The sequence below is a fragment of the Cibotium barometz genome, chromosome 53 (assembly GCF_041138505.1).
Source record: "Cibotium barometz isolate CiBa-2024 chromosome 53, ASM4113850v1, whole genome shotgun sequence".
NCBI lineage: Eukaryota > Viridiplantae > Streptophyta > Polypodiopsida > Cyatheales > Cibotiaceae > Cibotium > Cibotium barometz.
The window spans coordinates 4,329,308-4,444,116 of NC_141098.1; the positions used below are offsets into that span (position 1 = coordinate 4,329,308).

Below are 114,809 nucleotides of genomic sequence, written 5' to 3' on the forward strand. Positions count from 1 at the left end.
AAAAGATAAGAGTACATACATAAAGGGAAAGTACTCTCATATAACATACAAAGTGGTTGGTCTATAGTGTGAACCTGACTATATGAGCTAGCGCTATAACTATGCCATAACTCTAGTACTCCAAAGTGCCTATCACACAGCCTGTTATCCAATGGTGGCATATCGACCATAATCTCACCAACCATGCCAGTGGCATAAGTGCAGAAGCTCACCCAGGCGGGTCATCAATGTCCGCCCATGGCACTAGAGTTGAGCTCGATATCTCAACACATGTTTCCCTAACACACCAAAGCATTTCATTAATTTTGCATTTATGCCCGACTGTCGAAGACGTTGGTTCTCCTTGACAGTGGAAAATAAAAGAATCATTGTACTTTCACCCCTCTTGTCTCTACAAAAAGTGTGATGTAATCAGCCTCCGAGGCCATATGATGCACTCAAGCTAAAATTCATGGCCAAAGTAGCCTAGGACAAAGGGAGAGAGAGGAAAATTGAAAGCCTAAAAATTGTACCCAATCTAGTATCAAGGGGTAGACCTCACTCTTAGAGATGACCTTTAGGCCTCGAAGGTAGGTCAAGTCATCATTAAACGGGGGGTGTTGAAATTTGAGGTGACATGTAAGCTAGAGAGAAAAGTTGAGAATTATCCCACATTGATGTACAAGCCCCAATCGTACTCTCCTTATATAAAAGGGGGACATTTCAAGCAATGAAATATAAGCACAACTCAAGTTTCTCTACTATGAGTGCAAGTTAATCTATCTTGCACTTTGTTTAAGATACTCTCATCATGAACTTGCTTAGGCATCACCCACCTTAGGATTAAGTTAATCATGTATTATTAGTGTGTGCTTAATGTATCATTAGTCTAATTAGCTTCTTGTAGGAGGTATCATGAATTTCTAACTTATTTATGATAATGAAAATAAGGATGCTACTAATACACCATTAACTAAGAGATACTTCCCCGTTGCTTCCCCTGATTTTTCCATTAACACTCTTGACCCCAAGGAACCACTAGATGGCCAGCCAGAGGCAGAGGCCCTCACTATGCTCCATGGAAAAGATGCAGCGAGTTCTACCTTTGACCCCATACTTGATCTCTTGGATCCAGGATACGAGCAAATCATCATGAGCAAAAATCCACTATTAAAGCCTTATCTAATGCTACAAGCTCTATTACAGATCACTCCATTCGACCCTACCACTCCAATCCAAGCAAAAGCCTATGCTATTATAGGCTCTAGCTAGCTACTACTGTACCATACCCTTTAGTTGGGTGAAAGGTTAGATGCAATAGAGATGGGGTGAATGGAGCACCAAGAGTCACTGTGGTCCAATGTGGCCAAAAGAATTAACAATAGAAAACTCTAGGAGGCCTATTATGGTCGTCAATCAATGTCGTTGAGTTTTGAAAAGCTTTTTAGAGAGAGAAGATAGGGATTATATTTGATTTCTAAAGTGAGAGTATAGTTAATTGCCTAGTTTGCTTAGAGTCTCGAATAAATACTTACTAAGTATAATTATCAAGGTCATAAACTTGTTTGGATTAAAGGTCATAAACCTGTTTGGATTAAAGGGTAGTGACTATGTATAATTCTAGAGAGAGAATATTAGATTATAGAGAGATAATACTATATTCTAGAGAGAGAAAGCTCATATTTGTTGAAATTTAAGTTGTATTTATGTTTACAGAAACAAGGAAGGAAATATGAGTTAAGGCCTAGTGTTGTGAGGTATAGACTGGAAGGAAATATGAGTTAAGGCCTAGTGTTGTGAGGTATAGACTGGAAGGAAAGAATCATAGCCAAGCCTCCCTGTTGGGGAACGCGCCTTCCTGTTGGGGAATGAGCCTTGCCAATTCAACCAATTTAAAACCCTAAGATCATTAAAATAAGAGTGACACCTTACCCAATAAGATTGGAAAAGTCGATGGACCCTATTCCAGAATATGATCTTATCAGGGATTTAAACACTTTTTAACCAAACATCACTTTCAAAGAGTTGTTGGTCTTATCTCCTCCCTACATAAAAAGAAGTTCAAAGCACTCCTCTCAAAGAGAAGGGGCTTGAAATTGCCAGGTGCACCAAGATAGGAGAACCCTCCATTTGATCAAGAAGTACATAAAGTGGATGCTTTTATGGACCCTCGGAGCCATGAAGTAGGAGTGTGGTTTAAAGGATAATATTTGTCAGATGTGTTAGTAGTTGGTGGGTCTACAATGCATATCATGACAAATGAAACAATGAAGGACCTTGGGCTAACCAACCAACTAATTGGATGATTAAGATGGTTGGTCAAAGCAGATTGAAACCTATGGTTATCCTCCCTAATGTGAAAATAAGAATTGATTCAATCCTCCATAGACAATACGCAATCTTAAAGTTCCATCCTTCTTTCTTTGGGAAAGAAGTGGCGCACCCATGGGAGCTGTGCCAAGTCCTTACAAGCCTTTGTTGTAGTCTAATATGGTCCCAGTTGGATGACATGGTCAATTGGTCATTTTGGACCAAGTCGTGGGTTCGTTAACATGGCCAACCTACGTCCTGTATATAGACTACTTTGGCATCCTTAATTTATCATCGAGTTCATTGTGTTCAAGCACTCTTGTAAGTAAGACATGGGTATATACAGTACCCATGTCGACCATGGGTACTGTATATAGACTACTTTGGCATCCTTAATTTATCATCGAGTTCATTGTGTTCAAGCACTCTTGTAAGTAAGACATCCTCTACCTAGAGTCTATTTAGATCACCATCAAAGCTCCTTACCTTCATTGTGTTCAAGCACTCTTGTAAGTAAGACATCCTCCATCCAGAGTCTATCTAGCTCACCATCAAAGCTCCTTACCCGAAGTACTCAACAGGTGGGCAACATGCGCCATCAGTTTTTCAATCAAGTTTTGCAAGCAATAATATTGTTTACTCTCGACTTCTTTCTGTAATTCAGTGATTTGTATTGTGTTGATCCAACAGTCACTGTTGTGTATTCTTACATGATATCACAGCATAAGCTCTAGGCAAAGCTTGTTTTGGCAGTTTGCTATTTGAAGGTTGATTTGGGGAGATGACCCAACTTGCAAATAATGTAGTCGTTCATGCCTTCCCTTCACCTTTTGGTGATGTAATGTTTAATGAGACAAATTACACTCTTTGAAAGTTCAAGGTCGGGAAACCACAATAGGGGTTGATGCAAAATCGAGTCCTACTCTTGATTTAATAGATCCACTACATATTATGCCATTAAATCTTGCTCTCGTACTTTGGTGTGGAGGCAAAGGAATGTAGATACGTAATGTGCCATTGTCGCCAGCATCATTGATTTGGTGATGAGCCTGATTCAACGTACTAGCAAAGCTTTTGAAGCATGGCAAGTTCTAAAGAACCATTATCAATGAGGAATCATGCATGGATTCAAAATCTTGAGAATAAACTTGGAGCAGAAAGGCATGCTAATAGAGAAGTAGTAGAGCAATTCATATCACAAATAAAGAATCTACAAGGTCAGATGGCAACAGTGGGGATTGCTAAGACCAATGAAGCGATGAATGAGAGTTTTATTCTAGAAGTATGGTAGTTTGGTGACCTCACTAAACACGCAGGTGTGCAACCCACCTTTGAAGTTTTGAGGAGTCTAGCGTAATGCTAGAGGAGGAGGTGATGTGTTTCAAAGTCAAAGATGGTAGTGGAGATATATGTATATATCTTTACACAAGGTGATAGCGGATAAACTATACTAGTGTATGGCTACATGTGTATCTCACTATGCTTAGTCAAGCATCGTAATACATCTTGCTACCCCTAATAATTTTGTTACAAGGTGATAATGAGTAAAGTATATTGATGCATGGCTACTAATGTATCTCACTACCCCTTATCTAGTATTATATGTACTGCTTTGAGATTTTAATACAAAAAAGTGAAAAAATTTAAACAAAGTTCTCCACTTTGGTACCTTAAGTTTGAAACTTTGAAAGGATTGATGTCCAACAAGGCTATCAAATTTTTTTTAAAGTAGTAAAAAAAAGAACTATGGTAAATTGAAGGCTAGTCTCTACGAAGGAGATGCTCATACTTCTACAAATGAATAGTTGGAGGATTTTGCTAGATGGGTTTTATTTGTGTTCTCCGATAAGTGTGAAAGATGTATTTGGGTTTGTTTGTGAAATGAGTAGCTTATTTGATGGAAAGGCAAGTCTGAGGATGATGAGTCATGGAAGTGTAGAGAAGCCTTGAGGAGGCATTTCCCAAGTTGTTTATTTTGAGCCTTTCACTGGACATGTGGTGAGGAAACTTAGAACTTGAGGTTGGTTCTTTGTAACAAATGTAAAAATCTAATGGGTATACTTGCACATTATGTGTAGTAAACAAACAAATGCTTCTAAGGTGATATTTGAAGATAAACATTTTACCACACAAACAAATGCTTCTGAGGTGATATTTGAAGATAATGACAAGTGTTGCTATGCAATAGTAGAAGTTGAATGCAATAGATTATAGGGTACAACAACTAGTTATTGGACACTCACGAGTGGCTGAACATTGCTCCCTTTGATTTAAGCTCTCGAATGGTTTAATGATTCACTTATTATGCGCTAATCGTACGAGCAAGTTCACATTGCTCACAATTACCCCTCTTTTAGTATCCCTAATTTGCTCCATTTGGTATTTTTTTTTTTCGAGGAGACGCACTTGGTCTCATGCCTTGAGGTGTAGTCATGATCATCAGGAACATGTTATTGGAACTCATAGGCAATAAGTTATTTTTTCATTATTCAAAAAATAAAAGAATTCTGTTGTATCTTACCTTGGTACGTACTCATCGAATCCGATTAAGGATTAATATATCAATGGTTAAGATTCCTAATTGAAACTAAGAGCAGACATCAATTGAATTGATGTGGTTTAAGTATTACTAAAACTTACACAGCAGCCTATTCTTCTTCTTGAGCTTCACGAACGAGTGGGAGGAGCCGTGGATCGTACAAAGCAAGCTACTTTGTGTTGTTTTTAGGGTTTCGGCTATGGCGGGCATGCCCCCGCCTGCAGACTCTGGTGCAGGCCGCGGTCGCGGAATGACTCTTCCGTCCTGGATGACAGGTGACGCGTTTTCGATCACTGTGTGCGCGCGCACGCGTGCTTGTGTTCTGTATTTTGTTTTTTAAAATAGATTTCTAAGTTTTTTCTTTCCTTCTGTATATGTATGTGTGTGCGCGTGTGCATCCATGGCCTTGCGATTAAGTTGTTATCGGAAAATTTTAGAAAACCCTAGCTGCGTTGAATGCCTCAAATCTGACCTGCGATTTTTTTGGCCTCAAGTTGAAGAGTATCAAAAAGCAAAGATTTTGCAAACATTGGTCCTGTCTGCATGTGAAATAATGTGGGAACAGCGCCTCATGCCCATTGTCAGTAGTCTCGTTTGGTTTTCCATCACAACATAATAGCTTTCTGCATGTCAAGTGTGATTAATTTGTATACAGCAACCAGCAACTTGCCTTGTGCTCCTAATCAGGAGTTGGTACTTTGTTTGTTTCCTAATCATGAGTGTATTCTGTGATGGTCAGGACCAAACACGCATGGCTCTCCCTCAGTGTCTGGCCCTGCGCCCACTAACAGTGCTCCATCCACTGGATCAGTGGTACATACACTCTCACACAATGTTTTGCAAGCTCTTTTTTTTTTTTGGTTGGGGGGGGGTGTTATGGGTGCTCCTTAAGGAATGGTTTGCCAAGTCATCTTCAAGTATGAGTCTGTCTGGCTACACTGACGCTTCATGTGGTTGTTAGCCTCCACGCTTATCTGGTGTGGGTGCCTAAATGCAAGTACCTGGTTTGGTTTGTGACATTCAGCATGGCTAATCACTCATTTCCGTTTTGTTTTTGTGGTAACTTTTAGTCAATGCAGTTCAGACCATCCCTAACTGGACAGCCGGGACAGCAGTATCTTCATCCGGGTACTCAACAGTTTCGGTCAGGAGTAGGACCGCCTCCAAGCATGGGACCTACTATGGGCACACAATATTCACAATTGCCACAGCGGCCAAATCAACCTTTACAATCGGCTGCAACATCAAATTATAATCAGCAGCAGAGAGCTGTTGCAGGTGGACCATTGCCACCCTCTCAACCCTCACAATCCATGGGAATGCTGCCTCCAAGTGGGGTTGGAGTCACACCTCCAGCTGTGATGGGAGTCACGCCTGCTTTTCAGGTAAGGGTTTTTATTGCATGACATTTTTGCAGTGTAGCTCAATTCTACAGTGGAGGCAGCTCGTTGATGTCTTTAACTGGTCTCATGTAGTTTGCTTCATCTGCACCCTATTCCCAACCAAATTTTGGGGTTGCTTCTGCACCGTTTCAAGCATCAGCACCAACCCAACAGGTCCAAGTCTTGCAGTCCAATGCACAGCCATGGCCTGGAATGTCTAGCCAGACAAATGCGCCAGGCCCTCCTCCAATGTCTCAAACGGGTCAGCAAAACCATCTCACATTGAACTCGGCATCGGTAAGAAATGCTTTAGTGGGGATCTGCACGTGACATGTGTACCTTGCTATGCAGTTTGCTTAGATTTTTAAACCTGTGACTGTACCTGACCAGACTTCTATTATGATGGTTTATCAGGGTTCTGTAACCACTGTGGCTCGTTCACCCCCTCCAAGTTCTTCAGATTGGCAGGAACATTCGGCCCCTGATGGGAGGAGGTATGCTTGATGCATGTAAAATCTACACATATTGGGTGTGCTTATGACTTTAAATGACACCTGCTCCACTTTATCATGTGTGGTTAGATGGAAGTGATTGTTCATAGGCTGTACTTATTTGGTCTCAATGCAGGTATTACTACAACAAAAAATCAAAAGTTTCGAGTTGGGAAAAACCTCTGGAGTTAATGACACCGGTTGAGGTGAGATGTTAGATGTCCTAGTGTTCTCTTTGGAAGATATCATTTGTTTCTACGTTGTTTGCAAAGGCGATGTTTGTGGAATGCATGCTGTTGTTATGTATGACACAAGCATCGTTAGCTTGTGGAATGCACTGTCAGCCACAAGGAAGATTCTCAAGCTCTTACACCTCTGACTTGTGTTCAATCTTTACACAGAGGAGAGGAGAGGTTTATAGTCTTCTCAAGGAGAGTAAGTGTATTAATTGTTTGTCTTAAACTTCCATCTTTCATGAGAGGAGTAGGAGTAGGAGTTTCAAGTTGATTGTTGAAACTACCATCCTACATGTGGTATGGAGGAGACGTTCCTGTAGCCCTGCTGACTAGGTGACGGAGGAGGTTGCGAGGAGCTAGCTAAGCCGGTTGTTGAAAGGGCCGGAAGCTTCTTGTGTAGGGGCTCCAGTCTCTCTCTCTCTCTCTCTCTCTCTCTCTCTCTCTCTCTTCCCCCATGGAGTGCGCTTAATTTTCCTGCCATGGACTGAGCGCTGGTTCTTCCCACAATCATGAGAGAAAAGTTACGTATGACAAATTATGCTCTCGGACGCCATGGCAGACTCTCATCACAGAGGCATGACATTCTTTCAGCCATCAGGTTTGTACCGACCGAGGAGGGTATCATCGTTGTTGCGAGCCTCGCTCTTATACAGTGCCATGCGCTTATACTAGAGGCATTGGCAGCAATTGTTTTTCTTTCTTTCTTTTCTTTCCATTGCTTGGTATTTCCATGGCAGTATTATATCACCTTTTGGTCTTATAGATCCTTTGGGTCTTTCACAGACGTTAGTATTACTTTCTTTCTTTCTAACACTTTGTGGACTACTTGAGGGGGTCTCCTGTTCTTATGCCACATCCAGCAGTCAGTTCACCAGCTCGCCACCTCCTATGGGAGCTGATCACACCTTCCTCACTTTCACCATTTTCTTGAACATCCTTTCCATCCATCCGGTCTCCACTTTCATCCCCTTTCATGGCATGGCGTGTGGGCAGATCATGGCATGAGCAATGCAGAGAGCCTTCCAGTCGGGAAAAGCATGCGTTCTTAGCCAAACACGAAGAAGAGTTCTACCGACTCTTTTGAGTTGAGAACAACCCAGAGGCATGGCGCATTCTTGATGAAAAGAAACCACCCACTCTCATCACGGACCCACTTGTATGGGAGAATTATGTGCGACATCTTTATGATGCGTCAAACCAGCCCACACCGCAACCACACATGCTGCGACCCATCTCTCCTGAAGTATTGCCACGTGGCAAAGAGGTAGCCATGAGCAACAAGCGCACATGTCAGTCGGCCATTAGAAAAGGTACTTTTGGATGGAAGCTGTGATGTGTGCAGCCTATGTTCTTAACAACTGTCTGACAAAGGCTTTGCATTACATTACTCCTTACGAAGCTTGGCATGATAGGTAGCGATTAGTGGCTCATGCGTGTATTTGGATGCTTGGCTTATGCTCTTGTGCTTGAGCAGCATCGCATAAAGCTTGATGATAAGGTAGTGAAATGCATTTTTGTGGGATACCGTCTCTACCATCCCGCCTCATAGCGGACTATGTGCATGGTACATATTTACTTGGTGTTGGGCATTTGGACACTCAGCCTATGGCTGGAAATCGGCCCATAACAGCCGAAAATCAGTAGTCAGAGTCCAAACATGCCTGACGTTGAGCCCATTATGATGAGACTTTTGCACCCACGTCTCGTATGACCACCATTCGGTCGATCATCGCATTGGCAGCATATCATGGATGACATGTACATAAGTTGGACATCAAAACTGCTTTCTTGAATGGTAACTCGCACGAGGAGGTATTATGTATCTCAGCCTCGTGGTTTTGTTTAAAAGGGATAGGAAGCAAAGTATGCAGGATGAAGAAAGCCTTATATGGCCTTTGTTGATAGGTAGTAGTGTGTGAACACCGTAGGATAGCTGAGGCACTTTTTAGTTTCCTTAGGAGGGGTTTTTTCCCGTGCACAGGAACACACCCTAAGCCGTTAGTGTGTTATACCTTATCATGCCATTGTACTTTCATTTTTGGTACAACCAATATTATTGTGTTACGTGCTTTCTCTCTCACAAGTTGACACGAATGTGTACTTGCTTGTGTGTGTGTGTGTGTGTGTGTGTGTGTGTGTGAGCCCTCTCTACCCAACATTTGGTATTAGAGCTGAGGCTGTCGAAGAACTCATTTTGTTCAAGATCTTCCTTCTCTTTGGGAAGCCCCACTAAAAGGGATCTACAAAGCTTTGCTAGGCCCCCGCTAAGGGAGCCTAAGCTCCATGTAGGAGCTTGCCCTAGTTAGGGCAGCTGTCGCCCAACAACAACTGCCGCCTCTGCCCGTAGCTCCCACTTTTCGCCTACAGGAGAAGACTCGCCTTGCTCTCAATTAGAGAAGCCCCAAATCAATTTTTTGATTTGGGCAACTCCGCCTCCGCTGCCCCCTCCACCCTAGCAGCCCCCATCAGTCGACTCGGCTACCAATTCTACCTGTCAGTGCCACCGTTGCAGAGCCCATTTTCAAAAGTAAAATTTTTGATTGTTTTTGCATGGGTGTATTCCTTGTTGTTTCCCAAGTCTACCAAGCCAAAGAAATCCATAATTGGAGCCCAAAAACCTTTCTACAAATTTTCAGCTTTTCTGAAAACAAAGCTGAATCGAGTCTTGGGTTGAATCCGGCATTCCTTGTGCTCTCTTTTCGTGCAGTCGGCATCGACATACGACATTCCGACACCCATCATTGGGGTCCTTTTTGGTTATCAAGCCTCTATTTTGATAACTTTTCTATCCCTACACTTTGTCATTTCAATACACTTGTAGGTACTTGTCACATCAATGGGTCATTCGGCATCTTAGAATGCTGCCTTTTAGTGGACATTGAGTGTCTACAGTGCATTGTGCAGTGACATTTGCTTGGGGAAAATTGTTAGCTTGTTTTGAGTCATGGCTAATAATGATGTATTCGGGATGCTCTCTGTCGAGGACAAGCTTGATAGGACTACCTACCTGTTGTGGGCCTATATAATGAGGCATCTATTGGTAGCCAAAGGGCTTTGGGGTATTGTCATAGGCGATGATTCTCATTGAACGACTGCCACACAGTAGCTTGCTCTTGGAGCATCTACTGGAGAGGCTGCAGTCGCTTCATTGATATAGGCACATGCACTTCCTACTACAGATCAGAGACAATGGGACTGTAAAGATGCAAAAGTGCATGCCCTCATTGCTCTTTCCGTGAAGAGGAGTATCATATTGCACATTTGTTCATTAGTGCTAAGTTAGTGTGGATTGCAACACTATATTAGGTGCGCAATGAGGCTCGTGTAGCCTACCTGAAAAAGCAGCTACCCTGCATCTCACGAAGGTTAAAGACCTTCAAGAAGAGCTTGCAAACATTGATGAGCTTATTCTTGACAGTTCTCTTGTCAATACCATCCTCAATGCATTGCGTGACACCTAGCAGGGATTTGCTAGTACACTTTGGTTTCTCATGAAAGGCAATGCAAATGCCTTTTCTTTTGATGAGCACTAAGTGTCTTTGCTTCTGCAAGAGGAGAAATCCCGAACGAACAGATCGGAAATGAGGGCTGGTGATGAGGCTTTCGACGCTTTAGTCAAAGGTAAAGGCAAGGCATTCAGTGCCAGTGGCTACAAAGCTAAAGGTGGAACAGCTGACTCTTTCGGCAAGGATGTAGACAAGGGTGACAGTGAGAAGCCCAAGAAGAATAGTAAATGTAATTATTGTCAGAAGCCAGGGCAAGGATGTAGACAAGGATGACAGTGAGAAGCCCAAGAAGAAGGGTAGAAGGAGAAGAAAGACTGGCATGTATGTGGCCGATGCATTGGCATTCCAAGTACAATGCAGCTATAATCCCTCTTTATATGATGTATGCATGGCAACTATAGATGCTGATGTATGGTGCTTTGATAGTGGTGCTAGCAAGCACATCACATCACGTCACCTCCTCTCCTCCTTGGAGGATGCGCCAAAGGAGGGCACAGTTACACGTGCAAACAACTCCAGTTATGTTGTCAAAGGAGTTGTGCTCATTGCTTCAACTGGTGGGACAATAACTCTCGTGTATTGTATGTACCAGGTATCAAGATGAACCTCCTGTCTGTTTCGGCCATTGTTGGGCCCGGCCTAGTGGTCTGTTTTATGGATGATAGATGCACTGTACATGGCATGATATGGTCTTTGCGTTGGTGACACTAGATGCACCTGTCAAACATGTTTGTGAGGGTTGCATTTTAAGCAAAATGCATCTGGCACCATTTCCGAAGGTTGGTTTAGTGAGGGCCGCTTAAAAATTGCAGCTCATACATAGTGATGTATGTGGTCTGATGAGGACACTATCCATTGGAGGTCATCTCTACTTCGTTACGTTCATTGATGACATTCAGGTGGGTCTATGCGAGTTGGAGTAGATGGACTCTATTTCTTTTGAGGGTATTATCTTCTTGGAGCTACAGGCTTCTAGGGATTCCTGTGACACTGTGGTTATATTTGGGTTTGGCACCGATATTTGGAGCAGCACGATGCAACCTTCATGGTTGATTTCTTCTAGAAGAACAGTGTACCTGGAAGGTTGTTCTGTTACTTTTGTAGCCGAGTTGCTGTGGAGAATGCTTGTGGAGCTTTCTCGGTACCTATTGTTGCTACTTTCTTTTGTCTTTGACAAAGGACGACTTCTTTGGCTTCTCGGAGTTATGTTTAGCATTTGGTGCTGAGAGGGGGTGTTAGCACATTCATCCCTAGTTTTTGCCCATTTTTGGTGTCCTTTTGGTCCCATTTGTATGGCCCTTGATTGTGGGCTAGCCACCCCTTTTTTCCATATTTTTCTGGGATTTTTCCCAGTCCTTTTGGTATTTTACTAGTCGGCCAGCTCCTCTGCTTCAGTCGGCCAGCTTATTGAGCTCCAGTCGGCCAGCCCTCCTCACCTATAAATAGGTGGGGCTGGCCTCTTATCATTCATTCAGTCTTGTACATATTTTGCTCCCTCACTTATGAGACTTGTAGTGTCTCTTGCTTGGGACTGTTTTGCTTTAGTATATTCAGCATAGTTTTCTCCATCTCTCTCTCTCTCTCTCTCTCTCTTGCACTCTCTGTTCAGCACATTCTAGTGCCACTCTGCTTCCGCTCTGTGCACTCTTTCACTTACCAGATGTCATACCAAGGCTTTGCAGAACATCATTCCTTATGAAGCTTGGCATGGTAGGAAGCCATTCGTGGCTCACATGCGTGTATTTGGATGCTTGGCTTATGCTCGTGCGCGAGCAGTGACGCACGAAGCTTCATGATAAGGTAGTGAAATGCATTTTTGTTACCTATAGTTCAGAGAGCAAAGGGTACTGTCTCTACCATCGTGCCTCACAACGGAGTATGGTTAGCAGAGATGTGGTTTTTGTGGAGAAATCTTTTCAGCCCTTGCTTGAGAGCAAAAAACAGCCACATGTAGGCTCACATGATCGCTTTGATACTCTTCTTCCTTTGTATGGTACATCCTTGCGTGCTATTGGGCATTTGGACACTCATTCTATGACTGGAAATCAGTCCATACTTGCTGAAATTCAGGCAAGGGAGTCTGAACATGGCTGTTCCATAAGGTTTGCAACAGCCAACGAGCTGTCCTTTCTTCTGTCACTGCATAATCAACATCTGCCGACCAATGGACTCAACATCAGGCATGTCTGACTGCAGGGAAAATGCGTGCTAGTTCTCACCATGCATCTGGGCACTTTGTTGATCGTGCTGTCATGAGCACGTTGTGCAATGACGAGGAGCGTGTTTCTTTTGAAGAATCGTAGGAAGGTGATCATTGGATGCATGCTATGCAAATTGAGTATGACACAATACTCAAGAAGGACACATGGTATGTGGCAGATTTGTCTCATGGCAAAAAAGCCATTGGTACGAAGTGGGTTTACAAGTTGAGGAGAAAAGCAGATGGTAGCATAGACCACTACAAGACAAGGCTTGCTGCCAAAGGTTATCCTCAGCAAAAGGGCATCGATTATGATGAGACTTTTGTACCCACGTCTTGTATGACCACCATTCAGTCCATCATTGCATTGGCAGCACAGCATGGATGGCATGTGCATCAGTTGGACATGCTTGAATTATTTATGCAACACAAGGCCAAACTTTCAGTTTGTGGTCTCTCGGCTGAGGAGGTTTATGCATAGCCCAGGCTCCAAGCAGTGGTGGCAGGCTGTCAAGCGGGTAATCCGCTACCTACAGAGTACTCAGCACCTCGGATTGTTCATTCACAGCTGCATGCTTTTACAGATTTGGAGTGGGCTGGATGTTACAACATGCGAGTGTCCACTGGTGTCTTTTGCTTTCGTCTTGGTGATTCATGTATATTATGGCTCAGTAAGAAGTAGCCTACAGTGGTCACTTCCAGCTGTGAAGCTGATACAGGGTAGCTTTTATAGCTACAATTGAGTGTGTCTTGCTTAGAGGCCTTCTTATGGTTGATTTGGGTATTGGATAGTCGTCCTCCACTACCATTTTCACTAACAGTTATTCATGCTCGCACTAAGCACGTTGAGGTGCATTATCATTATGTTGGGGAGAGACTCTCTGTAAGGGAGATCAACTTGGTTTATGTGCCTACACATGACAACATGGCAGATTTATTCACAAAGGCTCTTCCTCCTAAAAAGTTCGAAGGTTTCCGAAAAGCCTTGGACTTGTTGCCTTTCGGGGATCAATCAAATATCCTTATACATGTTCACATCATCACTCCAGGGGGGTTTGTTGACATCTATGTCATATGGGGACATGTCGAGGTACTTTTTACTCTCTTGAGGTGTTCGGTGAGGTAAAGGAGTAGCTAATTTGTTATCCTGCAATGTTTGCACTAGCCATTTTGGGCTGATTTGCAACACCTTTTTGAGCATTCATTTGCTTCACATATGGCTGCTCTGCATTGTACAAAGGTAGGAGCGTATTGAAGATGTCTTGTGAGCATACATTTTGCTATTTTTTATATAAAAGCATGGGCTGAACGGAGTTCACAACAAAGACAACATCTCTACTCACCTAAATCCTCTTTGTGGTGTATCGCACAAAAATACATTTTACTGTCTTATCATCCAGCTTGCTTACGCACAAGAGCGTAAGCAAGACAACCAAAAACATGCAAATGAGCCATAGAGAGCTTTCTGCCATTTCAACCTTCATAAGGGATAATTGTTTGCAAGGCCTTGGTGGGGCATCTGTTTAGCACATAAGTGGCACACATAATTGCCTCCAACCAAAAAACATGAGACAAATCCTGGCCTTTAACCATGCAATGTGCCATTCCCATGAGAGATTTGTTCTTCCTTTCAGCCACATCATTTTGCTGAGGTTATAAGGTACTGTGCATTGATGTTTTATGCCTCTTTCAGTCATACATACATGAAACTCCTTTGATATATTCTTCCCCTCTCGATCTTTACAAAGCGTGTCAACTTTACATTCAGACACATTTTCAGCCATAGAAACAAAGCATCTAAAGCATGTAAAAACCTCTGACTTTGCCTTCAACTGATATATCCGTGTGCTTGGAGGGGCAGTCATCAATAAAAGTCACAAAGTAGAGATATCCCCTGATTGATGGTGTTCTCATGGGACCACATACATCACTATGTATAAGCTGTAATTTTTGGACAGCCTTAACTGATCCATCTATCGGGAATGATGCCCGTTGCATCTTGTCCAAAATGCACCCCACATACATGTTTGACGAGGGTCTCAAGCTTTGGCAACTCTGACACATCATCTCTTGCCGTTTAAGGCTCAACAAACTACCAAAATTCAAGTGATCAAATCAGGCATGCCATAGCTCTGCGTAACTCATAGCACGTGTGGTAGTAATGGAACAAGCATTATGTGCCAATCTCTCATACCTGTGCAACTTGTAAAGCCCATGGCTTAGAGTACTAGATACCACAGTGATGTCTCCATCACTCTGGTCATGAACTCTATACCTGTCTCGTGGGCACTAGGGCAGGAGGAGTCGGCTTATTCTAAGCTGGCCGACTGGATAGTTCTGGTCGTGGATTGCTGTCGGCTGTCTCCGAGCTGGCCGACCATCTGCCAGGGGCCATATAAAATGGCCCCTTGCACACACACTCCACCATTGTATATTTTCGAGATTTATTGGTGTATATAGCAGAGTTACACTAGCTTCTCTCTCTCTTTCATCTGTGTATTGCTCTCTACAGCAGTTGTCTTCATTTTCGTTGTGCATTCTGACAGTCCCACCATTTGCAGGAGTGAGAACAACCTTACCAACTCCTTTGACTGGATACGAGAAGTTGTTTGCACATGTGATTGTTCTTCCTTGAGGACTAGACTCACGTGAGGAAAATAAATCACGTTGAGAAGTAATGTGCTTGCTAGCACCACTATCAAAGTACTAGACATGCTGATTTGTCACTGACATGTATATGCCATGGACAGAAGGATCATAACTGCAGTGTACAATGAATGCCCAATCATCTTATGCATAGTTCATTGACTCCTCCTTTTTAGCACTTGGTGCTGATGCACCACAGCCATGTCTGACTCTTTCTTCTTCTCCTTCTCTAGCCTTTTCTTGCATTCATTGATATAATGGCCTGGCTTCTGAGAGTAGCTACATTTGTCTTTCTTCTTAGGCTTTATCACTTCTCTTCTCGGCATTGGTGCTTGTAAAATTGTATAAAATACATGAATAAATCAGCGAGAGAAGTTATATGGTCTGTGGCATCCTCTAGGATCCTTTGTAGGTCACCTAGCGCTTCACTCATAGGCCACTTCCTTGGTCCCTTATCCATCGTATCGGAAGCTCACCATTTAAATCGAACCGAGGCTGGTAAAGACCTCGGTCGACCTTGCTACGTGAGACGTTCTCCATTGACTCTCCGACAGTTGTTGCAACTTTATTACTTAGGTTTCCATGACCTCATTCACAAGACGCGGTCAAAATGCTTCCCCAGTATTCTTGACATAAAACAGTCATTTAAAAACAGGTCATAAATACAGTTTCTAAAACGAACTCTCGTCTTTCCACATTGTTTCACATCAATCTACATTTCTTAATCCATGTCCAATCATATGTATTCCCATTGTCCTTCATCCATTCTCATCCAATCACATCATATTCCATCTCATCACATCCACATTTATCCTTATCACATCTCATCCATTCGCATCTACCCATGTCCACATCTCAAAAGACTGGGCTGATTCTGCCTTTGGCTTATAGTTTCATGAGAAAAGGCTTTGCCTTTACCTTTTTGACTAGCAACAAATGACTGATCTCCCACACACATACTAGTTTGGTTTTGTCGAGATTGCTTTTCTTGCAAGAGAACTCCAATCAACTTATCAATAGTAAGGACATTGGGGTTACCCTTCATCATGAGCTGAAGTGTAGATGCAAAACCGTGGTAAGAATCCAATAGTTCTGTGAGAGAACAATAGATACGAAAGAATTGTTCGGATACGCCTCATTAATACATATGCCAATTTCTCCTTGAGATCTTTAATCCTTGTGAGGAACTCATCCATTAAATCTCTCTCAGCTTGCTGCACGTGTGTAGAGCGGCACACCTCCTTATAGTTTGTATTTGCAGACCTTGCGATGCACTAATGAACTTATTTGATGATAGCTTAATTGTAGATCAATCTTGGTGGAATACTTAGCACCTTGAAGATGATCTACCAAGGCATCCATCCTCATCAAAGGATACCTGTTCTTGACAGTGAGTTTATTCATGCCTTTGTAATCCACACAAAAGTGCATGCTACCATCTTTCTTTTTGTGACAGAAGAACAAGAGCGTCCCATGGAGACTTACTAGACTAAACAAAACCTTTATTGAGATAATATTGCAGTTGCCAAGCAATCTCGTCTTCCTCCTCTTGTATAAACCGATAAAGTTTTTGGGGGCTGGGATTACTACTAGGCAATAGCTCAATTGCATGATCAACGCCTCTCTCAGGTGTTCCTTGTATTTCATGATGAGATTTTCATGGACATTTTTGTATCACTCTAGCGAGATAATTTTGATTTGTTCTATGTATTTTCTATTCCATGATGAGATATGCCATGGCCCATGGACACTATTGTATCTCTTTGGTCTCATAGGCCCATTGGGTATTTAGTAGACGCTTAATCTCCCCCCTTCTTTCACACCCCTCCTACCCCGGCATGCATGCTACATTTTAAATGTATATAGCTTTCTCATTTTTGCTTTTATTAATCTCTCTCCCCACCCATACTTGCGCTCTGTAGCGAGAGAGCTCAATCCTTTCTACAAGCCGGACGCCCCGGACCTAGAGCATCAGGAACTTCCACCCTGGGAGGTTCTCCGTCGACATGACATGCTCCCTCTCTCTCTTGCAAAGGTTTGAGCAGATCACAAAGAAGGCAAGTGGGCAGTCTCCATTGTGAGGGTAGAGCCCTCATCGAGGATTTCGGCAAAACCAAACCAAAACCCAAAATAGATCGAGGCTTTTAAGGTGTATGTACTTCATGCTTGGCAGCATAGCTCTCTTAGCTGAGTAGTAGGTTTTTCTTTTTTGAAAATGTTCTCTCTTGCTGGATGAGAAATTTTGGCTTAAGACCTCCATGATGGTCTTCACGTTATTTATTTATCTCATAGGCCATCTTGGCCTTTCGTAGACGTTAATATTTTCTTTCTTAACACACACACACACACACACCCACCCCCCAAAAAAAAAAGAAAAAGAAGAAGAAAAAAAAGCCCACACCCTTGCTCTTGAAATCCTGTCTTTTTGCTTTTACTTCTTGCTTTTTGATTGTACTTCTTAGCAAGCATTGGGTTCACCCAAGAGTTCGGACTCTTCTTAAACCCAGTGAGCAACTTATGCTTGGATGCTGATAAGAACATGAGTATTGCTTGGCTCACTATGGAGAACCCTTTTTTCTGAGGGTGCTTTTTTTTCCCTTTCCATGTTAGCCTATTCATAGCATACTTGTACCACTGCATGGTCTGATCAGACTTTGGGCCTTAAATAAAGTATATTTCAATGTGTTGGTTGCTGTAGACATGCAGGCTGGCAGGCGAGTGAAGACAGTGTTGTTGGATGTCAACACAAAATCTCTTTGCTTTTTGGAATCTTCTGAAGGATTGCCAACATTTCTGGTTTATCCATATCCATATTCGTTTTAGTTGGATGGGTGCCAGCTGACTACTTTCTAAGTATTGGAGCCTCTGTAAGAACGATTTCTAGTCACATTAAGATGAATATTTTTCAAGTGAACAAGGACATTATATTAGGAGCTGATTGGTCCTGTTCTTAAGTGCTAGTTCGTGATAGCCCTTCTTCCTTGGTAAAGATAGAAGCCACTCTGGCTCATGTATGTGGATATGAATACTAAAGTGCATTCTACATTTGGGCACTGACAAGGAACGCAGGGGTGTCATATGATGCAGTTTACGTATTGATAATGGTCTGGGAATTTTCATCTTTGGGTTTAAATGTATGCTTATTTGATTGGAACTTACATAGTTTGAATTAAAATTATAGTGGAGTTTATGTTGCCATATCTGTTACTCTGCTTATGCTCTTATATATCGGACTTGATGTCTGTCTTGCAGCGTGCTGATGCTTCGACAGTTTGGAAAGAGTTTACAACTGCAGATGGAAGAAAGTATGGATACAGCATAGAAGGCTTTGTCATTTAGGGAATCCTTGATTCCATGTCAAACTTAATCATTCAACTTGAGATTTAAAACTTACGTAGGAATTTGGTTTATCCCTAGGTATTATTACAACAAATTGAACAAACAGTCCAAATGGACAATGCCGGAGGAGATGAAGGTTTGTTTTAGTGTAATCAGTAGTTTACCTTGGTTGCAAGTTGTTTTTTGTTTGTTGGGCCAGTAACTCTCTGCTTGTACTTTCAGTTAGCCCGAGAGAAAGCGGAAAATGCAGCCAGTCCTCCATCAACACAAGCCACAGAAGCTGTGCATGCAGTTGGGATGTCATCTGCTGCATCTCCTTCACCGTCGTTGATGGCAGCTTCAAGCCCTGCTTCAGTTAGTACTGCTACAACATCACTTGTATTGCCCCCTGCAGTCTCTAAGCCAAATGCTGAGACCAGCATCGTAGTGGAGATTGCTTCACCAGCTGTAACAACTACTCCAACTGCTGTATCAACTGATGCTACTACCACCATGTATGAACATAAGCTGTTTCTTATTGAAAAGTTTGTTTTCGTTATTTTAAGGTGGCAACCGGTTCTTGGCTATTAAGGTCTCTTATGTGACTCACCGAGAGGTCTTACTGAGGTTACAGACAGAGCATCATGATCAGCAGGATACCACCCAGTCATTCATCATTGACTTCTTTGGATCCCACCTGGTTGTTGTGATAGATTCTCAGCACAGCTGACATATGAGGGGATTGAGAGACCACGGATGGGACACCTGGGCCCTGCCAGGAGAGTGTCCCCCTGGCTCAAGACCCACTACCGCCTGGCACATGTGGAGTTATCTGGGATCGCGCAAACCCTAATTCAGTTGAAACCCTAATCTACCAAAACCTTTATTTTTGTCGGGAGTGCTATGAAGTTTTTTTTGATCATTACTTTGACCTAAAGCTGGAAGGTGATTGTAAATGACAACCGATTCTTGGCTAAGAGTTTCTTGTGTTCGCTAAGTCTACTCTACATCCATGTTCTTGTCTATTAAGGTCTATTATGTGACTCACTGAGAGGTCTTACTGAGGTTACAGGCAGAGCATCATGATCAGCAGGATACCACCCAGTCATTCATCATTGACTTCTTTGGATCCCACCTGGTTGTTGTGATAGATTCTCAGCACAGCTGACATATGAGGGGATTGAGAGACCACGGATGGGACACTTGGGCCAGTCGAGTTGCATGATTGCTCCCTAAAGTTGGTCGACTTCCTCTACTACTTCTTTTGGCCGGCTGTACTGAAATACAGCAAATCGCAGCCATACTTCATGGGTTTCCTTGAGATGGAACAGATATAGGTTGTGCCAAACTTCAACACAGCTTCATGGGATGCAAAACGATTGGCCTAAGTGCTGTTTTGGGCCTGTTTGGAGCTGCTGAATTGCACAATCGTGTGAACAGCCGTGAAACTAAGGAAGAGTTGGTGATTGCTAAGCCCAGGTTGGTGACCGAGGGCTTGGTTTCATTTGATAGCAATTGGTGATTGCTTTGGCCGTGGTTGGTGACCAAGGGTTTGGTTTCATGGGACAGCAGTTGGTGACTGCTTTGGCCTTGGTTGGTGACCGAGGATTTGTTTTCTCTATTGGGCAGTTGGTGATTGCCTTGCTCTGGTTGGTGACCGAGATGTAGGAAGGCTCTTTACTAGAAATCACCCGGAGATTACTATGCACATACACTAAGTCCTCAGCCTTCTTCGGCCCTAGCCGGTTGCGGTTGATAGAGTGAATGAATCCATACGTAGACCATACCTTGGAAACATTCCCTCACATTTCCAAGGTGGGAAACGTGCACACCAACCAAGAGACGGGGTCCCCGCCTCCAACTCACATTTCTTGCAACCAAGGAACATGGTTCCTAAAAGCTGGAACATGAAAAAGCGGTCAAAAAGCAAGAAAAAGCAAAAAGTCAAACTATGCTGACCGAGAGCTGAGGGCACCATTGGAAAGAGGACATCGAATTAGATCAAAAAGCTGAAAGCCGTTTTTCCAAAAAGCAGCTCCAAGGCCAAAAAGCAAGGCCTTGAAGCTACAAAAGCACAAATCAAGAACTTTGGCTATTTTTTTGACTATTATTAAAATATTTAAAAGAGAGAAGCAAAAAGCAAAAGCAGAAAGACAAAGCAAAAGCAAGGCATGGCAAAAACTAGGGACCCCTTCAAGTATATGAGAAGCTTGTATCCTCTTGAAGACATAGAGGAAGAACTCGTGGAGAACCACCTTGGGGAGAGCAAGAACATCATCATCATCACCTTTGTCATCTTCCTCTCCGTCCATCTCCATCATCTCCACTGAGCGCTACCCCTACAGCCGTGCGCCCCCGCCTTTGGGAAGTTACCACCCCTGCTGCACCACCACGAGCCGCCACCTTGTGCTGCCTAGTCCCGTCGGTTGCGCCTCTCTGTATTCACTGCCAGCGCTGCCTGTATTCGTTGCTAGCGCTGCTTGAAGTGGTCGCCGGTCTCTAGCACCTAGATCAGCTGCAGCTCTGCCGGGCGTTGCCAGCTGCCTCCTGTGCAGCACTTGCTGCGCCGCCTTGAGCCGCTTGCTCCGCCGGCCGCCCTGCAGCGCTTGTTTCGCCGCCGCCTTGCAGCGCCTGCACCGCTAGCTCCTCTAAGTGCCGCCCTGAGTAATAGCTGTCCAGTAGCTGCCGCGGCCACTGGTACTATGATCGCCGCTGCCTGAGACAAAGTCGCTGCCATTTGGGCCACATTCAACACCATGTTGTTTGCTTTTTTGAGATTCTTGTCCGGATTGGGTGTAGAGACTCTTATGGGTATTTGAGAGCATCCGATTTGATTCAGACATTGGATATTGGTACTAGCCCAGTGTAAGACTCTCATGGGTCTTCCTAGTGGTGAGCTCAGGCATCAAAGATCTTGTGCCTCGAGGTCGACTCCAACACCGGCCTCGTCATCGACATATTTGTGTGAAATTGTATTCATTTGTCGTAGTGATCCTGGCTTGGAAAAGCCCGTGGATCGCTCCTGAAATAAATTCTTGAAAAGGGGGCAGGGCTTGTTCCCTGCTCAGTGTCGTGTACCCTTTTTAACCCCTCTACCTTTCTCTCTCTCTCTCTCTCTCTCTCTGCTTTCTCTCTCTATCTATACCTCTTGGACACATGGTTGAATTTGTCACCGCACGCTCGGTTGGGCTTACTGAGTCACTCCGCTAGGGTTGCATCTACGAGCTTATATAGGTTCTCTTTTGTTTTGGGGGGGGGGGGTGGAGAATCTTTTGGATCAGGAGCATGGAGGGCCACCTAGATCTGATGGGCCTTGTACGTTTGGTGCGCTGTAGCTGGAGTGCTCCATCCTTTTTGACTCCTAGGAGTCGTGGTGGCTCTGGTATCTCTTGTATGAGCTGCATGTCTCATTGGGTGAGGTCCTTGGAATCTTTGGTGCCGTGTGGTTGGCGCCTGCTGCCTCTCTCTTGTAACACGTGAGAGAACCTGGTGATGGGTGGCTGTGAAGAATCTAGCACCTGAACCCTGGACTCTCTGACAAGTAGGCCTCTTTGTCTGCGTAGTTCCATCTGGTAGAGACCTAGGCAGTGCTGGTCGGAAGAGAGAATCGCCTGCTATACTGAATCCATTCTACGTAAGAACATAGTGAGATGAAATTGTGGGATCGAATATGCCTATACAACATCTGTTAGACCAATTATTCTATGTAAGAACATAGTTAGATGAGTCTGTGGGATTAAATATGCATATACAACATTTGGCTGTCAAGTAAACAGTACAAGACAATTACATCTTGAGTAGGGAGGAGGATGTTTCTCTATCAAGCATTGAAACCACCTGGATGAGAATGGATCATCGAAGGAACTAATAGCAATGCTTATACTCCTGTGACTTTGAATTTTTGTATGTCATTCAGGGCCAATTCGGAAATCAAGATAGATTTAGACAAGGACCCATTGAAGAAAGAAGTAGCAGAAGAAGCATCATCCCAAGACATTGAGGTACATAGTTTACTCTGTTCCTTTATATCCTAGTGAGCTATGTGTTTAAGTTGTCATGCTTTTGATTGTGCTTAAACTAAGCTTTAGTGTATGAGGCTTGATGCTGAGTAGCTGTTGAAATTCTTCCACTTGCTCTTTCTTGGAACCGGATACTTTATCCAAAGTTTTTTTTTTCAAATACTTTTATTTGCTTGTTAGATGCATGAATTTTATATCTTTTCCAAATTGATCTTTAAAAGTTTACATTCTTATGCAGCCGTTCTGTTTATGCAGGTATTTGTTAGTGGTTTTATTTTTTACATGTAAATTTGATTTTGACTGTTTCAACTAAACTATTTTCAATTTGTCCTTTTTAAGGAGGCAAAAAAAACAATGCCATCCACAGGAAATATCAATGTGACTGTTATCGAGGACAAATCTGTTCCTACTGCTGAAGAGCCACCTATTTATGCAAATAAAACGGTACACATCATTTAAGCTGTGATTTGACTTGCTAGCCTTTTTTGTACATGGAGCCTACAACATCTTGTCTTTGCAGCAGCTCTCTCTTCTGTTCTTGTTTCAGGGGCTAAAGAGGAGAAGGTGTTTGGTTCAGGAGGCAAAAAATTATATGTAGGCTTCTAAAAATGTGTGCGCACTCTTTTTTCAGGAGGCAAAAAATGCTTTCAAAGAGATCCTTGAAGCTGTGCATGTGGAATCAGATTGGACTTGGGAGCAGGTCAGTTTGCTTTGTTCATAGCCTAGCTTTATATAGATATATGATTATTCTGTTCGGTGTGTGAAGACAAATGAAGGCTCATTATGCTTTTATTTTGCAAAATTTGAGTTCCAACTTCTAGCCAAATTCTTAGAGCCAGAATCTTAGTAGGGGTGTTCAAGCGGAGCACCTTGATATCAGTTATGGTCTATTGTTACTGAACAGTCTAGTTTTCATGGCATTGTGCTTTTATTTCAGGCAATGCGTGTCATAATCAATGATAAACGGTATGGGGCTCTCAAAACCTTGGGAGAGCGGAAACAGGCTTTTAACGAGGCAAGTCTGAGAGCGTATTTTGTTTGTTAGAGGCTGTAGTTATTTGTGGCTTTATGTCTTTTTTGATCCTTGCACATTCTTTGATCCTTGCACATGCAAGGTTGCCTTTGCTTTTACTCATAGGTTGTTGCTAGTAGATGTAGCTATTGGCTTGATGCATTCTAAGGTTTTAGTGTCACAAGTCAGCTACTATGAAACATTGTCTGCAGTACTTGGCTCAAAGGAAGAAGCAGGAAGCTGAAGAGAAACGTCTTAAACAGAAAAAAGCAAGAGAAGAGTTTGTAACTATGCTACAGGTATGGCTAGTAAACATGTGCCATTTTGAATTGTGCCGTCTTTCAGTTGCATTCTTTTGTGGTCAAGTCATGATTCCCTTTTCTGTATTCTGAAGCACGTAATTTTTTGCAGGAGTCAAAAGAGCTAACTTCGACAATGAGATGGAGGTTCTTTCTGTTGCTTTTCTCCCTCTTTCTATTCCCCTCTGATTAAATGCCATTTAGAAACTTCTGTTAAGTAAAAAGATGCATTCCCTTAGAGCCATTGGTTTGTCAGAAATGCCAGTGCAATCAAGAAGTCGTCTATGGGTGGTCCCCTGCAGGTGCTCCTTTCTGTTGAGGTTTCTTGGTTGATGCCCAGGTGTTGATGATGACTGTCAGGAAAACCTCCCATAGATCAAAACAATGCATCCAAGCATTTCTATCAATGGTCCACGAGCACTAGGGTGTCTAGCCATTTGTTTTCAGAGTGGAAACAAAGTCCACAGAATAGTTGTGTTAATTCTGGTGCTCAATCGGATGCATTGTTCAACTCATGCAGCAAAGCTGCAACATTGTTTGTGGAAGACCAAAGGTATCATGCTGTTGACAAGGATCGTGAGCGGCTGGAGCTTTATGAGGATTATCTCCATGATCTAGAGAAGAAAGTATGTTGCTATACATCATTCTGTTCATTAATTTTGTGAATGCAGGGACGGCCCATACCTGGTCCATATCATAAAATCCATTGCATGGGACACTCAAATTCTTTTATTTCAGGAAAAGGAGAAGGCTCGTGAGGACAGGAAGATAAACCTCAGCGAGTACAAAGAGTTTTTGGAGTCTTGTGACTTTATTAAGGTATGTTAGTACACAGCAGTTCTTTTGAGTCTCAGTCAAGGCATGTGTGAAATCTCATGTTCTTGTGCAGTTATGTGACAATCTTGTTGGTAAGTTTGATTTGGCATTTTACTTGGTGTATCCATGCCTCCTGTTTCAGGTGAGTACCCAGTGGAGGAAAGTGGTAGATAAGCTTGAAGATGATGAAAGATGTTCTCGCCTTGAGAAAATCGATCGGTTAGAAGTTTTTCAGGTGATTTGCACATTTTGGAATACTTGATGTACTTTTCGTGCATCCTCAATGCTGGAACCATTTACCACGCCTCTTTTGTTGTGGATTGCCCAGGATCACATTCGGCATTTGGAGAAGCTAGAAGATGAAGAGAAGAGAGTTCAAAAGGTTTTAAACCTTATCAAATTACTATTCTTTATTCCATGACGAAGTATATGCAAGAAGAAAAGGACATGCATACTGTTTTTGCCTTTCTTCTTGGGCCTCATGACTAAGAGTAGGGATGCCATAGTATATGGTATATGTTATGTTATGCGAGGGCTGGGGGGCTGCTTATATATGGCTCTATGCTGCTGGTGGGTCAGATGGACAGCTGTCGGCAGCCAGTTAATTTATGCTCACGACTGCTGAAAATTAGCATTAAATGCTAGTTTCTCTTTGTCGCTTTGCACATGTGCTGTCCTGCATGCATGCTATGCTAGCCTGACTTATATACCTTGGCTGTTCTCCAAGTGCGTTAAGTGACACACTTTGATGCCAAAGGCTTGGAAAGACCTACGTAGCTCGTGCCTGACATGTTTCTAGATTGGGGGTCACAATGTACAACAAATATTTCTAAAAATGGTGCTACTTCAATACAAGTATAGCACTGATGGCGAACCAGTGTGTCGCACTGTACCGCAGTGCATGGGTGCATGTGACATCACTTTCCACACACACTCCCAAAAGTGAGATAGAGTGTGTTACTTTGCACAAGGAAAAAACCTCCTAGTGAGGAAAAAGTGAACTGGCTAGTCCTAGATAGTTTACACACAACTGCCCATGACATAGATGTCTACAGACCCCCTGGAGTGATGATGTGAAGGATATGGCAAACCCCCTTGAAGTGATGATATGAACATGTACTGGGATATGGCCGATCAATCCACAAAAGGCAATAAGCTTAAAGCTTTGCGGAAAGCTTCAAGCTTTTCACGAGCAAATAGCCTTCATGAATAAATCTCCCACATTGTCATGTGTAGATAAACCAAGCTAATCTCTCTTGCATAGAGCCTCTCCTTGACATAATGATGATGCACCTTAATGTGCTTTCGTGCGAGCATGAAATAATGGGTTTCTCACAACCATAGTGGTTGAGTACTTTAGGTACAGTGCGGTATGGTACGTGTACGGTATGAGTACGTAAAGTACGCATCAAGATAAGTACTTTGAGTACGTTCACGTTTTTTACTATATATATGTGTGTGTGTGTGTGTGTGTGTGTGTGTAAAATAAGAAATATCTAGCATCCATACAAAAATAGCATGAAAGACAATGGTAATATTGAAATAAAAACTAATCTATTAACTACTGAGCAATGACCACTGACCAAAATGAGCCAAATGAGTGTTGTACATTGAACCTCATATTTGGTACGAAGACCTTATCTGTACGAGGTACGATACGTATGGAGTGGCATAGAAAGTACTGAAGGTACACATCTGATGAGTACGGGTACGGAATGCAACTATGGTGCGGTATGGTACGAGTACGTCAAGTACACATCAAGATAAGTACTTTAAGTATGTTCACGTTTTTTACTATATATATATATATATATATATATATATACATATACATATACATGTACGTACGTACGTGTATATATATATATATACACGTGTATATATATATATACACACACACACACACACACACACACACACACACACACACGTACGTACGTATGTATGTATGTATGTATGTAAAATAAGAAATATCTAGCATGCGTACAAAAATAGCATGAAAGATAATGGTAATACTGAAATGAAAACTAATCTATTAACTATCGAGCAATGACCACTGACTAGAATAATTAAAAACCATGCGTACAAAAATAGCATGAAAGATAATGGTATATATATACACACACGTACGTACGTACGTACGTATGTATGTATGTAAAATAAGAAATATCTAGCATGCGTACAAAAATAGCATGAAAGATAATGGTAATACTGAAATGAAAACTAATCTATTAACTATCGAGCAATGACCACTGACTAGAATAATTAAAAACCAGGCCAAATAAGTGTTGTACATTGAACCTCATATTTGGTACGAAGACCTTATCCGTACGGGGTACGATACGTATGGAGTGGTATGGAAAGTACTAAAGGTACTCATCGGATGAGTATGGGTACGGAATGCAACTATGCTCACAATCGCCAATGAACCCTGCGAGTCAGTGTAGATAGGAGTGGAGGACTGTTGTCCAACACTAAAGGCGCCATACACACTCAATGGTAGCTGCAAATGCTGCCCTGTACTTAGCTTCACAGCTAGATGTGGCCAATATCAAGTGTTTCTTGTTGAGTCATGATATGCACGAATCACCAAGAAAGAAACAAATTCCACTACTAGACACTGGTATCGTAACATGTCACCATTGCCACGTGGCACTTGCGTTGTTCGACCTTGTCCATCGGCTGCTATCTAATGTCTACTGCCCTCCATACTTGTAGGTGTGTTATGTTCTCCCCTACTTGCATTGCCGTCGTCCTCAGCTGCACGGTGTCTATATAAAGTACCCTTCCATACAAGGAAAAGATCCAAGCAATCCAAGCAAAGCTCATCCAAGATAACCCAAGATCCCGAACACTACGAGACCACTTTGCATCCACTACGAAGACTTGCATTCCGTCCTCATCGTGTCAGCATGAGAAACTTGCAGATGACCAACTTCCACCTGATCAAGCACTCTCTGCATGTCCAATCGTCCATGAAAAAACATTGAAAACCTTTGAGTATCCTTTGGTACCCCACAAGATGAACACTCTAGAGAAGGGCTAAGCAAAACTCTGCTATAACTCCAGCCACTAATGCATCAGCTTAGATGGAGCACCAGAACTGCTTGCACTGTCTCCCTTGAAGGAAAACTAAGAACCATACTCCTCGGAAACGTTAATGGAGACAAATTTGATAACATATCTTGTGTGGTTTCTCCATGTATCAGACACTGAAGATACTCCATTCAATGCAAAACGGCAGGTGAGAAGAGTCCTCCTGAACGTTCCCAGAAATTAAAGCGATCGCCACCGAAGCCAAAGAGTCTCCACAGAGTGCAAACGGCAATTGTGAAGACTCTCCCTTAGAGACTTAGCTGAAAACTTCCTCTGGACATACCTATGGCGTGATGGAGTGAAGCACTCTGGGTGTGTGCTCAACCCGAGAAATGAATAAAAGCTGAGACGCGCACACATACATCTCCTTGACACTCATCCTCCGGTTTTGAAGAAGCCTTCTGTCACCAGCCTGGACATTTCCGAGTACGAAAGGTGCGTGTCGGTTACAGAAACTTTAGGTGGAAGTATTCTTTTGTATGGTTGTGGTTGGATTCTATAGATTGGCAGTGGATCTGCTGCACTTGACGAGTATGGTGGTGGTACCAAATTTATACACAGTTGTGGACAATTGCTTGTAAGACGGTCGGGATGTCACCATTTGGTCCCTTCACCGGATTTGATCAGTGTTTTGGGAAAAGCCTACACACAGAATGGAACCAGGGTGAGAATGGGGATTTTTCATAGAAGGGGTTACGTTGACGGATTCACTGGCATGGATAGGCATGAAAGGTTGTCACAAAGCATGAATATTATGGGATTTTAATCATTTCTGTGACTCATAAAGTTTATGAGTCAATGTGTTCAGACATCATTAAATTTTGGCCGGACATCTTATTGTTTGGGCGTGAATTCATGGACATGCGGGGCAGTTTTTGGCCCACAAAGACAATAAAAATTTTTAATAGCCTAGACACCAAAGATGCTGACTTTGCAGGAGGACGGGGGCCGAGTTTTGAGTTGACCAGATCAGTCCGTCGGGGGTGTCCTCTCGCCCCGTTTCTTTTTCTCTTCTTTGCTGAGGCTATGAGCATGTATCTGACGGCAGAGGAGGTTGGTTTGAGAGGACTCCAGCTCCCAGTCCGGGGTGAGGACTTGCTCGATTCTGAGTTTGCTGATGACACGGGATTGTTTTTGCATGGCCAGGAGGCCAATCTCCAGAGGGCAGAGCAGTCGCTACAGGTTTTTGGTGCAGCTTCAGGAGCATTGATCAATTGGCGCAAGACAGTGGCCTTTTGGATCAGTAGCGCTCCCACTCCGGCATGGAGCCTAGATCCGGGTTTTAGATGGATTCCTCCTGGCACAGCAGTGCGGTATTTGGGATGCCAGATTGGACTTGATTTGTCACCTGAGCAGCAGATCGCCCTGCTTCTGTTGAGCATTCGGAAGAAGCTTTTGTATTGGCGTACAGCTCGGCTATCCTTGGCTGGGAGGGTGGTGGTGACAAATCAGGTGCTTTTAGCGACCATGTGGTACATCACGTCTTGCTGGATCTTCTCGATGATGCAAGTACAGAGGCTGATCAGGAACTTTCTTTGGTCTGGGGGGCGGGATGGTCAGCCAGCCTGGGCTAAGGTTGCTTGGGCAGTTATTACTCTTCCGCTGGCCCAGGGGGGCTTGGGCATTATAGATCCAGTTGATCAGAGTAGAGCCTTATTGGGGAAGCTTATTGTTCGGGGGCTGCTTCTAGGCGCTGAGCCTTGGAAGGAGCTTCTTTTTCAGTGACTGCAGGCTAGGGCTCCCCCAGCAGGGGGCACTTGGGCACTAGAGATACGATGGATCTTCATAGAGATGAGGAGGATAGGCCTCAGTAGAGGATGGGAGGACAGATTTGCCTTGAGCATCCTGCGAGCTTGGGAGCTGCTGAGACTGGGGCTTTCTCAGAGACCTCCTACTTGTGATGAGGAGCGGGTGAGACAGCCGCTCATCTGGAGCCCAGCGGTACGCACAGAGCAGGGTCATATGCTGGGTTCTCGGCCTCGTCTAGCCTGGGGACCATTGGCGGCAGGCCCAACACACAGTTTTGGAGACTGGCAGGCCTTCTGCAGTCTCCCAGAGGAGATCCAGGTGGAGAGGCTGAGTCACTTCAGAGGGGGGCTGATTATGAGGGATGACATTCAGGAGGTACTCACTGAGGAGTGGTTCACGCCTTTCGAGCCAGCGGCCCCACGGTGGATGGGAGCCTTTACACAGTTGGAGATCCTGATTGTTGTCAGAGCTTGCACTGAGGATGGTAGATGTCTCTACTATGAGATCCAGGATGAGGGCAGACTTCAGAGAGTGGAGGCGGAGTCGCCTTTGGTTGCAGAGTGCATCAGAGGATACGGGTAGTGGCCGCCGCTTCTCGGAAGTGGCATATTGATCCAGACCCTGCAGATGTGGACTCTGATTGGCGCATATGGGCATATGCTGCGCGCTCCTTGGCCCGGCTCCAGTGGGACCTTGGCGAGTACAAGTGGCATGATCCTTATGCGTCCCCCGAGGCCACAGAGATCACCTTTTTCCAGTACACTGTTCGGTTGGGGAGACATATTTTGACTGCGCGGAGGATGGTCTCTCCAGCTGCATTGGAGCATTGGCGGCTACAGGGACTCTCACAGGAGTTCCTGGAGGATTTTTGGACCAGGCTATGGGCTAGTCGACAGGCACGCAGGATCTTGACTTTCCAGTGGCTGGTTGCCCACAGGGGCTCTGCAGTTGACACCTGGCTTGTCTACAGTGGTCTTTCGGCGGCCTGCGTCCGATGCGGCCACCCTTTGGAGACACAGAGACACTGCCTATGGGACTGTCCACAGGCGCAGCAGATTTGGCTGCGGATGCTGCGCATTTTGGCCCCCCTCTCCAAAGGGCATGTATACGTGGGGTGCCGCTGCTTGGTCGACTTCGTCAGGGCCTGCTCTGGGATACGAGACGGAGTAGGACAGCCAGGCCATCAGATTCATTAGGGGCCAGCCTCGCCTTGTTCCTTCGGATTTCTCGTCCGCCGGCTGGACACAAGAGAGGGATCTACGATGGGAGCTCCTCAGCAGCCTCACCATCTGGTTCACCTGGAGAGCCCAGTGTTTCAGGGCCTTTGAGGGGAGACTGGAGCCACCAGCAGAGACTCCTCGGGGGATTTGGCAGGAGTTGATCCACACCCTGCGAGGACAGTATGACCGCATCGGGGGCGACTCGGATGCGGCGATCTTGCGGCGCCAGGCCTTTCACACCACTTGGCGCAGCGGCCCCTTCTATACCCTACACGCGGGTACCCCCCGCTGGCATTGCAGGCCACCTGTTTGGCTTTTCCCCCCCTCCTATTGTATGATATAGCATCTTAGTTATTTGTACTGATATTTGTACTTTTTTGCACCTAGGGAGAGTCTCCCTAGCTGCCTTGATTGGATCTTTGCTCTGCCTTCTTATGAGCAGGAGAGGTTTTTGTAGCCCAGCGGGCGTTGTTTTTATAACTAATGAAAGGATCTTTTCTCGGGGGGGGGGGGGGGGGGGGGGGGGGGGGGGGGAAGATGCTGACTTTGGTCATTTATAGTGAAGTTGGCTAAACAAAGCAAAGGTTTTGGACATCTTTAGTGAGGAAGGCCACTTTTGGCAGAAAGGAAAAGCATGGGGCCTGTCTCTGTTCAGCGCGTCTCCCGCAAGCGAACAGCCCCACATGCCCTCTTACGATTCAGCTCATCCCTTTTTGAGTTGGCCAGCTCTAAACATACGACGGCAGCAGTGCTGCGTTTTTCTTCTGTTGGTCGCCCTCAATCTGGCCGATAGTAGGCTGCCTTGAACTGGTTGCTCCATGGGCAGGCCATACAGCAGCAAGCTGTTTTCTGAATCTCCTCTTGCCTGGGAACAGGCGGACAACTGGTTGTACAGCTGTGTTTTTCCTTCTTTGCTGGATGCCTTCATCACTGGCCGACAGCAGCTGGTTTCTCTCTCTCTCTCTCTCTCTTGTTTGACTAAGTGTGACAGAGATACTGGCCGTACAGCAGCCATCTCTCTCTCTGGACCACGTTGTCCAGAGATACGTGGTCGTTTCCACTGTTTATTCAGAGAGGGTTTTGGACCACTTTCCAGAGTCATGGGGTACCAAGACCAGAGGTGTTTGGGATTGTTCTTGCTTGAGCTGCGGAGATATAGAGATAGCCTGCTTAGGCGCACAGAGAGCCAGACTCAGAGGCACATTACAGACTTCTTTAGTCCAGCCATCACTGCGCCAGATGGACCACAGCAGCAGCAGGACATGGATACCGCCCACACCAACGGTACACTGATTGATCGTGCGATTGAGCTTGGGTGGTCCAGACGCCCACGACTACGGAGGAGGGCGTCCCAGCATAGACGGAGGTTGCAGCGGTGGATTCGGATTATTCTTGCGAGACATGCGGGACACCTAGTCAGGGTGCTGATCACAGAGGATATTGAGGAGATCCGCCAGCGTCCGATGCGGCACATATTATGAGATGGAGGCACCTCCATAGTGTACCCCCCTGTCCCACATGATATTGTATCCCCTCACTGTACTCCACTCACCTCCATAGCGTACCCCCCCCTCCCCCCCTCACTATATTCACACCCTATAAGGGTTTTTGTTTACCTTCCAGTTCCAGTTTCATTTTCTAGGTGCCAGTAGTATCATCTTTATTTTTCATTTTTTGGTTTTTTATCCAGACATTGTATCAGATCCACCATGATGTAACTTTTTGGTCTCATAGGTCATTATGGCCTTTTGAAGACGTTAATATAACATTTCATTTCATTTATTTCTCTCATCTTCCGCCTTTGTACAGGCTGATTGCAGTATTCAGCTTTGCTATTTGTTGGCTGCTCTCGAACAGGTCTGACAACAGTGTGTTGGTTTCCCTTTTCTGGCTGCCTGTGAGGAACAAGCCATAGACAGTTGTCCTCCGGTGGAACAGGCTGTGAACAGAGGGGCTGTTTTGGGACAGTGTCGGGACTGTCTTGCGGGACTGATTTGTCTCGACTCTGAGAAGAGAGCTTTGTAGGAATGTGCAGTGTGTTTTACTGAAGAAAGCTGCCCAGGATATATTTGGAAAATTCGGTGTTGATTGCACCCTCACCTTGGATTCTTTGTAAAAGCTTCTACATAATAAAGAAGTTCCTAGGGGGGGCCGGCCATTCCGGCTTAGTGTGCTGTCTATTTATATTTTGTGGCTTTCTTTTGTTATTCTCTATTTGTATTTAAAGTGTTTCTCTTGTAGTCCGGGTCCTATCAATTATAGTGGTATTAGAGCTGAGCTTCTCCGGTTGATTGGAGAAGAGCAAAGATCTTGGAAGGATCCAGATATTGTCATACTTTTTTTTAGACATCTATCTCATGGATAGAACAACTTTATTGAAGTAGTCATGCGTCAAGAGCATGAGCAGTAGACAGCTTGGACTAAGAATTTATGGATTCACAGTATTTATTCTCGGAGTTTGGAGTTGGTTTTATGTGCACTTGTTCAACACTCTTTTCATATGGATATTGTGGATTATAAATCAAGCCTATAGGCAAGTTATAGGGAGATATACTACAGGATAGCTTATGGATATGTTGAGATATTTCTTTTGGCTTCATGTCAAACTGGCAAAGAAAAGCTAAGTATACTTTTGAGTTGGAAGGGTAGTTGTCTTGGTGAGTGAAGTCTCGTGGAAGGGGAAACCCTGGCAAGCATCTTTGGCTTCATGGAAGGGTAGTTGCCCTAGTGAAGTAGTTGTCACGGATCCAATTCTTGGAAAATGGAGAAAATAGGAACTTATAAGAAATTGATTAATATATTTTTCAGAGGGCTTAAAATATATTCCCATATCAGCAGTTGTACTCGTGCAGGGCAGAGGTACCTGTGAAGGGATGGACCTGTGGAGCATGTTAGCCTTGGGCATGTGTATGGATCATAGGGGTGGTACCCTTATGTAGTCCAATGGCATGGCAAGATGTTTTGTGGCCATGTATTCGGTCTATTTTCTTTTTGGAGACAACTGCTTTTAAGACGGAGGGGATTTCACCATTTGGTTCCTTCATGAGCTTTGAGTAGTGTTTTGGAGAAAACCCACACACAAAACGGAATGAGGGTGAGAACGTGGATTTTCCACAGAAGGGGTTAAGCTGTAGGATTCATTGGCATGGATAGGCTTGAAAGATGGTCACAAAGCATGAGTATCATGGGATTTTAATCATTTACGTGACTTATAAGGTTTATGAGTGAAGGTGTTCAGACATCATTAAAGTTTGGCCGGATATCTTATTGTTTGGGCATGGATTCATGGACATGTGGGACAATTTGTGGCCCCCCACACATTTGGACACTAAAGAGGCCAACTTTGGTTATTTATAGAGAAGTTCGCTAAACAAAGCAAAGACTTTGGACATCTTTGGCAAGGAAGGCCATTTCTCTCTCTCTCTTGTTCGACTAGGTGCGACAAAGATACTGGCCGAACAGCAGCCATCTCTCTCTCTCTCATCTTCTGCCTTTGTACAGGCTGAATGCAATATTCAGCTTTGCTATTTGTTGGCCGCTCTAGAGTAGGTCTTACAACCATAGTTGTCACGGTACGAAAATATGCTACCGTATGGGAATTTTTGGTATGATATGAAATTTTGGGATACCGTATGATAAAATACGGTTTTTTTAACACTTGCAAACTATGGAGCTTCAAGCTTCAATGTGAGGGAAGGTTGGGGGGGGGAGTCTACAATGCTTAAGGAACCAGAGCATGGAGATGTGTCTCTCTCTGCTTGATCTCCCAATTGTCTCCAAAAAAGAGCCTGCATGGGTAATGTGATGCCAAAGGTCTCCTAGTGTAGTGTTTATGACTAAGGGAGCGTGCTTGCACAAATACGGGCAGTGCATCTAGGGTGATAGGTTTAGGGACTCCTCTGTAGATCAAAATGGCCCTGTCCAAATCTCCTCCCTCGTACATAACTTGAGGATTTGACTTTCTAGTCTATCTATACCAGGGATCTCCAAGTGATGTAGCAAGATTCTCTCCTCATCCTACCAATCAAGTGTACACTACCTTGCCAGATTCTTTGGGTCTCTCAGCAACCCCATATGAAATGCTGAGTGGACACGAAAGTTGTGAAGTATTGCGGGCATTTGGGATCTTCTTTCCTTAATTGTTGAACAAGATTTCCATTTTTGTTGAGCATTTGGGATCTATTTCTCAAGGGGGGAAGGGGGAAGGGAATTTAAAAAAATCATATCGTACCATATGAGATACCATACGATACGAATTGGTTCGTATATGTACGAGAAACAACCATGCTTCCAATTGTGTGTTGTTTTCCCTTTGCTGGCTGCTTGTGTACATGCCATAGACAGTTGTCCTCTTGCGAAACAGGATTTGAACGGAGGGGCTATTTAGGGACAGTTTTACCTTGGATTCTTTGTGAAAGCTTCTACGTAATAAAGAAGTTCTTACAGGAGGCCGACGGTTCCGGCTCAATGTTCTAGCTATTTATATTTTGTGGCTTCCTGTTGTTATTCTTTGTTTGTGTTTTACGTGTTTCTCTTCTAGTCTAGATCCTATTGGTTACACCTCCTCGGACTAGACTTCCTGTTTTGAAGAAGCGTCCTTCTCAGATTGCTTCTTCAAGGTTTTTAGAGAATCCTTCGTGATGTGATCGGAGGAGACATAATATAAGCATTGTCCAGCAGCCCTCTGGCGTGATGCTTGTCAGGGGTAAGGCAAGTCACGGAGGCTCCCCCACTTCCCTTGTCCTCACCATCTTTGACCTTGGACTGGCTACCCTTGTCTTTGCCTTTCTGCTGCCCCTGTTGTGGAGTCCCAGATCTGGAACTCTTCCATGTCTTGAGGGTTTTAGCAAGACGAACCGCATCTGAAAGATCATGGGGCTGATGTGCATGAATGTGTATGTACAAAGACGCTCTCAAACCATCCACAAATCGCTCAACAATCTCTGACTGTTGGACGGTCCTTGGGGGCATGAGCAAAAGCTTCTAGAAACGAGGGAGAGAGTGAGTTATTGGTTCGCCATGTTTCTGCATAAAATGGTCCCATTGTTTCTTCAATTCATACTCGTAATCTATGAGAATAAACTGCTTTAAGACGGCCTTGCGGCAGTCATCACAAGAAGTCACAGAGTGGTGCCTAAGGTGGTCTTCCCACCACAAGAGAGCGGCACCTGTGAAAGCTGTTTCACTAAATGGAGCTGAGAAATATTTAAACCGTGTGTTGTTGCCAACGTGGAAGTCATGTTGTGGGTTCAATTGGTGACAACTTCTCCATCCATCTTCTCGTTGAACTTGGGAGGCTTCAACATCAATTGAGCTTGTTCCTCACGAGGCATGTGCCATGGAGGAAGAACTCGGCAAACCGGTAGTCCCCCGATGTCGAGTTGGTGAAGGTGAGTGGGAGCTATGCGGAGAATTTGGTGGAGAGGGACTCCGTGAAGAAGATAGTCAGTGACATGAATGGCATCTCTTCTATCGACTATGTGCAAGTGTAGAATAATGACCGACGGATTGGGAGCGAAGCTTATCAAGTACATCCTTGCCTGCATCCAAAGGAGTGAAAAATCCTCCTCTAGAAAGTTTTGCCACTTAGTCCTCACAATCATCCAACACTTGCTCTGAAGCACGGGCCCTGTCACAAAACAAAGGCCAGCTTAAAGTTTAAAAATTGAATTCTTCATCAATCATGGTACCGGAGGATTGCCCCCCCCCCCTCCCCCCAAGGTAAATTCTATTGCCTTAAGGGAGTATTCTTGTACAAGTACATTGAACAGGTACTATTGGCTTAAGGGAGTATTCTTTTACAAGTACATTGAATGGGTAGCCTGGGCCAGCCATGCACCACTGTTTCTTCCAGAAACTTTGAATGAAAACAAATTAATCAATCAGCTAACTTGCAAGTAGCCCAACTACCACAAGCAACAAGGTGCCACATGCAAAGCTACCTACATGCATGCATGTCACATGCAAGCCCACCTACATGCATGTATGCTACGTGCAAAGTTATCTACATGCATGCATGCCACAGGCAAAGCTACCTACATGCATGCATGCTACATGCCAAGTTATCTACATGCATGCATGCCACATGCCAAGCTATCTACATGCATGCCACATGCAAGCCTACCTACCTGCATGCATGCTGTATGCAAGCCCATGCAAGCCCATGCAACCATGCAAGCAATGCAAACTCATGCAACCTCACCTTTTTGTATATAATCTCATCCACTAGTATGTAAAGCTATCTATCTATCTCAACCAAGTCTATAAAAGAGCACCTACCAACTAAGAGAAGCAACCCTCATTCCATTTTTCTCACGCCTACTTGATGTCTAAAGCTGGGCACCCTAATTCAGCCCTCTCCGGGCACTTCTCTCAGCTAGTCGACCTATTTTCAGCCCCCCTTTCCTCCCTCCTCCTCCCCTTGGTTTTATTCAACCGAAAAATAATTCGACATATTCTGGTTTTATGCCTATAAACTTCGATTCTAGTAGCGTGAACACCTATAATGGTGGGAGTCCTATTCATAATGTAAGTAGTAGCTACTACTTTGACCCAAAAACAATCGGGTATATTCTTTTAAGATATTAAGACACAAGAAGCTTGTGTAATGTGCTTGTTTTTCCATTCTGTTTATGGAGTGTACCTACATGTGAATTGCCTCTCGATTCGTGATTTTCTCAAGAAATCACTAAACTCATTGGAGAAATATTTTTCCCCACCATCCGATCTTAGGGATTTAATATTCGTATCTTTTTCCTTTTCAACTAAGTCTTTAAAATCTCTTAAATGAGCAAACACCTCACTTTTCTCCTTCATGAAGTAAACCCACACTTCCGTAGTGTGATCATCATTAATGAATGTAACATATTACCTACGACCTATAATTATTATAGCTCGAATGTATTAACATCTGTATTATGCTGTACAACCAGTAATTCTAGCCATTTTTTTACACATTTGCTATGCTTAGGAGATCTCTATTGCTGCCAAACTGTTGCCGAACCTGATTTGTGCCTCTTTTTGGCATGTAACCACAAGGGAAGGGTATTATCGAACCTTGGAGGTGAAGAAGATGAAGTCTTTTTTTGCTACTGGTGTTTTCTGTGAAGAATTAAGCGGGGAGACTCTAGGGAAGCGCTGGGCACTTGTCTAAGGTGGTAATGAACTATTGGATAGTTGCATAGTGGTTGAGTACTCTAGGTACGGTATGGTACGGTACGTGTATGATATGAGTACGCAAAGCACGCATTGGGATGAGTACTTTGAGTACGTTAACTTTTTCAATTAGCATATATAAATAATATATATATTATAAATGACTGACGAGTTTATAATTCACCTACAAGGTGGTCAAGTATATGTAGGTGCGGTATGAGATGATAGGTGTATGGTACGACTATGGTATGATGCACAGAGAATACGTACTTTAGTTATGTAGAGAGTTAAAAAATATAGAGCCTAGCTAGCAAATTTGGTTAAAAACATATATAAAGAATGAATGATCAAGCACTTACCAATCACAACTAACATGAAATGGACGTGTAGAATTGAAATATCAATTGACTATACTCGTAGACATGAAATGTCAAATGCACTAAGGTACACATAGATCAAAGACACTAGTGTAAATTTGAAATCATCAATGACACACACAAATAAGTATGAAAATAAGGAAGCTTTCAATGTCAAGACCGAGTACAAACTGAAATATAAATAGATCCTTCTGCGTTAGGAGTCCATTGAAAAGGAAAATTAACGGAGCAAGGCAACTAGGAGAAGTTGAGGGTTAGAAACAAGGATGCGAGAAACATGAATAGGGGTTTGAAGAGTCGGTATCAAGCAAAGATGGCACATAGATAGGATACAAAGTGAAAATTAATCAATTAACAAGTATTTTTTTTAAAAAGTATGGCTATGGAAAGCATGGTACCGGTACGGTACGTATTGAAAGTACGGAACGGATGAGTACGTGTATGGAATGCAACCATGGATAGTTGGATCTTGGGAAGTTGGACTTCCATCTCTTGAGGATTGGTGGGCAATCTTTGAGGGTGGTGTTGGGCACCTTGTTGCTTGTGGTAGTTGGGCTACTTGCAAGTTAGTTGAATGATTACATGGTTGGGCGAGGCTACCCGTTTGACAGGCCCTTATAGATTTCAGATCCGGAATACTAGGTGCCGAAGGTGCCGACTCCATCCTGTCGAGATATGCATAAATAGCCTCCATTTTAGCCGCCTCTGCGTCCATGGATGGCTTCATGCTGAGAAGCAAACAAATGAGTTGTGAAATCCATGACAAATTTCTAGTGCTCAAGGACCATGTGAGGGATTTCAGCTCTGCACAATGAGGTAAGGGTTTGGTGGACCGTGGGGCAAGGAAGAGGGTTTGGTGGGACAGGAAAGTACAATATTCACATTTCTGAAACCCGAACGTACACAGGTGCCATAAAAGAAAAAGTTCCCTAGGTTCTGACACCAATTGTAGAGCACTTGTGCCTATGTGCTAGGGTAGATTGCGGCAGAATCACACATACAACACACACAAGAATCCTAAACTACTGCTTTGTATTATTTACAAGAAGTTGGAATTCAAGTACAAGATGTGGCTGAGAATGAAGATGTCAAATCACAGCCCTGAGACCTAATGTTGACTCTTGGCTAGCACTTTCTTGCAGAGAAAGGCTCTGTGAAGTTCAACGCCGAGGAAAGCAGTTGATTATGACGATTTGGCGACCCATGTATATATTTACACCAATGCTTCAAGTCGGCCAGTAGTAGTTGTCGACCAACAATACTTGTCTGCCACGTCATCAATGCCATGCCATCACTGCCACATGGTAGTGCCATGTGTCACTTGCATTGTCCGACCTTGTCCGTCAGCTGCTATTTGATATTTGGCTTTGCCCTGTATACTTGTAGGTGTGTCACACGAGCATGCTCATATAGTGTCTGATCATAAGGGTCTCTAAAATCCTGGGTGCTAAGCCTCGCACCTGTCTCACAATTGGTGTACACACAAGCTTACAATCCTCAAGATTAAACCTTTTAAGCAGTCTTTGTATGTACTTTGATTGCATCATCACACTGTAAGAGCTAAATGCCCAAATAAAAATGCAACGGGCGCAAATCTGACATCTCAAAAGAAGCTTGTATTTTAGCCTTAAAGGTTGAAATCTTCTCAACATTGTGCCCACTCAATAGCATGTCATGAACGTATAAAACAATGACCAACAAATCCTCTTTTGTCTTCCTGACGCAGAGGGTGCTCTTTGTTCGATTGTCAGGAAACCCATGAGAGACCTCTTACCATGCTCTTGAAGCTTGTTAAAGGCCAGGCCATACAAAACCTACATAAAGTGCAAACTTTGTGTTCTTGACCGTTCTGAACGAAACCATGAGGTTGAGAAACATATACCTCTTGGTACAAATCACCATTCAAGAAGGCGGTTTTAATGTCCAATTGATGGACATTCCAAACATGATGTGCTGCCACAACAATGATGCCCTTGATGGTGGTCATACGAGATGTGGGTGCAAAGGTTACATCGTAATCTATCCTTTGCTACAAGTCTCGCTTTGTAGCAATCAATGCTACTGTCAGACTTGCTCTTGATCTTAGACCCACTTTGTACCAATAGCTTTCTTGCCGAAAGGCAACTACCATGCTTCAAAATGGAATCATATTCTTGCTGCATCGCGTGCATCCAATTCTGATCCTGTTGTGCTTCATCAAAAGAGACTTGCTCTTCTTCATCACACAAGTTACTCATAAGAGCATGATCCACATAATGCCCAGATGCATGACAAGAACTAGCTCGTGTTCGGAGCTGCTTCATTTTGTTGTCCCGCAAAGCCAATGAGCTATCAATTTAGTTTGCTGAATTGCAGTCCTTTCTTCTTCCACTGCATCATGAATGTGTCCATGACCAGTGGGCTCCACGTTTGGCATTTCTGGTCGCTGATTTTCAGCATTTGTGGGCTGATTGTCAGCCATAGTCCAAATGCCCAACATCTGGTAAGATAAGGGGAGGAGAGTATCAAAGAGATCATGTAAGCCAACAGTTGGCTGTTTTCTGCATTCAAGTAAGGGCTGAGAATTAATTCTCCACAAAAAAAGGGTCTTGGCTAACCATAATGTGCTGACAAGCAGGGTGGTAGAGATGGCACCCTTTACTCTCCGAACAAAGATACATTTCACTGCCTTGTCATCAAGCTTTGTGGGCTGCTGCTCCAGTGCAAGAGCATAAAGATGCTTCATGAAGCGAAGGATCATAGCTACACTACACAAAATATCAGACCCAAACATTGCAAGTGTCCAAACACACTGCAAATGCAATGTCCACCGAATGCAACCTACATTGTTGCAGAGTGGCCCACTGTCGCCTGGTGAACCTGAAAGTGTGTTGAAATTTCAAGTGGAGGGATAGAAATTACTATTCAAATGTCAATTTCGGAACCGTTGGGAGTCCATTTTCCGAAAAGCTTCAAAAACTTTGCACCAAGGGTCGTTCAATTTGTCGATTTTGGACCCAATTTCAAAAATCTCCCAAATTGCAGGTGCTATAGGAGGTGAAGTTTTGCTTAGGATGCCGATTTTGCAAAAGCCCCAAAATTTCCCTCTTGTAGAAATGTTTTGCCTTGAAGATATTTGGTAGGTTTATTGCTGTTGACGTGGACTTGTTGTACTTGCAAGCCATTGCAGAGCACACATAGAGTAGCATGCGGGCAGGTTTGCACACGTGTACGGCTTTGCAGGTGTATGGATGGCAGGCACATGGTGTACAGCTTCACACGTGTGTACAGCTTCACACGTGTGTACAGTCAGGTCTAGCTTCGTGCATGTGTACGGGTTGACACGTGTATGGATGGCTCAAACAGGGCAAGCTAAACCTTGGGCTTTGATACCAAATGTTCGGATTAGGGTTAGGGTTTGGAGCAATGCTCAACAAAGACACACATAGTTTGGCAGTCATGAGCAAGGAGTAGGCACGATACTCTATCATGATAATTGAAGTGTACCAAAGGCTAGTACAAAAGGTGAGTGAGTGACAAAAAGTACAAAAGTCACTTCAGACACGCACTCCCAAAGTGAGATAGAGTGTGTTTGTGTGCACGGGAAAAAAACCTCCTAGTGAGGAAAAAAGTGCCCCGCCTAGTCCTAGGGTCTTCATACACCATTGCCCATGACAAGGATGTCTACAACCGACATGTAATTTGCATGATGTTGATCTTATTAGCTTTCTATCACCAAATTCAACACAACAAATTATTGTATGTTGTTACTGTTGCACTCTGTATTGCTGCCTAAATCCATGCATCCACTTTAAACTTAGTAAGGTGGCTTATGTATGGAGCTCTATATAATACAGAAACCTGCAACTACTTTTGGACACTGATGATGCCAGTGGGGACTACACTATGGACGATGGAATAGAGAAGCTCTTTTACTGGACTTGCATGACACTACTTTTGCTATTGTACATCAAATAAACGTTCTGTTGCTCTTATCTTTCTATGGCATCGGCAGATGTCTTTTGAAGTCTGTCCTAGTTATGGCCAGCTGGTTGGTGCTCATTCTTTCTGTCTGGTACCATACATAAACCTGATTGACTACCCTCTTTTGTGTGTGTGTGTGCGCGCGCGCGCGCGCGGCTGAAAGGGCTGGAATCATGGCTCCATGAATTCTTGTTACTGTTAAGTAGAACATAAAAAATGGTTATCTCTGATTGATTTTGATCTTTATTGCTAGCAGTCAGGATGGCTGAGTCCTCCCTTCACATCTAGTATGGTGTAATATGTATGAAGAGTTGTTTTCCAAGCCGGAGTGTGGATGCCTTTTTATACAAAAACGTGCATCTTTTCTTCGGCCCTGAAAATGTAAGTGTGGGTGCCATAACAGAAAATGTAAGAGTGGGTTCAAGACTTGTGGGTGGATTCCCATGAAGTATATTGGTGTTTTGTTTATGTTGAGTAAATAACTTGAACTCTTCATCAGTATGGTTTTATTATATGTTTTTTAACATCATTTCAGTTGATGCAGTACTCATAGTTGTCACGGTACGAAAATATGATACCGTACGGGAATTTTCGGTAGGATATGAAAATTTGGGATATCGTACGATAAAATACGGTTTTTTCATTAAAGTACACCTACAAACATAGACATTTTCAATTTGGAAGGGTAGAGTCTAGAGAAGTTGTTTCAAACCAAAATATCATTAAAAACAAGTTTGAAGTGACAAACAAAAGTACATAAAACATAGAGGTGCGATGCGATCATGTGCGCTAGGCGCGAGTACAAAAAAAGAGCCAAGGCCCAAGGAGAGACTAGACAAAGGCATCATTATCAGAGCTCTCACTGAAATCATCCTCATGAGAAGAGGACACTTCAGTGGCCTTGCCGAAGTCGCCATCTCTAAGAAGGTTGCCCTCATCATCGAACTCAGGTTCTCTAAGCTCATGTGAGAAGCCAAAGGGAGCATCCTCATCTGCAAGAGCGATTGTGGAGCTACCCGAACCATGCCGCACATAGGTATGCACTATGTCCTTGGAAGCACCACGAACCGTGCATCCACAACTTCCTACTTGCACTCCTCTGCTACTACCTCCACGCCCACGACGAGTGCGAGTAGGTCGTCGATCAAACGACTCGAGCTCTCGATAGATCTTTGCATAGCTCCTCTCCTCCTCATCTCTCAAGAGTGCCCCCTATGAGCTTGAATGCATCCACATTCACCTACATTGTACAATGATCAAGTGATAAGCAATGTATTAGAATTTAGTTTCAAATTTCAATAAACATTGAAGTTTGAAATTTGAATGCTTATAACTTATAACTTATAAGTTGTAACTTATACCTGTCTCGCCGATTCCATCTTTTGCATTGTGCACACCATGCGCAAGTTAGCGCGGCAATACACTAGCCGCTCTAACTGTTGCGTGCTCAAGCGATTGCGTAACTTCTTGTTTACAAGTGAGTAGGAACTTGAGTTCCTCTCACATGCACCTGAAGAGCAATCCTGAGCTAGGATTCTCAAAGCCACCTTTGGAGGCTTGAGAGCGCATACCCAAATGTCTCCCACCAAAAGAGGGGCTTCACAAGGGATTCTATCTTCCAACAGGTAGTAGATGCAAACGCAGCTCCTCCCCTTTGGTCATTGTAGCTTATGAGCTCCTCAAGGAACTTCCCATGGCGATCCTTCGGCAATGCTTTGGGCAAGTTAGCATCTCGGGCTTCAAGTAGTTCCACGTTGGTGAAGAGGGCGGGTGATTTGTAAGCCGGATGCAATAATGCGGCAATACCATGGATAGCTCTTCGTATCCACTTCCATCGCTTCTCCACAATGGCCAACATACGATTGTGCTTCTCCTTGTCGATGTCGCGCAACTCTGCTATGGCCTCTCTCATGAAGTGAACGAGAAGGCCCATGGTGGCTCCCTCCATGTCGGTCATCCGCAATACCCTATAGAAGGGCGTGACCGCAATGACGATAGTGCGGACCGACTACCAAAACTCCTCCTTTAGGCAAAGCCGTTGCATGGCTTTGGCCTCCGTCGATTCTCGCTCATCCTACTCATTCCACATTGTGGAGACCACTGTTTGGCGAAGGGAGGATTTCACATCATGGAGGCGCTCCAAGAGGAGCCACATGTAGGCGAAGCGTGTAGATGAAGGCTTCTTCAATTCCAACTTGCTATGTTCACGGAACATGGCAAGCACCTTCACCTTTGTGGTGAAGAAGGTGACAATAGAGATAGCTTCGGTCATTACTTCCTTCATCCACACTAACTTGCCCATATCCTCCATGAGCAAGTCAATGCAATGGGAGGCACAAGGTGTCCATGCTATGGAGGGATAGTCTTCCTCGAGCAATTTTCCCATCCGATGGCAATTTGAAGCGTTGTTGGTGGTGACTTGCACCACGTTCTCCGATCCGGCCTACATGTCACAATGCTCACGAATGGATGCGATGAGCGTATGCGGTATGAGACTTAGTCATGACATAGCCACATATCATATATACTAAAGCCTAAACTTTCAACTTAAAGACTTGAGTGCAATTTGAAACTTACCTCCATGATGGCTTGCTTAATATGGCGATATATGAATGCACCCGATGTTTTCCTCCCCGCCTTTCCGGAATCTACGCCCCGCACAAAGTATGTGCCAAGAGGGCAAGAGACAAGTATGTTGATGATGCCTCTCTTCTTCCGGTCACTCCATCCATCGGAGAGAATGCTACACCCATACTTTGACCATGCCGCCCGCACCGGATTGAGAGATCTATTGATTCTCTTCCTCTCATCCAGAAGCCTCTTCGTGCGCATGTCATGATAGGAGATGCCGGTCCATCCTTCACATGGGCCCACATTTGCAATGTCTTTCACCATTGACTTCCATTGATCTACCTTGAGCACATGGAATGAGAGATTGCACTTAATAATGGTGCGTGCAATCTCTATATCCGCTAGCTGTTGCTGTTCTTGGAGATGTGATAGAGAAGAAGAGAATCCCCTGGTAGCTTGGGCTAGAGTGGCTTGCCTCATGGGAGACTCAAGCCTTTGTCTTTTTGAGGAGGCGGAGGCGGCACCGATGGAGGCGGCGGGGGAGGATGTATCACAAGGCTGGGAAATGACCTCATCATCCGCCCTTGAGCTTCTACCACTATCACGGTGAGCACCCAATCCACCCTTGATCTTGTTGAAGATATCATCGGATATAGCAAGGGGGACTTCCTTGCATGGCGCAACTTGCCCCCTCACCTTTCCAAGATGTTGGAGAAGCCTAGTAACTCCACTTGTGTATTGTTTGCCACAATACTTACCAGTCCACCTATATGACTTGGACTTTCCATCGGCTTTCTCTACATGGATAGCATGCACATTGAAGGCTTCATTCTTCTCCCTCGTCATTGTAATAGAGAGAGAGAAGTTAGAAGATTCAAGAGATGGATAGGCTTGAGAGAGAGAGAGAGAGAGAGAGAGAGAGAGAGAGAGAGGCTTGAGAAAATGAGAGAGTGAGGCTTGAGTCCTTGAGGCTTGAGTCTTGACTCTTGAGAGAAAGAGAGCCTAAAGGCTTGAGAGATGGCCTATGGGGGAGAGAGTGGCTTGAAAGTTGAGAGAGAGAGAGAGAGAGAGAGAGAGAGAGAGAGAGGGGGGGGGGGGGGGGCTTGATGGTCACTTGAGCAAGAGAGGGGGCGGCTTGATGGTCACTTGAGTCTTGACTCTTGAGTAATGAGAGCCTTGAGAGAAGCTTAGGGGGTGGGCATTTTACAGGAATGGGCCATGGCCCATGGCAATGGCCGCAAAGGCCTAAACACATGTGACATGTGACATATGACATGTCACATGGGCCACAAGGCAAGCCAAAAACGGGCAGCGCAACGGCTCTAAAACGGCGCAGGAAACGGGCAACGCAACGGCTACTCGTACCGTACGATACCGTACCGTACGAACCAGTTCGTACCGGTACGAGAAACAACTATGATAGTACTCCTATGCTTTCATTGTTTCAATCTTAACCAACTAGTTGCATTCTATGGAAAAAGCAAGTGTTGTATGCTTATACTACAACATCAATGCAATTATCACTCCTTTTGATGGTCAGTGTGTACTTCTCTTTGTATCAATATGCAGGAGTTAATTGATGCTTCAAGTAAGGCAAAAGATTACTCTGGCAATTTAATGAGCAAGTAAAATTGAAGCACACCAATTAAAGTAGAATGTGGTGCCTTGCTTGTGTTGAACTGCACGAATAAATTTCGAGTGTGACTTTCTGAAAGTTGTGCAGAAGCATCGACAATATGTGAAGTCTTTTCTGTAAAACTCTTCAAGATCACATAGCTGCATATTTTTCAAAACAACCCAGTGTTGGTCTTGCCAGCTTCAATTCTTGCAAGATTATATGCTTACACATTTTCTAAACTATGTAACACATACTCAGGAACAACAAAGGAGGAGGGAGCGGAAGAACAGGGATGAGTACAGGAAACTGCTGGCAGACCATAGAGCATCTGGCATCCTCACTGCTCGTGTCATTTGGAAAGATTATGTTTTGAAGGCAAGTTCTGAACTTCAACCTTTGGCTCTGTATTATGTAGTCATCATACTGTGCTAACCTCTATGTGCTTTCTGTGCTTGCAGATAAAAGAGCATCCGGCATATGAGGCTCTCTGTTCAAATCTTACTGGATCAACTCCAAAAGATCTTTTTGAGGAGTTTTTGGAGGATTTGGATAAAAAGGTGTGCTGCTTGTTCTTGGTGGTTTTTCTGTTTTACTTACCAAACATGTACTTATGCTGCAGTATTGTTTTGGCTATAAGGAAGGTGGTCTAAGATAGCCTGAATTATGGCATGCTGAGGCAGTAGATAGGATTCTAGGGGGAGATTAGGCAGTGGTCTAAACCCTTCAATCAGTGTGCGCTGCTGCCATCTTGGAAGACAATTTTAGGAGGATCCTAGCTTTCTTAAGAGTGTCTAGAAAGGTATTGGATACCCTTGGGCTCATTGGGGGAGGAGTCCTTGGTTGAGGTTTTATTTCTTCACCATTTCTGGCTTACTTAGTTCTAGGATGGTGTATGTTGTAACATCCCTATCTGTGCCTTGGGCTAGTGTCAACTAGGATAACCCGGGGTCAAGGGGATGTGCTAACCAAGGGTTAGGGATAGGGCTTAGCCGGGCGCGGGGATTGATAGGACAGGCTCAAAGGCCAAGGGCTAGCAAGGATGAGATTGAGATTTGCCAAGAGTCAATAAAAAGCTAACTAGAGACTAAGAATGGCTAAAAGCTTATAATAAACACAATGATACAGTAATAGCTTGGTTATTACTATATAAATGAGTTTAGTCTCACTTATGAGGATTTGAGGTATCCATGCGGAGAGAGAGGTCTGCAAGGCATGGAGGACCTCAGGGCCAGAGTAGCTGTAGGCTGTTTGGTGGTATGGGACGGTAGGGCCCACTTCCAGGGCTTGGATGACTCACGGCAATCTGACCTCAAGCTCGGGGCTGGCTTTGGAAGGGAGCCTATGGCTGGGAGGAGAGTTGCTAGTCACAATCTATCATGGTCATGGATCTAGATTCGATGAGGGGTTTTCCTAACCCTAATAGGGTTTCCAGGTACGTGGTCCTAACGTTGGTATCCGAGCCAAACCTATTGGCTTGAAGCATGTAGAACACTCTAAAAGAGGAGATGAGAAAATGCATCGCCTTGATCTTCTGCACTAAGGTCTACTACTGGCACTAGACGCTTTGTCCTTGCCCTTGCCGTTGCCTTGGGCAACAAAAGCTTGATTCCCAATCCTCATGTCAGACCTGTTTGTCCTCGATTGCTGCTCTTGCACAAGCAAGGAGACAAGTCCCAATCTGGTGAGGTTAGGACATCATTTCACTTAGGCAAGGGAAAGTGTTGAGATTACCTTATCCTATGTATATTCGGGAGTCACCTTTACTGGTGTGATCTCCACCATGTGCCCAACAACCTAGGCAAGGTTGACGAGAGGATATGTTGCATTGGAGAGGCTTGAGATAATGATGTTTTCTTGTGATTTGGAATAAATCCTACCTACCACACCCCATCATACTACCGGAGTTTAGAGCAGCAGCCTTGGTAGTGGATGCACTCTTCTCGACACTGACATTCATATACCGTGTCTATGCCCTAGGCATACATGGATTCCCGAGGATCTCATTTGAGTCATCTTGGCAACTAGTAGAGCTGGAACATGATGGTGTGTGGTATGCGAGGGGTTTTCAATGGTTTCTCATATGAGGGCATCATAGGGATTGCCGGCCACTTTCAATAAAAGGTGGATGCATCTCACCCATGCATAGTAGCCAGGAGTTTCATAAAAAAGGTTTTTGAAACGCGTTTCGAAACGTTTCATTGCCAAGCCCAAAAGTATAAAAAAGGTTTTATTGTACCCAAAAACAAGGACCTTCAACAAGTTTTACACAACTTTATAAGACTTTCAACAAATAACATGTCAACTTGAACTTATAGACTTACAAAATTGTAAATAAAGGGAAGACATTGCAATTTGCATATGCCAAACTGAAGTCTGAGACATGTTAAAACTTAACACTCAAGTTTCACCAGCCCACATAGCACAACTTACAAGTAACCAAAAAGATTGTCTAAAGACTCAAGATTTGCAATCCATAAAATCAGATTTGACATGGGCCATGGCCATTGGCCAAGGCAACAAACAATCTGGCACATGTGACATAATACATTAAAAAAAAACTGAAGGCTATGGGCCAAAAGCTACAACAATGGAGTTGATAGCTATATAGTCTTGTGGGTTGACTACCATGAGTATATAACATGCACGTTCCTAAAAGGTGAATTTGGGCATATTCTTGGATTCATCTAGGTATATAATTCAGCAGTATTAGCGGACATGCAGATTCCACATTGTGAGTTTTTTGTCCGAGTTGCGGCCAATTGATATTGTGCTTATTCTTTCTATCTTTGGCGGTGCATTTGCCCTATCAACTACTTATTTGCTGTACTAATTCTTTCTTTTTTCTACTTCCCTTACTGCTAGGCTTCATTATGGTTGAGTTTGCCTTGCATCTCTGGAGGTTTGACAGAAACTTAGTACAAAGGCCTTGATGTGAATATATGCTCTTATGTGTGTGTGTGTATGGAGTGCGTTTGTGAGAGCATATCTTGATACAGAGTTCTACACCCACTATTGGGCACTGATGATGTTAGTGGGGATGTCGTAGTATCTAGTCCATACTATTGCATAATGGAGTTGATAGTTATATAGTCTTGTGGGTTGACTTGTGAGTGTGAGAGACGGTGTGGAGCACACGAAGAAACAGAACAAAACGTGTGGAGGCAAGGAGCAAAACGATGGAGCTCAAAATAATGAAGATAAGTTTGTTACAAAACTTAGGGCATATAATAACCCTAACTGGTGCCCGTTTCACATAACGGTAAGTTGGGCGCCTTATTGGGCGCGGGGAAAAAACCTCACTTAAAGTGAGTAAAAAGTGCCCGGCCGGTCCTAATACATTGGCCACTGCCCATAATAATGTCAGGACATTATTTCTAACACCCCCCTGCAGTGCCAATGTGGGTACAAGGCATGATGTCAATCACCAAAAGAAAGTAAGCCTAAAGCTTTGCGGAAAGCTTCAAACTTTTCTCGAGGTAAAGCTTTGGTGAAAATGTCTGCAACATTGTCATGTGTTGGACAATAGATCATGCTGATCTCCCCTGCATGAAGTCTTTCTCTGACATAATGATAATGTATCTCTATGTGTTTCGTTCGTGCATGAAACACAGGATTCCGTGCTACTGCAATAGCACTCTGACTGTCAGTGAGAATCGGAGTAGGCTCCTCCAATAAAGGATGAAGATCTGCCAAGAGTCTGCGTAGCCAAACACATTCCACTGTCGTTGTGAAAGCTGCCCTGTACTCAGCCTCACAAGACGAGGTAGCTACTGTAGATTGTTTCTTGCTCAACCATGAAATGCATGAGTGTCCCAAAAAGAAACAATTACCACTGGTAGACTGCCTTGTGTCGAAGTCACCAGCCCAATCTGAATCACTGTATGCATGTAAATGCAAGTCACCCCCCCTGGGAAACATCAAGCCATAAGACTTGGTGCCTTGCAAGTAACGAAACACACGCTTTACAGCTTGCCAATGAAGCATCCGTGGGCTGTGCATATATCTGCTCACCTGGGATACTGCATACTGAATATCCGGTCTTGTGTTGCACAAGTAAATCAGGCACCCAACAGCCTGACAATAGAGAATAGCATCAAAAGATTCACTGCCATCATGTACTGTAAGTTTCAGCCCTGGTTCCATAGGAGTGGAAATAGGCTTACAATCTTGAAATTTGAATCTTTCCAACAGTCTCTGTACATACTTCGACTGTAACATAAAGATACCCTTCTCACTTTGTATGAACTGTATGCCCAAGTAATAGTGCAACATACCCATATCTGACATCTCAAAAGCAGATTTGAGTTCGGACTTAAAATCTGAAATTTTATCCGCATCAGTACCTGTGAGCAACATATCATCTACATAAAGAATGATTATCAAAATATCCCCCCCATCTTTCTTGATGTAGAGGGTGCTTTCAGTTGGACTGTTGGTGAACCCCTGGCTAGTCAAAAATGCATCAATCTTTGCATACCAGGCACGCGGTGCTTGTTTTAAGCCATACAAAGCTGTCCTCAACTTGCACACCTTGTGCTCTTGACCAGACATAGCAAAACCAAGAGGTTGTATCACATAAACTTCTTCCTCAAGATCACCATTCAAAAAAGCTGTTTTTATATCCAACTGATGTACAAACCAGCCATAATGTGCAGCCATAGCAACAACAACACGGATGGTGGTCATCCGAGAAGTGGGGGCAAAAGTTTCTTCATAATCTATGCCCTTTTTCTGAGCATAGCCCTTAGCAACCAGCCTTGCTTTGTACCTGTCAATGGTACCATCTGGTTTGCGTTTAACCTTATAAACCCACTTTGTACCAATTGCCTTCTTGCCAGGAGGCAAATCCACCAAATCCCATGTATGATTCTTAACAATAGAATCCAATTCAGCTTGCATGGCCTGCATCCAATGCTGATTTTCACTTGCATCTTCAAAACTCTCAGGTTCCTCTTCATCCATAGTAGAACTCACCCAAGCTGACTCTGAAAAATGAGAGCTTTCAGCCTCACGTGTACTCCTACGTGTCCTACCTGGTAATGGAGCAGCAAGTCTACTCTCTTGAAGAGTCTGTATAGCCCAACGAGGAATGGTTCTAGCTTCTTGCAAAGCTGTCCTCTCTTGTACAACAATATCCTCTTCTGCTTGCTGTATGTTAGGCTCAGCCTGGGGCTGATTTAAAGCATCAAACACACGAGGTGGTGGCTGCAAATTCTGAAATTCAGCCGGTATATCAGCTGTGGTTCCTATGCCAATGGGTATCAACCCTTCAAATACATCAAAAGACTCCTGAGGTTGCTGAAATTTAAATTCAGCAATGGGTTGTGCTGAATTCTCTGCAAAAACAACATCTCTGCTCACAAAAATCCTGCGTGTGACAGGATTATAGAGACGGTACCCTTTACTTTGACTGCTGTAGCCAACAAATATGCACTTTATGGCTTTATCATCAAGCTTCCCACGAAGCTCCTGTGGTACATGTGCATAAGCCAAGCAACCAAACACACGAAAATAATCAACACTAGGTTTCCGATCAAACCAAGCTTCATAGGGTGTAACAGATCTGAGTGCCTTTGTAGGGCACCTGTTCAACACATGAGTGGCACACATAAGAGCTTCCACCCAAAACTTATGTGGCAATCCCTTTGCTTTCAGCATACACCTGGCCATCTCCATGAGTGACCTATTCTTTCGTTCGGCCACACCATTCTGCTGAGGTGTATATGGTGTAGTACACTGGTGTACTATGCCCTTCTCTAAACAAAAAGCATCAAATACTTTAGATAAGTATTCCCCCCCTCTGTCAGTTCTGAGAGTCTGCACTTTTTGTCCTGTTGCATTTTCAACCATGTTGACATAATGTCGGAAATGCATAAAGACATCAGATTTGTTCTTCAAAGCATACACCCAGGCATATCTGGAAAAGTCATCAATAAAAGTAACAAAATACCAATGACCTCCCAAGGATTGTGTCCTCATTGGACCACATACATCACTGTGAATGAGCTGCAATTTGCGGACAGCTCTAACAACTCTATCCTTTTTGAAAGCCTGACGATGCATCTTTCCCAAAATACATCCCTCACACACATGTCTGGGAGGAGTCTCTAAATTAGGTAGGGCATCTACCATTTTCAGCTTCTGAAGTGCCATGAGACTGCCATAATTTACATGCCCAAACCTGGCATGCCACAACTCTGCATCCTGCATAGCAGATGTAAAGGTAGAAACAACACATGCACTGTGCCTCTCATAAGGATCAAGACGGTACAAACCGCGACATAAGGTCCCTGTAGCAACCAAAGCAAAGTCACTTTCCCTGTCACGGACCATACATTTAGTATCCTCAAAGGAAACAACCAGCCCTCTCTTTGCAAAAGAAGACACTGAGAGAAGATTCTTCTTTATCCCAGGCACATACAATACATCCTGAAGGAGAAATTCTGAGCCATTAATGGCTGTAAGCATAACATCCCCTGTGCCCTGAACTGGATAAGAAGCATTATTTGCACACGTAACCTTTCTGCCACATGAAGAAGGTACCATCTTGCCAAACAAATCCTTTCTGGACGTGATGTGCCTTGAGGCACCACTGTCAAAGAACCATACATCACCACTTTCACTCACACTGAGTGAATGAACCTCATTTAAGGGATCATAGCTGCAAGTAAAGAAGCACCAATCCTCTTCCACAAGATTGACTGTGGCATCATCTTTCTTGTTATCCACATCTGAAGAGTCTTCAACTGAATTACCAGACTCTTTCTTCTTTTCCTTGGCTATCCTCTTAGGACATTCATGAATATAGTGACCTGTTTTCTTGCAGTAATGGCACTTACCCTTCTTTTTAGGTTTCTGTGCATCATCCTTCTCTTTACTAGATGGCTGTCCTGATTCTGACTTAGGCTTATATGCACCAGATTTTCCTTTGCCCTTGTTCTTGGCAAAGAGTGCTTGCTCACCACTTCTTTGCATGACATTTTTCCGAGTCTGCTCTTCCTGCAGCAAAAGTCCAACCAAATCCTGAAAGGATAGAGGGACTGGATTACCCCTCATGGACAAGTGAAGAGATGTATGAAAACCCAAATAAGAGCTCGGTAAAGAGTTAAGTGCAGTGGTGACCATCTCAGCATCAGAAATGATTTCATCAATATTCAAGAGCTGTTCTCTCAAATCCTGAATCTTCGTAAGATGATCCTGCATAGAATCACCCTCATCCATGCACAAGTGTGATAGTTCCCGCTTCAAAAAGGCAACTCTAGCCTCATTGCGAGCCTGATACATGTGCTCCAAAGTATCCCATGCAGCCTGAGATGTCCTGCATGAACGGATATGCGGAATAATGGACCTCTTAACTGAAAGTGCAATCAAAGAGAGTGCCTGAGCATCCCTGGAATCCCACCTAGTTTGTTCCTGTGTAGGTGCGTGAGGAGCTGGTAGTACAACCTGCTGCCTGCCATGTTGTGGAGGGGTAGCTGGGGCCACATGCACAGGCCTTGCCTCAGCTCCACTTACATAATTCCACAAATTCTTTGCAACTAGCAGATTCCTGAGCATAAAGCTCCACAGGGAATAGTTGGTTCCATCCAACTTATCTTCCTGGGCTAAAAACCCAAACACATCAGCAGTGTTCTGTGCCATGAGAGCAAACTATAACCTGCAAAAGAGACTGACTGCACAAGAGTCCACAAATATTGCTCGAGACTGTCTGTTTCACACAGATAGACAGCACAGCAACAAAAGCCCCAAATTTCTGGTGGCTCAAATTTCTCTGATTCCCACAAAAAACCTGTGGGAGCTGTCACAGATTGTGCAGCAACACAAAAACAGCAAAAGCCCCAAATTTCTGACTTGATTTGCTGACAAAATTCACAGTTAAGCTCCAAAACTCAGCAGGTAGACTCACCCGAGTTGCTGCTGCAGATTGCTGAGGTACGAACTGATGCAGAAGACGGTACAGAAGGCTGTACGGACAGCAAACAGCAACCAGCAAGTGCTGTACAGAACTGTACGGACAGAAAACAGCAGATAGGGCTGTACGACTGCTGTACGACTGCTGTACGACTGCTGTACTATCAGAAAACAGCACCAAAATTGGTCGTACAGACCTGTACGGACAGAAAAACAGCAACCAGCAGATACACGTGCTGCACAGATGCTGTACGGCCTGTAGAAAAACGACCAGCACTGCTTTTTGCACCAGAACAGTGCCCGAGACACACAGAAAGCAGTCGCCCAGGTCTGTAGAAGGAGGGCGACCTGTTTTTCAGCACCAGAAGCAGGCGACCAGCACAATAGACCTGTTTCTTCGCGACGAAAGTGCTTCACCAGCAGTAGGGAAGGCGGGAGCAGGAACAACAACCTGCTCTGATACCAATTGTGAGTGTGAGAGACGGTGTGGAGCACACGAAGAAACAGAACAAAACGTGTGGAGGCAAGGAGCAAAACGATGGAGCTCAAAATAATGAAGATAAGTTTGTTACAAAACTTAGGGCATATAATAACCCTAACTGGTGCCCGTTTCACATAACGGTAAGTTGGGCGCCTTATTGGGCGCGGGGAAAAAACCTCACTTAAAGTGAGTAAAAAGTGCCCGGCCGGTCCTAATACATTGGCCACTGCCCATAATAATGTCAGGACATTATTTCTAACATGACTACCATGAGTATATAACATGCACGTTCCTAAAAGGTGAATTTGGGCATGTTCGTGGATTCATCTAGGTAGATAATTCAGCCGTATTAGTGGACATGCAGATTTCACATTGTCAATTTTTCATTTGAGTTGCGGCTAGTTGATATTGTGCTTATTCTTTTTATCTTTGGCGGTGCATTTGCCCTATCAACTACTTATTTGCTGTACTAATTCTTTCTATTTGCTACTTCCCTTAGTGCTAAGCTTCGTTATGACTGCCTGAGTCTGCCCTGCATCTCCGGAGGTTTGACAGAAACTTAGTACGAAGGCCTTTGTGTGAATATATGCTCTTATGTGTGTGTGTGTGTGTGTGTGTGTGTGTGTGGAGTGGGTGTGTGAGAGCATATCTTGATATAGAGTTCTACACCCACTATTGGGCACTGCTGATGTTAGTGGGGATGTCGTAGTATCTAGTCCATACTATGCTAATGGAGTTGATAGTTATATAGTCTTGTGGGTTGACTACCATGAGTATATAACATGCACGTTCCTAAAAGGTGAATTTGGGCATGTTCTTGGATTCATCTAGGTATATAATTGCTACAACAATGTCCAATGTCAACATGTGACATGCCCATAAATGAGCCTGTAAAAAAAACTGAGAATGACTAAGTACTAAGTAGATACTAGAGTCTAGACTCTAGAAGCCTAGTCATCCTCCTCTGCATCATTCAACTCCATAGCCTCATCCTCATCCTCAACATCGGATGCCTCAGAAGCTGTAACCCAGTCGGACGAGTCATCTGCATCCTCTGCCCCTGCTGGCTCAGCTGCAACACTCGTGCTAGCACCATCTGTGCCCGGTGCAACACTTGTACTAGCACCATGTGTACCACTCGAACTCCGACCATGGCTCGAGAGCGGCTGCTACGGGTTTGCCTGGTTCCTTTCATCGCCTCCTTATATAACATGGACCCCATGAGGAGGGGAACTGCCTTGTTCGTTACAACCTTCTTTCCCTACACTCCACTCCACATGGACCACACTTTTAGAGCTACCCTTGAAGTTGCAGTTCTACTCGGACCTTTTTCTGTGTCACAGAGGATGGCTTCATTCAGAGACGTGGATGCCTGCAAAGACGCATGTCCTATTATGCCATGTGGATTGCGATTGGGCAGATTGGAGTCTTATCGCTTTAGAGCGGAGATAGGGAGTGCAGAGGGCATTGATAGGCACTTTGGAGGTGGAGACGAAGGAGCATTATATATGCAGGTGCCTGGTGTATTACGAGATTTGGGGGAGATTTCACTGCCTCTGCCAGGAGGGTTTATTAGGTCCACTATCCAAGATAATCGACTTTCTGGAGTAGTGCTGTAGGGGGTTCTTCCAAACAGAGCTATGTAGACACATCTCTTTTTCTTAGAGAGGTCAGAGCCAAGACTTAGGATACCTCAGAACATTCCATCGTGAGCTTCTTCCCTGTGGTAAAGGAGGGTAGCATGAAGCAATGGCCTTGCAGTCCATTGGATTTTGAGCCCCCCCCCCCCCCCCCACCCCCACAACCTGCCCCTGCGGGTCTGTTGACTAGGCAGCACATGGAGGCACCACACCCTCTTGGGTCACCTTGGATAGAGCACATCAGATGCAATTCCTATCTCACAGGCTTCAGGCGATCGTCCATACTGTAGCTCCAGATTCGTGAGATCATTTGGAGACATAGGAGGCCCTCCCAAAGGAGGTGGACATAGAGAGCCTATATGAGGTCATAGATGTTACTTGTGCATATTGATCGTACTATAGGTGGTACCTTATATCCATGATGTGAACCAGGTGGCTATTTTTGTACTTTTGTACTAAGATGATTATTTTGTCTCTGCACATGATCACTATTGCATATGTAGCTAGTTGTTTCATTTTCTTTTTTCCATGATCTTGTTACCTCATGGAATTATTGTAGCACACTTTTGGTTTCATAGACCCTTTGGTTTTTATGTAGGCGTATATTCTTTCTCTCTTTCTCTCTTTCTTTCTCTTTCTCTACATTCGAATGGCTGAATGTCCCCCCCCTTCACCCTAATTTCCCTAATCCTCAATATAAATTTTCCTGAATCCTCCAATTTTTCTCAATCCCCAACTTACTTCAATTCCTAAAATTTTAAAATTTCTTGCAATTCCCTTAATTCCTGTCGTCAATTCCCAAACTTCCCCAATTCCGAAATTTCCCCAATTTTAACAATTTCTCCTCATTCCAGCAATTCACTGAGTGTCCAATTTTGTCCAAATCCCATTTTTTTAATTCTTTAGTTTTATGACAATTTCTCCGGTCTGCATTCTTTTTCCCCAAGTTTCTGAACTTCACCCGTTTTTCCACAATTTCATGATAATTGTGGGTCGTGAATGATAAATTGTTCAATGTTTTATATTTATATATTTTAAAACATGAATGTACCCAATATACTCGGTGTGTACTTTCTGTTTTTGTATAGAACAGGTTTGAAACATACCATACCTAATGTTTCTAGCGACCTTGATTTGCTGACCTTACTGACCTTAATTTTTAGTTGATAACTATGCTATTTGACAACTTCACACCTTTCTACGCTATTGCCTTTTTTGCCAAGGTGTTTGATGTCTCAGGATATATGCTTTCTTAAAGGAAGGAGGGGCAAATTTGCATCCTTAGGCAGGAGGATTGCTATCATTTGTTAGAGTGTTTTAACAGTTTTGCTTTCTAATGCAGTATCAAGAGGATAAGGCCAAGGCAAAGGAGGCAGTCAAGGCTGGAAAGGTGTCTGCTGAATAATTTTTGTATTCTTGCTTTGATTTATGTAGGCTTTAATAAGTGTCTTACCAATGATTGTTTGACCAGATCAATGTGACATCAACATGGGCATTCGACAAGTTCAAAGATGCCATTGCTGAAGCAGGTGACTTGGCGACGATTGATGAATCAAACCTTAAGGTTAGTTTTAGTTTCTTGTGTAGTCATGTTCTCGTCTGAAGGGGATATGCTTCTATGCGCAAAATTGTCAAGTCATCGAGACAAGGCCAATGGTGCCTTGGAGTAAAAATGGTTGCAGCTCTTTCTGGTGAATAGCCTGTTGAATAAGGTATACTTGGTAGAATACCATGTGAAATGTTGTGTGCTCCTAGCCTTCTTGATCAAGTTAAAAATACTGGATTGAAAGAGTAGGAACATGTTTTACAATGCTCAATGTTCTTTTGGTGCTGTTTCATATGCTTTCTGTGATTCCAGGTGGTTATATGTTTAATGATGTTTTGGCTTTCAATCTGTCTACTTGTAATGAGTTTTAGAAAGCAAAATGACCAATTTGTGTTTTGGTGTAATAATGTCTGCCGTCCAGATTGTATTTGAAGATTTACTAGATAGAGCTAAAGAAAAGGAGGAGAAGGAAGTTAAAAAGAGGAAAAGACTTGTGGATGAGTTTAATGAGCTTCTTCATGCCGAGAAGGTGAGTAGCTTACTCATGTGAAATGATACAAATGCATGATTTTTGAGGCCTAAAGAGCTTGATTATGATGCCGTAACCTTGCAGTCAATAACAGCAGCCTCCAAATGGGAGGACTGCAAGGTGCTGCTGGAAAATGCTCCCGAGTTTCGGTAAGTCTTGTGTTCCACCTCAATGGCATAGTGTGAAAAGCTTCTCAGAGACTTCTAATGTCTTCAGAGATCAATTGTTATGCATGAATGCAGAGCTTTAAGTGATGATATAGCTCGTCAGGACCTCTTTGAAGAGTATGTGACACTATTGCAGCAGAAGGCCAAGGAGAAGGAGAAGAAACGCGAAGAGGAGAAGGTATTGTGCTGTTAACAAGTTTTCTTGATGACGTCTTGCACGATTGGTTTGTGAATCAAAACAGTCTTGGAGCTGCGAATGTCTTTTTGTTAACCAAAGCAGTCATAGCTTCACATCAGCTTCTATTGCTGATATTATTTTCTTATTATTAGCAAAGCATTTATCACCTTCACATACACATTCTTTCAAATTACTAACGGGAAATACGGGTTGAATATTGATTCCAAGAGGTAGTGCTAACCAACAAGCCACATTACTTATCTTCTTTGTAATTTGGTAAGGACCACAACATCGTGAAGAAAATTTATAATGCTTGCCGGTCCTCATCGTCTTAGTCCGTTGGGACTTTAAATCAACATGCCCTTTTGTAAGACCCTCGGAGCCCTCCTTTGGTTAGTGCAATATTGAGGATGACTTTGGACATTCCCTTGCAACTTTCAGCATATCTTGCATATCCAGGATGTCCAGAACTGATTGCATCTTGACCTCTCTTCTGCCTATGACTATGGGTGACTTGGGTTGATATCCATGCATTAGCATGAACGGGCTATCTCCAGTAGCAGTAGCCACATGCCCTCCTTTGGTTAGCACAATATTGTGTATGATTTTGGACATTCCCTTGCAACTTTCAGCATAACTTGCATATCCAGGATGTCCACAACTGATTGCATCTTGACCTCTCTTCTGCCTACTTCTATGGGTGAGTTGAGTTGATATCGAAGCATAAGCATGAACGGGCTATCTCCAGTAGCAGTAACCGCATGCTTATAGCTACTATAAGTGAACCCTATTTGTGGGAGATATCTTTCCCACTCAAATTGTTTCTTGGAGACATATGCCCTTAGCATATCTGCCATAGCGTGGTTAATCCGCTTCATCTGACCATCCGACTTGGTTGATCCGAAGACGAAATACTCACGTGTCTCCAATTCAGAGAACTTTGATCGCCAAAATTCGGCATTGAGTTTGAGATTTGGATCACTTACAATATCCTTTGGCAATCCATAGTGTTTCTAGCTTTTCTCATCAAAAAGCATAGCCAATTCATGGCTCTACACATTAGACCTAGTAGGTATAAACTTAGTAGTCATCTTAGGTAATCTATCTACAATGACCCCAATTGAATCATGGCTCATACCAGTCTGTATCATATTTCCCATTTGTTCTTTGGAATTTGCGATGGATGTAGCATACCCCCAGCTCTAAAGTCTCTTTGCTTCGTTGAGTTGGCATTGGATACACCTCCATACATGATCCTCCACGCATGATTTCCAATGCGGTCAATAAAACAGTTGGTCAACCAAGACTAGGGGCCTTTGGCCTTTGTATGCCGGGATAGCCCGCACTAGATATGTCATGACACTCCTACAAAATTCTGGTTTGGATGTCCATGTTGTTTGGAACACAAGCGTTGTCATTTTTAAACAATAGTCTATCTTGAGTGGAATAAGAAGCTAATATCTTTCTGTGTGTATCACTCATGTGAGCATCTGGAACACTCAGATCTTGCGGGTTGCTAACCGGCTTGGACCAATTTCGAAATTCTACTAAAGTACAAATCATCTTTGCAAATCCTCTTGAGAGAGAAATATAAATCAGTTGATATCTCCGTGAAAGAGATAGTGTTAACCTCGAGTATCCTACTAAGGACATCGGCAACCAGATTGGTTTTTCCCTCTCTGTAACCCCATATCTATAAGGATCTCAAAGTTGAACTCATGTATGAGTTTTACCTATTTGGCCTTCCAACCTTCGAAAATGGGCTGATCACAAACATATTTAGTGAATGGTGATCCCTTCATACTACAAATTTAGCACCATGTAAAAGTTGGAAGTGTGGCCATGTCTAGGAGAGAATGAGTTAGAGTGGAAGGAGAGGTGGAGAGATCAAGCCATGGTGTGTGGAAGCATAGACATGGATATGGAAGAGAGAGAGAGAGAGAGAGAGAGAGAGAGAGAGAGAGAGAGAGAGAGACTGAGCACTCAGGATGGTTATGCATGTTTGGTACTGCAGGTACACCCTTTCTTGTTTGGAGCTCTCATTGTTATTGGCCTATGGTTTTTATCCCTATGGGCATGCCAGATGCTTTTGGCCATGTCAGATTACAGTTTCATGGTTTGGGTTGCCTAGAGGAGCTGCGTCAGGCTGACTGGACTCCCATCCGTGTTGTTGGCTCTTTCAGGAAAAGACGGGAGGTGGACCCGTCTTTTCACATTGGTATGGCTGCCCGTTGGCGATTATGGATCTGGGAGGGACGGCCTCTTTCGCAGCTGACTTGGGACCCCGGGGAATGGGAGTGGCTTGCTGTGGAGACCGGCGCTAGGCATACTTCCTTTTTCGGGTATACTGTTCGGATTGGGAGGCACTGCTTGCTTCGACGACAGTTACATAGACCTACGCGTTCGGGCACTTGGCTACATGCAGGTCTCTCTCATGCCTTCCTGGCACAGTAGTGGGTATCTATTTGGAGGCTGAGGATTGCTCGGCGGATCACTCTCTTTTTTTGGTTGACTGCTCATGCTGGTCTTGCTGTCGGCACTTGGGGTGCCTTGATGGGCCATGATCCCATTTGTATATGCTGTGATCATCAGGTTCAGGAGTCTCAGGCCCACTGCCTCTGGTCGTGTCCTATGGCTTCCTCTGTTTGGCGAGCAGTGGCTCTTCTCCTCAGCAGAGCTGGTCAGCATGCAGGTTTCCTCAGTTGGGGGTCTGTGTTATGGCTCCTTCCTTGGCCGGGACCTCATGTGTTCTTTGAGGGTGAGGGCACTGATGCTGTGCTTATGCTTACGGCGACGGGGTATCGGAGGGGGTACCTCAGTATGGTTCCTCCTGACGCCTTGCACATGGAGCATTGGCATAGGGATGATGTTTTTATGGTGATTGCTGCGATTGCGATGTGGAACATTTGGAGAGCTCGTTGTCCCATGTCCTTAGTCACACGCGGCAATCGACACGTGATACTCTAGTCCTGATTTGGCTCGATCTTATCCGTGCACTGCGTTCCACGTATGATGATTCCTGTCGGCCTTCACAGACAGCTCAGGACAGACTCCAGGCATTCATTCGTCGTTGGGGGCGCACGGGTCTCTTCTTCAGGATTGTTGGAGGACATGCTAGATGGGAGTACACTCCCCCACAGTGGTTCATATTGCACACATCACATCATCCACCGTGATGTAGCACCGACTGCTCACAGGCTTCACGCCTCTCACTGCACAGTTTGTATGCCCCCTCAGTAGGCCACCTCTGGCACTTTGGGGTCTTTTCATACTCAGTATTATAGCTCAAAAAAAGAGAGAGAGAGAGAGAGAGAGAGAGAGAGAGAGAGAGAGAGAGATGCAATAGAACTCAAGTGAGAGAGATTGCACATGAACACAATGATTGTATTATGAATGATAATACTCACACCTTGTACAAGGCACTAAGGCCTTATCTAACCCTTAATAAGGGGCATTTACACCTAAGAGGGTGTTCACACCAAAACAACCTAGACGCAACCCACACCATTGAGGCTTTGATAGATCCAACACCCCCCCAACTTCCCTTCCCCCCCCTCCAGAGCGAAGGCGGTGAGATCCGAACGCGAAAGAAGCAACCAACCTCCAACTTCATCACATCATTGCAAAGAGCTGACCTAGCAATGTGCACCTCGTGTGCCATAACTATTTCCTCAATCAGCTTATCACCTCTCCCGACTCCATTATTTGGAACACTCAGATCTCACGGGTTGCTACCGTCTTGGACCAATTGCCAAATTCTACTTAAGTACAAATCATCTTTGCAACTCCTCTTGAGAGAGAAATATAAGTTAGTTGATATCTCCGTGAAAGAGATAGTGTTGACCTTGAGTATCCTACTAAGGGCATCGGCAACCCGATTGGTTTTTTCCTCTGTGTAACCCCATATTTGTAAGGATCTCAAAGTTGAACTCATGTATGAGTTTTACCTATCTGGCCTTCCAACCTTCGAAAATGGGCTGATCACAAACATATTTAGTGAATGGTGATTCTTTCATACTACAAATTTAGCACCATGTAAAAGTTGGAAGCATGGCCAGGTCTAGGAGAGAGTGGGTTAGAGTGGAAGGAGAGGTGGAGAGATCAAGCCATGGTGTGTGGAAGCATAGACATGGATATGGAAGAGAGAGAGAGAAAGAAAGAAAGATGAGAGAGAGAGAGAGAGAGAGAGAGAGAGAGAGAGAGAGAGAGAGAGAGAGAGAGAAGAAAGAAAGAAAGATTTTATTAACGTCTTCCAAAAGACCGAACTCGGCCTATGAGACAAATCGGAGTACATGTATGGGGTATCCTCTGTCATCCCAACAAAATGAAAAAGTACTGAATAAAAAAGCTGAATCTGGGTGTGTAGGGGATGGAGCTCTATTACTAGGAGAATGCAAAGCTATATGCATGGAGTATACAATCATGATATGCAACCTAGCTAGCTCCATCCTGTACCATACTGGGGGTATAAAATGGTATACATCAGTGAAGGGGGTGTCCACAGCTCTCTGAAGAACATGCCTGGGTGTGCTCTGAAGCGAGCCAGTCGCTCCTCACCCTCTCTATGAAACTGAGCTCTGATCTCTGTCATCTCTCTCTGGTATAGGCGTGGTGTCCGAAAGCCAGGTGTCCTCTGTCTCCTGCGGGCTCTAAGTGTCTCTGCTCTCTGGAGAGTAATTCCCTGCCGTGTAGGGGCTGGGAGGGGTATGGATCTCTGAAAAAATGTAGTAATCTGTGTCTGTCGCCCCCCCTCTCGGGCTGTCTGAGCCTGTAATAATGTCTCTCTGTGGCGCTGTATGTCTAGAATGTATCTCCCCAGTATGCGCTGGTCTGCTGCCTCAAAGATCTGGCGTAGGGAATGTGGCTCTCTGAATAAAATGGGATATCTCTCTCTGATGGCTGTATATGCTCTGCATCTGCATATATAATGCTCCTCACTCTCCACCTCCTCTCTGCACAATCTGCATACCCTCTCCTCTCGGGGGATCCGTGCTGCTCTGCCAGTCTCAATCTCCAATCGGTGTGATGAAACTCTGAGCTGACCAATAGCCACTCGGGAGCCGTGTGGTAAAAAGCCCTCCATGTATCTAGGCCTCTCTATAAATCCATCATCAGTGATACTCATGAAGTGATCTCTGTAGTATAGCATCTTCGGTGGAAGAGGCTGTGTAGGCGATATCCATGTCTCTCGTGTATAGAGCTGCCATAGATCCTGTCTCAATACTCTGTTCCTCTCACTATGAGAGAGACGGATATGTGGTGCATCCCTGTCATACTGGAATGGTGGTAGATGATCCATGTCTAGGCCATGCTGTGAGAACCAATGTGTGACCTGTGCATACCATGATCCTCTGTCTCCTGCCTCAGCCAACTGTCTAGATGCCTCAAAAGCTCTGTATGATAATCTGTCCTGTGGCATCTCTCTAAATCTGTCTAGCAGGCATATAGTCTGAAATATGGCCTCTACCATCATAGGAGGCGCAGCAAACTCTGCTCGGATAATGTCATGAGGTACTGACGGTTTGCTGCGTATCATGCGTGCCATCATGAGGGCCTGTGGTCTCTCTATCTGTGTCCACCAATGTGTAGCAAGGCCTGGCGCCCATACTGCTGCTCCATACATCAATGCCGGTGTGACTAATGTGTCAAATAGCCACCCCTTCGTCCGGGGCTCCTGAAAATGCGCCTGGTGGCACTGTCTCTCTAGCATAGCCAATGCTGCATATCCCCGTGTCAATCTAGCTCTGGCTGCTGAACCCATGGTAAAGCGTGTGGCTGCTGCAGAGAAGGTAACCCCTAGGTACACGTATGATGTCACCACCTCCACCTGGCATCCTGCGAGAGTGAATGTCAGCTGACTCCTGCCCTGTCTCGATGTATGAAAGACCATAACCTTGGTTTTCCCAAGGTTCACAGTAAGACCCCTCTGTGTGCAGAAATCATGGAGTGCATGTAGATGCTGCTGTAGACCACCGGGGGACTCAGACACTAATACAATATCATCAGCATAGAGCATAATATGTACTGAGGTACCTGCTAAATCAACTCCATCTCCGCCTCCCCGTGTAATGAAGTCAGCCACCTCATCAATGTATAACCCAAATAGCGTGGGGGAAAGTGGGCATCCTTGCTTCACACCAATGGTGCTAGCAATAGTCTCGGACATACCTCCTGGACATCTGACTCGCCCAAAAACCTGCTCATATAATGCATAGATGCCCCATGTCATATCTGCTGGTATGCCAAGAGACTGCAGGCGCTGAAAGAGCCTCTCTCGTGGTACTGTGTCAAATGCCTTGCGGAAATCCACAAAGCAGCAATAGAGCTTTCTCTTCCTCACTCTGGCCTGATCAATCATACATCTCAAAGTGAATACATGGTCAGTGGTAGAGAAGGCTCTCCTGAAGCCTGCCTGCCCTGATGAGCGTAAACCTGCTCGCTCAGCATATAAGCTAAGCTCCTGCTCCAGCACTGCGCCATAGAGTTTGGCCAGCACATGGCCAACCATAACCGTCCTGTAGTTGCTCGGATCGAGCATATCCCCTGTTTTGTGAATCGGCACGATGGTGTGCATCGTCCACTCCGCAGGCAAACCCTCTGCTAGTGCCCTGTTAAACAGGTGTGCAAGAAAAGGAGCTAAAGAATCTACTGCATATATGAGATGCTCACCCTGCAGGCCCATATGGTCGGCAGCCCGTCCATGCTGTAGGCGGCGGATAGCTTCTTGTACCATCGAGTGGGTAAAGAAGCTAGCTGTGGTAGGTCGAGGCTCCTGTGGCTGAGGTATAGGTGGCTGCTGTGGGGCATGGTATAGACCCTCTGCATATGTGTGCCATGTCTGTGGGTCTGCAATAGGTGTCGGGGTCCGGGGCTCTCTGAAGTGCCGCCATGAGACAGGGCTATCTCTACTCATGAAGAAATGAAAGATCTCTAGCTCCTGTATCTCTGCGAAGGCCCGCCTTTTGCGGCGAGTAAGTCTCCTCATCTCTCTCCTCGACTCCTGCTCTGTGATGGCTCCCAAGGCTCTCTGTATGCGGAGTCGTGAGTATAGGGCTCTGCACTCGTCATCATACCATCTGTTCTGGGGCATAGTCCCAGGTCTCGCAGGCTCTCCTGAGTGTACACGATGTGGGAAGCTCTGTAATGCAGCCGTGTGTAGGAGTGATGCGAGCTGGGCTGTAATGGTATCCATAGATGCCAGGGGATCCATGAGTAGGAGCCCATCCTCTACTCTGCCAGTGTATATGTCTGCCATGTCATGTGTGAAGTAGATGGTAGTGTGTGGCGTCGGTATGTGGGGGGCTGGTGATACTGGTGATCCGGCTAGTGAAAATGCCAAGTATGTATGATCTGCCCCAATAGGACGAGGTGGAATGGAGAATGAGGTGACAAGCTGTGATGCCTCCAAAGACCCCATAATGTAGTCTACCACCGTGCCTCCGGTCCGTGTATGACCCCCATGTGGGAAGCATGTCAGCCCTCCTGATCCCGGCCACTGTAGCATCCCGTTATAAATAACGAGACGATGCCTGGCTCCCAACTCTAGTAAGTGGTCCCCATAATGTCCTCTGTCTGGTCCAGTGTCCTCTGATGCCCGACTAGCCCCTATCTCCTCTGGATCCACAGGGTGGAGGATCTCCATGTCATCATAGTCATACACCTCACACTGTCTGCTCTGTGTGTGGGCATTGAAGTCGCCCGTAAGAAATACTTCCCCTAGTGTAGAATAATGCATAATCTCCTCTGACAGACAAGTGTATGGCGAGGCTCCTATCTCCTCCTCCTGTGGCATGTCCTCTGTAATGACATAGGATGATCCTAATGGAGAAAAGTAACATAGAGCTATGTATATAACCCTGTCCTGTGAGAGCTGTAAGCTGATCCACATGTATCTGGCCTCTGGATCCTGTGCTACCACTCTCAGTCTCCCCTGTAGCTCTCGTCTGAATAGGACTGCTACTCCCCCCGACCCTCTCGAGGTACCCTGGCGTGTGGTCCTCCTGTATGCTGACTCCCACTGGAATCCCTCTACTCGAGGTAGCCCTCTCTCTAGGCTCTGATGTGTCTCTGTCAGAAGTATGATGTCTCTCCCCACCATAACATGCTCCAGTCGTCCAGGCTGCACCCATAGTGAACCATTACAGTTCCATACTGCTATGTGTATCTCTGTCAGTGGCCTGGTCTGTGTCCCATAGGCCCCAAACCGCTAATCCATGGGCCGGCCATCAATGATGACCCGACCATCTCGATAGAAGGCCTTCTTGCCTTCTCTCCTCGCGTGTAAGACTCGTGGCATGCAAGTTCTCCTATGCTCAAGCTGCATCCTCGTGAGATCATCATCCAAGAAAATAGGAGCTCCCTCTAAACCCCGTAGTATGACCCTCTTCCTCATGAAGGTGACCCTCTCCGTCTCTCCTGCAAACTGTAGGATGAGGGCTCGCTTGCGTGTTGAGTCTTTCCCGGCTCTCCATGCTTTGGTGAAGGGGAGAGGGTGCTCTTCCTTGTAGCCGAGCTTCATGCATAGAAGCTGTCCATCTTTCTCGGGAGTGGAGTCGGGTGTCTCGGCTATACCTGTGACTCGAATGTTGAGGCGGCGGGCATGCCTCATCTTCTCCTCCTCAATGGTGGTGTGAATGATTTGGTTTTCTTCCCTTTGAGTCTCCTCCCTCACTTCTTTACGGATGTTCTTCTTCACCACCTCGACCCATCCTGACTGCTTGGCTTCGAGCTTTCCCTCCATGTCCTTTGTGATCTCCTTGGAGATCTCTTCTTTGATGGCCGTGAGAGTGTTGTCATTGATCTCCCCTTCTTCCTTCTCAGCATTCTTGATGGCTACCATTTCCACTTTCAATGCACTCACCTCCTCCTTGAGTGCCATGTTCTCTTGTTCGAGGTTCGTGACCCGTGCTTCGAGAGCTATGATGTGCTTGTGTAGTTTGTTTTCCACCTCATTGAGGTTGGAATCGGATGTCTTCTTGTTCTCCTTGATTAATGCCTTCATTGCCATCTCGAGGGCCTCGAGTTTCTCTTGGAGACTCGGGGCCATTCCTCCAAATCACTCTGCAGTCCTTCCCACAGGCAGGGAGGAGAGAGAGAGAGAGAGTTATGTTTCTGCCTTGGGGGCCTGGGCAAGGGTGGGTGGGGAAAGCGGAGCCAGAAGGGCGAAAATGCGAACTGCAGAAGCTGGGCAGCGGGGGGCAGAAGGGCGAAAATGCGAACTGCAGAAGGGCAGAGAGGCGAACTGGGCAGCGGGGGGCAGAAGGGCGAAAATGCGAACTGCAGAAGCTGGGCAGCGGGGGGCAGAAGGGCGAAAATGCGAACTGCAGAAGGGCAGAGAGGCGAACTGGGCAGCGGGGGGCAGAAGGGCGAAAATGCGAACTGCAGAAGCTGGGCAGCGGGGGGCAGAAGGGCGAAAATGCGAACTGCAGAAGGGCAGAGAGGCGAACTGGGCAGCGGGGGGCAGAAGGGCGAAAGGGGAAAGGGGAGCCAGAAGGGTGGGTGGGGAAAGGGGAGCCAGAAGGGCGAAAATGCGAACTGCAGAAGCTGGGCAGCGGGGGGCAGGGCAGAGAGGCGAACTGGGCAGCGGGGGGCAGAAGGGCAGAGAGAAATGAAATGATATATTAACGTCTTCAGAAGGCCAAAATGACCTATGAGACCAAAAAGGTTACAACAATTGGTGGTCTGATACAGTGTCTGTGTAAGGAAAGCTAAAAACAACTAAACAACTAACTGAAACTGAAACAACTATGAGGAAAAGTATGGTACTAGGAGCTCCTAATGGATAACATCTGGGAGGAAAACTCCAGCAACAAAGGTAAGCATCATACACATCACTATCCGAAGATGTCTCTCATCGGTCGATGGCGGATATCCTCAATGTCCTCCATGGTGAGTATTCTGACTGGACGTCTCCCATGCCGTGCTAGCATGGTCCCGATCCTCTGTTGTAGTCTCCGCCGGTGTCGAGATGGGCCTCTCATCTTGGGGCGCCTGGACCGCCCCAGCTCTATAGCCCGATCAATCCTCTGGTGCGGCTGTACTCTGGGGCTAGCTGCAATGCCTGCTGGCCTGACTGCTGAATCTCTGGTCGAAAGAAGTCTGTAATCTGCCTCTGTAGGTGTCTCTCCCTCTCTGACCCCCTCCCTCTCAGGAGACCCTCTCTATGTCTATGCAGCTCCAGCAAGTACAATCCGAGGCATCTCTGATCCTGGTATCTCATGACTCTAGAAAGTGGTCCGAAGCCCTCTTTGAACAGGCAGTGAAAGCGGCCTCGTATCTCATAATATACTGGACAGTGACATATGTAATGTAACTCTGTCTCTGGCTCCATCTGGCACAGCTGACAAATCCTGGCCTCAGTCGGTACTCCTCTGAAATGAAATGTTATATTAACGTCTTCAAAAGGCCTAAGTGACCTATGAGACCAAAGTTACAACCATGTGACATCTGATACACTGTCTGGAAAAGAAAAGAAAGAACTGAAGGTAAGTATCTAGCCCTACAATACATCAGTAGGGAGCATCCGGAAGCAGCAACTAGGGAGAGTGGGAAGCTAATGCTACTAGTCAAAATGGGGTACATGAGTACATGGGTACATGAGTACATGGATACATGAATACATGAATATGGGGGAGTACAAAAGTGACAGTGAGTACAACAGTATATGGTTGGAGTGGTAATCATCCTAGGAGCTCTAGCATCGGTCTCTGCCTAGAGTCTTACCAGGAGATTTTAGAGTCAGTAAAAGACAGGTTGGCTAAAGCGCAAGAGGCCTACACTCGACAGAATCATTCAAAACAGCTTGAACTAAAGGCAAAAATGATTCCCACTTACCTTGCTGATCGTGGACATAACACTTCAGGCCAACTCTCTAAGGCTCTAGGAACATAGTTGTAAGTCCTAGATAACCACACCACCATGAACATTCTTGTGAGCCTAATGTTATAAAGGCAAGTTTTTTTTTTCTTTCATATGTCCAATACCACCCATTCCAAGCTCATTTTTTCATGGCTGGTATTGAGGGGGGGTATTAAGATATAGGCCTTGGCGTCTATGGCCTGGATATTTGCCATAGTGAGATGGTTGGTCGGACAAGCCTGATGCCTCGCAATGATGCTCTGAATCCTCCGGTGTAGGCACCATCTCCGATGTGAGGATCCGCGAACCCTCGGGCGTCTGGATCTGCCCAATTGGATAGCTCTCTCAACTAGAGTCCCACGAGGTGCCTGTTGCTGGGCTGTCGGCTTTGTCCCCTCCCGGGTAGTCCCTCTAAAGAAGTCAGTAATCTGTCTCTGTGTGGACTCCTTGCCAGTCGGGCGTTTGCTCCTGATAATGGACTCTCCGAGCCTGCGGATCTCCAGGAGATAAAAACCCAAGCATCTCTGAGCACAATAGTCCATGACTCTAGCCAGTGGTCCAAATCCCTCTCTGAAAAGGCAATGGTAGCGCCCTCGAATCTCATAATATGCTGTGCAACGACAAATGTAGTGCTCCTCTGTCTCTGGCTCTATCCAACAAATCTGACAAATCCTGTCCCTTGGAGGTATGCCTCTAAATCTGCGTGTCTCCATCTCTAACTCATGTGAAGAGGTGTAGATCTGCCCAATGGCGCACCTCAATCCATGAGACAGATGGGTATCCATGTAGCTCGGTCTAAGTATAAAGCCATCCTCAGTGGTGCAGAGAAGATGGTCTCTATAGAAAGCCATCTTCGTCCCCAACTCCTACGAGGGCTCTAGCCATGTCCTCCTAGTGTCCAACTGAATGAGGTCTTGTCTGATGACTCTACTACTCTCAGAATATGTCAAGGTGAGAGAGGGTGCCTCCAGAGAGTACTGGAAGGGTGGAAGTCTGTCTAAACTGAACCCATGGAGCTCAAACCAGGATGCTATCTTTGCGTACCAACATGAAGTGTCTCCCTCCATGGCTCAGAGAGTCCTTGGTGCGCCTTAGGCGTTGCATAATGAGATGTGGTGGGTGGAAAGTAACATATAGCAATGTATAGGGGTCTATCCTCATCTGCCCTCACTCTGACCCACATGTACCTCACGCTTTCATCACGGCGCATAACATGGATGAGTGGCTGAAGCTCCTCTCTAAAAAGAACTGCAACTCCTCCAGATCCGCGACCACCATGCTCGAACAGGCCTCCTGTCTACAAGTCGTCTCCCATCTGTATCCCGCCACTCTCGGTAATGTGCTGCTTGGGGCATGATGTGTCTTCGAGTAGAAGATGATGTCCCTGTCTCTGAAGGTGTCCTCAAAGGCCCTTACATCCAGTCTCAATGCTCCGTTGCAGTTCCATACTGCAAGTCTCAGACTGGTCGCATAGGTCTCGCACCGTCAAGTGGTGCGTCTCTCTAGTATCACCACTCTGCCTCCTCTGTAAAATGCTAGCTTCCCTTTTTCTCTGGCTGCCCTAATCTCCGGCATGCACTCCCTCATATGTGTGAGCTGTGCCAAGGTGAGGTCATCTCCTAAAAAGATGCCCGTTTTCTTAAGGGCGGAGCGCTTGGCCAAGAAATCCTTTTTAGCCTCCAAGGTGGGAAAGCGTAAAATGAGAGCTCTCTCCTGCATTCTTGTCTTTCTTGCCCACTCTCCAAGCTCCCGTGTGTGTAGGCCTCGAAATGCCCATGTGTGTGTATAAATCTTTGGCTTCCTCCTCTACATTGACACCGTCCCTAAGACCCGTCATCCGCACATGAAGTTCCCTTGTCTTTCTTCTTTGTTCCTCCTCAATGGTTAGGTTGATAATCTTCGAGGTAGATGTGCTTTCGGCCTCCCTGTTCTTACCTTTCTTGACCACTTCTATCCATTTCTCCGCTTCATCTACTTGCTTTTGCGTCTTCGTGAGCACCTCCACCCACGAGGAGGTCTCCCGGGCCTTCTTTTCTTCTCCCTCTTGAGGTGTTTTCACTTGGGCCTTGATGTGTTCAGCTCCTCCATCATGACGGGCTGAATTTCACCTTCCTCGAGCTTATGTTGAGCGTGTGCTGCTTCTATCTCCTTCTTGAGATTTGCGATCTATGCATCTTGGGCTGCTATCCGCGCTTCACGCTTCTTGACTTTGTCAAGAAGGCTTGGTTGACCATATTAATTGCATTGTCCGTCTCTTTCTTATGTTGTTGGATGGCTGCCTTGATCAGGTCTTCAATGTCGATCCTCTCCATCTTGTCTTGGGCTGAAAAGGGCTGGTTTTGGGTTAAAAATTAACCCTTGGCCATAGGAAGAGCTCCGTGCGTGTCTGCAGCGCTTCCCACACAGACAGAGAGGCGAGAGGGGGCTGTTGCGAAGAAAGAGAAAGATAGGCAGCAGGCTGGAGAGGGAAGCAGGCGGGAGCAAGAAGGAAAGAAAGAATGTTGTATTAACGTCTACTAGAGGCCGAACTTGACCTATGAGAGAGAGAGTGGCGGAAGGGGGCTACGAGGAGAGAGAGAGAGGTGGCCGAGTCCTTTTGGGGCGAGCAGAGAGAAGTGAAGAGCTTTTGGGGCAGTGTGAAAGAAGTGAAGCGAAGAGAGATAAGCGAACAAGGAGAAGCGGGCGAACAGAGAGAAGCGAAGAGCTTGTGGGGGCGCAGTGAGAGAAGCGAAGAGAGAGACGCGAGCGCGAGAGAGAGAGAGAGAGAGAGAGAGAGAGAGAGAGAGAGAGAGAGAGAGAGAGAGAGAGAGAGAGAGAGAGAGAGATTTTATTAACGTCTTCCAAAAGACCGAACTCGGCCTATGAGACAAATCGGTGTACCTGTATGGGGTATACTCTGCCATCCCAACAAAATGAAAAAGTACTGAACTAAAAAGCTGAATCTGGGTGTGCAATAAGTACAATGAGTGGGGGGAGGGGATGGAGCTCTACTACTAGGAGAATGCAAAGCTATATGCATGGAGTATACAATCATGATATGCAACCTAGCTAGCTCCATCCTGTACCATACTGGGGGTATAAAATGGTATACATCAATGAAGGGGGTGTCCACAGACCCCTGAAGAACATGCCTGGGTCTGCTCTGAAGCGAGCCAGTCGTTCCGCATCCTCTCTGTGAAACTCAAGTGAGAGAGAGAGAGAGAGAGAGAGAGAGAGAGAGAGAGAGAGAGAGAGATTTTATTAACGTCTTCCAAAAGACCGAACTCGGCCTATGAGACAAATCGGTGTACCTGTATGGGGTATCCTCTGTCATCCCAACAAAATGAAAAAGTACTGAACTAAAAAGCTGAATCTGGATGTGCAATAAGTACCCTCCAATCTGCTCCATGAACTCGTACAAGAGTCCTTGAGTGCTGCCCTCCATGTTAGTGATGCGAAGAACACTATAGATTGGTTGAAGAGCGCTCAATAAAGCCTCTGCCTCCTTCCACCAACCTTCTTGCATCACTCTGCGTGCAAAAGCAACTGCCTTCGGGTGCTCATGGTCCTCCCAACTCATCCACTCTCGACAAACCACTGTGCGCATGAGTCCCCGTCGAACTCCCACTACCCTCTTAATCACAATGAACATATATGCAAACCTGGTTTGTGAGGGCTTCAGAAGCTCAAGGTTACTATTGGCACGAAACATTGCCAAGACCTTGGGCCTCCTGGTAATAAACTTCACCAAGCTACGCGTAGTGTCAAAGATGCTTGAAACTCGCGGTCATAGTGTCGAGGGGACTAAGGCCTTTGACACACTTGTTGATACCATCAATGCATATTAAAACATTTAAACATGGCCACAACCTTAACACATATCCATCATCACTTTACATAAAACATAAAAGCTGGACAAAACATCCACAAATATTGAAAATGGAGCTTGCACATGTGACACTGCATAGAGGCCGGAATGATCCGACCCCCGCCTTGAAGCATTTTATTACCCAAGGAGAAAATATCATGTACAAGCTTTGAGGGCCTTACTCTCCCCATGGGAGATGCCGGATTATCCATATACAAATCATAACACAGCCCAACACGAGGCAACCATAAAATTCAGCTTGTACAGAGGCTGTAGAAATGCCAAGCCAACATATACCTCCGTGTGGGTACTGATTCTTCCCCAAAAACCACAGGTTTTCATGCAATAGAGTTGGTAGAGCAAGTACGACTCTCCATTCAGTCAGTACAACAAGTACAATGGTTGGTATAGCATGTACAATGGTTGGTACAACAAGTACATTGGCTAGTACAGCAGGTAGAATGGCTGGTACATCAAGTACAGGGGCTGGTACAGCTGGTATAGTGGCTGGTACAGCAGGTACAAGAAGTACAAGGGCTGGTACAACAAGTACAGTGGCTAGAAATCATAATAAAATGATTAAATACTCTTGTCTTCAGTATTTCTTCGCTAGCGAAACCTCCAAAACAGTCCCCAACAGTTGGTATTCTTCATGGACAGCCTGAGAGAGAGAGAGAGAGGGAGAGAGAGAGAGTAGCCATCATTAGGGCAGCGTGTGACGGTGGTAGAGGCTAGTGTGCAGCAAGAGAGCCTCCTTTAATGAAGAGAGAGGGCTCCAATTTATAGATTTGGGCCTCCCATGAGCTAAAAAGGCAAGAGAAGGCTGTAATGACAAGTGGAGAGCCACACGATAGCTGAAGTGACAAGTGTGAGGCCACTCGTCTCACTTTGATTCAGTTTCTAACGAGTGTCAGGCCACTTGTCTCACTTTGGTCCACTTTCTTGCCACATGTCCCAATCTAAGAGATGGGTCCTTCCATAAACTTTCTAAAAATATCCCAATTGGTAGCCTGCACTTTGGCAACTCTTGGTATTTGCTCAATTCTAGACGTAATGACGCGAACAGAATTTCCATCGAAGTCAGGCCAAAAATAGTAATCCTCCCAAATTTTAGGATAATCCTTCATTCCCAAAGCTTGTACTTTCCAAATATTTAGACGTCATGGAGTCCACCAGACCCCTTTCATACAGGGAAATGTCCGGGTTGGTGACAATGTCAGCAATCCACCTAATCTTGGCAAGGTCCTCAATGAGCAAGTCTAGGCTATGGGATGCACATGGAGTCCATACAATCTGTGGGAACTCATCCTCTAGCATCCGTTCCATAGAGATAGTTGCTACCATTGTCAGTGACCACCCGCACTATGTTTTGTGGGCCTATCTCCATGATAGCTTCGCGGAGGTGTGCCTATATAAGCTCTCTTGTCACCACTATCCCAGGCATAGATGCATCAATGGCACGCAAAAACATAGTGCCCTTGCAAGAGGACACCAAAATATTGTACACATTCCTCTTGCGTATATCTAACTACCCATCACATAACAATGTGCAACCATACTTGCTCCAAGTGGCTTTTAATGGCTCCATCTCCATCTCCACTGCTTGTTACTCTCTTATGAACTCTTTAGTGCGCAAGGTCTCATAGGAGGGTCCCTCCCACTCACATCCAATGCGGCTGATTGCCCTCATGGCCTTTTTCCATCGTGGTGTGCGCACAATGTGAAAAGACAAAGCACATTGGATGAAAAGCCTAGTGAATTCCCTAGTTACCTCTTTAATTGCCTGCTTTTGCATGCTAGCTTGAATGCTTGCTCTCTTTAGAGAGGCTCTGGGTGCTACGGTCAAAGGGGTTCGTGTTGCTGTGGGAGTGGAACTACCAGCACCCCTGAATCTTGTTTGGCTTTGTGCATCTTTCTTTGAACCCAACCATGTTCTCTTTGATGCATCACCTGTATCCTCACTAGCTAGGCACAGGCCCACAACCGCATCTTGCGCATTATGTGGCTGTGTGTGACCATCAGTTCTGAAAATGCAGCATATGAAGGGGGTGGTTCATGAAGAGAAAAATGCATAGATGCTCATGGAAGGCTGAAAAAAACGCAGCAACCCTAAAAAACAAAAACTCTTAAAAAACCCCTAAAATTGCAAAAGGGGAGAAGGTGAAGCACTTGATATGGAGTGAGAGTGGAAGGAGAGGTGGAGAGATCAAGCCATGGTATGTGGAAGCATAGACATGGATATGGAAGAGAGTGTCACCAGCCTGGACATTTCCCAGTATGAAAGGGGTTTGGTGGACTCCGGGATGTCTAAATATTTGGAAAGTACAAGCTTTGGGAATGGGGAATTATCCTAGAATACAAAGGACCACACTCCTAAAATTTAGGAGAGTTGCTATTTTTTGCCCAACTTTGATGGAAATTCTGTTCGCGTCATTACATCTGGAATTGAGCAGATACCAAGAGTTGGCAAAGTGCCTATGATAGAATGTGTACTAGTTGGGATATTTTTAGAGGTAAGGTTTATGGAAAGACCCATCTCTTAGATTGTTACATGGGACCAAAAGTGAGACAAGTGGCCTCACACTTGTCACTTCAGCTTTTGTGTGGCTCTCCACTTGTCATCATAGCCTTCTCTTTCCATCTTCACTCATGGAAGGCCCAAATCTATAAATTGGAGCCCTCTCTCTTCATTAATGGAGGCTCTCTTGCTGCACACTAGCCTCTGCCACCGTTACAGGCTGCCCTAATGATGGCTACTCTCTTTCTCTCTCTCTTGAAGGCTGCCCATGAAGAATACCGGCTGTTGGGGATTGTTTTGGAGGTTTTCATCGCGAAGAAATACTGAAGGCAAGGGTATTTAATCATTTATTTTGATTTCCAGCATTTGTACTTGTTGTACTAGCCCTTGTACTTGCTGTACCAGCCATTGAATCGGCTGTACCAACCATTGTACCAGCTTTTGTACTTGCTGTACCAGCCATTGTACATATTGCACCAGTCATTGCACCTGTTGTATCATCCACTGTACCGTCTACTGTACCTACTGTACCAGCCAGTGTACCTGCTGTACCGGCTAAATGGAGCGTTGTACTTGTTGTACCAGCTCTATTGCATGAAGACCCGTGGTTTTTGGGGAAGAATCAATACCCACACGGAGGTATATGGATTATATTATTGGCTCGGCATTTCTATAGCCTATGCTTCGGCTTGGTTGCCTCTTGTTGGACTGTGTTATGGCATTTGTATATGGATAATCCGGCATGTCCCCTGGGGAGAGTAAGGCCCTCAAAGCTTGTACATGATATTATTCTCCTTGGGTAATAAAATACTCCAAGAGGGGGGGGGGTCGGCCCATTCCGGCCTCTATGTGGTGTCACAGGGGCAAGCTTCATTTTCAGCATTTGTGGATATTTTGTCCGGTTATGCAAAGTGATGATGGATGTGTGTTAAGGTTGTGGCCATGTTTAAATGTTTTAATATACTTTGATGGTATCGACAAGTGTGTCAAAGGTCCTAGTCTCCCGAGCACCCGCCGCGAGTTTGAGAGAGAGAGAGAGAGAGAGAGAGAGAGAGAGAGAGAGAGAAAGAGAGAGAGAGAGATTTTATTAATGTCTTCCAAAAGACCGAACTTGGCCTATGAGACAAATCAGTGTACCTGTGTAGGGTATCCTCTGTCATCCCAACAAAAGTACTGAACTAAAAAGCTGAATCTGGGTGTGCAATAAGTACAATGAGTGGGGGAGGGGATGGAGCTCTACTACTAGGAGAATGCAAAGCTACATGCATGGACTATACAATCATGATATGCAACCTAGCTAGCTCCATCCTGTACCAGGTATAAAATGGTATACATCAATGAAGGGGATATCCACAGCTCCCTGAAAAACATGCGTGGGTCTGCTCTGAAGGGAGCCAGTCGCTCCGCACCCTCTCTGTGAAACTAAGCTCTGAGCTCTGTCATCTCTCTTTGGTATAGGCGTGGTGTCCGAAAGCCAATTGTCCTTTGTCTCCTGCGGGCTCTGAGTGTCTCTGCTCTCTGGAGAGTAATTCCCTGCTGTGTAGGGACTGGGAGTGGGGTGGATCTCTAAAAAAATGTAGTAATCTGTGTCTGTCGTCCCCCCTCCGGAGCTGTCTTAGCCTGTAATGATGTCTCTCTGTGACGCTGTATGTCTAGAATGAATCTCCCCAGTATGCGCTGGTCTGCTGTCTCAAAGAGGTGGTGTAGGGAATGTGGTTCTCTGAATAAAATGGGATATCTCTCTCTGATGGCTGTATATGCTCTACATCTGCAATCATAATTCCTCACTCTCCATCTCCTCTCTGCACAATCTGCATACCCTCTCCTCTTGGGGGATCCGTGCTCCTCTACCAGACTCGATCTCCAATTGATGTGATGAGACTCTAAGTTGACCAATAGCTACTCGGGAGCCGTGTGGTAAAAAGCCCTCCATGTATCTAGGCCTCTCTATAAATCCATCATCAGTGATACTCGTGAAGTGATCTCTGTAGTACAGCATCTTCGGTGGAAGAGGTTGTGTAGGCGATATCCATGTCTCTCGTGTATAGAGCTGCCATAGGTCTTGTTTCAATACTCTGTTACTCTCACTATGAGAGAGATGGATATGTGGTGCATCCCTGTTATACTGGAATGGTGGTAGATGATCCATGTCTAGGCCATGCTGGGAGAACCAATGTGTGACCTGTGTATACCATGATCCTCTGTCTACTGCCTAAGCCAGTTGTCCTGTGGCATCTCTCTGAATCTGTCTAGCAGGCATGTAGTCTGGAATATGGCCTCTACCATCATAGGAGGCGCAGCAAACTTTGCTCGGATAATGTCATGAGGTACTGACGGTTTGCTGCGTATCAACCTATGGAAGACCCCAACAACCTATGAGAGAGAGAGAGAGAGAGAGTTATATTAACGTCTATGGAAGACCCCAACAACCTATGAGACCAAAAGTAATGCAATGGTACCATGGAAATACTGAAAGAAAAAGTAAAATGAAAACATCCGACAATACATGTCATCAACAGATGATCCTGTGTAGAGTGAGATATGCTGTGATCAGCTAATGACGATACCCGTCTCAGCCAGAACCGATTTGATGGTGGAGTGAATGTTAGGCCTCTGTGATGGGAGCGTGTCGTGTCGGCGAAGAACCTCACGAATCTGTCTTTGTGTGGTGGAGGGACCTGATGCTCTGGGTCAAGGATGTTTGGCTCGTAGAATGGATCGAGCTCTCTCGTTAAGAACTCCTTTGGAGCGGGCAGCTAGAAGGTGGGTACGGTGGTGGCCTCTTATGTCATAGTAGAGGAAGTGTTGTGGGTAGTGGATTCCGATGTGGATGTGTGTACCACAAAGAAATATGTGATGGCTCTCTGAGAGGTGTCCTGTCGGGAGCTAGGGCTCTCTCTCAGCATGCTGCCTCAACACTCCATCCATGTGTCGTCTGAGCGCCATCAAGTACATGCCCAAGCACCTCTGATCCTTAAACTGTTTCACCCGTGTGAGTGGTCCGAATCCCTCTCGGAAGAGGCAGCGGGATCTCCCCCGTATGTCATAGTATGCCGGGCAACTGAACATATAGTGGGCAACCTCCTCTACTGCTCTTGTGGTGCATATTGTGCATGTCCTCTCCTCATGTGGGATATCCTTAGCTTTGCCAGTCTCTACTCTAAGGCGGTGGGAGAATCCCGTGAGCTAGCTGATCTCAAAGAATCCATCCTCGGAGAGTTTCAAGAAGTGATCTCTGTAGAACGAATAGTTCTTACCAATCTCTGATGGAGACACCCATGTTTGGTATGTGTAACTCGTAGCAGCGGTGCCCGGGGGACTAGGGCCTTTGACACACTTGTTGTTACCATCAATGCATATTAAAAACTTTTAAACATGGCCACAGCCTTAACACATATCCATCATCTCTTTGCATAAAATATAAAGCTGGACAAAACATCCACAAATGCTGAAAATGGAGCTTGCACGTGTGACACCGCATAGAGGCCGGAATGGGCCGACCCCCCCTTGGAGTATTTTATTACCCAAGGAGAATAATATCATGTACAAGCTTTGAGGGCCTTACTCTCCCCACAGGAGATGCCGGATTATCCATATACAAATGCCATAACACAGCCCAACACGAGGCAACCAAGCCGGAACATAGGCTGTAGAAATGCCGAGCCATCAATGTAATCCATATACCTCCGTGTGGGTACTGATTCTTCCCCAAAAACCACGGGTCTTCATGCAATAGAGCTAGTACAGCAAGTACAACTCTCCATTCAACCGGTACAGCAGGTACAATGGCTGGTACAGCCGGTACAATGGCTAGTACAGCCGGTACAGCAAGTACAAATGCTGGTACAGTAGGTACAGTGGCTGGTACAGCAAGTATAGTGGCTGGTACAATCGGTACGGTGGCTAGTACAGCGGGTACAGCAAGTACAGTGGCTGGTACAGCAAGTACAGTGGCTGGTACAGCCGATACAGTGGCTGGTACAGCAGGTACAGCAAGTACAAATGCTGGTACAACACATACAATGGCTAGAAATCATAATAAATGATTGAATACCCTTGCCTTCAGTATTTCTTCGCGATGGAAGCCTCCAAAACAGTCCCCAACAGCCGGTATTCTTCATGGGCAGCCTTCAAGAGAGAGAGAAAGAGAGTAGCCATCATTAGAGAAACCTTCAACGGTGGTAGAGGCTAGTGTGCAGCAAGAGAGCCTCCATTAATGAAGAGAGAGGGCTCCAATTTATAGATTTGGGCCTCCCATGAGCTAAAATGGCAAGAGAAGGCTACAATGACAAGTGGAGAGCCACACAATAGCTGAAGTGACAAGTGTGAGGCCACTTGTCTCACTTTGATCCATTTTCTAACAAGTGTCAGGCCACTTGTCTTACTTTGATCCACCTCCTTGCCACATGTCCCAATCTAAGAGATGGGTCCTTCCATAAACTTTCTCTCTAAAAATATCCCAACTGGTAGACATTCTGTCATAGGCACTTTGCCAACTCTTGGTATCTGCTCAATTCCAGATGTAATGACGCGAACAGAATTTCCATCGGAGTCGGCGGGCCAAAAATAGCAACTCTCCTAAATTTTAGGAGTGTGGTCCTTTGTATTCTAGGATAATCCCCCATTCCCAAAGCTTGTACTTTCCAAATATTTAAACATCCTGGAGTCCACCAGACCCCTTTCAGACTGGGAAATGTCCAGGCTGGTGACAGTATGTGTGTAGCCCAAGTAGATCTAACTGGATAATCCGGTTGATCTCTTGTCGTGAGAGATCAAGGTAGGGGGAGTCTAGGCTATATTGAAATGGGGCGAGACAATCCATCTGTATGCCATGTGCATGAAACCATTGGACTACCTCAGAGTACCATGCATGTGTTGGTAATGGTGGTAGTTGTGTCACTGAGGAGGAGGGCAGTCCAGCTCCTCTCAATCGCTTCCTCTCCCTCTCCATCTCGTAGTATAATTGCATAGAGGACTCCAGTGCTAGTCGTGGGAGGCGATCTCTTTCAAGCATTTATACATGTTGAATATAAGTGACAGTCTGAAAAAGGGCATTTGGAACTAGTGGGGCCACCCCAAACTCTGCATGTAGAATGTCATGTGGTACAGATGGCTTACTCTTGATCATGCGTGACATCATCATGCGTGAGAGAGAGAGAGAGAGAGAGAGAGAGAGCTATATTAAATGTCTTCAAAAGACCCAGTGGGTCTATGAGACCAAAAGTGATACAATAATGTCCATGTAATCTCATCATGGTACAAAAGAAAACAAAGACGAGAGCTATGAGCTAGGAATGTCAAATCCAAGCCATATGATGCAAAGTGGGACTATCATCATCATACAACCTATGGAGCTAACCCCTCCGTAGGGGAAGGGGGCCATCAATGATATTGAGCATGGGGTTAGCCTTTAGAAGGCCCTGCAGATCCGTTGGGTGTGGGAAGGTGGCTTTGTGCTCTCCAAGATCTCCTCAAGTAGGGGCTGGTGTCTGTGTTGTTGGCGAGCTCGAGGGAGTCTGGGGCGTCGGGCTCACTATAGTGCCGTGGCCTGGTCTAGAGTCACACCAGAGTGGGGTCTGGTGGGGGGTCGGGCACTCAAGTATGTGTGGGTCAATGAGGCCATGGGTATGTCATCCATGGCTGGTGGGGCGTCCTCTCATGGTTGGAAGAACTGAGTGATGGTCGCCTAGGGCCGGGGTGGATGTCTCTCATGGGGACCCGACTCCCTAATCAGTGAGTCTCTGTGGTGATGAAGCTGTAGTAGGAAGAGGCCCAGGCACCGTTGATCTGGGTATTCCATGATCCTGGATAAGGGTCCAAACCCCTCTCTAAAGAGATTGTGGAACCTATCTTCTTAATATGTGGTGCACCTGCATATGAAGTGCTCCTCTGACTCGACCTCCTACTGGCACATAGTGCATATCCTCTCCTCATGCGGTATCTGCGTGGTTCTCCCTATCTCTATCCTCAGGCCGCAACTGACCCACTGCAATCTGGATGGCATGTGACATGTATATGTCAAGGTATATGGCCCTCAATAGGAAACCATCCTCTGTAAGCCTCATGAAAGTATCCCTGTAGTACTGCCATTTGTGTGAGAGTGGCTCATGTGTTGTGATCGAGGTATCCTGTATGTATAGTCCCAAGAAATCATATCTGATCACCCGGTTCTTGTCATCCTGAGAGAGCATGGTGAAGGGGAGTCCGGGTCATACTAGAGTGGGGGGAGGCGATCCATCTTGAGTCCCTGCCTCGTGAACCAGCTATATCATGACTCGTGCCCATCTGCTGCTTGCTGCTGGGAGGACTATAGGGTGAGCCTCGGGAGTCTTCAGGGGGCCATGTCACTGATCCTGTGAATGTATGTGGCTGTGTGGAAGAGTGGCTGTACTACCATGGCTGCTGCATCAAACTCTGCCAGGATAATATCATGTGGGATACATGATTTGTTGTGTATTATACGGGAGAGCATCATGACGTGAGGCCTCTCTATCCTCGGCCATTTGGCAGCTGTAAGATCAGGTGCCCCAGAAGGGTGCTCCATTCATCAATGCCGCAGTGACCAAGGTGTCAAATAGCCACGTCTTGGTCCTCGGTTACTGGAAGTGGGCCTGGAAGCACTCTCTCTCCATGAGAGCAAGAGAAGCATACCCTCACATCAGTCTAGCCTCTGCAGCATGGCTCATCGAGAAGACCGGTCCTATAAAAGTTACTCCCAAGTACACATGAGAGTATGCAATCTCTGCTGGGCTGCCCACGTAGGTGAAACTCAGTTGAGATGTGAAAAGAGGGGATGTGTTGAAGACCATAACCTTGGTTTTTCCAAGGTTTACTGTGAGATCCCATTGTGCACAAAAGTCTTGTAATGTGTCAAGATACCTCTGGAGAGCCTTTGGAGAATCTGCAATAAGCACAATGTCGTAGCATAAAGTAGTATGGAAACAAGGATGCCTGCTAGTGACACGCCTCGTCCTCCTCCTCTATCAATGAAGGTCGAAATCTGGTCGATATAGAGGCTAAAGAGAGTGGGAGAGAGTGGACATCCTTACTTCACTCCAATGGTATTAGCGATCTCCTCTGATAATCCTTTTAGGCATCTCTGAGAGAGAGAGAGATTTTATTAACGTCTTCCAAAAGACCGAACTCGGCCTATGAGACAAATCAGTGTACCTGTGTGGGGTATCCTCTGTCATCCCAACAAAATGAAAAAGTACTGAACTAAAAAGCCAAGTCTGGGTGTGCAATAAGTACAATGAGTGGGGGAGGTGATGGAGCTCTACTACTAGGAGAATGCAAAGCTATATGCATGGAGTTTACAATCATGATATGCAACCTAGCTGGCTCCATCTTGTACCATACTGGGGGTATAGAATGGTATACATCAATGAAGGGGGTGTCCACAGCTCCCTGAAGAACATGCCTGGGTCTACTCTGAAGCGAGCCAGTCGCTCCACACCCTCTTTGTGAAACTGAGCTCTGATCTCTGTCATCTCTCTCTGGTATAGGCGTGGTGTCCGAAAGCCAGGTGTCCTTTGTCTCCTGCGGGCTCTGAGTGTCTCTGCTCTCTGGAGAGTAATTCCCTGCTGTGTAGGGGCTGTGGGAGGGGTGCATCTCTGAAAAAATGTAGTAATCTGTGTCTATCGTCCCCCCTCTGGAGTTGTCTAAGCCTGTAATAATGTCTCTCTGTGACGCTGTATGTCTAGAATGAATCTCCCCAGTATGCGCTGGTCTGCTGCCTCAAAGATTTGGCGTAGGGAATGTGGCTCTTTGAATAAAATGGGATATCTCTCTCCATGGTTAGTTAGTACGAAAGGTACGGTACGGTACGGTACGATAAAATACGGTACTAATTGGTACCTTAAAATTTTTTGAGGTACGGTACGATATTAGTACGTTTTAAAAAAAAATACTTTCTAAACTTAAAAATTGTAGACAAGAAGTTACAAAATAGTAGAACCATGAACATAATGTCATCATGCCATTAGAGTACAAAATTGCTACAAAAGGATAGGCCAAAAACTCATGGCATGGGCGACCGCCAACATGCGTACATACATGATACTACATGCTACAATACATCATCGATGGGCTAGAAGGAGATAGATGCCCAATGCCTAGAGAGCTATTACATATCAAAAGTCTACATCATCACCAACATCTGCATGATCATCAACATGATCACTACTAGAGTGTCCATCAAGAGAGTTCTCTGAAGAGGACTCTTCGAAGGTGGACGAGACACTCTGGGGATCATTCTCGCTAAGTAGGTTGCCATCATCATCAAACAAGGGCTCTCTAGGCAGTGGGGTATCATCATGAGGGGGCAATGGAATATCATCATGAAGGCGGGGATTAGAGCTCGAGGATCCCCGCCTCACATATGTGCGAAGGCCACCCTTTGCCGATGTCGAAGGCGGAGGCCTATGAACTCCAACTGCTCGGCCCCGTCCATGCTGACTCCTGGTGCTGCGAGTATCTGCTGCCACAAGCTCACTATAGAGCTCCATGAAGATTGCCTTCTCCTCCTCATCAGGTTGTTGATTGACACTTGCAAAGTTTTCACTCGTCAACGTGAAAGTGTCAACATTGACCTACACATTAAGGCACAAAAGTTAGAGTCTGTACAGTGTACACAAAACTTAAAAGTTATGAGTCATGATAAGTTAGAGTCTAGACTTGTCACTTACTTGCTTGGGACTACCCATACTAAGAATGCCCTGCATCATGCGCAAGTTAGTGCGGCAGTAGACCAACCGCTCCAACTGTCGTGTGCTCGGTCGATTGTGTATCCTCGTGTGTATGAGAGAATAGGAACTCTAGTTCCTCTCACATGCACCCATAGAACAATCCTGGGCTAGGACCCTTAAGGCTATGGGTTGGAGATGCTCTAGTCCATACCCAAAATTGTCCCACCAAAAAAGGGGCTTCACAAGTGACTCCCTCCTCCAGCAAGTGGGAGACGAAAAGGAGGTTTGACCTCTCTGATCAACATAGCAGCCCAACTCCTCTAGAAAGGCATTGTGCTCATCAACTGGCACAGCTCGAAGCATATATGCATCCCGATCTTGTCGAAGCTCCCTATCGGTGTGCAAACTACTGGAGACTTGTAGGCTGGATGTACCAATGCTGCAAACCCGTGGATTGGTTTGTGCATCCACCTCCATCTCTTCTGTGCAATCTCCATTATTTGTGCTCGCTCCTCAGATGTAATGTTTGTGCAAGCCTCCAACTCCACAAGGGCAGCTCTAAAGAAGTGGACAAGAAGGCCCATGGTGGACCCCTCGCAATCTGTCATCCGCAAGAGCCTATAGAATGGAGTCATAGCAATGACAATTGCTCGGACTCTAGTCCAAAATCTCTCCTCTAGGCAAAAGCGTTGCATGGCTTTGGCCTCTTCAGTGACGTGCTCATCCCAATCGTTCCACATGGTGGAAACAACTGTCTGGCGAAGGGCGGGCCTCACATCGTATAGACGCTCCAAAACCAGCCACATGTAGGCAAAGCGGGTGGCCGATGGCTTCTTCAAGTCAAGCCTGCTATGCTCACGAAACATAGCAAGCACCTTCACCTTTAGCATGAAGAAGTTAACAATAGATGTAGCTTGTTGCACAATCCTCTTCACCCAGCCGAGCTTCGCCACATCCTCCATGAGTAAGTCAATGCAATGACTCGCACATGGAGTCCACACAATGGTGGGGAATTCTCCTCAAGCAAGCGGCCCATGCGTCGACAATTTGATGCATTGTCGGTGATGACTTGCACCACGTTTTGAGCCCCAACCTACATGGTAGATAAATCATATGAGTTGAGGGCTTTGCACAAATGACAAAATCAGCCACACTTAAGTAAAATAATGCTTACCTCTATGATCGCTTGCCTAATATGGCGGTAGATGAAACTCCCGGTAGTCTTTCTCCCCCTTCTCCCGGTGTCAACCGCACGCAAGAAGTATGTGCCAAGCGGGCAAGACACAAGGATGTTGATAATGCCACGCTTCCTTTGATCACTCCATCCATCTGTGAGAATAGAACATCCATACTTCGTCCATGCGGCTCGAATCGGGTCAAGGGCTCGATCAATTCTCTCCTTCTCTTCATCAATCTTCCTTGTGCGCATAGCCGTGTAAGAGACCCCCGTCCACCCCTCACATGGGCCCACATTTGCAATCGCCGTCACCATCTTCTTCCATTGCTCCTTTTGGAGTATATTGAAGGCAAGATTGCATTCAATAATGGTGCGAGCAATCTCTATCTCCGCAAGGCGTTGCCGCTCCTTAAGGAATGCAACCGAACCTCTCACACTACCCGTGACTTGGTGGAGAGAGGGTTGCACCCCTTCACGCTCCACCACCCTTTGCCTTTTGCCCGGTGCGGAGGCGGACCGTGCATCCGTGGAAGTGGCAGTGGAGGATACACCAATGAAAGAGCCGGTGGCCGCTTCATCATGTGCCGATGGTGGTGTTGGTGGTGGTGCCGGTGTGCATGTTGATGATGCTCCTCTACTTGAATTTGAGCCGCCGCTCATCTTCCACGAAATGTCATCGGCAATGCTTTGCGGAATCTCCTTGCATGGGGCAACTTGTCCCCCAATCTTTGAAAGGTGCTGGAGAAGCCTTGTTGTTCCACTGGTGTATGACTTGCCGCAATATCGGCATGTCCAATGATGGGAGTTGGACTTCTTGGTGTCCTTCTCCACATTGAGGCAATGCAAATCAAAAGCCTCATGCTTCTCCCGAGGCATGATGGATAAGAGAAGGGCTAAAGCGTGGAGTAGAGGAGAGAGCGTAGAGAAGATGAAGTATGGGAAGAGCTTGGAGGAAGAGAACTTGGAGTAGAGGCTCAAGTGGGATGGAAGGAGCTTGGAGGAGGGTGGAGGAGGGTGGAGGAGAGGCTTGGTCCTTGAGGCTTGGAGTAGATGGAGGGTGGTGGAGGAGAGGCTTGGAGTAGATGGAGGAGAGGCTTGGTCCTTGAGGCTTTTATAGAAGGACTCAAGAGAGATGAAAGGAAAACAACCCAGAAAACGAGCAGAAAACGGCTACTTCCAACGGGCAGAAACAGGCGAAATTCGTACTTGATCGTACGGATCCATACGGTACCGTTTGTACGTACGGACAGATCCGTACGACGTATGGAACTAAGCCTGTCTCTCTCTGATGGCTGTATATGCTCTGCATTTGCATACATAATGCTCCTCACTCTCCACCTCCTCTTTGCACAATCTGCATACCCTCTCCTCTTGGGGGATCCGTGCTGCTCTGCGAGTCTCGATCTCCAATCGATGTGATGAGACTCTAAGCTGACCAATAGCTACTCGGGAGCCGTGTGGTAAAAAGCCCTCCATGTATCTAGGCCTCTCTATAAATCCATCATCAGTGATACTCATGAAGTGATCTCTGTAGTATAGCATCTTCGTGGAAGAGGCTGTGTAGGTGATATCCATGTCTCTCGTGTATAGAGTTGCCATAGGTCCTGTCTCAATACTCTGTTCCTCTCACTATGAGAGAGACGGATATGTGGTGCATCCTTGTCATACTGGAATGGTGGTAGATGATCCATGTCTAGGCCATGCTGTGAGAACCAATGTGTGACCTGTGCATACCATGATCCTCTGTCTCCTGCCTCAGCCATCTGTCTAGATGCCTCAAAAGCTTTGTATGACAATCTGTCCTGTGGCATCTCTCTGAATCTGTCTAGCAGGCATATAGTTTGGAATATGGCCTCTACCATCATAGGAGGCGCAACAAACTCTGCTCGGATAATGTCATGAGGTACTGACGGTTTGCTGCGTATCATGCGTGCCATCATGAGGGCCTGTGGTCTCTCTATCTGTGTCCACTAATGGGTAGCAAGTCCTGGCGCCCATACCGCTGCTCCATACATCAGTGCCGGTGTGACTAATGTGTCAAATAGCCACCCCTTCGTTCGGGGCTCCTGAAAATGCGCCTGGTGGCACTGTCTCTCTAGCATAGCCAATGCTGCATATCCCCGTGTTAATCTGGCTCTGGCTGCTGAACCCATGGTGAGAGAGAGAGAAAGAAAGAAAGAAAGAAAGATTTTATTAACGTCTTCCAAAAGACCGAACTCGGCCTATGAGACAAATCGGAGTACCTGTATGGGGTATCCTCTGTCATCCCAACAAAATGAAAAAGTACTGAACAAAAAAAGCTGAATCTGGGTGTGCAGAAGATGGAGCTCTACTACTAGGAGAATGCAAAGCTATATGCATGGAGTATACAATCATGATATGCAACCTAGCTAGCTCCATCCTGTACCATACTGGGGGTATAAAATGGTATACATCAGTGAAGGGGGTGTCCACAGCTCCCTGAAGAACATGCCTGGGTGTGCTCTGAAGCGAGCCAGTCGCTCCGCACCCTCTCTGTGAAACTGAGCTCTGATCTCTGTCATCTCTCTCTGGTATAGGTGTGGTGTCCGAGAGAGAGAGAGAGAGAGAAAGAAGAAAGAAAGATATATTAACGTCCTGTCGAGGCCAAAGCTGACCTATAGGACAGATCAGAATACATCTTTGGTTACAATCCACTTCGGGGTATCGGTTAAAGAAAAGTGCATGTGGGATCAAAAAGAAACTAACTTCAAAGCTCTCATGACTCATGAGAGTTACATGTTACAATGGTAAAATCACCATGTGCTTAATGTGATTAGATATGTATAAGTATCAAGTTCATGTCCGAGAGAGAGAGAGAGAGAGAGAGAGAGAGAGAGAGTTGTATTAATGTCTTCAAAAGGCCAAAATGACCTATGAGACCAAAAGGCTGCATCATATCCATGAGGTACATCATCCTGGGTACAAAATAGTTATAAAGAAAGATAACAAAAATCTAGAATTAAAAAATCTGATATAGGTATATAAGCAGAGAGCTCTCATATCACCCTAATACATCCCTCATGGGCCGTTGTGACATGGTGCTCAAGGTGGTAAAACTGAGCTGGAGAGTGAGGTCCTGCGATCATGGGAGATGATGGCCCGGATCCTCCTGTGGTGGCGTGGCCGTGGGTGAGGCCCATGGGGTTTGGGGCGTTGAGCTCTGGATAACTCAGTGGCTCTGTCGAGTGGCACACCTCTTGGCCAAGCTCCTGCACTAGCCTGTGGTCCGGGTATGATGCACAGGACTAAGTGCAGGTATGACGTCCCAGGCACCCAGAAAACCCTAAATCCCTTGTCGCTTTGGTCTGAACAGTGTTGTGGTTTGTGGGTTTTACTGCGCTTTTGAGTTCTCCTATGTAAGCAATGGGAGGGTGGACTAAGGTGTGTGCGCACAGTTCTGCATGGTGGGCAGCAAAGGGTACAGCAGTGCCTTTTACTTACAGACTGTGCAGGGCGCACAGCAGCATATAAACTAGCTGATGGCCGTAAAGGTGTGTGCTGTCATACAGTTAGGTGGCTGTACTATTGTCCGTACAGCGGCTGCATCAGGTCGGCAGGCAGCACAAGCTTCATCAGGTCGGCAGGCGGGCCAGGCTACAGCGGGTCAGCACACGGCAAAGGCTACAGCAGGCTGGGGGATATAGCAAGAGGGAAGAAGGGATGGTGTAGCCGTACAGCAGTCATACAGTAGGGCTGCAGGAGGCGGACAGAAGCTTCTTGTTATTTTTAGGGAAAGTTAAAAAAAAAAACAAGCAAGTGGGCGTGTTGAATCAGAAAGCTCATGTTTTTTTTTGGAAAAATGTCCAAAGGGGGTGCCCTTGTAGCTTTACTCCTTTTATAAGCGGCGTCCCTCTTATTTATAGTGAAAAAGCACATGTGTTTTTTCACCTATAAAGATCTATGGAACCTACACTTCACTTTGATGATGATCTATCGGACCATGACGAACATCCTCAACCTGGTGGGGATCTTATTGAGGTTGAGGAGGTTGAAAGAGTGGAGAAATCTTACTTTGAGGATCAAATGGCCAAACTCTAGGCGGCTTTACAGGCTGATATTCAGCACTTGTGGGACTAGGTGATACTCCTCCAGAGGGCAGTGATTGGATCAGCCCCTACTCCAGGTACGGTTGTAGTCGTGCCTTCTTTCACACCGGACGCTTTTGCAAGTGAGAAGAAGGAGAGGACACATGAGGTTGTAGACTCCTAGCTCGATGGATGGAATGTGCACTTCAAGTTTTACCCTTTTCCAGATGCCCAGAGGATTTAGATGGTGAGGGGTCTCTTGAAGGGGAATGCTCTTACTAACTTTGGGATAAACCCTCTACTTGGGCGGATTTTGATGCGGAGTTTCACAATGAGTTTCTCCAGGAAGAGGGCAAGTTTGATGTTGTGGCCAAGATTGCAGACATGGATATGTGCAATAGATCTTTAGACATGTATCTACAAAGGTTTAAGAATTTGTAGTCTCAAGCAGGGCACATGGATGCTACTACTTTATACAGATTCTTTATCCGTGGACTTGCCCGAGATCAGAAACTCCAGGTGGGAAATAATCAAAGAAGGATGCTTGAGGATGCCACTAAGAATGCAAGGATTTATCAAGAGACCATGGCTAGTGAGAATTAGAAACAGGTCTCTCACAAATCTCACACTCCAAGCAGTTCCGAACAGGGTTCCCAATGTAAATGTAAGTTTTGGTTAAGGGAAGGCTTCACAGAATAAAAATCAAACCCAAACTTCGGGTGATTTCAATCCGAAGAATGAGAAGAAAACCCACCAAGGTCTTCGAACTTTTCGTGATTGTTTCATTTGTGGCTAGAAGGACCATATGAGAGCGAATTGTTTGCATGCGAAGAAAGCGCCCAGGTCAGCTCACGTGACAAAAGTGAAAGGTAACCCTAGAAACTTTTTCGTTGATACTATAGTTCCAACGTAAACGTAAGTTTTGGTTTGGGAAAGATTCATGAAATAAAAACCTAGACTTTTCAATCCGAAGAAAGAGAAGAAAACCCACCAAGGTCTTCGAATTTTCCGTCATAGCGGGTACTTCATTTTTGGCCAAGAGGGCGGCGGGTGTCTCGGTTGCAGATCTCTATCCAAGATTATACAGAGGTCCTAGATTTTTTGATTTATGAATCTAGATAGGGTTGATGTTATTTTAGAAAAGGAATAGTTTTTTACCCATGATGTTCATGTCGATTGGTAGGATTATACTTTGTCCTTTGTTATGAAGGGTCTTCCAATTTGTCTTAAGAGTGATTTTGCAGTCCCACCCTCTACTTCATAGTATAATTGGAAATTCAGATTATGAGGTGTATCAATGTGTTCTTGATCCCCTTTCATCTAATGTTAATTGTATTTTGAATACGGTTAAGTTGGATGCTTGGGAGACACAAGCTTTAGAGGATACTAAGGCGGATTTTGTTGATGTGTTCCCTTCTGAATTGCCTTATGATTCGCGGCCCAGTAGGTCGGTGGATCATAAGATTGAGTTGCTCTTGAGGTCTCAGCTGTGAGGAAAGCACCTTACAAGATGAGCTAGCTGGAAGAAGATGAGATTGCTCGATAGTTTTCGAAATGTCTCTAGATGGGATAGATTCGCGGGAGTAAATCTCCTTGGGGAGCTCCATTGCTTTTAAAGCATAAAAAGCACGATACTTGGGCAGATGTGTGTGAATTACAAAAACTTGAATAAAGTTACAATAAAGAATAGGTATCCTTTCCTAGAGCAGATGACTTGATAGATGGGTTGTACGGTGCTGCCTATTTTACGAAATATGATGGTTATTACCAGATACTTACAGTTGAGGAGAGTGGCCATTATGAGTTTCACGTATTATCTAACGAATGCTTTTGTTACTTTTTAACTGATGATGAATGATCTCTTTCAAGATTATTTGGGAAAATTCGTTGTGGTATTCTTAGATGATATTTTAGTTTATAGTCGTACCCTTGAGGAGCATGTTGAGCATCTCAGGGTAGCCTTAGGGATTCTGAGGCGGGATTGTATGCTTAACTCTCTAAGTGTGAATTCTTTTGTAAGGAGCTCACATACCTAGGTCATCGGATATATGAGCATTGACCTTGAGCGGACAGTAAGGCAACTTTGGGCATTCTTGGGATTCACTATCTTTCTTAAAAATTCAGTGATTGAAAAAAGTGACAATACGAGTGGCTTGCGTCACCACAGTCTTCACCCACTCTAACTTGCCTATGTCCTCCATAAGCAAGTAAGGCAGTGAGAGGCACAAGGAGTGCATACTATGAACTTAAACTCCGCCTCAAGCAAGTGGCCCATCTCGTGGCAATTGGATGCATTGTCCGTAACCACTTGAACCACATTTTCGTGGCCAATCTGCAAGGATGATGGATGCATGAAATTTGAATGAGAATATGAAAAATAAATGAGACTTGAAAGTTGACTAAAAGACCAAGGCTAAACTTTAAAGCTTCAAACTAAAGAATTAAAATTGTATCGCACCTCGATTATGGCTTGTCGAATGTGGCAATAGATGAAATCGCCCGAGGTTTTCTTCCTTGCCTTTCCAGCATCCATGGCCCACAAGAAGTAAGTGCCAAGAGGACAAGATACTAGAATGTAGACAATCTCTTTCTATCGGTCCATCCGTCGGAGAGGATGGAACACCCATACTTCACCCATCTCGCTCGAACGGGCTTGAGGGTCTTGTTTATTCTCTCCTTTTCTTCATCAAGTGCCTTCGTACGCATGTCGTTGTAGGTGACACTATGCCAACGGCCATGGCATGGTCCTACTTCGGCAATGGCCCTCACCATCCTTTGCCATTGAGGGGTTTTAAGGACACGAAATTCAAGATTGCACTCAATGACCATGCGTGCAATCTCCACATTTGCCTCTTGTTGCTTTGCACGGACCCAAGAGAGAGAGAGGTCACATTCGCTCAAATGGTGCCTCCAAGAGTGGCTTGCCTCGTGTGGAACCTCAAACTTTCTTGGTCTCTTTGATGAGGTGTTGGAGTTGGTCAAGGGAGAGAAGGATGCGGAGAAGGATGAGGAGGAGGTATCCTTTGCCGGCAGGATGACTTCGTCTTGAGCGGCGGTAACGGCGGGGGAGACTCTTCCACTATCACTTGCTTTGTGAAGCAAGGAGTACTTATTCACAGTGCCATCATAAATGTCTTGAGGGATATCTTGCAAGGTGCAGTTTTCCCGCCCCCCCAAATCTTGGAGAGATGTGCAAGAAGCCTAGTGGCACTGCTAGTGTAGGCCTTGCCACAATACTTGCAAGTCCACTTCCATGCCCTCCACTTCCCCTCATTCTTCTCATGGGTAATGGCATGCAAAGTAAAGGCTTCATGCTTTTCTCTCATGGTGAAAGAGGAGAGAGGGAGAAGGAAAGGGAGAGGCTTGAGCTTTGAGGAAGAGGGAGATGGTTGAGAGAGCCTAGAGGGGAGAGAGGCTTGAGCGTTGAAGGAGAGCTCAAGGGAGAGGATAGACTTGAGCAATGAGCACTTGTGAGGGGAGGGTTGAGCAACGAGCACTTGTGAGGATGGGGTTGGGGGAGGGGCCATTCTATAGATAATAGGGAGAGGCTCAAGCAAAGGCAAGCCAAAGCTAAAGCCTAAAACAGTCCCAAAAAACGCCCAAGAAACGGCTCTCCAAACGGTAAAAAAACCACGCAAAAAAGGGGCAAAAAGAAAAAGGTCAACTGAGATTCGACCGTACCGACCATACCGTATTGTACCTCCAGGGCGGTGCGTGTTAGTGATAATCCATGGTTACTGGCTACTTATGACTGGTCGGTTATTTATAGCAGCAGTAGTCCCTAGATAAGTGACTTACGGGTTATTGAGATTCATTCGATCATATTACTTGGCTGATGGTCTGTGCTTGGACTAGACTCTTGCCATAGACACGATGGTTCACTAGCAGTCTTGCCGAAGGTCCCTTAGGAAGGGCTCTAGTAGACGGGACACCAGGGCTGAGTGGCTTGGCCTGTGGGGAGTGGAACCTTAGCCTCTGGCTCGGGGGAGATTCCTGATGGAATCTAGAGTTGGGAGGTGAGTTTGCATGCACCCTTCTATATCTTCTAACCTTGTGTATCAGGTGGTCCTATGGGAGTTTTACGGCCAGCGAGTTCATGCTTGCAATCTCTAGCTGTCTAGTCCTAGGAGGTTATAGCAGACAACGGGCCAAGCTGCGTTACCTCTAGATTTTGGAGCGAAGTTCTCCTTGATTGGCCTCTTTATTCATCAAGTTACAGGGAAGATGCCCTCACTTACTCATGTAAAGTCAAACTTGTGGAAGCTGTCATCATGTATACATAAATTCTGTTTCTGTGTTTTTCATTTCCTTCAAGTTCTTGTGCGTTTTGGTTTTGACATTTTGTACCTGCTGGAGGTAATGGACATTTTAAGAACATTTTAGGGTTTGCATTTTTGACCATGTTTCTACGTTTGTTTTTCCTTGAACTCTATTTAGTTTGAGTTAACGGCTAATTTTGCTTGTGGACCTTGTTTGTTGTCAAATGATGTTTTTTGATGGTCTAATTGTGGAATTTTTGGATCAGGCCAAAAAGGAGAAAGAAAAAGAAAAAGAAAAGGAGAAGGAGAGAGAGAAAAGGAAGGAGAAGGAGAGGAAAGAAAAAGAAAGGGAAAAAGAGAGAGAGAGAGAGAAAGAGAAAGACAAAGAAAAAGAGAGGGAGAAGGAGAGAGAGAAAGAGAAAGAGAAAGAGAAAGAGAAAGAGCGAGAGCGAGAGAGGCCGAGTAGGAAGGAGAGAGAGACTCATGTTGATGCTAGTGAAAGAGAGAAAGAAAGGTCAAGCAGGAAGGAGAGAGAGAGTCATGTTGATGCTAGTGAGAAAGAGAAAGAGAAGCCGAGTAGAAAGGAGAGAGAGGTTCATGTTGATAGTGGCGAGATTGGAAACAATCATATCCAGAAAGAAGAGAGAAGAAAAGAAAAAGAGAAAGATCGGGATCGTGAAAGAGAGAAAGACAGAAAGCATAGGAAGGGCCATCGGAGCAGAAGTAGTGATGAGGCCAGCTCGGGAAGAGAAGACAGAGAGGAGGTGAAAAGACCACGCAAGCATAGTAGTGACAAAAGGAAATCTTCTCGAAAGGTTGGTTTGTGGTAATCATGCAAAGTGATCTCATTTACATGTTCTGCCCAGTCTTGTGCTAACATTTATAGACTTCTTGTGCTCTTTGCATCAGCATGCATATGAATCAAACTCAGATAGCGAGAACAGGCATAAGCGGCATAGGAAAGACCGAGATGCTCATCGCAGGAATGGTGCAGCTGATGAGTTGGAGGATGGTGAGCTTGGAGAAGATGGCGAGATTCAATAGGCATGATCTACTGCCCCTCTCAGTTCTGTAGCTCCTCAGCCTTAATTCTTTCTGTTCCACACAAGTTTTGGTGGTTTATTCTGCTGGCCAATGTGTGTTGAGAGCATTAAGTGAATTATTTTGCTGGTTAATCATATGACATTTTTCATGGATTGAGGCTGGTGATGGTATTTTGTGGTAGGGGCATTGAGTTGGAGCTTTTATTATGTTCTCCCCACTTTTTTAGCATCATATGTTGCGTTTTAATGCTTCTTCTGGAGCTCTTTTGCCTCGAGGCTTGTAATTGTTCAATGTTTATACTCAACTTGATGCACTTGTACTTTACTCTAATTTTGATGCTGTAGTTTGGAAGGATTTTCCTGTTCTGAGTGGCAGTTGACAGTTTTCAGAAGTTGGCATTTGAGAGGTAAGAGTTTGGTTTCATTGATAGCTTTAAGTTGCTCTTTTGGTTAATGTTATGGATTGGCATCTAAAGGGTGAATGGAGCCTTAAACTTTGTATGCATGACATTCAATTGGAATCTTAGTAACCATTGTATCTCCAAGTTACCTTCAACAATGAAAGTGGCTTTCACAAGTGTTGCCTTTGTATGCTACGTGGAGAGTCGTACATGATACTCTTCTCCTCTGCATCCGGCTGTGATATCAGGACAGGTCTGGTCAGGGCTTTGAGCAGGTAAGACACTCGCATTGGTGCTTGAAAATAATCAAAGTCAGTATTCTTTACTTTTTTAGGCTAAAAATATAGCATAATTGGTGTAATAAAGGATTGTTTGAACTCTCTGGTTGAATGCATGGGACATCTGCTTGACAACTGCTATGCAACTTGTATCCTAATGTTGTGTGTTCTGAATTTTAAGTGTGCCTGACATCTTAACTTAGACGTAGCATTCACAGAGATACCACTGTTTTACAGTTAACGCTCTGTGGAATCCCACTTCCTTTCTTGATTTCTCAGCTGATTTGGTTTCTAGTCAGTACAGTGTTGAAGATTTTTCTGCATGCAAGGACATGCAGAGAATGCTGCAATCAGCAGTGGTTGGAACCGAAAGCTTTGCAGTCAATTGTCTCAGCATGATTTTTTTAAAGTAGCAGCAGTAATACAAAAATGTTTTTTGGTGTGTCCTTTACCACTCTAAAACTAACGCAATGATCTGATGACTGGAGTAAATTACTGCTGTTTGGGATAGAATATTTGACTTTTCCGAGGCTTCTTAAATCTAGAGGAATAAGGCATTGATTGTACCTTAAATCTCATATATTTTAGGGGTTGCCATACCCATGATACACAGACCTTACAAGAACATGTTGGGAGGAAGCATTCTTTGGAAAATGTGGGGCAAGGTGAGCATGTGAATGCCACATGTTGGATTCAATGGAGATTCTATGGATACGCTTGATTTGAAATGAAGCTTACTCTAGTTCCTACGATGAGGGGGTGAACTTGGGTATGTGAGTGCCTCCTGCATTGAGGGAACTGTCTTTACTCTGGTAACCATGGCCATAAAAAGTTCAGTGACAAGCTTTAGGGCATGTCAGAACAGTGTGCATCAGTACCATGATGAATCAAATGGTTTGTACCAGTGAGCTGTTTGCTTAAATTTGTTGCCACACTTGCAGCAGCTGGATGCTTTGCTAGGTTCTCTCTCAGGTATAGCCACATGATATCCAGGAAAGAAAATGTTACAACAGCACAATGTTGGGGATTGAGGGACAAATGTGTTTTACATAGCAAGTTTTTTGCCAGAGGTTTCTGAATTCTTCATGAGCAGCAGGTTGGGGGACCTGAGTGCAACAGACTAAGTTGACCCCTGCAATACACATGAAGACACATGCACAGTAGAGGCCAATATTTCTTATATGTCATCTTCCGACTGGCTCTGTATTAGAACTATGGTCTTACTAATTATGTGGCAATGTGTTCGGTTGTTTGTTTGAACATTTTTTGGATTGTGAGGTGATAACCCATCTGTCCAAATAGAACAATGGAACATAAGATGTATGTACAGCTTCAGAATTTGTAATCATGCATCTCTTACAAGCCATGTCAAGTAGAATGAAAAACCTTTAATGTTTTAGTTAGTTATTTTGATTATTGTACGTTTAAAAGACAACAAGAATGTTGAATAGGCTAGGCTGTACAGCCTGCCCAAGGAATGCAAGGTTCCAGGTACTTTGTTAGTTGTTTCGAGCACATATACTTTATTCTACAGAGGAACCTCCATTAGCACATCTTTGATGATGAGATTATCAAAGGTGCACACTTACAAGTATTCTTTAGCATCAGATTATCAAAGGTGCACACATACAAGTAATTACACAGTTGCAAAATTGTTAATTGTGTAATGGAACACCATCATAATTTTGAATGTATTATTTACTCCTCACTTGTATGTATTGTTATAGAGGGATCTAGGCTTTTATGGGTTTTGCTCTGCTCATATGTCAGGAAGGCTTTAAGCTATTGTGAGACGTATGCATCCCTATTAAAGGGAGGGATAATGTTAACAGGTATATACATTTTTAGTACAGAACCCTGTCCCAGATTATCGATTTCAGTACTTAACTCTGAAGACTGTAGGATACTTTGAAACTCGTATGGCACATCCACTTCTCTTATGAGTCATCTACAGTGTGATCGTAGAAGTTGCATTCTAAAAATAGAAGGTTACGACGTGAGAAACAAGAATTGAAAAAATGCAACATGTGTGGTGCACAAGGTACAGAACTGCTACCTACATAGGCTCAGTGAAGTGACATTTTGACAACTTTTTTTGTTAAATGCTAGTGTCAATGTTCAAGAAAGTCATGGGCACTTCATATGAGCACAAGTTGAAAAAGATAATCCCCACGAGTCCTCGAGACTTTAAACAATTATTCGCATGTAGTTTTCCCTTGGTTGAGACCCCATAGTTAAGCTAGTTGTAATTTCTTGCAACACACAGAAACCGGACATTGTAATGAGATGGTGGCACGGGCAATCAAAAGAGAAGGGGAGGTTTCACTTGTGCTACGGGTTTTGATGCAACACTCGGGCATTCGTTTAATAATTGTGGTTCTCCACATATGTAGCATGGTCCTGGTGGTCTTTCTGGAGGTTTCTTTGGAAAGGGATTGTCTCTCCCTTAATATGCAGATCAAAGGATTGTGGAGCTACCATGATCCGTGTTCGAGGGGGTTGAAGAGAGTGTGTTCCCAATTCGTACCAGTATTCACTACCTTCTCCCTCATCTATGAAGTATCCCGGTTTTGGAAGGGGTTCCTGTTTATGCTCTGTCTTCCACCCCAGCCATTCTGATTGGAAAGGCTCCTAGTGCGGGGGGTGGGTTCCCAATACAAGCCTTCCCAGTTTTGAGGTTGGATGGGTAATCATTTCTCTCTTATTCATGGGCAACCTAGGTGCGTTTGAGCTTTTCTCTAGTGTTGCATTTGGTAAGAGCACTCTTTTGTAGCATGGTTGGTGTAACGTCTATAGAATCCACGCCACTTTGCGGTCTCTTGTCTTGGTTTCGCAACAGGACATGTATCCAAAGGATTTAGTCCTCCACATATCCCACGTGTTGTAGGTCTCGGTTTAGAATAGGTTGGTCCAAAGTCTTTCTTCCCCATTTCTCCTACCATTTTTGTTACCTTCTCTACTAACTTGGCCTCATCCACAACTCACTTTTAATCAAGGGTTTGAACTAGCACACTGGACTTTGAGGTTATGGAAGCATATTTTGATTTGGTTGAACAATCAAAATTGTCATCAAATTCCATGGCATCCAAGCTACACTCTTGAAAAATTGTGTCGTCTCGCATACAAGTGATCGTGCAATTCTTTGTTTTAGAGACCACCTAAAAAGATGGAGATTAGATGTAATGAGTTGGGTTTCTCCTCCCTAGTGCACTTGCTAATATAATGTTACAATTGATTTATGCAATCCATCATGGTTTCATCATCCTTTCGTTTGAAGTGTTACATTGTGTTGTGTTTGATTCCCATTTCGAAAAACGTAGCTATACACTCGTTTTCCAAAGGTGGTCATCGTTTTAGGCTCTAGAGTTTGGAACTAGGAAAAGACCCTTGGTGTGATTGTCGTGGACTTGTTCGGCCCTAGGGACTTGGTGAAAAGCCGCAGTGTGGTCATATGGGTTTCCAGATCATCATATTTTTTAACCCATTTGTGTATCATGGAAGGCCTAACATTTCGTCCATACTAGTTCTCTTTGTGTCGGGTTCTTTCTCTCCTCACACAAGTGCTTGCCTCGAGAATGCTTTCTTCGACTATGCTTAGAGTCCATTTCTTCTATGCGATCTTGTTTTTTGAAGTCCTTTGTTTCCTCTTGGCTTTTAGCACCACTTTTTTATTCCCTCCCCCAATGATTGGTGAGGAGCTACAGAACAACTGAGAGGGGCAGTAGATCATGCCTATTGAATCTCGCCATCTTCTCCAAGCTCACCATCCTCCAACTCATCGGCTGCACCGTTCATTGGTGAGGAGCTACAGAACTGAGTTATCCAAATGGGCTCAAATGTTATGAGCAGGGAGCTTGAGTGTATATACACTGCCAGGTCAAGTTTCCAATTTGAAATTCTAATGTTAAGATTTTGCATCTAGTCACAAGTACATGCAATTTTGGGAAAAAATGACATTTGTCAAGAGCTCTGCTAACTTGGCAAAATAGGGAGCTTAGCTCAACCTAAAAAACCCACCAATTTTTCAAGTAGGTTTTGACCTAGCCTCGTCATGTAGAAATAGTGTAAATATTTCTTATGCTTAGGGGCATAACATAGTGATGCGGTGTCAACATAAATTTCACTTTTGTCATCCACAATTACCTTAACTTAGGATATTATGAGATGCCATGATAAATGACCTGCATTTTGTAAACACTTTTCATAATGAAATCTTGTGGGCCCAATTCTAATGTGAATAAATGTATATAGTAAGCTCTCAAGTATCATTACCTAGAACGCCAAAGAGGCTTAACTTTCCATGCCAATGTGGATTGAAAACCCTATGTGTATGCGTGTGTGTGACAACCATGAAATGCACGCTGGATAAATCTTCTTACGTGCACAATTGTGCTTGCTCTCTTGTTCCATGCATGTTGCAACTTCCACTATCTTTTAAGAAGTCTCTATCTTCAAACGTCATGTTTTCCAAAACACATGTAGCATCGTATTCATGCTCATCAAATTGATTTTGCCCATCCAAACTCAAAGTATTGTTGTGCATCATCCATAATGGTCTTCATTTTCGCATTGTCTTGAAATTTACTTTCATATTCACTTAAGGTTCCATAAAAAACATCCTCATCCTATAGAGGACGAGAAGGAGTGATCCCCATCCTGTTCTCATAGGTCATCAAGTTGTACAATGCCTCATGTAGAAACACATTTGAATCCAGATCATCTGCATCCAATCCCAATTTGGACAACCACACAAATCAAGTATTTTGTCTTCAACACCTGGTTACCTATTCCAATAATTGCTTCTTCATGCTGGCTTGCACAAAATTCATCACAATATGCATTACCATTGTTGCTTACAAATTCCCAAGTCTCCTTAGTGAGGGATAAGAGCTTCAAAAGCTCAAATGCCATCAAAGGGAAAGCTATTGTAAAAGAACATTCACCATTGATGCCTCAACAAGAATGGATTCCAAAAAACCTTATCACATGAGACATGGTGATTGATGGTGAAGCTTCTTCATCACTAAAGGTTACAAAACCATTGTTGGTTATCCAAGATTGATTTCCCTAGAGCAACCCAGTATGCTAGTGTTGGCTATCCAAGATTGATGTTCCAAATGCTTGAAACAAGTGTGCATTGTTTCCACACATTTTTTTCATTGGATTAATACGTCAATTAAGCTTTGCCTACATACAACCTCTTTTACAATTTGCATTATATATGTGCAATTGTCATTTGCTGATTTTTCATTGTTAAAGCTTCATAATTGAATTCTTCTTTGTGTATGAGCTTGGTAATTCTTAGTTTCTGCATAATTCATATTTCTTCTCATGTGGTGGCCAAAGAGAGTGAAAATGATATGGTGGTCGACATCAATGCCAAAGAGGTCTCCAACGGTGGTAAACATTACTACTAACATCCATTACACTAACATTTAAGCCCTTGGCCAACAAATCCAAATTCTTCCAATCTTCAAATATGCGACTTTATAATGATTCAAACTATTAATTTCAATCCCTTTTGCATCATTATTATTTAAAAGTAAACTTAACATAGCTGTAAAATTGATCAATTTACTCCGAAGCTTAAAACATCAATGTAATTGGAGAAACACCATCTACTTTTGAACCCTTATTACCAAAATGGTAATTGTGGCCATTTAACAAGCATTTCATCCACCTTTTCTAACGAACTTGAAGCAACCACTTTATGCTTTACTACTTAACCTTATCTTGTTTAGTTTATTTCTTTAAAATAACTTTTACCACCTTCATTGCATGTAGCATCCACTTGCGTTGCACCACCGACTTCTAAGGACGGAATTTGTGTCAAGAGGGGAGATATGATAACCGTTGCTAGACACCTGGGTTGGTTCGAAGACTTTCTTTTTATCGTGCTAGCCATCGGTGCGGAGAACTTTCTTTTGTGCTTGTTCCCCTGCTCGGTAACAGGTTTAGACTTGGAAGAGACCACATTAGTGTTTTCCCCATCATATCATTTTTACTCTCTTTTTTCACAAGCTCCAAAAATGCTAGAATTCAACCATGTAATTTTATATTTTGCATGTGTGATCATTGTTTGTCTATCAAAGGCACGCCATGGAATCAGGGAGTTAAAGTTATGCTTTAGACTGGAGAGCTCGAGAGCCTTACTTTTAATTTAGCCATCCAAAAGTGTGAACACAATGGCCAAATTTACATGCCAATGTAACCCTAAACTTGTATCATTCTCTTATGCATAATCTATGGTGTGCTCTTGCTCTCTACTCTCTCTTTCTTACTAGTCGTTTGCTTGTGTGCATGATTTTAGCTTTTTGTGTGCTTGCTTGTGTGAGTGAGTGTGTGAGAGAGATCAAGATACGAGGTGATAGAGCTACAAGGAGAGTGCATTGGCAAATAGAAGTTCAAGCTTGCGAGAAGTCCCACCAATGGAAGTGCCCACAAGAGGTGAGTACCGCATCTTCATCGTGTGATGTAGAGCTTGCCATGGCATATTGGTCTATATTATTTGAGCTTGTAGTGTTCTCATGTGGCATTTTGGTGATGTTCCACCTCAAACTGCTAACAACATTTGAATATATTTATGCCTACAAAGTAGTGCCTTTAACACTCTTCAAGTAGTTTTTGAATACAATTTTTTATAACTTTGATTGAAGAAACACTTATTAAGTAGCTCAACAAATAAATATGCATGTAATGTATTTTTTTAGGAGAAGCCTAGTTTTTAGGCTCTAGCAATTGTTGAGGTGATGGTTTATATGGTTTGTGTATCCTAGTGTCAATTTTGAAATGTTGTTTTTTTCTTATTTGGTGTTTTTTTAATTAGGTTAAATTGAACTAAGTATTCAAATCCACATCTCCAAAATGATGTCAAAAAAGTCTTATTCAAATATTGATAATTTTATATAAATGAAATAAAAGTGGTCTTATCTTATTTGCAATTGTAAAAATTGCTTAATTTTTTTCTTAAAGATTTTTTACAAGTAATCAATTTAGGTTTGTCCAGGACAACTACCCATTTAATTAGTAAACACGTTAAGAGCAAAAGGAGGAGGATTCGTTACAATATGGACATGGAAGAGAATGATAGATTTGTTGGGGAAGAGGTTCAAGGACAAGGAGTTATGAATCTATTGTTCTCACTATTGCTCTTGCTATTACTATTCTCCCTCAAGTATTCTCTTCATTCTCTTGCTCTAGCTCCCTCATTTTTTGTCAACTCATTCAATTTGTTGTAAACCCAAAACACAATTTTCATATGAGACAATGAAGACTAAGTAACATGTCTCGATTTATATAGCTAGCAATATTGGTCCTTTAGGGTCTAGATTATGACAACAAACATTGTATTTGTTGCATAAACACTACCTATACTAAGCAAAAGGTAGATAAATATGGCTATGTTTATTTCAAGTGTCACTAATAAAAAGATGCAATTTTTTGTTTATTTCAATAATTATTTTTTAGGATTATTTAGACGCATATTTTCACAATAATCTCGATGGCATTTTTTACAACTATTTTGATGGTAGGAAAGGGCATAAAAAACAACTATTGGAGGTTGAAAAATCTTTATTACTAGAATAGGAAATTATAGAGCTAGATTCCTTTTTAATTTTGTGAAAGAGTGTGGAGATGCAACATTAACAAAACATGAAGAAATTGGACATGATAAAAGAGTGCTCCAAACTAGGATGAAACAAGATTAAATGAAACTATTAAAAAACACATCATTATCTTGTCTTTCCTCCCATTAACAAAAATGAAAATAAATGGAAAATCACTCATGCAACTACCTTTACTAATCAATGGGCTCTTTCTTGAGTGGTTATTCTAGCTCCCAAACTACCCTTTCCACACTTTAGGAGCTAGTTCAAACCATCACACACACGTGTGTACATGAATGTGGGGAGAGGACACAATTTTGGGAAAAAGAAACTATCATTACCTAATGCTTTAAGGCTATGGTTGATTTTCCCAACAATAACCCCCTTGTAAGGTTAGATGTTGGCCATGCCCCACAACTCTACCAAAGAAACTATGGCCGAAATGTAAGAGTCTTGCTTGACTACAACCTACCATAAGTAATAAGAAATAGAAATAAGAAGAGGGTTTCATTTGCCTTGTGGTTGTTGCATAACCACTTAGTACTAGGACGATATATGTAGAGTCAAGCTTCTTTGTTGTTATTGTTTTTGATGATGAGGGTAAGTAGGTTTTCACAAGATGACCCTGTAGGCAATCTCGTGAAGGGACTTCTGACGATGTAGTGAGAGCGCATGCAATCCGAACAAGTGATGTGAGAGGGCATGGATCGAAAACAATTGATGTGAGTGGGAATGCAATCAGAGAAAGTGAAGTGAGTGGGCATGCAGCCCGAGCAAGTGATGTGAGAGGGGTGATGCTGCCCGAACAAGTGATGTGAGTGGGCATGCAACTCGAGCAAGTGATGTGAGTGGTTATGCAGCCCGAACATATGTTATGAGAGGGCATACAGCTTTGGCAGTTGATTTGAGAGGCATGGAGTTTGAGGGGATCACGTACGTCGACATGCAACCCGAACAGATGAAGAAGGGTTTTTAGCCCACATGAAAGATGAGGAAGATCAAAATGCATTGTCTGTGACATGTTCCAGCTCCAAGAGTTCCATCTCAAAGTGGAGCGATATGCACGAGAAAATAGCCCCAAATCTAGGCACCGCCATCATCGCAGATATATCGAAGGAGACGATGCGAACATGTGTGATGGGATGCTTCTTCGCACAACAAGAAGGCAAAAGAATTCAAGTCGGAGGGACAAAAACATAAAGTTTAAGAGCTACAATGGAGAGTTGGACATCACTAAGGCACTTGAATTCATAAGGCAATTTGAAATAGCCTTCTGCACACTGAGGACTTCATAGAGAAATCCATGCTCAGGCATGTGGCAATGCGTCTGAAAAAGAGACTGCTGTGCGAGTGATTAGTGGATGTCAAAGCTCCTAGACAGAACAATTGTTCATACTTGGAGTACTTTTAAGAAGCAATTTTATGATCAGTTTCTTGCTCCCCACTTTGAAAAAGATGTATGGAAGGAATGGGATTGGTTGACATAGGATGAAGGGGAATCCGTTTCTTCGTATGTTTCAAATTCTGGCGGATTCTTCTTAAGGTCATGCCTTTCATGACTATCAATGAGGATGAGAAGAAAAGGAAAATTTGAGTCAAGGTTGCAATGAATCATCTACAAGAGCTTAGCAGTCTATCCTCATAGCACTTTACAGGAGCTGATATATTCAGCCACGATTTCGAAGGAACTGCATGGCAAGGGTGCATCAGAAAGGCAAGAATTTAGCTTTTACAAAGGAAAATTTAGAGTTGAAAATGAGCAAAAAAAGGGTGGACAGCCACCTAAATTCGTGCCTAATGAGTTCAAGGATGTAAAAGGAAGCTCTGAAAAGAAGCCAAGGGGGCAAGAAGGATGATAACAAGCTATCCACATGCCATATTTATGAATGGATGAAAGAGGAAAAATGTTTCTTACATAGCAGCAAGGATCATATAATGAGTCCAAGGATGTAAAAGGAAGCTCTGAAAAGAAGCCAAGAGGCAAGAAGGATGATAACAAGTTGTCCAGACAGCATATTTATGAATGTATGAAACATGAAAAATGTTTCTTATATGGCAGCAAGGATCATATGAAGTCTTAGTGTCCTCAGAATGTCAAAAAGTCTAATGTGCAGGATGCAAAACCAAGTGTAAATGTCATACCCGATGTATAGGGGAATAATGCACATGAACCTAAGAGTAGAATTTTATGTAAGGCTTGGGGTGAATTGAAGGATCAAACCACCTTGTTTCTCTTTGATAATGCTTTTACTGATAATTTCATATCTATCTAGATGGCTACTTCTCTTGGGTTAAAGCCGGAGGAGATGGACATGGATTTTCATGAAAATTCCACCTTTGAGGGCAAAGAGGTTAAAGTCACTCCCATCATAGGGAAGCTTTATATACAAATTCAGGACTACTTGGACCATGAAGACTTTTTGACTGGATGTGATGTGATACTTGGGATGGCTTGGCATTAGCATTTGGATCCCAAGATTTTGCAAAGAAGAAGAAAGGAAATTTTACTCATAGGGGTAGGGAAATTTGCATAGATGCGGGTACCACTGGGAGTACCATACAAGTTGTAAGCCATATTTTCATTTCCAAAGCAATAAAGAAATTAGCTTGTTCTTACTTGGTTTTTGTATATGATAATGTTGAACATGATTTTGTGACTCGCATAGATCAAGACAAGATTAACTTCTTAAGTAACTGTTGATTGCTTTGTTGATACCCTTCTTTGGACAGTTACCTCTAGAGAGACCAGAGGATCATTGTATTGACATAATCCGTGGTAGCTCCCTACAAGGTAATAGCCGCCAAAAAAGAGAAAATTATGACCTAGGTTAATGACCTTCTTGACAAAGGGGTTGATACGACCGAGTTCTTTTCCGTACTATTCTCCAATATTACTTGTTCAGAAAAAGGATGGCTCGTAAAGAATGTGTGTTGATTATAGAGCTATAAACAAGATAACCATCAAGAATAGGTTTTTGATTCCTAGAATCGATGACATTCTTAACAAGCTTGAGGGAGTTGCATATTTCAGTCGTAGTGATCTTAAGAGTGGTTATCATCATATTAGAGTGATGCCTTAAGATGTTCATAAAACCGCTCAGAATGATGGATATAATTTTTAGACTTCATCGCAAGTTCACAGGAACTTTCTTTGATGATGATATTATCTTTTCAAAGAATCAGGAAAAGCATTAGGAGCACCTCGCCATTCTATTTGAAGAGCTTAGGAAACACAACCTTTTCATCAATGGAAAGAAAGAATGAGTTCTTTTTGTCGTATATCCATTATTTGGGGCATATTGTTTTAAAAGAGACTATACACATGGATCCTGCCAAGATCCAAGCTATTAAAAACTAGCTAGAGCTTCAAAATGTACATCAAGTAAGGAGTTTCATTGGCTTATATTCTTACTATCGTCGATTTATTCAACACTTTGCTTTCTTGGCTTCTTTGTTACATGATTTAACGAAGAAGAAAGTTGTATTCTGATGGTCTGATTTAGAGAGAATAACTTTCCAAAAGTTGAAGGATGCCATTATCTCAGGGCATGTTCTTATCATTCCAGATTTGCATAGACCCGTGTCGTTAAGTGTGATGCATGTGGAGATTGTTTGGGGGTTTTTTTGAATCAAGAGGGTCATGCAGTGGCTTTTGAAAGCCACTGCATAACTTGTTATGGTCAAGTGTGATGCATGTGGAGATTGTTTGGGGGTTGTTTTGAATCAAGAGGGTCATGTAGTGGCTTTTGAAAGTCACCACTTCCAACATGCAGAATTGTATTTGCAGGTTTATGAGAAAGAGTTATTAGCCGTCATTCATGCCCTACAAACATGGAAACATTACCTTTTGGGGGCTGAATTTATGGTTAAAATAGATCATCAGAATTTACGGCACTTTCTCACACAACCTAAACTCTCAGAGAAGCATTTAAGGTGGACTAACTTCTTGTCCATGTTTCATTTTCATATTTTTCTTACTCCTAGTAAGAAGAATTTGGTAGCGGATGCTTTGTCACACAGGCCTCAATTGCATATAGTGACTACTGCCTACCATCAAGACTTGTCAGGGATGCGGGCTCGCTTTTTATTCTGCCTGCCATGTGGATGCTTCTTTTATGCCCACCACCTGGAGTATCTTCCTTGAGTGCTTTTGTGCAAGGGTATTAGGTTACACAAGGTTAAAAAAATCTCGATGTGCACTCACATCGAAGCGTCAAAAAATTCTCCATTGTGAAAAAAATAGTATGTTGAACTGTAGCGAGGTGCTAGGGGCTGGAACCAAAAGAGAACGAATATTGCATAGCAATGGGGTCACCTAATAGATGTAAAAGGAAAACTATCAACCTAGAGAAACAAGAATTGACTCGTGCAAATAAGCTTGGACAAGAGAAAAAGGAGCTTATTCGATACAAGAGGAGAAGATTGGTACTACGGAGACAGAGAAATCACATATGCATCAGCTTACAGATGAGGAGCAAAAGCAAATTACAAACAAGGAGAAAATTTTGAATGTTCTTGTTGCTAAGCCGCTCAATGCCCAAATACATGATGATAAGTGGCAGCTTACAAAAAAACAAGAGGTTGATTTTTTAAAATATGTTGCAGGTTGCTCAAAGGTTGATAAATGTCAGGTTGTGATTGATATTATTGATAAGCTGCATGTTAAACAAAGCTGATTGGCTGCACTAATGCAAGAATTGTATGTTGATGTTGCACAAAGAAATTTTGAGAAGCAACAGGTTCCTCAAATGAAGGATGTTGATAAATTGCATGATGTAGCCAAGGATGTCGATGAGTCTATTACAATCTCGAAAGTTATTATAGCACATTTAGAGCTGAGGTCACCAGTTGATGTTGAAAACCTAAAACTTGCAACAACGACCAAGGGGATTGATGTTAAAAACCAAGGAGGCAAAAACTAAGAAACTGTTATAGAGGACAAGGAGCAAAGGCAGCATGTTCTTCCACAAAGGTAGCATGTTCCACTTATAGATGATATGGTCAGCTACAATACGGTGGTATCAAAGTTAGCTCTACCACCTTTAGATGCCAAGAATGAAGGAACATGGGCAACCCTTTCCCTTATGCTTGATGATGCACTTAGGGGTCAACATGTGTTTGGTTTACATAGCTTCTCGGATGAAAAGAGTAGGGTAAAATGTTGATGTATTAGTGTAGCCATTGTATACACCTCATTGAACTTATCACACCACTAAGTTGTGTAGCCATTGTGTACACCTTGTTAAACTTATTGTCGGTTTTTTAAAGCACTTACATTGTGTACACCTCGTTGAACTCATCGTCGTCACTTCAGTTTTGAGAAGCACTTATAGAAGCACTTACAGAAGCATTTGTATGCTGGGATCGCAGTAATGTGCTATTGTTTGTGTTGTTTAGTAAACTCGAAACACCCATTGTCTTTGCAATATCTATAAGGGCACTTGTTCTTTTCACAACCCTAATACATCAATATTTTACTATACTTGAGTCCCATCCAAGAAGCTTCGTAAACCAGACACATTATTAGGCAAAAAGGAAAGGGTTTTCCATGTTCCTTCACTCTTGATATCTAAAGGTGGGATATCTAGCTTTGATACCACCGTATTGTACCTCACAACATCATCTATAAGTGGAACATGCTACCTTTGTGTGGCAGAACATGCTGCCTTTGCTCCTTGTCCTTTGTAACAGTTTCTTGGTTTTTGCTTCCTTAGTTTTTAACATCAAGCTCCTTGTTGATTGTCGCAAGTTCTAGGTTTTCAACATCGACCGGTGACCTAAGCTTTGAATGTGCTATAATAACTTTCCAGTTTGTAATAGGCTCATCGACATCCTTAGCTACATCATGCAATTTATCAACATCCTTCATTTCAAGAGCCTGTTGCTTCTCAACATTTCTTTTTGCAACATCGACATGCACTTCTTGCATTGGTGCAATCAATCGACTTATCAACAATATCAATTAGGTTGTTTGCAATAAGCTTCCATTCTTGTCTACAACATCAACATCAACCTCTTGCAACTAAGTAACGTATCAAAATCAACCTCTGTTTTTCTTTTGGTAAGTTGCACTTATTATCATGTTTTTGGACATCGAGCGGCTTAGCAACAAGAACATCCGTCGTAATTGCTACCTTCCGTCGTAATTGCTACCTTCCGCACATAATCCTAACCATTTGAAGTCTAATCACACACGTATGTAACCATCACTAAAGGCTATAAATAGCCTCATGCAATGTAATCGATATACAAATGTCTTGTTTTTGCTTTTCTTTCCTATATTGTCTTGTTCATCATCGTCTATACTTGACAATGTCTCCGTACTTGTAAGTAATGTCTTTCTCTCCTCAATATCTTGAGGCCCACTGGGCCCTCCTAGCGCACCTATGAAGGAGCATGTCATGCTAGGAGTTAATCTTCTCCTGCTTCTAGATAAATTCTACCACCCACATGCTGATATGCTACCCTTGTAAAGTGAAACATAGGCAACGTGCTCCATGGTGTGCCCACTTCAAGAACATGTTGAGAAGGACCTACACATCCAAGAAGCATCCTATAAGGAAAGAGTACCACATAGGTATCCTCCATATCCAACCCTCTACTTTTGCACATGGCCAAATAGCGCCGCACGTAGCCGTCAACGTCCTCTGTGGAAGTACCTTTGATGCTTGGTAGTTTGACATTCACACATCCCAACACAACCGTGCGCGCCAGGGTTTCAATTCCGGCCATAATTGCATTGGCCACATGAGTGAAGGTAAGGGTAAGGGTGGAGGGAAACTAAAGGGAGGCACACAATTAAAATTGAGTTTTCTACAAGGGCCTTTTCAGTGGACTTGATGACCCAACACAAGAGTGCCTGTTGGGCATGCAATAGTAGACTCTAGAACTCACGAGGAACTCCTAATTGTTGAGAGTCCCTAGTAGGATCGACAAATTTTTAGCGTACATGTAGCAGACCTTACTGCCCAGCACAGGGGTTGCGACATTGGACAATGTCATAGGTTCACTCCATGGGAGTAGTCGCTACTTGATTAGGGAAACGTCGTATGGCTGCATTGCCTTGGTCCACTACGGACTCCAAACAAAGAAATGGATGAAGAAATTGCAAAGGTTCTCATGAAAGGAATAGTAAAGTCTACACTCCAACACCCAACTCTGCAAAGTGTCAAAACATGAAGAATATGTTATACTATATCCAAACAAAGAAGTGAATGAAAAATTTTGCAAAGGTTCTCATGAAAGGAATAGTAAAGTCTACACTCCAATACCTAACTCTGCAAAGTGTCAAAACATGAAGAATATGTTTTTCTATCCAAACAAAGAAGTGGATGAAGAAATTACAAAGTTTCTCACAAAAGAAATGGTAAAGTCTACACTCCAATATCCTAAGTTTAGATTAGTTGGTGATGATATTGCAAGAGAGTGTGCAAGATGTGAGCAACATCTTCATAGCAAATGAGGCACAAGGAGTATGTGATAAGGTAGGGATAAGTTGCCAATCTTGAAGGAAAGAGATGCACATAGTACACACACAATGAAGAATAAGAACAATTGCATTCATTCACTAAAAGCTGATTGACTTTGGAAGTCCCAAGATTGCTCATTTATACAAGTGCTTCAGCCATCCTTATTGATGGTGTGCGAGTGGTGGTCCTTTAAGGTAAGAGATAGACCTAGTAAATTCAAGAGCGTGCATAGCCGATGAAGAGGTTGGTAGTAGGTAGGTACTTCTATCAATGATTCACCAACTTGGAGTGCCACTTGTCACATGAGGCGGCTAGCACTTGTCGTCGAGACTGAACAATCTGGACACACCGAGCAATCTAACGAGCTACAGTTGAATCAACCAAAGAATAAGCTAAGAAGAATGCAATTGCTACAAGATTCATAATTCCTTATGATTTTATTTTGCCTTGAATTTCAACCAAGTAACCCACCGCCAAATCCAAAACTCCACCAGGTGAGCTCAACAACTCTTCACCATCACCAAGTGGACCAGGCACAGGTCTCCTTCCTTCGCGAGAGCCTTTTATATATCTGTTGCCTTCCACACAGCATGCTTCTACTTTTGTTCAAACTGGCATAACAAAAATCGATCATTAGAATGTTATAAATAAATTGATAAACATACACACACATAGATATATCATATATATACAACAATGCTCGTTGAATAAACTCACATCAGGTTCCAATGAGCCAAATTGGTGCAAAATTTCAATCATCAATGAACGTAACATAATACTTACAACCTGCAATTATTGTAGTCCTAGTTGGTTCCCATATATCCGAATGTAAGTGTAAAAGGTTTTGGTAGCAATGTTCTTGAAAAAAGGAAAGAAAGATAAAAGGTAAGAAAGAAGAAACCACATTCCTAAGATAAGATGCTACAATTAATAATCACAATATTATTCACTATATAGGTCAGCTTGGCTTGCTCTATCCTCCTTATCAGCCTTTGCAAATACAATAAGAGCAAAGCCCTCTACATACAAATTGTCTTGTGGACTCAACTAAAGAAACTTCTTATCTTGCAAAGTGCTTTGCATAAACATTATGTAAGCGGGGTTTATGTAATCCAAAACAAAATTCCTCACACCTAGTAGCTATGTATGTGACACACCTCAAACCTTTATGATGGTAGGAATCAAAGGATAATTTCACCATGGACCAACCCCAAAAAATCTTCCACACACATAATCCAAAACCCCCTATTGGAGTAAGGATACACGATACTCGCCACCCATGCTCAAACTAGGCTTTAACCCACTACTAGGCAGCCAAGATACCTTCACAAGTAGAAAAAATTGAGACATAGTAGCTCCAAGGCCACCTAATGGAATAGGGATAGATGAAGCAGCTAGTCACACATGCCCAAAACTAGGCTACCAAGCAAAGAAATGCAATCAAGTTCTGGAGTCAATTCCATGAGCTACTCTGTGAAGGCTCATGATGAGGGATACCTGGTTATATCCAGCAGATATACCCCTTACTCTCACGAGTCTCCAAAGGCACCAAGTACATATGTAATTATGCTAAGCTAAAGGCATGTCAAAGGCTTTAACATACTAATCCAATAGAAAGGAAACATACCTTCTCCAACTGATTCATCAAAGAGACCAAGATTGCATTTGTTGTCTTGGTCCGTTCTTTTATAGGAATTTTCAACCCACACTCCATTACATAGAGCCTACTTGCAAGAAGTTAAAGAGAAACTCACGTGGTCATTTGGCGCATGGCTTGCATGCTTCTTAGTTTTGAAAAAAGGTGCTCTAACAATTTAAATAAATTTTCATTATATGCTATTCAAATAAAGGATAGAAAATAATTACTTCGTTGTTATGTACCTGATGCTAAACCACATGGTTAGAGAACCTAATCTTGAGTTCAGGGAGTGCAATTAGACATAATAACATGGGATAAGGGTTTAATAGAGGATCCCATATGTTATAAGCACTTATTAAGTCGATAACTATTTATAGGTTGACTTATCGCTATATAACTGCGGCAGTGAATCTATTGAGATTGTATTGTGCTCGTCGTGAGCTCTCTTGAGAGTGCTATGGGAGGCCATCAAGCCTAGGACTTCGTGTGGGACTCAGTCCATAGTGGAACCTTTGCCTATGGGCTCAAGATGCAAACCTACATTTGGGAGGTGAGGCGTGCACCCCTTCTATTTGATACTAATCTCATTGCATGTGTTTAGGGAGATCTTCCAATTGGTATCAGAGCAAGCCTAAACATGGGAAGCAGAAAAGAAAGGTTTGCATGTCTCACACATGGTTGCACTCAAGTATGTTGAGAATCCCGGATATTTTCCTTGTGGTATTTGCTAGGGTTTGATCTTGGTTGAAAAGGTATGTTTCTTTTTCAAAAGGATTAATGCTTATTGTATGAGTATTGGTCTCTTTGTAGCCCTTCTTCAGATGCAAATTTGTATGTCTAAGTAGGGAAAGTTTCTCTAGATATGGATAACCTCATCTTAATAGGGGATCACCAGAAAAAGATCTCACATCACATGCATAGTGAAAATTTTGAGGTGAGAGATCTTGGGCTTATGCAATATTGTTTGGGAATCGAGGCCTAGCAAAAGCCAAATGACATTTCATCTCTTAGCAAAAATATGCAAGTGAAATACTCAAGGCATTTGGCATGTCTGAATATTTTCTTATGTAATACTAGACCAAACATCAGTTTTGATGTTGGGATTTTGAGTAGGTTCTCAGAGTAGGTTCTCCAACAAGCCCTAAGAGAATCATTGGAAAGCTTATCGTATATGCTATGGGCAAGACCCTCATTGGCTTTTGACTCAGATTGAGCGCGTGATTTAGACACCAGGTACTTAATAACTTGATATTATATTTCTTTTAGTTCGGCGGCATGAATCTCTTAAGTGATTCGAACACCAGGTGCATAACTTGATATTAATTTTCTTTTGGTTCAGGATGCATATCTGGATCAGGATGAAACATCCCACTGTTGCACTCTCATTGACAAAGGATAAGTTCAAAGTTGCATGCTTTGCATCATGTGAGGAATTATGGTTGATGAGGATTTTATAAGATATGGGTGTGGTGTGCATAGAAGAAGAAGCAACCTCTACAATTAGCCTACAACAACATTGCAATGTGAAAACTAGAGTTGAATGGTCATAGCTTAGAATCGGGTGTTCATGCTCACATGAAACACATTAAGATTAAGTAACACTTTTTGTGCAAGCTCATCACATTCACAGATGTCGAGGCAACAATAGAGCATTATGCACACATATTCACGAAGGCTCTTACACTTGGAGTGGCATCTTCATCACATCAAGTCGACATTAGATCACACAGAGGTAGTTCACATTTAGGTGGACATTTTGGGTGGGTGTTGGATATCAATGCTCGACTCTCATAATGTATTGTCCTAGGCACTATGACTAGCTCATGTTTATATGGGTCCCATTAATGCCGGTAGTAGTAGAGCAGGCAGCACGGTATTTGCATATTCACATGACATGGTGGTGAAGGAGGTCAAATGGTTTATAGATAACCTATATTAGATTTGGCACACTTCCAAATAGGCTACATGCTACATTGGAATGTTATCCCATAGCAACCATCATGAAGTAGGTAGACTTTACTCTTGGA

General features: G+C 44.1%; 2 protein-coding genes and 1 long non-coding RNA gene across 5 annotated transcripts; 2 read left to right on the forward strand and 1 right to left on the reverse strand.

Moving 5' to 3' along the window:
• Positions 1-4,872: 4,872 nt before the first annotated feature.
• Positions 4,873-97,439, forward strand: LOC147608204 (pre-mRNA-processing protein 40A-like). 3 transcript variants are annotated; one of them, XR_015264451.1, is made up of 31 exons: positions 4,873-5,103; positions 5,568-5,641; positions 5,899-6,213; positions 6,304-6,507; positions 6,625-6,704; positions 6,838-6,907; positions 18,542-18,594; positions 18,707-18,764; positions 18,851-19,122; positions 22,524-22,608; positions 22,966-23,070; positions 23,258-23,326; positions 23,564-23,641; positions 23,851-23,937; positions 24,050-24,084; positions 24,458-24,563; positions 24,676-24,756; positions 24,896-24,988; positions 25,082-25,135; positions 46,761-46,877; positions 46,961-47,059; positions 57,877-57,924; positions 58,006-58,098; positions 58,502-58,609; positions 58,694-58,758; positions 58,852-58,954; positions 94,612-95,160; positions 95,255-95,389; positions 95,734-95,795; positions 96,038-96,064; positions 96,305-97,439. XR_015264451.1 is itself a non-coding variant. In XM_086789085.1 (29 exons), the coding sequence occupies exons 1-28, from the start codon at positions 5,028-5,030 to the stop codon at positions 95,387-95,389; spliced, it is 3,312 nt and encodes a 1,103-aa protein (XP_086645211.1). In that variant the 5' UTR covers positions 4,873-5,027; the 3' UTR covers positions 95,734-96,722. The 3 variants fall into 3 exon arrangements, 1 of the variants encoding a protein (XP_086645211.1); XR_015264450.1 differs by having other exon boundaries at positions 95,916-97,439; XM_086789085.1 differs by having other exon boundaries at positions 95,734-96,722.
• On the reverse strand, positions 85,885-87,182 carry LOC147608205 (uncharacterized). The gene has a single exon (XM_086789086.1). It carries the CDS (start codon positions 86,914-86,916, stop codon positions 86,008-86,010), a length of 909 nt encoding a protein of 302 aa, XP_086645212.1. The 5' UTR covers positions 86,917-87,182; the 3' UTR covers positions 85,885-86,007.
• A 110-nt stretch (positions 97,440-97,549) lies between the features above and the next one.
• LOC147608206 (uncharacterized) lies at positions 97,550-97,778 on the forward strand. Its single transcript, XR_015264452.1, has 2 exons — positions 97,550-97,644; positions 97,686-97,778. It is a non-coding gene; the product is annotated as an uncharacterized LOC147608206 (long non-coding RNA).
• Positions 97,779-114,809: the final 17,031 nt, after the last annotated feature.

Bases quoted from the DNA above. Each gene is read 5' to 3' on its own strand.
- LOC147608204 (XM_086789085.1), top strand. From the start codon at position 5,028: ATGGCGGGCATGCCCCCGCCTGCAGACTCTGGTGCAGGCCGCGGTCGC. The intron at 22,609-22,965 runs GTACATAGTTTA...GTCCTTTTTAAG, and splicing joins CATCATCCCAAGACATTGAG to GAGGCAAAAAAAACAATGCC. The intron at 58,955-94,611 runs GTATTGTGCTGT...TTTTTGGATCAG, and splicing joins AGAAACGCGAAGAGGAGAAG to GCCAAAAAGGAGAAAGAAAA.
- LOC147608205 (XM_086789086.1), bottom strand. From the start codon at position 86,916: ATGCCTCGGGAGAAGCATGAGGCTTTTGATTTGCATTGCCTCAATGTG.